At 41.7% G+C, this 144179-nt stretch overlaps 1 protein-coding gene across 1 annotated transcript; it reads left to right on the top strand.

The window, feature by feature from the left end:
* Positions 1-40614: 40614 nt before the first annotated feature.
* KIT (KIT proto-oncogene, receptor tyrosine kinase) lies at positions 40615-95984 on the top strand. The gene is made up of 21 exons (XM_064710403.1): positions 40615-40849; positions 59071-59307; positions 62878-63156; positions 65584-65720; positions 68407-68566; positions 71398-71587; positions 72262-72377; positions 77584-77698; positions 78868-79061; positions 80138-80244; positions 80337-80463; positions 80722-80826; positions 80920-81030; positions 82686-82836; positions 84634-84722; positions 85074-85201; positions 87805-87927; positions 91524-91635; positions 91729-91828; positions 92465-92570; positions 93683-95984. The coding sequence occupies exons 1-21, from the start codon at positions 40771-40773 to the stop codon at positions 93806-93808; spliced, it is 2892 nt and encodes a 963-aa protein (XP_064566473.1). The 5' UTR covers positions 40615-40770; the 3' UTR covers positions 93809-95984.
* The last annotated feature ends 48195 nt before the right edge of the window (positions 95985-144179 follow it).

Consider the following 144179-nt stretch of genomic DNA (forward strand, 5'->3'; position numbering starts at 1 on the left):
ACTCAGTCCCAGTCCTCTGGGGCCACATTCAATATGAGCCTTCCTATTTGCCTGTAAATCACTGTCTCCTTCATGATATGTCTTTACGGTATCTTTAGAGAATGAAATGTGCCCCAAGGGATTAAAAGAAAGTGTTGAAGTGACCAAGCAATAAAGTATGTGTGTAAAGAAAGTCAAATGAAGGCTGCACAGGAAGTCTTAATTTTCTCATTTCTTAATTTCTTCACTTTTTTTCCTAATGTGGTATTTAAAAAAAAAAAAAAATCCATCTCCTACTGTCACTCAAAACCAAATCCAAACCACAGAAAAAAAAATCCATGACGTGACTCAGACTTTACTCTTACCAGTGTGGTTGGGACCTTTTTAGGTCCATAGCAAGTCCTCTTCTGTTTTTACATTAAGGTGAAGTGTTTTGTCTGCCATCTACACACCTCAGAGGCAGGAGGGCTGGAGGCTTTGCAAGGTGCCAGGGCCATTTACACCACCTGTAACTGTGCAGACAGAGAGAGACATCACAGATTGGTCCTGGAAATGTTCGTGCTGCTTCCTGCTTTTAAAAAAGAACAGTGCTGGAGATGTACTTCCTGATGGCTTTTATCAGACTCCTCTTCACGAGCTTAAAGAGCAAACGAGTTCTTTAAAGCTACTGTGCACAGTGTTTGATACCTGCCTTAGCAATTTTTCACTTGGCCACGTGCTTCAGTGATTGCTGAGGACCTCCAGGGCTCCTGCCAAGAGGACCTAGGAGCTAAACCACCTCGCAGTGCTTGCCTCAGCATCACAACAGATATGAAATGATAGCTGCAGCTGCAAGGCTTGGCACACACATCCCTGAGCAGTTGTGGGAACCCTTGATGCCAGGACCTGAGCCAGCTTCCTCACCAGAGGCTGCAGCCTCACCACGGGGCTGCACATCCCTCTGGATCACACTGCAGCCCTTCTGCTGGGGGAGGCTGGGCAAAGCCTGCTCCAGTCACCTCTGCCCACCGTTACTGTGGAGAGCTGGATGTGCATTTCCCACCCAAAACAGGGTGGGGGGTTGAAGACAGAGATTCACTGACCCAGGGGTGCAAATAAAGTTCCATCCCTTGCTGCTGTCAGTCACAGATCAATGAAATCTAAAATACAAGGTAAGGAGAGGCTCTGTAGAAACTCTTCTTGGGCATTTCCTGTGAACTAGGGTGATAGGCAACTTCTGGCAATTTATACATGACCACTGAGAAAACTGGCACTGGCAAAAGCTGAATGTGGCTTTTGACATATAAACTTGTAGATAAATAGGTAATAAAAACCCAGTGGAAGGAAATTGGTGGTCTACCTGGTAAATCTTGAAATGTGGAAATTTTTAAATGTGTAAGTGATTAATCCCTAGAAAACCTTGTCAGAGGATTGGTGAAACCAAGGATAAGATTTTTAATTTCATTTTTAGTCAAGACTACCTGTTTTCTGAAAGGGATTCCCTAGTTCAAACTAAAAATTACTTGAAAACATCTGGTAGGTTCCACAGGACACCAAGTCAGGTGATCAGAACTGATCCTTTTTACCCTATGATTATTTCAGAAATGCATACTGCATACTTTAATATCTCTACTGGGTTATAGATTAGCTGTTCTTTGCACCTTAAATGTTGCTATGTGAACTCAGAGAGTGATTTGAATATAAGTATGCAAAATTGTGTTTGTATTTCCCTGGAAATTCTTTAGCACTTCCCTTTGAATGTCCTTCCCTTAAGACAAAAGGCTATCACCTGCCACCTATGACATGTAAATTCCACTCAGTTCTTGATAGTCAAAGTCCACCTCAATTAATGACAATAGACAAGAATTTCTTCCTCTAAAAGGAAGTCACAAAAACTAATACTGGAGAGCTCACGGCTTTAGGTAAAAAAATGAGCAGACGGATTTCTAAATCTGATATGTTCCCCAACTTTGTAATTCTTCCTTAGACTGCAAAACTGAAATATCTCTGTGAGCAAAGATGATCAACTGATCAGACATTCATGTGTCATCATGTGAACCCATGAGGAATTTCCTGAGTATGAAAGATACCATATCAACCCACATTTATTATTTTGGTGAAATATAAGTGTGATATATTTAGATACCTCTTTTTTTTTCCCAGTCCTGAAGTTTATTATATGAAATGTCATTTTTATTTGCAACTGAACAGATAAATTTTTAGTTTCCTTTTCCCTTTCTCCTTCAGTTCAAGTAATGGGTTACTGCACACGCACAATCTTTGTTACTTAGCAAAATTGTACTCTATAATATTGGTAGTTCCATCTGTAAAATTAAAGCAAAATCCCATAATTTTGTGTGACATTTTTCATGACACTAATGAACAGCTGCACATACCTGTTAATGTGTTTAATTCCACAGACCACACCTTCTCTCACATTAGAAAGTGTGCTACTTATTTTCAGTCAGCCAGGTTTTCTAATCTGCATCTAGTACTGTTCCAGGCAATGTGATCATTTCCATAAAGGTCTATGCAACATTTTTTTTTTTTTTTGCAGGACTGCTATTTACTTGAACCAAATGCTTAAAGAACAAATTGTAGCTCATGATAAAGCACAGTTTAGGAAATAGAAAATATCCACTGACCCCCTGGCTAATAAGTGGCCATCATGGCTTATCAAAGAAAGTGCAAATTCCCAGCAGGAAGTACTAGCACCATCAGCTGATCATACTGGTTCTACTTGGTGTTGGTGTACACCCCAATGCAGGACACACATAGAAAGAAATGTCTAAACCATTTGATTAGTTTTCTTGCAATCTTGAAATTACATTCAGAAAGGTACAAAGTTCCATCTTAAAACCCCTTTCCTCTTTCACATCAAGTCAGTTGCAGGTAGAGGCTCCTGGAGAACCTGTCTCTGCCAATGATCAGCTTTTCTTACTTCTTTTAGCATCTCCACTGGCCATGTTTGCCTAGTAAAATTCAATGTGAATACTCTGATTGTTCCCATTTATTTTGTGTCACTTTAGTTCCTCAAAGGAGCCAAAAGCATGAGGAGGAAGTGATGTGTGAGAAGGAACTTACAGGACAAACTCTGTTACAAATGTACTGTAACACTTATGCATTGTTGGTCCAAGGTGCAAATATGAACATACAGCATCATGGCATCCTCTAGGAGGCAAGCCTTTGCAGTTTTTGCAAGCTGACACCACAAGGACCCAAGAGCCACAGGCAGTTTTCATCCTGCTGACTGCCAGACATCAGCTCTTTACTGTAACTGGGCTCACTCTCACACTGCAAACAAACAAAGCACCTAAGAGAACACCGATTCTGCACCATGCCATATTGATATGTGGGGTAAAATGGCATGTAGGCAGAGTTTAAATCCAGAAACTCCAGTTGGCTGTCCAGTAATGGGGCAGGCTGTTGCCTATGGTGAGATTCTGTCACCATTCCCAGCCCCCAGGCCAGCAGCACAGCATGCTGAGATGCACAGCAGATACAGCAGGGCGTCCCTGCAGTGCTTGGGTTGTGCTCCATCCACAGCTCTGCAGCGTGAGGAGCAACAGGAGGTTCTTGACTTCTTCATAAGTGCTAAAGAAAAGGACCAGTGTGCCAAGGAGGCATCTCTCCATCCTCCCCATGTAGCCTCAGATCTCCCCTTTCCTTCCTTCCTTCCTTGGACAGCCCTAAACAATCACTCCTTCCACATCCCACCCTGGGTTCCCTGCCAAGCAGAAGAGACAGTTTTGTCATCTTGGTACAGAAAGATTATACCACATCCTAGAGAGTTTCCCTCCTCACAGCTGGACTTTCCCCCTGACTCTAGACAAAAAAGATGTTTTCCCACTAATCCTACAGAAAACTCTGTCCTTGACCACCTAGAGATACACTGGCGGTGGCAAGGCATCATACAGGGCCAGGCAGACAGAGTTTGTCTGTCTGTCCTCTATGAAGAAGAGCAGGCTGCAGAAACTCTTCCACCCCTCTGAGCAGGCTGCAGAATCTCTTCTGCCCCTCCACCCCCCCATACTGCAGTAAGTATGACACAAGCACATCTAGAAGTCCATCCTGGAGGGAGCACTGCTGGAGTGAGAGGTGTTTTAGAGGAGAAGAAGCTGGAAGAGAGAGGCTAGGGAAACTGAGGCAGAAAAGGATTCTGTTTCTGTAGGGCTGACAGCATCTCCTGCCTGCCTGCTGACAGACCAGCAAAAGCCTGGAGAGGAGGAGTGGGGAGCAGCTTTTCCCCTGTTTCTCAGTTTATAGCCTATGTTGCCTTCTAAAATTGTCTCCCTGACCTTAGGAGCTATGGACTACAGTGGTGCCCAGGATATTGAGTTTTTTCATTTAAGCATTCATGGATGTAAAGAAAATTGGATGAGAAGGCCACTCACTTCTCAATGGCCTTCTGTTTTCACATGTGGGATGGGTACACAGACTGTGTTCAAGCCAATTTTGGGAAGCTAGTCCCTGATTTTTACTGGAACAGTTTTCTTCCATACATGTTCCTCTTTCTTTCATGCATCTGGGAAATCTTTTGCTGTGTTTTTTAATATCCTTCACAAGTCTGACTCAGCTTGACTTTTGGCAATACTCCTTTTATTGAACGCAGATTTCTTTGCTGATCAAATGCTTTTGCAATACTTCTGAGCTCTCTGCTACTCTTCATGTGACTTGAGATGCTGACTCAGCTTGCTTAGTCTGGAGACCTTTCTGACAGATTTTCTGGTTTTGCTTGGGATATAAGCTGAAGATACTATGGCACTCTTGGCTTTAATGCATTCCTTTCCATTCATGTTTTCTATTTCTTCAGCTGTTAGAATTCATTTCATGACATAAAATTACCCTTTAGAAAATAAAAAACTTTAAAGTCTTCCAGTGAGTTTAAGCAGAATCAGGTTGTAAAAACAAACAATTTCATAACCAGAGAATATAGAGGTTACTTTCCTCTTTTTTCTGAGAATTTCGGTATTATATAAGCCCCTTTTCTAAGCAAAATACTCCAGAGTCCCTTTCCTCCCTTCCTTCTTCCATTGCAAGTGGTCCAGGCTCTCCTGTGTTTCACTCCTCAAGAGTGTCCCATGATTCTTTGCTTTTCACAGAAAATCCTGCCCATCAAAAATCCCGACAAAAAACCAGCTGTCCCTTCCCTGGCTGTAAGCAGTGAGATCTCTCCATAGCACATTTCCCAGCTGCAGGCACCAGCTGCAATCCACACTTGCCTGCAGACCTGAGCCCCTTGGTCTTGGAGCACTGAGCTGCAGGAGCTGCCTTGCTCCTCCCTGCAGGTCTCCAACCCAAACACACCTTTACCCTGGCTTTCTCTGCTTGTTTACTGTAGTCCAGTCCAATCCAGCTCTGAGGCAGGGCTGGGAAGAATTGAGGACAAGCACTCCAGCTGTAAGACAATGCTGAGGGCTCAGGACATTTTTATCTTATTTCCTGATGCATTTACTAAGTCCCAACGGAAGATTGTGATTCTGAGGATGATGTCTCATCATTAGCAAATTAGATGCTGTAATCTGCTTCTAAATGAATCTTCTTAGGGGGTATTACTCAGGGTCAGATTAAAATTAAGTGAGAGAAAGACTGATTAAAATGTAAGGTGAGCTTCCGTTTTCTGCTTCTGGCGGGTGCAACATGAAACCCTTGAAAGGGCAGAAGTATTCTTAAACCTTTTTTTTCTTTTTCTTTTTGTGCCCTACCTTGGAACTGTCTCTAAATCCTGATGGTTCATAGATCCCATGGTGATGTGTATTTCCTTCTCCCTTCCAGGTGCCAGTGGGTGTCAGAGAAGGAGAACCAGGTCTTCACTGCTGAATGGGTACTTTAACAGCTGCAGTAAAATCTTGTCCTGGAGGTGCAATCAGCAGGAGTCCTTCCCATCGTTGTCTAGCCACTCTGGCATGCAGGGTTCTGGGAACTTGGGCTAGCAAAGGGTTGTGGCTACACTAGCAGTGTTTCCTTCAAAATACAGGATCCCAAGTTATATGCTTAGGGAGGAACAGCCCCAAATCTCTTCTTGGCCTAGATGTTAATTTGTTCAGTCTTGCTCTGATTTCTGAGAGGGAAATAACCAAAACCAGCAAACAGGAATCTGTGAGAGACCAGTTGCACTTTACCAGGGACCCAGGTTACCTGGTAGTGTTTAATGGCAATTTTTTTGGTCCTTGGTTACATTAACCTTTATTTGCCTTTTGTCATCTCAGATTAACTCTGTCCAGATTCAGAAGTCATGCTGATGCCATTAGGGTAATATGGAGATCTGCAAATGGACCAATATAATGTATTTTGTTTTAATTTTTACTGAAATAAATGACTTAGCGAGCTACTATATATCAAAGCTTTGCTATGGCAGATCAAAACTGTCCTGTTAATTAGCTGCCATGTTAATTAATTGGACGTGTGTGAGCTGATGTTAGGTTCAGTCAAATAGCAGCGTATTTATTTTTCTCATGGTGTATAAATGGCATCAGCATTTTTAGTTTCTCATCTCAGAGCTGCTGCCTAATTCCATGACTGAACATGAAGGCTGTTTATGATGAATAGTGCTTTAAACTCTTCTGACATGCTCTCCTTTCTTCTTATTTTCCATCCAGTGGACCCTGGTACACAGGCTTCTTCTGCCCCGCTGCCTGCTCATGTGGCCCCAGTGCCACTGACAGCCTCACTGAGTGTACCAAAGGGGAGCATCTCCAGATGCCTGAATACAGTCTCCTTTGCCCAAGGCACTCCCCTCAGTGCTGAACTTTGCACTGAACAGTCTCATGTCTTGTGTTCCAGCTGCTAAAGCTCCTTGCAGTCTTGGTAACTGCAGGGGACATTGCCTTTCCTCACTGGTCTGCGCCGGGCTCTCCCGGCTAGTTACCGCTGTCTTATTCAAAGCCCTCCTAATCTAATTAGCTGTCTCTTGTGAACACACTGACAACAAAGGCCACGCATCCAGAACTAGTATTTGATGCACAGAACAAAGTCCATTTGGTAGTTTTTCTGTCAGGGCTTCTAATAGCCAAGCTCCATGTTTTACTGTGTAATATATTTTAGGTTTTCATGCGTGAGCCAATTCCTACTGGCGTCCATAAAAAGGCCCCTGCTGACATTTGGCTGGGGCTCAAGACCTACATCTTTATCAGAAGGCTTTGTTGTCTGCCAGCATTTTTGAGCCTAATGCACAAATACAGCCAAAAGCAGGGACAGCTGTGAGAACCATGCTAGTGAAACCAGACAGGTACATCCATAACCCAGCCTCAGTCTTTTTACCTGAATATCTGACACAAGAGATTTTAGCCTTTTCCTTGAACTATCTGAAAAACAGATTTAAAATCTGGCCAATTTTCTAGATATCATGACAAAATTATCATTTATTTTCAGGCCAGAGACTAATGCTGTCACAGTTAAGAAAATTCTTTAACAATTTGTGTATTGTCACTAGGTCTGAAGTGAGGCGTTAGAAAACAAAAGCAAGATCTTGCCAATAAATGGTGATAACTATTCAGGATGCAGTGTTTTCTTCTCAGTTTGGAGGAGGTATTTATCTCCACTGGGAAGTGCCCAACAGCTTCTGACATTTCTGTTGCCTTCATTTATGAAGTTTACTGTGTCATAAAATCATGCACATATATACATAAAGTACCCATATGATGGGATCAGACATGAAACTAGCAAATGTAGAGGGTGTGTGTAAGGGTGGGTGTGCTGTTGTGTGTTGGACACAAATCTCTCTACAGCTCTTTTTGAAATATGAAAAAACACCACAGGGATATCAACTATCAGAATAGGATGACGGCAGTTTCAGATGAGCCTGTGTTCATGAAAGGGGAGAACAAACAGAGCGGTCCAAGAGAGGCTGAACTCAAAAAGCAGAAAAGTAGTACTTGTTAATAATTTTAAACACATGAAGACCACTAAAAGCATAGCCACCAAACAATTGGCTAGATAATAAGTGTTCCTTCCATCTATTGTTAAAAGATAAAGAGGAAAGATAAAAACTACTAGGCAGACACATTCAAAATCTTAAGAGACAGTAGGAAATAAAGACTTTAGAAGGACACACTTTAGGAGAGTGGCAAATGAAGTCCAGAGTGGGCAGTTATGTCCTGCCAGCTCTATGCAAAATGAATGTAGCTTTGAAAAAAAAGCTTGTTTCAGGTATTTTTTTAATCCTAAATTTTTGTGAGTCTATTGAAAAAGGCATTTGGAGACAACATGTATGAAGCTTTCATGATCAGATAATAAATGGTCCAGGATGAATTAATTCTTGTAAATGATTGGAAGGAGTTATGGATTGGCTCATCTCTGATTTCCACTGCTACAAAGTAAGAATTACTGCACAATTGTCAGTGGGATACATTAGTGAGAAAGGGAGAATTAACACCTCAAAATGTTTTTCAGTTTCAACATTCTACTACATTTTAGCAGTGCTTTGGGATCCAGTGAGATAAAATGTGCTGTACAAATGTAGATGTGTCTTATTAAGTGTCTGCTAATTTTATTCAGGGAAATAACCCTTGCTGCTCTGAGTTCAGCAGAGATTTGCATTATCTCAGGTAAGTGAATCAAAAATGTCTTTTAAAAAGGAGGCTCAACCCTAAAGACTTTAAAACTAGAAAGGACATTAAACTATTCAAACTCATCTGAATTTCTAGGTGGTTTTCTTTATATTTTATCTTTCCAAGGGTATCTCAATCCAGCTGCATGAAAGAAATGGAAGAGAGGGGAAGGTAAAAGACATAAACAAAACCCAGAACATTTGAAGGAGAAGTGGCATAAATGAAGATTGAAGAACTACAGAGTAAAAAAGCACCTATGAGAAAAAGCATTTCTCAGTGAGTGTTTTAGTCTGTCTCAGGAAATTACATTTACAGTGTCACAGATAGATGGAGAATTCTTTTTAGATGCTAAAAATACAATCCTTGAACTCTATTCTAATGCCATCATTTTTGCTTTGGAATGTTTTACATTTTTTTTGAGCTTAAATATGTCTTGACCATCCTTCCAAGTTCTGCCTCTTTCTCTGAGATGTGTGGATTAACAACAAGCATGAATGCATAAACGTCAGAACACTGAAAAAAACCTTTGAAATCAAGGATGATACTCAACTTCACTGAAGCTAAGATTTCATCCAGAGAGTAAGATTGTCGAACTCAGCACAATCCTTCATGTAACCTGGGTGTTTCTGCCATTAACTAGTTTCTTTGTATTGGTTTCTGCAAATTTTACAAATGACAAATACGATCCATGAGAAAAGAATTGTCTGGCTTCAAGTTTTCCTTCAATGGTCTTTTAGCCAAAAAACCCTCCAAAATTTGGGGTTTAGGTTAAGAAAGGTGTCTCTGTCTTGATGCTTGAAATAAGCAAGCCTGATCTTTGGGTTAGTTATTCCATCATTGACAAAGACCTTCTTGTCAACAAAATGTTTAGATTTGCTTTTTGCCTGTATTATTTTAAAAAGCAAATGCAGGATACACTGGGAAGCTGACTACTGTCATTTAGTCACAACAAGCTCATTTTAAAAACCTTAGACAATTTGCTTCCTTACTCCAATCAGATAAGGCATTGGAGGATGAGAACTTACTTTTAATTCCCATTCCAAATTATTCATTGTCACTTTCCTCTCATTTGTCCTTGTGCCAGTGTTGTCACCTTACTTAAATAACTTTTAATTCTTTAATGACTACGTGGTGATTAACCATTTAACTGATATATACAGAGCGATCGTAACTCTGTGTTCTAGTCTAAGCCTCCCACGCTCTTTCTTTCTGTTCTTGGGAAATGAGAGCTCCACTTCTCCTTTCTTTTTCATGACCCTTTTTTGCCCTTCTTCCACCTGGAATTCACATTTTTGAGTATGAGTTTGTACAGATGGGATTCTAACAGTCCCTTTACAATGGCATGCACTCACCTCCCAACTACAAGAAACACTGAGCTGATGTACCTCACAATTATGTCTTTATTTTCCTGACTGCATTACATTGATTGATTCATTGATTTCATCCTGTGATTGCCTAAATACCCAGGATCTTTTTTCTCAGTCTCTTTACCCTAAAAGTTTTGTTTTTCCATGCCCAGCTATTTAATCTGGAATGACACACCGTGCAAGCACACAGTGTGCAATCAGTGAGTTAGATCCTTTCACGCTCATCACCCCCCAGTAATCTGAGTCTTAAAAGCTGAACCCAGCCTCAGAAGAAGCTCCTCACCATGGAATATGGTGTTTCCTGGAGCTCTACATGGAGGAATCATACAACAAAGAAAGTTTCTATGCTGGCTACTCCAGTTCTTCTTCCAGCCAGTGCAGTGGTGTCTCCTGATGCTTTTCTTTTTGACTGCACAGCAAGTGTCTGGGGGGGCTCCTTTGCAAGTGTTCCTTGATTATTTTGGCTCCTACTCTGCTAGACATGTAGCTTCACCAGATAAACATCCATCTCCTGCACTCGCAATCATCCTTCCCCAGTGAAAACCTCCTGTCCATCTTTGAGTAGTCTTGTCCCTCACCTGTTTTTGTGGCTTTGGGTCCTAGTGTAACTCCTAGAGGAGTTTGATTTTATGACTGAAAAATAGTTGTTATGGGAAACTGTAGAAGTCAGCCAGGTTTCACTTACCTTTCTCAAGGGGAATTGCAAACTCATGGGAAGCACCAGAATCCCTTCACTCAGAATGCTCTACCAAACCATATGTACCTAGACAGGTTTCAGCACAAGACCATGAAGAACTGAACAGGATGTAGTATCAGGGTCTGCTGGATATTTTAGAAGTTGTGCCGACACTCAACCTGCCATTGTGGAAGCCTGTGGGGGACTTTGGAGATGAATTCTGCCCTTAGACTAAGAAATAGGAGGAAGTTCTTGACTGTAAGACACTAGCAATGAGGATGCTGTTTGTATGGATATCTCTGGGTCCTGCTGTCTGTTCACAGAGGTCGACCAAGTGCCTCACTTACTTTGGGAGTGTTCACATTGTTTAAAACCACATACATGTAGTGCCTGCATGCTGTGCCTGTTAAAATCCCATGGCAGTGCCCCTAGAGCTGCAAGATACTTGTTTGCTCAAACATGTTTGAGAAGATTTCCTGTTATCATCCTCCCTTGCTCCTGCTGTTTTGCCACCATGTTCTTAAGACACAGGAGGTTTCAGTTTTTAAAAAATCAAGGAAACCGTTATTAAACTTTGGAAAATGTCCAGCATCACTTCAATGAATGTTATTTAGAGCAAGCTTCAGGAATCCATTCCAATTCTAGTGTAAGTCAAGGGAAAGTCAGATCTAGCTGATGTACCCATGCAAAAACAAAACAGTAACTTGTAGTTAACGGCACACATGGTGAAGGTTGCAAAACATCAATGACAAAGATAAGCTTGAGTTTCTTTAGCATGAATCTCAGAAAATGACAACCTAAGGAGCCACAGCCCAAAGCACAAATCTCAAAGGAATAGCTTCTGTTTTTTATAATATCTTTTATTTATCCAGCCATTATATGGACAGTAATGACAAAACAGAAATGATAATGCCTTCCACCTGCAGCAATGCCAAGCATGAGTTAATGATAATGAATTTGATGGGAAGGCCATTTTGAAAGGAGCTAATGGATGGACAGGCCCATCTTGGAGCCTTTCCATCCATATCGAAAGATGGGGTCTAGAGAACCTTCCAGATCTGAAATGAGTCCACTGGTGTGGATTTTTCATGATCAGATGTAGATAGCTACAATGAAAACCTATGGCTGAGCTAGTTGGTAGAAGAAAAGAATCACTTTGGGTAAATGAGCTTTTTTCGTATTTAGGCAGATGTAAACAATGTTTCTGATCAATAACTCCTAAAAATCCCTGGTTTTCCTGGTCAGCTCTTAGGGGTTCCTAAACTGGTGGCCAGAGGGAACAAACTTATCTGTACTGGAGATATAAAGATACATGAGATGCATCAGGTCACCCTGGTGCCCGCAGCTCAATAGCCTGAAATAGTTATTGCCATTCTACAGGTATTATTGCAAGAACAACATCGTGAGGGAGTCTTGGCAAAACTCGCTTCAGATGGTGAACAAACAGGTCTCCTATCAGCTGAACACACTCACTTACTTATCAGGAATGGACCAGCAGCAGAAGCAGGTGCTTGCAAACAGTGAATATGGTGCCAAATCTTACCACAAAAAAACAATCAACAACAACAACAGAAAAATCTGCAGTGTCTGCTTGGTGAACAGTATGACCATCGGACGTGTGCAAGCTTCTTCCACTGTTGCTGCTTCTCCTGCAAAAGGACTGATGAGCTACAAGTCATCAGATACCATGACCTAATTTATTAGTGCACTGTATCAAACACACTTTCCCACCACCCACTAAGACAGTAATGTAAATTTTGCACTGGGGCAAAAGGAACAGACAATATGGGAAAGGCAAAAAGGAGTTTATGCAGCTGTAATCAAACCAGATCAACAGTATTATGCATTTAAGATGCACATTTTTTCAAAGGATGTTATGCTTTTTTAAAACAGCATATTAAGTTTAATTTAATTTAAGGAAACTGAGGTTAAAGATGTGATTCCACGGTACATCAGGTTGAGTACTGCATGGAGAGGAAGTGCTGCACTGGGATCACAAAGGCATGTTCCTGGGTGATGGTGTCAGTGCAAATCCACCATAAAACTTGCAGGGAAAGACCAAGTTACTCTCCTGCAGCAGAAATCACAGAAATAATTACAGTCTTCAGCAGGCCACAGTACACTGAAGTCCAAAAACACAGGTATCACAGGCATTGCAACTGCCTGGGATTTGTAGTGCCTGTCTCCATAAAGTAGCAGAAGAAAAAGAACCCACATGTCCTACCAAAAGCAATGTCATTAAGTGCTAATGGGAAAAGCAACTCACCACAAGAGAAATCCATACTGAAAAATACTGACTACGGCTGAACAAGGTTCCAAATGGGACCTACACATACACGATTTGGGTACAGGGGAAGCTACTACACTGTGAATAAACCTAAGAGAAAACAAAACAGGTCTGTTTTTTTCTCATTTGTTACAGATGCAGCAGGTAATGAAAGGTACTTGTCTCTCAGCATGTTGTTTACTTTCCTTGCCTCGCGATCCTTTTTCCCTGGATTTCCACCACATTTCAGGATATATTTCCTCAAAACACAGCCATATTGGAGAAGTGTCCCTTGAAACTTTGAGCACAGAAAGAGAAGTGGGATTTTTTTTGTACATCTGGAATGGCACCACCTCAAAGCCAGATCACCAGCTAGAAAAGAGATGCTGCCCTTGCAAGAACAACATTGCGAGGGAGTCTTGGCAAAACTTGCTTCAGATGGTGAACAAACAGGTCTCCTATCAGCTGAACACACTCACTTGCTTGTCAGGAATGGACCAGCAGCAGAAGCAGGTGCTTGCAAACAGTGAATATGGTGCCAAATCTTACCACCAAAAAAAATCAACAACAAAAAATTATAAAAATCCCCATATCGAGAGAAAAACAGTTGCTATAAGCAAAAGAAGTGATGTTGAGAGGATGCTATGTTTGAGTTCCCAATACCAGTAAAACAGTGACATGTTTTTGACCGATGGTGTGCTAGGTTTCACACGACAAACATTACCTATTCCCAAGTGCTCCAGAGACATGAGGACCAAACTGACTCCAGCAGCCTTTGCCCAGAAGTCGGGGTTCACTCTCATGTCCATAGGCAGGACTGAGGCCCCACCAGGGGTACCTCTCCAGTTATCCCATCAACCCCAGAAGGTGAGAATGGCCTCATTTTCTGCGCTGTATGTGCTTAGGAAGCAACTCCCAAACTGAGGGATTGCAAATAATCAGCTAAAAAATGACAAGCAATCACTGATCTACCAGGAGCTATAAAATTAGGGCTTCTGTTTGTTATCCTCTTCTTTTCTACTCTTTGAGGATTACTGTATATGCACAGCCCGTATCTGAGCTTTTATCTACAGCCATTAGGACTGGAACTTTCCTTTTTTAATGAATGCTGAGATTCTAACATAATGACAAGAAATGTGGAAAGCATCAAATATCATGAGACATGTGAAAAACATCTTAAGTTGGCAGTACTGCACATAAAAAGAAACAGCTCTTGTCTTACAGAGCTACAGTCTAAATACAAGACAAAGAGTAATAGAAAGTAGCACTACCACAATTTTACACATACAGCAAGATTAAGGAAAAATTTGTCAAAGGAGAAACCGAGGAAAAATCTTACATGTCTGTTTTTAGAGCCCTGGTAATAAGGATACATTTCTTCTTCAATATACAGCCTTAATTTTCATGGGGAAAATAAAATATTTTGCATGTTGCCAGAGGATTATGTTTTCCTTCCTAAAACAGGCAAATTAGGCTATTGTTGTGACAAATCATACTAACATATTGCTTCAGCAGGCCATAAGCTTTGCAAATAGAATTTGCTGTGCTCTGGCATGTTTGTATTTTTCAATGAAATGAATGAAAACAATGTTATGGCACCCATAAAAAGCAACTTTGAAATATATTCAGTGAGGATGCCTTGGATTATTTGTGCAAGTGTATGTATGTGTGCAAAAGCAAACAAAATCTCACCCCCTGCAATTCCTCAAAGCATGAGGAAAGTGACAGACTGTGACACCTCTCCTTGCATTGCTCTGCAGAATATTATCGCAGCACTGACCATAGAATTTCGTATAGTAAACAAATTTTACCCATCAAAGTGACTGCATCAGTTTTACTACAGGGTTAATTTGCTTCTGTTTGACAGATTATTTTAATCAGAAACCTAGCCAGTTCTCAGCTGTAGCTTATTTTGACAGTCAGTGCCAACAGAGTGTTCCTTCAAGTTGTGGGCACATTGATTATGGTGGTTATGAGATGAGCTGAAGCTATATTCCCTTGTTCTCTAATATTTAATGAGTCATTGAAATTAATAACTGCCATCTTCTTATCTTACATTACAGTTGAGAAACACACTGGTTTTAGCCAGAAATAAGTTTAAAAGCTGGTTGTTTTGTTATTGGATCTGCTGCACTTGTGCACTGTATAGTTGTCACTCAGTTCCCAGAAATTTTACTCTCTTTGTGTTCTCTAAAAATTTCCCAGTACCCAGAGGCTATTTCATAAATACTAGCTCATACCTTGCTTCAAGTTAATGGAAGCATATGCATCTGTGCTAGTATTAACATAATTCAATTAATCATATTTAAATCTATTTGCTGGTATTTGCATGAAATAATGAATTTATTAACACAGCAGCATATGCCTTATTCATAAATTATTGACTTAAAAAATAAAACCAATACTGAAGTGAGACTTTGAAGCTTTAATTCAGCAAAAATGTCTGAGCATTTTATTGAACAACGATCTTGCAATAAAATTATTGAATCAAATATAACCTAACACTAATTCTACTGTAGCCCTTCATGACACTTGTAATTCTGGATTTTGTTGCATTCTGACCCTCTTCCACTTAAGCTTTTATTTTAAACATCAAATGATGAGTGTGTGAACTAAAACTATGTATTAATTACTTTGTGCTGTTTACCTTGTTCACATTGAAAAATTGCCTCTTAGCGAATGGGGTGACGGTGTCAGAGCCTGTGCTGAGGTGTATGAAATGCAGGGAATCTCCGCTCCACCAGAAGCTTAGCCTGGGTGACACTAAGTCTGCTTTGATGTCTTCATTCAGGGGAATTTGATATTTTGAAACAGTCCATTGCCATATCTTTCCTTCATGTACTATCCTGCATGAGCAGGACTCATGGCTCCACTCTAGAGTCTCTGATAAAAGCATGTAGAGAAAGACTTTCAAAAATGATGGAGCACTTTTAAGTCCTTACTGAAGCCGGCTTTGTCTTTCTTTTTACATTTACTGGATAAGTACTTCTGAAAATTGTCTCCTCAGTTGCCATAGAAAAGTACCATAAAAGATGTCCCACAGGTAGAGATAAGTTCATACCAGTGTCCACTTGCCCTCCCAATTTGTTCAGCCCATAGCTATTCCCTCCTCCCTGTCCCCTGTACACACAGCAATACTCTGGTCAGCCAGGAAATTTCATTGCTACAAGTAGGCCAAAGAACTCACTTCCCTCAAGTTGTCAATCTGATTGATTTTCCTTTCAGTGTGTACTGATGACAAACCTTCAAGAACATTGCTGTTGTCATAGACGCCTCAACAAGGGAAGACGTAAAGGAGATAACAGTCTTCAGATGTGTGAGAAGTAGGTGGGAAGAGGACAGAGCAAACTCTTCCTCTCCTCCCAGGTGGACAGAGCAAGAGTTTAGGGCTTATATAGAAATAGAAGTGATTTATGTTAGGCAACAGGGAAACTGTTCTCAGTGTTGAAGCATTAGAATACATTGCTGAAGGAGGCAAGGGATCCCTAAAAATGCCCTTGGACAAACTCCACTGGTCAATTGTTTAGGGAAAGCAATACGTGTCTTAGCACAGAAGAATGGTATAAATGACCTTTCAGCTTTTTTCCAAGCACTGGTGCCCAGTGGAAGACAGACTTTATTCTTAGACTCTCCTGAGGTTCCACTACAAGTTGATGTCAAAATGGACATGACTCACTTTCATCACCTGAGATCAAATTAATTTTGCTGAGGTGCCACTGCTGATGGCTGCAGCAATCAGCAGTACTGGTGGCAGTCAGAGAGCATGGCAGGAGGGCAAGGAGGTGGCTGCAAGAATGTTTACAGGCCCCCCAGCTTCTCCTTTCCTGTGGACAGACAATCTGCTCCTTCCACAGCACCTCTGCACTCTGTGTCCCACCGCCCGCACACCCAAGTGCAGGATCATGACCACTGCCCTCGCTCCAGGCCTTCAACCCAGCCACTCTGCCTCCCATATTGATTGTTATTGACTTCCACAGACACCGGACAAGGAATCTAGTGGAATTCATTACATCTGTGGTCTGAAAGACAGAGAAAGGTTGCTTTCTGCAGTGGACCATCTCAGCCCTCTGAGGCAGCATCGGAACTCACTCTGAATTTTCCACTCTGCTTTACAGCTGGGGAGACCTCAGCACTTCTGAGGCTGATGGCATTGGCACAGCCCCATGGACAACATCAGCTGGCAGCCAGGCACCCTCTCCTTTCCTGAGTGCAGTGCTTTCCCACACCCGCAGCATCAATGCTAACATTTTTCCATGTTAGACTGCAGGTCAGATGTGTTCATCTTCAAGGTGTCCTGGTTCTGGCAGTGGGAGTAGCTTGGCCTGGGCTGGTGCAGTGGCTCTTGTCAGATGTCTCCATGCTGTGCACTGAAGTGACATCTCATCATCACATGCAGACAGGAAGCAGCAAGCAGGCGAGAAAGAAAATACAACAGAAAGAATTTCTCTGTCTGCCAAGGGAACAGTCCATGCACAAAAATCCTGGCTGCTGAAAAGGTAGAGAGCAGTGTCAGTAAATGATAGCTTTGGATTTTTAGTGCCATCTTCTTACTTGAATTTTATTGCCCACCTATTAACTAATGACATGTAGTTGACTGAAAATGTCATGTGAATATTTTTATAGGTTTCCATTGGTTTGTTCTTCTTAAACATTATAATATTTTTACTTCTATTTATGCATCTGGGTTTAGTTACCTCTATCCCATTCAAAGTACATCATAGCTTTTTTCTGTTTTTCAACAGATATATATTTAAAAACTAGGTACGTTAAAAATCACTCCTTTTTTACAAGTGAAATAAAAATTCTTCTCCATTTATGTTTCACCCCTGGATTTAAATTCACACATTCCTCTTTTGGTCTTAAAAAAAAAAAATCCATAAATTTATTTTGTGGCAGTTGTAGTAAACTGTAGCACTTTAGAAAAGACCTTCTGTGTTTTCTTTTAACATGGATCCTGTTCCCAGTAAGATTTATGCAGAGGCTAAAAGAAAATCACGCTATTTTTTTTTTTGGTTAAAATTTCCCTCTGATTTTAAGCACTAAAGTGTTCATAGCCTGGAAACTTCTGAAAAATGAAAATCTCATGAGTTTTATCCAATTTACAGCCTTCCAAAAAATGTTGGCATTTTTTTTAAGCAGCCACTTTTGAGAAAAAAAATACATAAAACTCCATTTTCCTGATGAAAAAGACTTGGAAGTTATGCTTTCACATGCTTATCCAGCTCCTCAGGCACATTAGAAAATTATTCCCTTTAGAGAGAAACACTGAGGGTTTGGGACAGGAATAAGCAATCCCATTGCAGAACACACTCAATGGGCTGGGGCTCAAGACTTTTCTCTAAGGAACACTCTGTGGTGTTATGTTGCTGTCTTCTCTATCTCTACTCTCTATCTCCCGCATTTTATTTCAAGATTTATTTGGAGTGGACGTTTTAGTCCCAAATTGATTGGTTTGGGGTATTTTTCAGTTTTGGTTGGGGGGGTTGGGGGGGGTGTTTTATTTTTTTTTGGTAGTATGAGCATACTTGTCTTTCTTCTCTTTCAGTTCCAGCTGGAAGACAGAAAATGCCATTTTGTTTAACACAGAGACATTCAGACATGATGAACACTCTAAGCTGGTGTTGGCCAGGGAGTATTTCTGCAGCAGCAGCCATGCAGCACAGCAAGAATGAACTGCAAAGCAAATCAGTTTGGGTAGAGGACCTGATGTTTGTGATATGCAAATTTTTGAAGGTTTCACTTCAGACCAGCTGTTGTAGTACCATCCCTTTTTGTGGATGGAAGATCAGGAAGACCTGATCTGTAGTGTCTGGTTTAGGTTAATCCCAGCAGAACCTAGCTTGTGTTTTCCAATAGTGCTTCCCAAAGCATGCTAAACTGGGACATGCGGTTGAAAATAATTCCTGATCCAAATAGAATTACTTGTGAGGATCCATCCTGAGCTGCCCTGGGTTATACCTCAATGCAGAACTACTGGGACCACCACAGGAGTCTGGTGGCTAGAATTTTTATTCATTTTAAGAATTTAAGAATTTTTATTCATTTAAGCCATTTTATTCATTTCAGTGATCCTGGGAAAAAGCACTCTCTCTTCCAAACTGTGCCTCTCTTCCTAGAGTTCATTAATACACATGTGTAGAACTGTTAATGGCCCCTTTCTGATGTAAGGAAAGATGCTCAGCAATCAATGGTTTGTCTCCATCTCCAGCCTCCAGGGATACCCATGGGAAGCTGATGTAAGGTGCCCAAGTACCTTTGCAGATCTCAGACATGCACCCTTTGGCTGGTGTTAGGTGCTGGCAGGCAGTGGTTAGAGAACTAGAGATGTAACCAACCCTAAACCTGGGCTTTTCAGACCCACAAAAAGTAAAATAAACTCCACATCTCCCACCTTCATGGTGGCAACTCTCAGTCAAGGAGCAGAGCCTTTTTAGGCACCTTTGATCCTTTGTGTGCATTTGACTGTGGTTGTATTTCATGGAGTCATCCACAACAGGAAACAAAGGTATCAGCTAGTGAAAACTGTCAGCTGACTCTGAGATTGCTACACCCAGACGTGAATTAAATACAAATGCAATAAGACCAGATTCATTCCACATGGGAAAGTCCACGCAGAATGAACTAGAATTCATCTACTTTTCTCAATTTACAGGTCTGGTGAGTTTGGACCAATGTAAACCCAACATCTCTATGAATGCATGAACACAAGCTTTCTCTTTCTCCCATCCTCTTCAGTGAGGCTGTGCTCATGCTAATTTCCTCTGCTTTCTCTGGCAGTGGGGAAATGCAGCCATTCTGCCACAAATTAAATGAATCCTTCACAGATAAGATAGTCATTGCAGCTTCCTGCATAGAGCCCAACATTTTCATCCTGTTTAATAATCAGACACTGTAAAATGGCATTTTAAATGTGTTCACAGCTCTCAAACATCTGGTGCATACTGCTGGTGTGCAGCAGACAACTAACTTGTATTTATTTTTGAGCATTATGCCATGGAATATTTAAGAGAGAATATATGAGAAAGAACATCCCAAAGAAAGGCTTATTGGTGAACTTACCTGCCACTGCCCTTTACTCATTTGTTGGAACAATATTTCCATATTTGCATAACTTGAGCTGCTCAGCAGCAAGCAAAGTCATCACTATCCTGCTATCACTAGTTTTTGTGTCATTTATCCATTTGCATGGGTGACCAATATGGGTATTACCTTTTCGTGTGTTTCAAAATTATTAGCAGAGGAGAGAAGGTTTTGTCAGAAGTGTTCAGTCTTTTTGGAACCCTTTCTATAGGTTTTGGCTAAGCAATTTGAATATTTATTTAAATTTTACAGCCTCAATCTAAACATGAAAATTCTGATGATGTAGTGTTTCTGCAAAAGTAGCAGTACCATGTCGTCTCCCTTTAATAACTTGTCTCCAGCAATGGTCAGTCTCATTACAAAATATATTTTAATTTGACAAGGTTTGTTTTCCATAAACCAATTTTGATTTGAAACAGCTTTCTTTCTATCCATAAAATCAAGCCCTAAACTCAAAATTAAACATTTTATTGTGCTTCCAAATAGTTCTGATATGCTTGTAATATCCAAGCCTCCTGCTATGGGTTTGTAAAATACTGACATGCCATTGACTTTCTTCCAGTCTTCTGGACACTGCTGGAAGTTTTCCAGTGTGCATAAAATCACCATCTTTGCTCCTTGATTAGCTGTCTTAAAAATTACAGGTGCAGGTTATCCAGACCTGCTGATTTAAAATGTTTAATATTTGTAGATGCTGTTCAACATCATCTAGATCCATGCTTGGAATGACAGTCTACAGAGGGAGCTGTGATGTAATCAGATTTCAAGTAGCACAAATTTGAACACACACTGGCCCAAAAGGCTTTACCAGAGGCAGTCTGGTTTCAAGATAAAAGGCTTAGTGGTATTTCTGGGAGCTTAGACTAGGCTGGTACACTGACCTACAGAATATATATATATATATATATATATATGTACATGTATGTATGTGTATTTATACATCTCCAAATCTAGCTGGTCTTTCATTTTTATCAATAAGTAAGGCTTTTGCTGTAAGAGCTGAAAAAAAATCTTGTGAACACGAAATGGTTGAGTGCCTGAAGCTAAAGGAAGCCTTGGACAACTACTTGGAGAAGCCAGTGGTATTTTTCTATCATAAAATGTGAACTATGATGATGAGGGGCGCTAATCCTTATCTCAGCATGTATAATGAACTTGCTCTGGAAGAGGAAAGCCTACTTGACTTCTGTCAGAGTATTATTGAGAACTCTCTTGGCAGTACTTTCTATGAAGATAAGCCATGTATGAGTTATGTCCCCAATGTACTTGACACAAAGCCCTGTCTCCCCTGGCACATTCTCCAGTTGCCTACCAGCAAAGCAGTGACTTTGAGCAGACATAGCTGAACTATTTCAAATGCTGTGATTTGGAGAGGGTATCTCACTTTCCTGAAATATTTTTGATGGTGGTGTGTTTTCACCTTCTCTTCCTGCTCCTCTTGGCAGGATGTCCTAGCTCTAGCCAGGACAGTGCTAATTTTTGCAGTAGGCAGGAGGGGGCATAGGTAGGATCTGGTTATTCTGTACCATTTCACTCATTTGCTGGGGACAGGGGATGGGGTGGCCTGGTGGAAGGAGCAGTCAGTGGTTGGTGAGACCTCATGTGCAAACCATTCATTTCTTGTACATGCTTTTATTAGTATTGTTGCTGTAACTCTTTATTTTCTTATCTCATTACTGTTTCCAGTAAATTTTTCTTTTCTCAACCCAAAATCTTTACCTTTTGTGCCTCCAATCTGCCTTTTCATCCCACCACAGGAAGTGAGGAGAAGGGAGCGAGTGAGTAGTGCATGGTTTGGGGTGTGTCAGTGGGAACACTAAACTGGGGAGTGCCATTCCTAAATCAGGATGCAGGTGTATTTTCCTACAAGAGAATGCAGAAAATTGCACATGGCTGTCTTTGCCTCTCCAGGGCCCAGACCTCTACTTCCAACACAACATGGGAGTCGGCGCATGTCCAGAACAAGATGTTTCCAGGTTTCCAGACTGAGATAAACACACTAAAAATCCAGCATGTCAACACCACACACACACACTCTTTTTTTGTTTGTAAGCAAATACAGTGAGTTTAGTAAGTATATGGATTTAAACACTACTGTAGACAGTCAACACTTTGATGACAGCACAGTTTATGATAAGAAAAAAAAAGATGGCTCTGGGTCACAGTTCAGGCAGTGCTAAATCTTACATACTGTTGATGCTTTTCTAGTTTAATGTGGTTTACCCATACTTAATGGTGGGCATTATGTGCTGTGTACAACCCACCCCCCCAGAATGGCTCCTTTTAACATTTGAGACAAGACATCTGACTTAGAAATTTCCCAGCATGCAGGTCTTTGGCACAGTGCTTGCCTTTGAAGTGAAAGAAAACTGCAGCTGACAGGGAATGCTTTGATGAAACAGTTTCTCATGAGAAAATGTGGGTTCATAAACATGGAAAATTTTCATGGAAACACAAGAGGCAAGAAGATAGCTTAGAGTGAGGATACATTCTGGGGTACAGGGACACTCCCACAATGGTTGAAGTGTTGGCTGGGATGGGAGGGATGAGTGTCTTTCAGGTAGTATTCTCAAGCGTATCTCAGGCAGTAGATATGCTCAGGCAGAGTCAGAGCAGTCAAGTGCTCATTCAGTGCTTGAAAATGGCTGGTAAAGTGTCAGATGGAAAGTTTTTCAGCACAGAATTGGCTTTAGGTGTTGCTGATCAGCAGTGGGTAAATTTGTGGGTCTCACAGCTGATGTCTAGTGAGGGTATTATTGAGCATTTCCCATGGGTAAGTTGTTGTCGCCATTCTGTCCAGAGAAATTTGCCATGTCATGTTTGTCACCTGCAACAAAGCAGCAATGCATTCCTTGTTTGCAAGTCATGCAATCACAGAGCATATCAAAAAGGCTGCATATTATGGAACTGAAGACCATCAACCAGAATCAGTGGAGCATAATTAAGGTGTTCACGGAAAGATCTACAAATCAAGAGCACCAAAGGTGTTGTGGAAAGCAAGGCTGGAAGAAAGGTCTTTGGATTTTGTCTTGCTCATCAAAACAAGTTTCTCCTCCAGCCAGGCTGCTGTCATACATGCTGGCTCAGCCCATGAGCTGTTTACTTGTAGCCACAGAGGCGGCTCAGCCTCAGAGGCACAGCCAGGACTGCACCAGAGCCAATGAGACTCTGTGAAAGTCTAGCAGACAGCTGAATGACCTCTGTAGTTGAGTTTGGCTCTGTCCTGCCAGCCCTGGGTGCAGATGCAGCCAGCGTGTGACTGCCCTCAGCAAGCTGGCACGCCCACAGGCATCTGTGCAATGAGATCCTTCTGATAAATGCCAGAGTCACAGAAAAGTCCATCTGCGAAGCTCTCCTCCAAGCCTCTCCAATGAGAATTAAAACAGGAAGCACCCAAGGGTGCATATTTGTGGAATCTCGGTTAGAACAAGTCTTAGACTTCATAAAACAGTCATAAAGCATATTGGTAACTTTTCTCACGGTTGGCTTTTATTCACATGAGATCTCGCTGCTGAACAAACTTCAAACGGGTACTAATAAGTGTCTGTCCACATTTGAAAATCCATTGGTCACAGCAAACTCTCATTTCCTGAGATATGTCTATTCCCTGAGATGTTCCTGAGCAACATCCCTAATCTAAGCAGCTTGAGTGGGCTCACAGTGAGATTTCCAGGTGGGCAGAGGGGGTGAATGCGGCTTCGTGTCCAGCCCCACCAAACTTGTCCTATATCTTAATGATGGGCTCCCGGACAAGTTTAAAAGACTGAGCAGCTTCTGGAGGTCAAAAAGTCAGTCCCCAGACTGAGGAAGAGGTGACCCTTTTGGTCTCTGGACTGTACAATACAAGGGCAAAAGTATTGTCCTCCTGACAGCTTCCTTTCCTCTTTTATTTCCCAAGAGGATGCTTGTTTAAGAACACAGATTGTTTTCTCACCTCCCAAGACAAGGCAATTAGCCTTCTCTAGGTAAAGCCTCTTTAATTGGAAGCAGTTAACGTCAATCATTGTAACACTGTGAGAAGCCACCTTGCCTTTACCTGGCATTGGGAATTCTGTCCTGTTACAGCCTGTACCAGAATGGAGTGCTCACAATCCATATAACCTCTTGCTTTACTTATTTACATTACAGAAGTGACTGAATAATTCTGAAAACATTTCAAAGATGAGGAATATCCCTTTTATTTGCTGAATTTGTGACTACTCTGCTGCAACGTATCACTGTCCAAAACAGTGACACCTGAAAATACATATGTAATTTGATATATGTTCATAATAAAGTGTACTTAACTACAAAGATAGATGTGTCTGTAGGTATGCTTGCTATTCAAAGAACATCTAACCCTTATTGCCACAGGCTCTAGAAATGCAGAAAATGCTCAACAGTCCAGTGACTTAATATTGATTAATAATACCTGCATTTCTAAAATACCTTTAGCATACTTCAAAAGGGGTTGCTGCAAAGGTTCTTCCTTTGAAAATTAGGGCTCCTCTTCCATCATGCAGACTGGAATAGAGGGGAGCATGTCTAAATACTTGGCACCCTATGCCTAAAACTTACTTATTTACAGTAATCATAAATGGTATAAAAAATAATTTTATGCAATTAAAACAGGACCAAGCAAAGGAATCTAGTGTAGTGGATTTTGAAGAAGCAAGGAAAATTAATGAAAAAAAGCTGCATGTCTGTCAGGGAGCTGACGACACTCCAAATAACAGAATCCTGGCAAGCCTAGAACTCCCAAGGGGTAAGGCAATATTGATCTGGCCGAATTTCATAATATAGGAAACCTTACTGGGCTGCATGTCCTGAATGGTTACAGAGCCGATAACATTTTCTAAGAAGACTTGAGTTCTCATGTCTGGACCACAGCTCTGTGAACAAAGATTTACTGTGTTTTGGAAAGTTTTTCCCATGGAGGATGAAAGGCTTTCTGGTTGTGAAAACTTTATAGATGTCCAGTTCGGTTATGCTTAAGGCTCACATTTTTCAAATTGCATAGCAATTTTTATGCTATTATAAATTAATTTTAAGAGCAAGGCTTTTCAAGGCACTGTATCAAATGTTGTTGCTGTTTTTAATTTAAATTACCCCTACCATGTTTTTTTCAGTTGCTAATTTATCAAAAGAATTAAGAGCCAACAAAGAAAAGCTATCAGGTTTCTCAAGCGAGATTTGATCTTTATGAGAAAATGCCTGCATAAGTTTCATTCTTATTAAACACTTGTGAGCATCCAAAGATAATGAAAATTAGGCTATGTCTTCCTGATTTCAAATGTGTAACTCAGAGGCGAAAGGCGCTTTGAGGATGTATCACAGAGAGACTAGATCTGTGAGCTTGACATTAATCGTATTTCTCATGTCATGCTTCATGGCTGCTGTATTGCTACATTATTTGCATTATTCAGTAAGCCTCAGTCATAAACAAATATATCTGAAAATCTGTATCGTGAAGGTTCAAGAACTGCTTCAAGACATATTGCAACCCTTAGGTACATTGAAAACTGCTGGTAATTGCAGGAAACATTTTGAACTTTTTGGTAATTTCACTTTCCCCCCACCTTTTCACTTTCCTTTCTCTTTGATTGAAACTCTTAATATTTTTGAGTTAATATTTTTGCATTCTGCAAAACCATCTTATGAAGTTTTCCTACCAAACTAGGTTTGCTGGAAACATACAACATATGCTGAGGAAAAGTTAAATTACAATCTGAATCCACATACAACAGGTAGTGTCTGCAGAAGCTGTGAATGCCAGTGGGATCTTCCCTAGCACATTATGATGCTGGACATGTTTGAATCAGAAGTTCAGTGCCTTTTCCAGACAAGTGGAGAGAAAGATAACTAAGTTTCTTTAGGAATATTTCTGGAAGAATTAGATGCTGCAGAATCAAGCAGCCCCAGTCATATGACCTCTCAATTGGCAGGAAAATAAAGGAATTCAGAAGCTAACCAACTTTTCTCAGGTCCTGTGGTATGCTGGACTTGGGACTTGCTTGCTTTGCTGACAAGACCCAGAGAGCCACAGGTCAGCCTTGAACAGCATCACATGCATCTACCAGAGCTGAAGCCCCAAGAAGCACTTTTGGGAAGAGTCCCTCCTCACTTTTTTCTCTCCAGGAATTATGAAAAGTCTTTCAAAACATGGCCTTTTTTGGTGCAGGAGTTACTAGAAAAATGAGGGAAGACCCTACATGGTTCCCATGGACCCCACCTTCCCATGTATGCATCTCTATCACAGGCAGCAGCCACTGGCCCACTTCATTAAAGACACACTGTAAAATTTAAATCAATTTGAGCAATGGACATAAAAGCAATGTGCCTGCCCACAGGCTCCACTATCACATCTGGAGAAAAAGATGCAATTATTAGCTTCCTTTATTCCAACCTTTCACCAGGGGTATCAAAGGCCAGGACAAAAGATCAGCAAGCCATCCACAGGACAGCGTTGCTTTCCAAGCTCGAGCGAGCTTGCAGCAGCTCTTTGCAGGGTCACCAAACCTGGCAGAAACTCAGCTGTTTATGCTAATGTTTGGGATTGCAGCAGGATTCTCAAGGGGAAGCTCCCTCAGCTCTGTCATATGATAGTAACAATGAAACAAAAGCTGCTGTGGTGCATCAGCAAGAACAGCAGCTGCTAGAATAGTGATTTCTATAATCTGACATCGGTTTTAGTAAACTCTGTCTGTCTAATGTGCCCAGTGGGATTTTACAGAGGTCAAACCCTTCCCACAAAAAACTGCAGCCTTGGGCTTTGCTTGCAATTAAAAAAAGTAAGACTAAGGTAATATTTTTCTGACTAACTGCCTCCTAAATACGTGAGCAGAAATTGCACCAGATACAGGTTTGTATTAGTATGGTTGCAATTTTATTTTGTTAATGAATTTGTTTTTGTTCTTTTCATCCAATTTGTGTGTTACCACTTTAAAATGTGTGTTATTAGTAGGCAACTTAATCTTTAGCACATTATTCATAAGATTTAAACACAATGCATGCTCTCTTAAGTTTGGTTATATCTTCTGTGACATTTATATTTGCTTTCCCTTTTTCCTATGCTGATAAGTTAAAGATGCCCTCAAGCATTTTAGTTTTTATCTGTGTATTTGTTTCCAAGGAATTACACATTTCATGTTGCACAAAAATATGCTTATCTGGAGACTGGGTTTTTTGTTTCTTTTCATCTTACAGATATCAATAAAACCAAATCTCTGTTTCTCTTCTAGGTTAATATTAAAAAAAAAAGGTAATTCTCTTCCTGTTAATGAAGGTTATTAGTGGTGTTTTCAGTTTCCCAATTTAATAGTCACCTCCTGCGTTGACAACTCTTTCTTTCTTCACAGAACAAGGGCACAAAGCATCTCATATAGGGACAGCCTATGACAGATTGCCCCTTTGCTAATGGGGGCTCCAGATATATGACTGAAACATTTACATCAGAAATGGATTGCTTGGACCTAAATTTTTCCCACTTCAAAGCCTGAGGGTGACCAGATCAATTCACAAATGCATCTTTCTTCTTTCATTTCCTTACTGTGTCATCATCATGTGAAAGTCTTAAAGGGTTAGATCAGAAATAATTAGGAAATTTTTATTTATAATGGAGTATAGAAGCCAAAGGGAAAAAAAAAAAAAGAAAAGAAAAGATGAAAGAGACCAAAAGGAAACTGGGGGAAGTCCCAGTAAGTCTGCTTAATAGATAGGAAAGAGGTCAAACAAAGAAGGTAATTTGTGTGTGTCTGGGCGAGACTTCCTAGGGTTAGCTGAGATGCAATTTCCTTGGCATATTAGGAAAAGTGGGATTTGCTTTCTCCTACTTGGATGCTCACAGTCTGGGTGGGGAGCAGTATCTCACCTTCAGCTCAGTGTAGCATCCCATCCTGAACACATGCAGAGATGTTCCTGATTATCAAAAGTTGAAAGAACAACTCACTATTTTAGCTTTCAGAAGTCATTATTGTCAGTGAGGCAGAAGGGGCTGGAGAGGTGGATGGGAGGGTAGGAATGAGAAAGGATAGGCTGGAAACAAAAAAAAGTCACAATAACACGAGGCAGTTGGTGGAGGAGAGGAATTCATAGCTCATAATCATCAGTGACATCAAAGTCTGAGCTCAGGTCCTGCCCCACCATGGAGCATGGCTCTCCATGACAGATGTGGGAAAAGACATCTTCCTGCAGCAGGAGCTGTGGAGACCCAGTGCAATGCAAGAGGGAGCTGAATGACCTCGTGAGTCTCCCCATGAGCCATGGAGAGTATTAAAGGTAGAGATCTAAGACTAAAGTTTAGGCTTTGAATATTTGACTCTTTCTACAGCTAACCAAGCACACTCATATGCCTCTCATTTAGCTCAAAGCCAGACTTTAATCAACACTGACATCAAAGTTCCAGATACTACAGCCTTCCCCTGGGCCACAGGTAATGCTCCAGCTCTTCACAATTGTCTGGGAGAGGAATTTTACACTTGGTCTTCTTGCATGCTGAGCATCATTCTGAACACAATGCATTTCCAGGGGCTGAGAGTCTGTACTGAGCCATCAGTAGATAAAACATCTTCACAATTTCTTGAGAACTTTAGTTAAATGAAGTTTAACCTTTGTGTGCTAGCTGGGTATAAAAAACTGCAGTGCTGGTTGCAGCAAGAGCCACTGTCACACAACATTTCTACATCTAGAAAATTTATTTTAAAAGTTGCTTTTAAAAATTCATATTTTGCCATGGGCTTTATTCTCAGAGAACAAAGATATGTTTGAAGAAATGACAAAGGTATATATATATGTGTGTGTATATATATATATATGCAGTGTGTGTCTCCTTAAAGGTATACTGCAATGGAATTTAGGCCCAGCATGTAGTTGGAACATTTGTTTATTTACAAACTTAATACTCTATAAGGAAAATATACTTGTTGCATATTTTCTGCATACTGCTTCCATGTGTAAAATGGAATGTCACCTCTGTGCTAGTTCTCTTGGTTTATGCTCCTAATCACAGCTTTAGCTGGGTGAAAATTTTTGATGAAATAATGATGTCAAGGAGCAGTGGGTAATACACAGCTCTCAAAACCACAGTTGGGCTTGCAAATGCTGCTGGGACGACAAAATTGTTTTTGGTATTGCTGCTTCTCTTCAGAAAACTGGAACAAGCTCTAGTGGGAAATCACTTTATTTTGGTGCAAGCAGTGATTCTTCATAAGGGTTTGCCAGGATTTCTTTAGAAATACAAGCTCTCTTCTAGAGTAGACAAAGACTGCAGTTGATTTTTTTTTCTTTTTTTGGCAGAGATGTCTTACAATTCCACGTTGTATTTGCATGTCTTGACTCTAATGACATTCTAGTTAAAAGTAAAAACATTTCTTGTTGCCTGGTTTGATTTAGCAGAGAAATTAGATACAGTTTGTTTAAAAAAGAACTTTTAATTGTAGCTCAAAATAGAGTGAAATGGCATAAAAACTGATGTCACGGTCCAAAAATACTATTCTATTTTGAACATCTAAAAGATGTCTGGTCTTATAAATGTTCAGATTATCATAAAAGTAAAAGAGAATCAGAAGAAAACTGAAAGTGCTCTTTTATAGATTGGGAAAATCTATAATTTGCGTAACAAAAAGATGCCCTCTAAAGATAGGCTTGCTGTTAAAACTGAGATCTGTTGCATTCTTGTTTAAAAAGGAGTTAGCAAACATTTTCCTTTTTATCCAGCTGCAGTCAATCAAATAGTGCAAGCAGGCCATGAATGAATATGAATTAAAGTTGTTTGTGGGAAATACAACATGTAAATTGAGCATTTAGTTCCAGAGAATGTATCCAGGTCTGCCAGCAACTTGTGCACTAAGAGTTTGTTTCCATGGTCCTTTCAACACGGGTATATTTTAATGTAGTGATATCAGGGATGTAACATTTATGTCACAAACTGGGGCTATCAGCTTTCTGGTAGTGCCCCTTGCAGAGGGGACCACGTGGACAAGGCACAGGCAGCCCAAATCCTCTGCTCCCAGCCTGCCAGTGAGCTGACACAGGTGAGAGAGCTCTGGGTGTGAGCTGGAGATCACTCAGAGATAGTGCCAGGAGGAAATCCCTTTTTGAAACATAATAGTGCAAGAGCTTCCTGAGTTCAGATCCTTGCTGCCACTGCAGGAAAGGTGATCCTATACTATCTCTTACTACCTGGGGAGCCCCCTCCACCCCCTCACTTCTCCTGCCCCAAAGTGCATACTGCTTGATGACGCTCCACCACTGTGCAGTAGATTCTGTGCAATGAACTCAGAAGAGCATTCCCTGTCTGCCCTTTAGTTTGTCTGTGAAAAAGTAGATGCAATTTATCTCAAACATCTTCTGCAGAAGGAAATTAAATCTATATGAAACCACAGCCTAGCTAAAGGAGCTGAAAACAGAGGCAGTGGTCAGAATTTGCCAGCGCAGGGAAACAACAAAGACCTAGAATACAACTGCTGGGGCTGCAGTCCACAGAGCTCCTCATTGACAATGATGTAAATTTAATCAACCCTGTTCTCTACCTCCCTTTTTGTATCACAGCAATACTTCAGCTCAGCTAGTTCCCTGCCTAGATCCACAATGTGGCCCCACAGAGCTCTGCCCAGCACAAGGGAGGGGAGATAGCCAAGTCACAGACAAGGCAGCAGCAGCTCACTGACACCCAGCTATGCCCTGTCTCTCTGGGTTACAAGCACTCCTAGACAACTGTGACAGTGGGCACCAGCAGAGGAATTTACCTACAAATAGAGTTGCTAGGCTTGCTGCCTCCATCAGGACATTCTAGTCAACACACATCACTGTTAATGGAAGGATGACTGCTCAGGTAAGGTACTTTGGGAAGCACAGTGGGATGTTTCAGTGGAAGAGGGCATCTACATCCCTCAGTCTTTGTGCTGTGTTGGTTTAGATGCATAGAAGGCAGAGCAGCTTCAGAGAGGAGTATGTACCACCCAGCTGAGGAGGCCCTCTGGAAATGCCATCAGGCATACTGGAAACGCATGTAGCACACTGGAGATGCTCAAAAACTGTTCTGGGAGGCCAACACGTAGCTCTACATTGCCCTACCAGCCACAAAACACAGAGAAGGTCAGTACACTTTATAGCTGGACACAGCGTGGCACAGAGAAACTTCACCAAATTTCTCCAGTGGGGCAGGGCAAGTGGGGTCCAAAATCCCACTGCCATATGGCAGTTGCAGGTTCCTTTTTTTTCCCACTGAGAAAGGAGACTTGCAGACCTGTTTAAGACTGTGCTGGTCACAGCTGAAAACAGCAAAGGGGAATGAAATGTAGTGATAAAGATCTGGACAGATCTGTGCTTGTAACTGGGTCTCCATGTCCAAATATTTGGTTAGTTTTGATTTAGATTTATTTACAGGGAAAATTCATTGGTTTTTTTTTGTCCACCTAATTGGTTTTAAGACATTTAAAGGAAATGCCTGTTAACCTTTAAGACTAAACAGCATATACAACTTTCACATAATTTCAGACACCTGAAAGTGAGATATCATTCTAAACCAGTTGTCTACATTCCCTTTGAGGAGGAGAAAGACATCTCCAGAGGACAGTTCATCCCACCTGCAACAGGTCGGGTGATTGTCACTCCAGAGGTGCCTGCATTTCTGCACGAGATACAGACAGCAACAAGTTGTCTAGCTTAGACACAGGTGAATCTTAGCCTCAGCTGGCTCATTTCAGTAGAGGTCCTGTCTTCATCAAGTAACTAAGAGAAGCAAAACTCAATGAGCTTTGAATCAATGACATTTTATCCACTGTAGCACAGAGCAATATGACATGAATACAAAACGAATGTGACGCCGAATTGATTTTTGCCTTTTTTCTTTTATATATTTTCTATGTTCTTTACACACAAATTTGTAGCTCTGTAGCCTATAATACTATCAGTAGCTAGCATTTTACCTATTCTATTAGACAGAAAGTCAAGATAAATTCCCCAGTGGCTCCAAGGTTAGATTCTCAGGGAAGGTTGAAACTAGCTCTCTGAGACACATTTTTATAAACAAAGATAAGTTCCTATCTAAAAGAGGGGGAATTCAAAGAGGGATGAACTGGGGGGAATTACCTCACCACTTATGCCTCCAGTTGGGGATTTTTGTAAGAAATGCTAATGTGCTAAACATAGAAAATTTGTGTATGTGTTATGCTATGGGTGCATCTTCGGTGTTTTCCACCTGGTGAATTGTGCACCTAAGGATCCTTATAAAGGATCCCTATAAAGGTAAGCCCTTTTTATCACCTAACTGTGTCTGGTTCATGATTTTAGGACCAGAAAAAAGGCATCAAATGGACAGTTGATTTGCTTATCCAAGACCCTGTTATTGCTTTGAACACAGGCTGCAGTTTTCTCCTGTATCAGCAACTGATAATATAACTTTGGTTAGTTAGCCAAACTAACCCAAGGACTGGGTATATTGCTAATTCTGGATATACCCAGTGTTAATTTGCAGGATTCTTGAAGTGACTGGAAAGCAAGTTGACATGTTCATGTTCTTCCAGGCTTTTAAGAGTCAAAATGACACATCCTTGATCATATGATTATGTTAGAGAAACCAAGAAATCATTTGTTAAAGAAGATGAAAGAAAACTTCTAAATATTGTTTACATTTTGTGCATGTTTCTGCTTATCTGCTGAACAGTGGCTGTGCAGTGAGGATTATTAACATGGCATCAAAGTTCTACAGATAAAAATGCCCCAAGACTTGACCACAGGTTGAGACTGTGACTCAGATTCAGCTAACAGCCCCTCTTAAATTTGCCTTTGAAAGGAGCTACCCTACCGTGTTATTTTGATTTCTTGTCACTGTCATAAATCCAGTGCATGTTGTCATAGACTATTGAGTGGGCATTTGCCACAGCCAGATCCTAATTGCTATACTAATTTCATCTCCAAAGCCCCAACCCAAATGATCCACTTCTGACACAGGAACTTGAGCAAAACCTGGGAGGGAATTGCTGCCTGCTCTCTGAGGTGTAGCAAGAAAGGCAAGCTGCTCCTGGGCTGACATCTGTGTTAACAATGGGCCATATGCAGGCTGTACAGGGAGAGCTGGTAACACACCCAGGATCATGCATTTCACAGATTGTACCTATTACTGACATCCTGTACAACATTTAATGTAAGGATAAATAGAGGCAGCAGCCACTTGGACTGGGCACAAAACAATGAGCCAGCCAACCTGAGGCAAGGGAAACAGCACCAAGAAAACCAAAATAACCATTACGAGGAGGAGCTGACTGCTGCCTTCCATTGTTTGAACCACCCTGGCTATTTAGGTGTGCACCTACAATGGGGAAAATCACCTGCAAGTGCCTTCACACGGCTTCAGATAGAGGAATTATGGCATTTACTTTGGTACTTTGGCTCCAGTAGAAAAAAAGTGTTTGCTTGTATGAGATACAACCTTTAGCAGCAAGCCAGTGTAATTTCCTTCTCACTGCTTGTTCTCATTGCTTTTCCTCCCTCAGTTTGGCAGTAGACTTGTTCACAAAGCCACACAGTAAACCAGATCACAAACTAGATTAGGGTGGAAAGTAGCCTTTTCTGTGGTTCCTCAGAATATTTGAGACAGCAAAACAAAGAGCTAGTAAGTTAAGGTGCCTCAAAAGGGGACAGAAATAGGGCAAGAAAGGTCAGGAACTTCCCAAGCCTATTTAATGGCCAGTGTCTCACAAACCAATGTAACAAACAGGCCTGAATGACACAGGAGTGGTTTGGGATGGACACAAACACAGAAACCATGCCATCAGCTGTGGAAACCCAGTCCCAGCAGATGCATCTCCCCTCAGCAAGAAAGGCCTGCAGGGGTAATGGGCTCATAGGATGCAAAGCTGACATTTACATTTGCATTATTTCCAACAAGGAGCAGATGGCAAAGGGATGCTCTGTAATTTCCATCTGAACCCTAAAGAATCCATAATCTCCATTTTAGTTGGGCAGTTTTGAGTCCTAAATCAGTGCTGTGTGCTGCCAGGTGACAAGAGCTCCCTCCTCAAAGGCAGCTGCCTTTCAGCAGGGGATGGCCGTACAGGCAGTTAATTAGGGACCCTGACTTTCAGATATAAATGTCTGTAAGATTTATATCAGGCAAAAGCAAAATCACAGCTTTTCCACTGCAGGTACAAAAGTGAGCTCTGAAAACACAGCTTGGTACAGATGCTGGAGGTCACCTCCTAATAGGTGAGTGTGGGAACCTACACACAATTTGTAGCCTGGCATGGTGTCTACAGCTGGGATCAGGGGCTTTCCAGCAATGCTCTCAAATTCAAAAGCAGAAACAGCACACAAGAGGGAACCAACTTAACATACCATGACAAAAATAGATATGGTCTTCAGAATTTTTTTACAGTAATGCAGGCGTTTATATTGCATATCAGACAGATTTGTAGGGGGAAATGTTTAGAAACATCTAGATAAATTGAATACCTAAGTAACCATCATTTTAATGTCAACTCACTCCCAAAAAAAACTGAAATAAAATAGGAAAAGGATCACAGAAAACATATCCTGAAACTCATTTGTCTGAATTTGAGCATACTGAATTGATATGACCCTAGTAAATACCCTTAAACTCAGAAGCAGAGGAGAAAAAATGATGAGCAGCCATCCTATTTAACAGAATATCCAAATTCACAAGCCTTCTAAATCTAGATGATTTCATTAGTATCAGCTGGCTTTAGTATCACGTGTCTCACAGGGACAAGTACCATTTTTACTGATGAGCATCTTCACTAACTCTTTTTTTCCTTCTGGTTATCCACACAAACTAAGTCATCAACATGCAAATTTATCAAGGTGCAATCCCTTGGTTCAGGTCTTTCCAGGTGTCGGGCAGCAAGCATTCATTGTGAAGCAAAGTGTCTGCAAAAGCTCACTTATTCTACATAACAGGCTGCTGACTGAAATATCCATCTCAGTGCACCATCCCATTTTGAAAACTCTTATCAGAAAGACTGAAAAACCTTCTACAGGTGAAAAAAGAGAGGACTGGATGATAAATATGATGAGTATGACTTTCTTAATGAGGAGGCATTTTTGACAACCCTTAACTCTTCCAGTGTTGTGTAGGTCTACCAACACTGTGGGCATGGGGTTTATAATATATACTGCATTCACAAATACACAGAGATGAAAAAAAAATAAAAAGTCCTCAAAGCCTCTGGCAGTACAAGATAGCTGTAGGAAAATGGAATAAGACTGATAAGAAAATAATCTCTTAGAGACATTTGGTTACCAAGAACTGTGAAGGCAGATAGTAATGAAAGCCTAAATACATACATACCTGCTGTGTGGTCCCCTAAGACACCACAGCACTGCCTTGGTGAGGGTCAGCTACTCCAGAGAGAGTGGCAACAGCATTTACAGCATTTTAATTTTACAGGGATTACTTAAAAAGGCTGCAGGCACAGAAGTGAGAGGCAAAGTTAGCTCTGTGGATACATCTGTAGCAAGCTGCAGGGCCAGCTTTCTCAATGATCGGAGTTACCCTCCCAGAGATGGAGATGCCAACTAATAAGTATCTTACTCTCTAATTAGTTCAGCTGCCCATAGTCATCCTGGGAACGGAACAAAACTGAGCAGAAACTGAGACAAGCTTTGTGAAGAGGCAGCCAAGAAGACCAGGCTTCTGGGTCTTTCTACGAGAAACAGTAAATGGGTCACATGTAGAGTCTGTTTGCCACTCTAAGAACTGTCCTCTCTGAAATAAATACCAGCTGTTTTTAAGACCAAACACTGATATCCTTGTTCCAGACAAGGTGGTAGCATTGTGACAAATCTACCTTGCTTTGTACAAGGAGGCAGAGCAGGCCCTGCAGATGGGGCGAGCACAGAGCAGGAGGCTCATATGATGTTCTTCTGACAAAGGCTGAAGGCTCCACAACAGACATGTGAGAGCTGCACTAACAAGAGGAGTCAAAACAGGCTGCTTGCCTATAAAGTACAACCCAAGTTAGTAACACATTTTAAAGCTGAATATGGGGAACTGAGACATTTCTTCAAACTACACGAAGCTATAAACAAAATGGTACCGAAAGAGCTTTGAAGATACTTTGCAAACCTAAAAAGGAGCCAAGCAGTTTATGATACACCTAAAGAATGCTAAATTAAAATATGTTAAAGAAAGATACTTTGAGAAGCAAGGTGACAAACAAGACATGATAAAAATCCAAGCTTTTTAGTACTCAGGGAACACAGGCAAGAGAAACACCCTCTTCTCCACATCATGCTTTTGACATATATTATCTCAATCAAGGCAGTTCCTTTGCTTTTATTTTAGTGATCTTCTTATTTGACCCCCAGATTTATAAGCAAAACAGTGCAATTTAGCAAATATGTCAAAGCAGTCAACTGGATCTCATGTGGCTTTAATCACCTCAGAGAAAAATGCCTGACAAGCCTCCCTCTAGCCATTTATTTAGACTGCAGATATGGCAAAGCACTGTAAGAAAACACAGAAGGAGTCTTTATAAAGTGAAAAGCGAAGTTAGTTCTTGTCACGAGATTCAGAGCCTGGATATGGTTTCAGCAGCCAAGGCATTAAGATCCTGTGGGGAGCAGGCAGAGAGGGCAAGGACAAGGCTCTCTGGGTCTGCAGCCCAAAGCTGCTGTATGTGAGCTGGCCAGGGAAGAATGGGTAGGGCAGTAAGCTGGGAAAGGAGAATACATTTAAGGAAGCCACATCAGCTGTTTCTCCACAATTATTTTGATACGCTCAACTCATGAAAAAAAAACAACCCAACAACAACTCAGCAATAAAATTAAGTAAGACAAAACCCAGCAATAAAATTAAGTAAGACAAAACTACACTTGAAAAGACCTAGGTTGCTGCACAGAGTCAATTCTCAACAGTGGCCTGTGCAAATAAAGCTGCAAGTGATAAAGGCAAGAACTACACTTGGCAGTTCATAAAGACAAATCTCTTTTCTTAGTAAGATTGCAGGCTATAAACTAAAAAAAAAATACTATCAAGAAGATTAGAGCCTTTATATTCCACTTAAGCTTAGACTGATAAAACAGTGTTAACAATAGTGTGCCATGCATGTGATAACACAAGATGTCTTCAAAACCAGCATATATTTCAAGCTTCAATGACGACTCTATCTGGGCTCTCATTGACATTCAATGCTGGAAAAATCTTTAATTAACTAGGATGGCAATGCTAGTTTAAGATCACAGGCACAATGGGATTTAGTGAGTATTCTCCACAATTGGATTAAAAGGGGATAAGATACACCTCTCACTTTAGTAATACTGAATGGATTCAGTTTGAAGATTCATATTCCAGGGGGAATGAGATAAAGGTGTCCACTTTATCTGAATTTATTTTAGTGTCATCCCTCTAAAATATCAGATGTTTCATCAGTTAAACTGCATGAAGACATTATAATCCTGCCATCTACAGATGAAGTCCTAAGACAAATGCCTATCAAATGCTACCAGTTTACTCCACTTACCCACCCTAACATGTCAGCAAGAAGAGCAGAAGACTAGAGATTAATAAAAGCAATGCAATGGGATGTCCCAAAATCTCAAGGTTTCTAGAAAACAGGTCCTGCTGGATTACACCTTCCTGTACCAACAGTTTAGGCCAGCAGACTTAATGCACTTTTTTTTTTTAATTAATAAAGCAAGAGGCTGAGAAAATCCACAGCTACAGTTTTGCTGATTAGGGTCAAGATACAGCAGAGTGCTGAGTATATATTTTTGCACAATGGTCATATGACATTCCTAACAGTAACCCTTCAGAAATGATGTTTTAGATGAGTGCACAAGGCAGAAATTTAACCACTTTTTACTTTTTAAAAGCTTAACAAACTTTTATCCCTGTGATTAGATAGGTTTTACAGCAACATTGGTAAATCAATATGTGTTTCAAACTCTTGTAATTTCTCAAAGCCTTCAGGAATCACAGAGGAGTTAATTCTGAAGCTGTCTGGTTTGCTGGGGCTGCCAGTTTATATGAGAGAGCCATGTTCCAGCCTAAAGTCTGTCAATCTGCAATTTAGAAAAAAGAAACTACAGCCTTATAGAAGAAATTGTTATCGTGGGCTATCGGGAAGGATTTTAGCCAGCATTGATTGGCTGTATCAGAAGAGTATTTCCTCTCTTCTCAATAGATACATTTTGTCATAGATAAAAAGATTCTAAGATTATTTATGCTGTAAAAAAGGTTTTCATAGCTCTGACAAATAAATTGTTTTAAACCATCAAACTCACTCATTTCCAAATGCATTTCCATTCAGATACAGAAATGACAAGCCCTTCATTAAAGCAGCAGTTTTTTGATGGCATTAGCTTAATCTTACCGATATTATTGACCTATTCAATGTTTACTTCAGCAAGCATTCCCATGGATATCTAAAAGCAATATTTTGAATTGACTTTTCAAAGGAGCTCATCCACAAATTTTAAATTACTTTCAGGCTTTCAAGCTGAAGTGAACTTCTCAAATATAATTTCACATATTTCTCCAAGCTTATCACTCTTATCTCCAAATCTGTTTTGTGTCCAAAGGCTGTAGATCTCTCTTGTCTCTCTCTTCATTCTACACTCTCCCAAATGTCAACCTTCAGTTGTCAAACTGAAGAGAGGAACATGTGAGGCTGGCTGCAAAGCCAAAGAAGAACCTTTCTGGTTTATGCTCACATATTTCGGACAAAGGTAGGAAAAAGACTTAAGAGAAACCTCCACTGCTCAAGAAACTTTCTTTTGCTTCTATAATGCAAACAGGATATAGACAACAGAATTTACAGCATTTAGTGCAATCCACTGAAAAGGGCAACTGCATTTATCATTATAATTATTAAAAATAAATGAAGGGGAAAGGTTAAAAGCAATTCACCTTTGTTTCCCACTTACTGTTGCTATTTATAGTCAGTCAAAGCACGTGGAGAATGCTGTTGCCACTTTGATTTTGAGATCCAACATTGAGCTAATGTTTGTGAAAATGAGGCATATGATGCAGAGCCACGCGGAGTTCGGATTCATGTGATCAGGGATGTGCAGGACCTAAAGGCAGGCCACTAACCGAAGGAGCACTAATCAAGGAGAACAGGGAAAAACCTGCCACAATAACAACATCACATGTTCCTTGATAATGCTTCAGTGAAAACCTCTTACAGTGTACAGTGCCCTGCCTTTGCATCTTTAAGAAATTAAATGCTCTGAGTGTTTACATTAAAAAATTCCAGTTCACTTTTTTTCTCCTACAGAAACACCTGGAAAATGAGGGGGGCACTAATAAATTAAGTATTTTGGTAAATTTTTTCCTCCCTAAGATTAATTCGATGAGGCTAGCACCTAGTAAGAAACGTGATTTTAAAACGCTATTTGATTTAGAAATTGTTGGTGTGCTAACAAAAAGTATTCCATTTTGCAGCAGAGGAAGGATTCACCTATCAAAAGAGACTGGCTGTCAGAGATGAAAGAGCGTAAAGAAACGGAGAGAGCCATTTTAAACATGTAAGACAAGACTTTCATCTCATGCTGGACCATGTGGGACAGCGCTATTAACCTTGGGAAAAAATCTGACAGGAGTGAAAAAGAAAGGAAGATGAAGAAAAAAAAGGAATATTTTACCTTCAATAATTTTTTGGATCTGTACTGACACATTTCAAGAAGTCTACATTTATGCTTTTCCAGGGGTGAAAGTTTTGCCATATGTCCTCTGCATCTTTCTGTACATCCAGAAGTGTTGTTATGGGTTTTCTGACAATCTGTGTGTCCTTTGTCCACCTGCCTGTTCAGGTGCTGCTACCTTGGGCAGAGCATGGCTGGGGAATGCATACATGACTCTTTTGCCTGGGTCACTTGTCTACCTTCCTTCCACCTCAACAGCGTGTGACACTGACTGCCAAAGTAGCGTTAAAGCTAGACATTTGTGTAGTTTGTGTTATTTATGCCTGCAGAGCAGCTCCACTCCAGTTCTGCAGCTACAGAAGGGAGTGCTCCCAGATACCCGTCAGTGGTCTCATCGGTGCTTAAAAAACTCCCTCTGTGGGATTCCACAACCCCTTCTTGCAATGCATTTGTAGTCTAAATCCTCCTTGCTCTTTGCAATCGCCTTCCTTACATATAAGCGATTTTTTTTCCTGAGAATTAAGACGATAACTTTTTATCTTGCCCTTGAGGAACATGAAAAACAATCGCTCACAATCCTTTTCTTAAGGACCCTTTCCACTGTTAAGCTCCCTGTCAGTTTTCTCTTTTCCATACCAAACCAGCCACTTCTTTCAAGTCTTCGCTTTGTGCCACAGCACACACTTTTAAGTCTCACTCTAGGTGCTCTGGCCCTTAATAGGTGGTGGCCCACAGCGGGCTGAGTCGATCCCAGAAGTGCGAGGCAGGGCGGAGGCGATACCTTTGGTGCCTCCAGAACCTGCTGTGACACCTCCAGGAGCGATCAGTGAGGATTTCAAAGCTAGGCAAATACGCTTTTGTACCTGCCCTTTAAGGGATGCTCTCTCCGTTTCCAGCTCCTGTGCCCAGCCCGGCCGCTCCCCCCCGCCTTTCTCCGGTCCACGCTCCACTTGGGCTTACGCGGCCCCGATCCCTGGGGGTGCTCGGCACGGCAGAATGCTGCCCGTGAGGAGGGCGAGCTCTCCCCCACGACAGCACCGTGCGCACGTTCAGCCACGGGGCTCTGTGCTTTTTTCTTAAACCGTTCTCTTTAGGGGCTTCAGGGCGAGCCCGCGGGGGCTCCCGGCGCGCGGCCCTTCCCGGGGGCGGGGGCGCCTCGCTCACCTGCGCCCATCCCCGCGGCGGCGGCGGGGCGGGGGCCGGGGCGGGGCGGGGCCGCCTCTACTCCGCTCCCTCCCGCGGGGCTCGGGCATCTCCGCGCCGGGCGCTGCGAGCGGCAGCCGCGCCGGGATGGAGGGCGCGATCCTCGCCCGGGAGCCGGCACACACCGCGCTGCTGCTGCTGTTGCTGCTGAGCCTCTTTCCCGCAGGTGGGAGCCGCGGGCGCGGGCGGGCGCGGAGCCCCGCGGGGCCGGGATCAGCATGGGCGGCGGCGGCGGGGAAAACTTCGGCGCTGGCGGCCCCTTCCACGGGGCAGCGCCGCGGCGGGGGTCGGGCGGCAGCCCGCGCTGTGCCCGGCATCGCCCCGCGCTGCCCTGGTGGGACGCCCCGCCGGAGAAATAAAGTCCTTTGTTTGCCGTGCGCGGCTATCCGGGGCTGGGAGAGGGGCCGGCAGGGAACCCCTCCACCCCCCCTCCACCTCCCCGGCCGGGCTGTTTTGACAATAAACTGTCCGGGGATCAGTACAAAACGTCCCCGCGGTTAAGTGCTCGTTGAACAATGGGCAGGGACGAGCAGCCGGCGTCAGGTGTCCAGCGCTGTGCAGCGGGGTGCAGCTCCCGGAGGAGCAAGTGGGCTGTGTCCAGCGCTGTGCAGCTCCCGCGGGAGCAGGTGGGCTGTGTCCAGCGCTGTGCAGCTCCTGGGGGTGCAGGTGGGCTGTGTCCAGCGCTGTGCAGCTCCCGTGGGAGCAAGTGGGCTGTGTCCAGCGCTGTGCAGCTCCCGCGGGAGCAGGTGGGCTGTGTCCAGGCTGTGCAGCTCCCGGGGGTGCAGGTGGGCTCGGTGCCCTCTGCGCCCGCCGGTGCAGCCCCAGCGGGGCAGGGCATCGGGGCTTATCTCTTGCGGCACTGACGGACCTTCGCGGTGAAAAGGAGGGCGATAGGAGCCTCTCAGGCCTTCAGGGGATCAGCTGGTGCTGAAACTTTGATGTGTTGTAGGTTCCCTTCCACTCGTTTCTAAAAAGGGAGTTTATTTGTTGACCTCTCAGCCCGGGAGCACAGGTCTAATGGTTTAAATACTGTATGTGGCTGCAGAGCTGGGCGACTTCGCACAGGGCTTTCAGAGCCGCCCTGCATCTCCTTTCGTGGTCTGTGGGCTTAGGAGGCGTTTGGCTGTGTCCCGCGATGGTGCTGGAAGGAGGTCGCTGCTAGACCTGGGGAGGAATCTGGCCCTGGGCACTAAAGTCTGAAAGGAGATAACATGAAAGGTTCTTTCGCTGCTTATCTAAGAACGAGGTTAGGATCCAGGGAAGCGATGCACAGCGATAGGTGTTTAACGTCTGCTGCCACCACCAGAGAGGAGCCTCGCAGAGCACCCTGTGTGACACAGGCGGGGAGGGTTCCGCCAGCCGCTGCCCAGGGCAGCAAATACCGCTAAAACACCAGAAACCAGCAGCAGTGACAATTTACACTTCTTCGTTGTAAAACACTTTAGGATGCCTTAACGGTTTTTTTAAGGTAACTTTTTGTGTTTGCTGTATTTTTGTTTATTGGTAATCTGAGTAAATGTGGTATCTGGCAATTTGGGCTTTCCTATTTAGAAGTACTCACATAAGGCTGCAAAATGCTGTGGCCACAGGAATGGAAAAGTCTCCTACCCATGAGTTATTCCTAGAAAGAAATTTTTTAAATGTTGAAATGATTAATACCTGCCAGCTTTCTTTACTTCATTAATTTCTTGCCTGCACTTTAAGGCTATCCTTCATCATATAGTTAGGCTGTCCTTAAGGAAAGCTTGGGTAACAGTGAGGATTCTGAGGATTCTGAGAGGACCACTGATAGCGGTCCTGGAAGACAGAGGTGCAATTTCCAGAGTACTGGAGAACCAAGGAGAATCAATGAGAGCCTTCCTCATGATCGTTCTTCTCGTTCTGGGTTTGTACACTTACTTGTGGGAGACTTCAGGGACACATCAGACAAAAACTTGTGTGAGCAAAACCACACCATGTTGTAAGAAATAACCTGCTACTGCAAAAGACAGCTGTCCTTGGATATGCATGTGCATCGTCTGTGTATCACACAGGTGTAGGAGTATTCTGGGCTGGTTTTGTGGTGCTGGGCAAGGTATTAATGTGATGGTCTGAGTCCTGGCAGTAGTATAGGAACCTTAGAAGTGACAGGCAGGACAGAGCTGGTGTGCTGTTCTGGATTGCTCCAGAGCTAGTTCGGCCCTGTGCTACTTTTGGTTTTGTCTCAGTGTAGACACTTGGCTGGGATGATCTCCCTGTTGAGACCTATCCTGTTTATCAGTGTACAGGTTTATAATAAGTATCCTTTTTTGGCTGTTGGTCAAGAGCGTCTTCCTTTGGTTTGCAAGCTGGGAAGGAGGATGTAGAAAACAGCTCAAATGTAGCTTCTCAAAGGGTAAACCATTCATCTTTTCTGTCCATAGTCCCTTCCTACTCTTTGTTTTACTTGCAAGCTAACATGCTTCCATACTTCCTTCAATTTGGGACTTGCCTCGTCCTCATTTTGATGCAATATTCTGGAATGATCTTTTCTCTTTTCTTCTCTTGTCCTCCCTCAAGGCATGCTTTGTCCCCCATCATCCAGTACTCTGCCAGAATCCCTTGTGTTTCCATCCTGTGGTCATGAAAGACTGGACATGGTTCCCTTCAGCATCCATCCATCATTGCAACCTTTTTCCCTCCCCCGCAGTCAGATGCAGAGTAATAGGAGACTCTCCCTGTGCCCAGAGGGAAGAATGTCTGTTTTCATGATGCTCCCTGCTACCTATCAGCCACGAGGGAAGAAGCTTGAAGAAGGAAGATTGAATTTGATCAGGATTCTGATTGCTGTCATTCAGTCACTGCCTTGACCCCCCTCAAGCCATCTGAGTATCTTGCCCTCCCTACTCACATTTCCATCTCTGCTCTCTCCTCCTTTTCCTCCCTCCCCTGTGGCAGTGCAGAGTCTCCTGTGCAGAAATGTAGCCTAAGGGCACTGCCAGGAGCAGAATGGAAATGTCAAAGATTGCTCAATATTCAACTCTTTTTCCCTGCACTGCCACTGGGAACCTTTTCTCTACAAGTGCGTGAGTGATTTTTGTTCGGGCTTTGTAATAAAGAATGTGACAAATTTGGCAAGAAGTGAGACTCCCATTTACATCCTGTTTAAATACCATTCACAGAGACTGAAGGCATTTCCATGTGCTTATTTTGCCAGAGAGAGCCTCTTGTCAACAGATGACTGCAGCTGTAGTACTGTTGGGTTGTATTGGCTCTCTGTGGGTTTTCCAGCTCTCCCAGTGATTGTCCAAACAGTAACGCTTCTTTGCAGGTGCCTGAATTCAGCAAAGGATCCTGAGTCACCTCCAGAAGGGACATGCTGCCCCAGGATACAGGTGGAATTGGAAGGGATATGTCTTTAGCACATGTAAACATGAGCTAGGACAGGTCTTGGGAGAAACATTTGGGTCATATTCCAGTCAGTTGGAGGTTCTCCTAGTGAAGCTTGTCCTTTTTGCTCTCTGGTCTGTTCTGAGAGACTAATGGTATCTCTGTAGTATTTAGATTTCTGTCTGAACTATAATTTGTTGTTACTGCAAGCTATTAGAAAGATCTTTAAGGACTGTCTGGAGCTGCCAAACTAAATGCCAAATACTAGGCATGTGTAGTTTGAAGGAAAGCTGCTTTCTAGTCCAAATACTAAACAGTCTGATGGAATCTGAAGGTAAGGAACAACAAATTCTGGATAAAACTAGAGCCACGCAGCATCCAAGAGTTTCAACAACATATATGTTTATCTACAACACACAATGACTGATACAATCTCATATCAGTCTTGTAGAAGAGAGGCAGTAATTGCTCAAGGTTAAGCCACTTTTCAGCTTTTATTTTTTTCTCTCTCCATGAAGATGAATGCCATTGCAGAGATCGAGTGTTACACATTGTCTTGCTCTATGGCTGTGACACATGATTTTACAGATGTTGTTTTCTTTTTCATCTAGTACAAACATCTTCCAGGATTTTGACTCATTTCCTTAAGTCTCTTTCAGCTGTTCAGAGAATGGCTAGAGGAAATGAGGTCTGATATCCTAATGCATTGCATTCACTGTAAGTACCCTCTCACTTGGAGTACATAACTTTACCTTTCTAAAATTTTGGAATGTCTTTCTGACTGTTCCCATGCACAAGAAACAAGTTGCAGATGTTTCTGTCCCTTGGAAACTCAGCTTCCCTAGTTGGGGCTTCTCAGCTGTAACAGAGCTTGAGGTGTTCATTGTAACTTTGGGCAGGAGAGAAGAGTTGATGCTGAGGCGCCTAAGGAAAGTGTGTTACATCTTTTGGTCATTTATTTAAAACAATCTGAAGAGAATGCACACAGAAATTATGAGAACTTGCCATAAAACGAATTTTAAAATTACTACTATACTTCTATATTACTGTATTCTATAGTACTGTGGTTGTCTTTTTCAGTGACTTTTAGGAAGCTAGAAGTAGGTTGGTTTTTTTTCCCCACTAGGACCCTGTTTGACAATGAATCCTGCAAACAGTCATAAATGAACGTAATTTTACGCGTGTGAGCAGTCTCCTTGGCTGGCTGCCAAACCTAATGACAACTGAAGTGTATTGTTTGTCCACTGGCCAAGATTGCTGCCGTTAGTGATAAAAGCATAAGGAGAGTGTAAACATCTGTGTTTGAGGGGACAACGTGACTCCTGTTTTCTAGGGGATACCAATTAGAAAGCTCAGTAAATGTTATTTTCTCAGTGGATTTCCTCTTGGGGATTATATTGATTTATTCTGAAAACACCGGTTTTCAGATTTAATGGATTTTTAATGATATCTTTCACGTTGCAAAAGATTTTTTTACAGCATGTCAGGCTCTTGACTTTACCAGCAAAGAGACATGTAAATAACAGAAAAAATTTCTAATGTTGCTACCATGCTATGCAACTTCTGGGCTGCTCCATGGGGATCATTTCTGGAAATTGAACTAAAATGAAGCATCACTGGGTACCATTAAGAGCTACAGGGTTTTTTGTCACTGGGGGAGCTGACTGCATTCAATGTCTATAATTTTAAATGTCATCTTGGCAGTTGAATCTGTAATCACGTAACACAATCGAATATCTGATATGGAGAAGAATTCTCCGGTCAACTAAGCACTGGCAGTTGTAAATCTAAGTGATAAAGAGGATGCATGGGCTGATTTAAGTTAAGAAGAGATGAACACTGTGGCAGGCAAATGTGAAAATCAGAGAGATGCATCTCTTACAGGTTCTTTGGAAGCATGGCAAATGCCAGGTTAGTCCTACATCTCCTGTCTTTTCCTGTCAGTCCTGAGCAGTTGTCCCCTGCTCCTGCAGGGTGACTGTGCTCCTCGTGAGGGACCAGAGGGCTGCAGCAAGTCTCCTGTGAAGACAGGCTGAGAGAGCTGGGGCTGTCCAGTCTGGAGAAGAGAAGGCTGGGGTGGGTTTGTTTTACAGAAAGGCATTGTGCAAAAGCCACACAGGAAAAAGAAATCAAGCTTGGTTGGTTATAACCTGTCATTGAGAGCCTGCATGCTTTGAAGGGGTGGAAAATCCCAGTGAGCTGTGTAATAGAAATGTTTTGGGTGTTCACATACCTAGGCCATTCAGAACTAACCAGATTCCTGCTGACAGGTATCATGAGATTTAAAACTTGCTCTTGGCTCTCTTACTTAATCTGTTTTTTGTTCAGGAGTTAATGGCTGCGCTGGATGTCACATGTTGAAGGTTTTGTCTGCAGGCCTCAGGACTGGAAACTTCATTCTTTGCTGTATGAAATCTGATTTTCTCATGCATTCATCTTTTTCCTGCAGCTGGGCTTTTCATAGACACAGCAAGTCTCAGGAAGCTCCCATAGAACTCTGAGTAAGGCTGGAGGAGACCTGCAGAGATCTGCTCTGTCCCCAGCTCTCCCCTGTAGTCAGATGGAGCAGATCTCCCCACACAGACTTTTGTTGTAACCTGCTCTAAGGCAGATTTGTGCTGCAGACTCTTACCACCTGTTTTTTCTAGTAAATAGGTATTAAAGGTCAAAAGCTTCTGATACCTAATCTCCCTTGCTGGTTGCCTAATTCCATCCTTTTATTCTCATGGTCTTTTGGATATGTGAACTACTCATCACCATCCTTTTTATAATACTATTTTACACATCGATGATATAAACCCTTCGGCTTCTCTTTTCCATGATAAACCTTTTCAGACATTTTCTTTTGGAGTATCTTTTGTAACTCCTCCTCCTCCTGCTCTTCTCAGCCCTCTCAGACTTGTTTGCATTTTTTCCAGATACAATCTTAAAACTGACATCTGACTGCAGATGAGAAATGCAGTGTTTCCAGGTCCAATAAAATGGTCACCTCCCCCTGTACTATGTGCTTCAATTTGATTCAAAGCATTGTAAATCTGATTTTAATCATGATTTAAATCAGCCAACAGTAAGCCTCATTTTAACTGTTTTGCATTTGTACTTAATCATTTTGCAAAGAAAGGTTTAACCTCCTTTATTACCATTGAGATAGAGTTTTAATTAAATATAGCCTTTGCAGTTAATGTTATACTTACTTTGATTAATCACTGTGCCTGTATTTAAGCAATTATGTAGCTTGTTATATATACACTGATCCTGATTCTTCATGTGTATGTTTTAGTATGAAAATAGAAAATGTTGACATTTCTTGTATTAGATAATTGATTTTTGCTGATGATTTGCATCGATTACAATGACGGAAACAAGAATTCTGAAATGTTCTTCCGTTAGATAAAAAATTGCACCACATAGAAGCCAGCCAATTCAGAAGAAAAAACTCATTGAGAAATGTTTTGAAAAAAAGAATTAATGCCTGAAAGGCCTATCTGTAGTCAAAACTGATGGCTTCTAATCACTATGCTACAAAAATTTTAGGACTAGTCCATGTCATTCTCTCCTTATTCTTAGAATAGCAATGGAAGGAAACATTCATGGGGTTTTTTTCCAACTCCAGATCAGTAGCTCCTCTTTGAATGGACTAGATGCTTAATTGAGTTGTATTGAATGGACTGAAATAAAGAAAATATTTTCTCTGCACCTGCTAGGAAACTCCACATCTCAAAGGCTGGTTTATTGCTGCAGCACAACCTGCCTGAAGGTGCTCAGGGGCTGACTTTGATGAATCCAGTAGTTATATTATCTTTAAAATGTTGACAGCAAATTTCCAGCTTGAATAAATTTTTACTTTTACTTTTATAATGATTAGAGGAGCTGTAAGTTTAAATTTACATTGCTGTATTTTCAAAATCACTGTTGAGTATTTTTACCTTTTAAAAGGAAAATATACATTATAAAAATGCCATGGTTTTACTTTTTCATGTCATATTACATTAAATATGCCGTTTAATATGGGGTATTTTTACCTGAAATGATTCTGTTTGTATGCCTTATATACAATTCTGTGCTAGGACCTGATCCTGAAGCATTCATTTTTTTGCTGTGCAGTGGCTGGTTGATTCTCTTTTTCACTTTTGATGCTTGTTTGCTATTGTCTATACTATGGAAGTGCTTTCCATGTCTGGATGAGCTTAACTTTTATATTTTGAAAAGCAATTATATTACCTTCCACAAAATAAAAGCTTCCTCCCATTAGTGTTCATTTTAACACAAGCTGTTAAAGTTTCCTATTCCATAGCATGTCTGACTTCCAGGTATTATACTTAAAATTGCTGACTTTGCAGGAGTATTAATGTTATCATACCTAGGATTTGAGATATGCAGCACAATAAAAGAGGTCCCATGGAAGGAGCAGAAGCAAGCCCTGTATTTCTGGTCTCCTATAATCTAGATCTATTCAGAAGAGATGATGGAATGGGATTCCCTGTTTAAGCAGGCACTTGGGCTGCACTCACATGAAGTAGTCCTCTGTGTATCTTTCCTGGAGCAGGAAGGAGGACTGCTTATCAGTAAGCAGTTACATGTATATATGTCATGTATGTGCAATTTCTGATAAGGCTTATAAGTAAACTAGAGAATAAAGTACAATTTAAAAGCAAAAACTACAAGTTGGACTTCTGTGATAACGGAGAGTTATTTATCTCATTGCCAAAAGACTGAGGAAATGAAGCTGAATTGTCAGAAATATATCCAAGTCTCTATATTCAAAGCACTTCTATCTAAGACAACATCAGTGACAGATGTTCCTGGGTGTTGGTGTGATTGTCTGAGGTGAAATTTTTCACCTGAGGGTGTTCTGAGAAATGTGCCAGTGACTCCTCCTGAAACTGTCCCAGTCATGGTTTAAGAAGGCATAGGCAAAGATACATATCTAATACACTAGGTACCTCACTAAAAATGACTTATTAGGTTTGGTATTGTCTGTAAAACAATACTTTTACAATAATTTTTTACCAACATCTTAATAGAAAAGTTTAATGTTATTTAGACAAGGGAAATCTAAGTTCTTGCAGGCTTATCAAAAATCTCTGAATAGGTACACTTAATTTATACAGACAAATGTGGAAACATCCCAAAACCTGCCTCTTAAATCCTGGATCCTGTACCATGTGCCTGTATGACATTATGTAATGACTTGTATTTTGGTAACACAACTATATAAATACTCTATCTTTTTACTACACCCAGAATTTTTCTCATTAATCTGTCAGTTCTTTCAATGAAGGAAAGGAGAATACAAAGTATTATGGACATGAAAGATAGCTGTGTCTTTTCTGCAAAATTTGGTGAACATGTTAATCTGAAAGTCTTGTTTATTGCTGTAATCTTCTAGGAAAATGTACTGAACTAAATATCTAGAGAAAGTAAAAAGCAGCGTTCCTCTTTGTGGTATTTAATGTGGTCCATCATAAGAGCAGTGATAACATAATTATGCAATTATTGGTATATTTTCCCCTCTGGAGGCCTTATGTAGATGATTACCAGTGCACCTTTTAATGAAATTGCTACTATTTGATAAAATTACTGCCAAGACTTGAAATAATTAGAATTCGCATTGCCAAAAGTCTTACATCTCCTTCCTCAGTTGAGCCTTTTCCAAATAGGCATTAATTCAGATTGCAAAGCGATTTACTGTTCTCCAGTTTTCTCGTTTCCCTTCATTAAAATTACCTTTTCACTGCATTTCAGAAAACATGCTTTCAAGCCTATGTTGCTCATTACAAGGAACATTCGTTCAAAATGGAAGTTGAAAGACACTGCACCTTTTAATGTAAATGTCAGCAAAGAGAAGTGAGAAGAAAGAGCCATTAAAGGAATAGATGGGGCACATGACAGCTGAATATGAATACACTATGCATATAGTGTGCTTTTTCATTCCTTCTAATCATTCTCTATACTTACTTCATAATTTGTTTATTTATGTGTCTAACAGCTGACAAAACTAACCATGGGGACAGCTGGTTAATAAGTAATTTTGGAAATTAGAGGAAAGAAGGCAATAATTCAGTAGGAGTAAGAATCAGTCTAAATGTATAAATCTCAATGCTGACAATCACTGTGGCATGCAGTTGCTCTTTTTTTTTTTTTTGCAAGTCTACTTGTGTGTGTACATACATACATATTTAGCTGTACTCTGTGTTTCTCTCTGAATAAGAATTATCAGATAGTTGTTGTAAGCATAGACCATTCTAGTTTAAAAAAAAAACCACCAAAACTGGCAGGTCAGTCATGCATTGGGTTTGGATTTATTCACTAATACATTGCCTGTAGATTCCTTCCATGGTGGGAAGTTTAGGTATGAGACCACAGTGCGCCAATGTAATATAATGAAATGAATTAATCACCTAGAGTAGGTTGTCACACACAGTGCTTCAGGATAAGCGACTGGGCTAATGTAGTGCATGTGGTACTCCTTCAAAAAACAAATCTCAAAACAACAGGAAAAGTCCCAAAGCCATGTCTTCTCAAAAAGGAGGATTCAGGGAGGTACTGTATTCAGCCTTAGAAAGAAACATGGTGTTTGATCCTGCTGTACCCATTTAGTATGTGTGCTAAACTAGAATTATATTCAGCTACATGTCTGCCTTTGACAAATGGCTCTATTTGCAGAGTGAGGGATGCCTGTCAGAAAGGGCAAGCTGCTCAGCAGGCAGGAACAATAGCCTGTTTGCATGGCTGCATTTTCCTCACCCCAGCAAGGGAAGTAAAGCCAGCAGGGAGGAGGAAGGTGTCTCTGTCTCTGGAAGGTCCAGTGACTTCCCCCAGCCCCTGGCCTTGAGCAAGTGTTGTGCTTGCATGCATGGGGCAGCTCTCACATGGTTGTGGAGGTCATGTGAGGCATCTGCTCTGCTAAGCCTGCTTCTGAAGCAAAGTGTTGTTAGCTGCATCACTAATTGGTGTGACAAGACCCCCTGCAGGAGGACCTGCTGGCTTCCACCCACCAGCCAGGGGTTGTCCCAGGTGCTCATGTTTAGCCTGGCTGAAGATTCTGTGAATGTTTCTCCCAGAGACTGTGATATACAGGGTCTGTAGAGCTGGCTGGGTTTGGCTTCTTGCTACCTGTCTCTGATACTGGCTCTTCCTGATTCACCACATCTTGTTCTGGGGAGTGCGTAACCTCTCTCCAGGTGTAGCTGTCCCCACAGTCTCCTGAGCTCTTTTCTCTGCAAGTGCTAAGCACCAAGTGCCTCTTACTTGTTCTGTTCTCATGCCCGGACATGAGGTGTGTTGTGGGGCAGTTCCATGTAGGTGCAAGCCCAGACTATGGAGCTGAAAGGTTACCATGGGGCCTCAGTACAAAGGGGGGTGCCTCACAGCCTCTGTAGTTCCTCATGCTCATGCCTCCACAGATGATAAAGACAACCTTTGTTCTAACCTCCTGCCACTTCCTCTCTTGGGTTTGCCATGGGTGGGAATCAGCTGGCTGGTTCCACACTTGTTCTTTGTGTGGGAGATGTTCATTTCTCCTTGATGCTGTTTGCAGATGGAGTCAGCTTGGCTGTGCCTTTGAGTGCTGTGCTGGTGAGCTCCCGCTCTCCACAGTGCCCTTCCTCTGCCCCCTTCCCTTTGGGGGTGAGGGGGCAAGCAGGGCTGGCTGGGAATACAGGGGTTGCCCTCATGCAGCTGGGTAAAAGTCAAAGCCCTCATTAATCCCCTACACTGGTGTACTGCTCAGTAATATATAGCTTCCAAGAATCCCGAACTTCAGAGTGGGCACAAGCTCGTGAGCTCTTTGTTTCTGCTTGGAAAACACGACATTGAAGAGTCTGTTGGTCAGCAGATAGCACCGACCTTGGAGATGGGTTAGGAACAAACTGCTTAGTTCTGCAGGGAAGCCTAATCAGCCTAGACTTAAGTATGTGTCCAGTGACAGATAATTTTTCAGTCTCTGAAAAGCAGTTGGGGCAGAGGAGACAGTCAGCAAGGATTTGTGTTGTTCAGATATGCTGAGAGTCCGTAACACTTGCAGGGACAATCAATCATGTGTTGGGTATTTTTTGGTCCATGTCTTTGAGGAGGATTCTAGTGTGAGTGTTGGTATGGATGGTTTCTTTTGCTAGCCACCTTTATCCCCAGAGCCTGGCTGGAACAGGATCTGATGTAGCTTTCAGATCAAATAATTTAAAACTGACATTTGCCATTGCTAAACTTTTCATCTAGCATAAGGGAGAGTGTCTGTTTAGTGAAATGGAACAAAACAAGTAAGCATATGATACCATCTCTCCTTTGAAAAATCTGGGAGATTTTATACATCAGAGTATTTTATACATCAGAGTAAATTCAAGTTGTTTCAGTGCAATTAACATGAAAGTTTGACACTTTATATTTTTCCTTGGGGCATGAAATGGCAAGACAAAGAAAATGTAATTGAAAGGATCTTACATTCATGTCCATCACAGCATATGTCAACTGTCATAGTGGCTTTAACAAATACGGAACAGAGTTGGAAAGGTGATATTCCTCAATTAGACCTGTGTGTAAATACTCTAGAGAGGATTGAGCAGGCTTCTGGCTAGGACCTCTGCACTTGTGTTGGTTTTGCTTCTGCTCTTCTTTCAGACCTACAGGGGACTTGTGTGTCTGAAAACACGTTCATTTTATCCAGCAGTGCTGGGTATGCTGAAAGAGGATATTACTTCCCTGCAAGCCATGTGTTGCTGATATCCCTGGACCATTGCATCTACAGCAGTGCCACTACTTTAACTGATAAAGCATATCTCTTATTTCTGCTCTCTTATGTTGTTGTAGATGAAAAACCACGGTGAGTGAGGTCTGTGTGATAGCCCTTGAAATGAAGCCAGTGCCCAGAATGTAGAGGCACTGAAAAAAAATAGCCTCTCCAATAGTATCCAATCCTCACAATCTTACACAAAAGTTGTGGACATTTTGTCTCTTGAAGTTTAGCTCCTCTGTGCATTTGTGATAGAAAAACGTTAACTGCTTTAGAAATCATGGTCAGGATCAGGTCACGGTCAGGTCACTGTTTTCGTTGTGCAGTGTTTGTACAGCTCAAATGATGATGACTGGGAAGGTTATGGACAACTGCAGGGGGAAAAGGCAGAAGCTCAGAAGAGCCTGCCCTGCCCTTTCAGTGTGTCCCAGCCCTTGGGGAGGCAGGGTGAGGGATTTGCCCTTGCTGGGCAGCAATGAACCTGTTGGCAGGGCACTGTCAGTGCCATGGGCCGGGCAGAGAGGCTGGTACTGGGTGTGGGCAGGTTGTGACTGCACTGGGAAGCTGCACTGTGCCTCTGCCCAGGGAGATGTTCCACACAACTTGAAAATGGAAGGACGTGGGATAAGACACAAGATTTTTTGTTTTATTTTTCTTTGGAAGCAATCTGTTGTGCTATAGAGCTGCCACAAACTTCTTGTTCCTTTTAATGTTTAGATAAGAGTTGAAAGAGGAAGTGGCCACAGAGAGACTAACCTGTTGCCCTAAGGTTGTGCAGGAAATGTGTGGCAGAGCTGGGAATAAAATCCGCAGTATTTGACTCTTTGTCTTAGTCCATGGCAGTCCCACATCCTTTGTTTGCTTGGCAGCTGGAGATGGTTTCCAGTTGCTTGTGAGCTTGATGTGGACTTGCACCTGATGTGCTCTTCCATGCTACACCAGTGTTGTGCTGAGGCTGAAAAGCTCCAACATAAACTGTATTTTTTCCCCAGGATGGTTCACTCCTTAGCCAGAGCATTTGTTGTTTGCACATCCCTTAATTGTTACAGGAACATTCTGCTGTCCTTAATCATATCCCTGAAATTTGACCTGCATTTCCTATCAGTATTATCTAGAGCTGTTTGATTTTCTAATTCCTCCAGCTTGGTTTTCCAGATGTTCCTTCTGCATGCAGAATTCACAACTGCTGTACTCCTCCTCTTTCCTCCCTCTCCCTTCATTTTAATATATTTATATATTCTTTTTTTTTAGTTACACAGCCCTATTCTCAAGTGATTGTTTCCAGCATAGTAATTTTTAACCCAAGTTTTTTATATTACAAAGAAAAGTTAGGGTTGTTGAAGTGAAGCTCTTCAGCTGTAGGACTCAAATTTAGTACATCCAAAATGGAACTTGGGTTGTCCAACTCTGAGCTTATTAGTTTATTTTAGTTTTTTTTAAACTGTGACTTATTTGCCCTTATTAGTGTATTTTACTTAGCATATAGTAACTATATCCTCTGGTTGCCCTTGAGGACAACTCTAGAGGGTCATCCAGAATGCCAGTGTGGTACTCTGGCTATGCAGCATGTGGTGAATGTTGAATGTGTCACAGGCGGATCCACCGTCTGTGATCAACAGTGGGATCATCTGCACCACTTGAGACCACAGGACCCATGTGGGCAGAAGACAGGTTTCCTCTCTTCTTGTGCTGAGTTGTTCCTGTAGTCAGGTGGGCCTCACTGGGATGGGGACACTCAGCTGAATAGTGATGTAGTACTCCACCTCCTTTTCAAAGGTGTGAAGAGATGGAGAGAGGGTGGGGGCATGCCTAGGTGTGGGGCAGGTAAAAAGTAAGGATGCATACCCACACCTGGAAAACTTCCTGCATCCCATTGCCCAGAAAGTTTACAGTCCTGCTAGTGACTGGTAAAGCCAGGATCCCATGTGGCATCATGAACACAGAGCTCTGGGAGGAGACAGCAGACACTGTATCCCATGGGGTTTGGCACTTGGAGATCCCTACTACCTCTAGCATTATACTGCCAACAGGACTGATTCCTGAATTATGGGTCTTGGTGTCGTGGCTGTGATTACATGGTTGATGTTGCTGGAGTCCCCAGGAGTGACAGGGGGCCTGGAAAGAGCCCCATCACTCGAGTGCCATACAAATGGAGCAGTTGCAGACATGAGTCTGAGAAAAGATGAGCAGAGAGCAGATGGACACATGCTGTGGGGATTAGTGCACTGGATTACAAGTTGTTAGTTAAACTCTCAGATTTCTGTCACTTAATTATTCCTCCAAAAAGAAGACACAAAGTCATTCTCATCTTTATAAACACCATTTAAATTCTCTTTTTAAAGACAGATGATATTTTGGTGCATAATACGAAGCAAATCTAATAGTCATTCTGTTTACAACTGGCTGTCCCTACACTGTCATAGTTTTTTTGAAGAGACATTATTTTCAGAAGGCAAGAGAAAAACTCTTTACACTCTGGGAATCCTTTGCACAAGGTATCATTGAATTTCTAAGTTTTGCTGAGAATTCACAGACTGCACAAAAGGAACCATAGCAAAATAATCTTGAAATATGAGTGATACTTCACCATATTGTGCTAGTTCCCTCAATGTTTTTCTCCAGCTCTGCTACATAATGTATTTCTTGTGCCTCTGGACAGGTCAGGCTCTGCTGTTTTGTTTACTACCTTTAAAAACTTACCAGTAACTTGCTAGATAGTCCTGCTAGTAAGTGTTGCAAAGACTTGAACTCCTAACCAGAATGGATAGGATGAGGGCTAGGGGAAAGAGTAGATAAGAGTCATAAATGTTCCATAAGGATATGAAATTATGTTTTTCTGATCTTTTTGGCAATTATTTTTGTGGTATACTTTTTTATCTGTTCAGTCATGTGAGTTTATATAGGGGATTAGTAGAAATCATGGAAAATTTCTGGTGGTGCTGGAAAAACAGGCACTGGTGCACTTGTCTATTGGGTTTAGCATTCGTAAATCTTCATTGGAGGGAGATGGGGAGAAAACAAGGGCTTCCTCCAAAACCCAGACCAAAAAGTAATTAGTCTCTGCAGGTGGTCTGGCTATCCTTTGCTTCCTATTCTATGGTGGATTTGTCAGGAAGAGGAGCAGTTACCTGACCTGGTCTTAATCCAGCATATACCTTAAGAACAACTAAAGCTGTGAGATGAGTGAATTAAGTCTGGAGTGTATAACCTCATCCCAAGTAATTATCTGATTGTTTTTCCTGAACGTCTGTTGTTATCTGTGTGGGTAGGGAAATTCAGCCTCTGAATGGAGCTGCAGACTGTGTTTTTGCTGCAAGTGGAGTTGGGTTTTTAGAAATGTCGCCCTGGCTCGGACATGGCTGTTACATGTCTAGTCCAGCTGTGCAAAGCCGTGCTGTGCATCAGAGGCACATGGCCATGAGTATTTGTAGGACTATTGAGCCTGCCTTCATGAGGGGAAGGGTTTGTTACTGCAGAACCTGTCAGCATTTACACACAACACAGTGATGTGTGTGGTTTGATAAATCCATCCTCAGGTCGCAGATCAATTATGACACTAATATTTATACTCCTACCTCTACTGGGTCCTTTTTTCCTCTGCAAACCTGTTGGTGATACCCTATACTTGACCTTCCCACGGCCTGTGCCCTAGGGTTGGGTGCTTAGGTGGGTTTGGGAAGCAGGACAAGCCTGATGTCTGTCCGTCAGACTTCACAGGCCGGTGTTGTCTGGGCAGTTTGGAGCCCACACTTACCCCGTGTGTCATTGCTGGGCTGGGGAGATACCCAGGAGGGAAGAGGAGGGAGCCGTTCAGCCAGCCAGGCATTTGGCATTTCCTCAGGGGCCAGTAAATGAGTTTGTTCTCCGTGTAGCTCTGGACACTTGGAATGAAGCCCCTCCTGCTGCAGCTGAGGCTGCTGCCGAAAGAGGGGGAGCACAGCTCGGGCCAGCGGGCTGCTGTGCTCATCCCACTGCCTGTGCCTGCCAGGGCTGGGGGCTGAGGCCAGGCCCAGAGCACATCCCCTTGGGCTGGTGAGAGAGGCTGCCCTGTGCTGGGATGAGGGCACACACACGCTGGTGTTTGCTCCATGGCAGGGCCTGTGTGACCTGCCCAGGACTGTGCTCCTCAAGACACTGGGCACTGAGGCCCATCCCAGGCCAGCACCTCCCTGGCAGGGCCCAAGCTGAGACCTTGCTGGCTGCAGGCATGGAGTGATGACACTGAAGGTTGTCCATATCTTCTGCTTTCTCAGTGCTCCCTGACTGGTCTGTTAAGCTAGTGCTGGGATAGCTACGCCACACCACACTTCTGCTGTTTTATGCAGCTCATGTGACTTGTCACTTGAACTGCCCTGTGGTCTGTGGGCACCGAACAGAGTAGTCGTCAAAGAGGTCCCCATGAAGGGCCTGTATGGTTGTTCAGGAGCCCTTCTCAGAGGTCTTTGCCCTCTGTCTTCTCACATGCCAGAAGTTCCTGGCTCTGAACCGAGGGGTTTGAAAATCAGAGGTCTTCTTGCCTTAACCCTGCTGTTAGGCATCTCTTTGCCCAGAGTAAAGAATTTTTCCAGCTTTCCTGTTTACCATTCCACTGCTGGCTGGGACTTATTCTTTTGAGATCTTGGACTTTCATTCTTCTTGTTTGAGCTACTGTACCACAGCTCAGACACACACCTGCACTTTGAGGTAGCAGATCTGAAATTAAAAGTTGATTTTTCTGCCTTTTCTGGCAATTTTTATTCTAGGATGGTTGTTTATGCATTCAGTCATGGAAGCATATATGCAGGATTAGTAGACCTCATGTGGAAAATTGCTTGGTGACACTGGAACAATGAGTGCCAATAGAGTTTAACACTGATAAATTCTAATTCCAAGGAGGGCTCCTTTCGGACTGGAAACAAACAAAGTAATTAGTCTCTGCAGGTGGTCTGTCCAGCCTTTGCTTCCTACTCTGTGGTGGATTTGTCAGGAAGAGGAGCAGTTACCTGACCTGGTCTTAATCCAGCATATACCTTAAGAGCGACTAAAGCTGTGAGATGAGTGAATTAAGTCTGGAGTGTATAACCTCATCCCAAGTAATTATCCGATTGTTTTTCCTGAACGTCTGTTGTTATCTGTGTGGGTAGGGAAATTCAGCCTCTGAATGGAGCTGCAGAGTGTGTTTTTGCATGCAAGTAACATTTTCACTGGCATGACTCTGCTACTACACACGGATGTTGTGCAGTCTTGTACAACTGTGTGGCATGAGCAAACAGCGCAGTTATTGTAAGCTAAGCATTACTCATAGCAATGAAGAGCTGCTCCAAAAGGGGAAGGGATTGTTACTGAAAGATCACCTCAATACTTGCCTATGTTCTTCTGATATTCAAGTAGGTCCAAAACAGTGAGAATTTATCTGGATTTTTGACTAAGAACTCAATTTTTGTAGGCGCACTAAGACTTTCAAATCATGGGTATGCCATCTCAGCAACCCCCTGATTGGCTTGCCCCAACAGTAGAGCTAAGGAAGCCTAAATGTCCATCTTTCTCTGTGTAGACAGTTGGGGAGTGGTTGGGAACAGTGAACTGGGGCTGCTAATTTTACAGAGGTTTATTTTGTGAGAACATTTACAACATTGTGTTAGGGTGTGTTCAGTGAAAAAGAAGCTAAATAGTCAATTAGAGCACCTTTGGTGACTGGGAGATTGGTGCCTCAGTGAAACTAATTTGGTAGCATTGGGATGGAAGCTTGAAGAATAATTTGCATGGGGTTTTTTATGTAAGAAATGTTGAATTGGCACTTCAGGTAAAGAAACAAGCAAGTATGGAAAACGTTCTGATGCCTTCATTAAACTGGACACTTCTAATTCAAGAGTATGAGTGGAGCATCTGAATATATGAGAGAGCAGTTATAAAAAGATAACTGTTGAGCAAGGAAACTAGTTCTTGGCAACATACTGAGTAAATGACAAAGAATGATTAAAAGTGCTGCCATGTAGGATCAGACTCATATGTTCTTGAATTTAATTTTTAAATAGCTTGGGTCTGTTCCCATTCAAAAGCCAAAACATTGCAGAAAGTGGTGCATCTGAAACTTTAGTTTCCAAAGGTTTTTTAGAGGCCAGTTTTAGAGGCTTTATTTTCTCTGTGTGCGAAAGGCCTTACTAGCCAAAAGGTGTCTGTAGAATTGCACACTTCAGCTTAGTATTTTTAGGAAATAAATACCAAAAATATTAGTTTCACATATACAGCTATAAATAATAATTTTGCTGCAGGAAAAAAAAAGAGAGTGTTGTATTGACAGACATTCTATTTTGTGCCTTTTTTTTTTCCAGGTGGTGCACTGTCAGATGTGGAGTCTTTTGTAGTGAATAAAGGGGAGGAATTAAGGCTGACGTGCAACGAGGAGGGACCTGTGACTTGGAATTTCCAGAGCTCGGACCCTTCAGCAAAAGCAAAGAGTTCCAGCGAGAAGGAGTGGTACACCAAAAATGCAACAGTCAGAGACATAGGCACATACACGTGTAGAAGCAAAGGGAGTATTGTCTCCTCTTACTATGTTTTTGTTAAAGGTAAATATCAATGAAGGCATTATTTTTGCTTCCCACCCCTCCCCTTCCCCCCCTGCCCCCCTTCCACAATAAATCTTGGAAGACGGACTGAATTTGAAGTACAGTGGGAGAACACAGTCTGGTAGAATAAATCTTCCTCCCTGTCCAGTAGGAAGAAACCTCATTCTCTGCTTTGCTTGCAATGGCCTTTGTCAGCAGCACAAAGTTCTGGATGAGTTCCTCTTTACATCCCCATTTGTGGTAAAGTTTATCCAAGCTCCCTTTCTAGATAAGTGACCTGATTCTGTAGCATGAGTCAGTTTTATCATGAAGAAGCAAGAAATACATAAAAATTTCTTTTTAATTCTATGCCATCCATCAGTATGGAGTCATGTAAAATTTGGTCCCAGGATTTTAATTTACTGAGGCAGTCAGCCTAAAGGATTTGTTCTTTTGAGACTGTGCTCCCAGGCCTAAGCCAGCAGACACTGATGATTCCTCTGCATTCAGCCTCTGATGTACCTTATGACTGACCAGAAATGTCTCAGACAGGGAAAAAAGTGCTTCTGCTCTGACACATTTCTCAATCCTTTATTGCTCTTCTTTGTGCAGTGTTTTCTTCAGATTTCTTCTCTGCTGATATATGTCTATATCAGCTGCCCCCGAGCTCACAGTTTACCATGCCTGGCACTTTCCCAGAAAAATGGTTGTTTTGCTTCTCCTTCACATAGCTCTGGTGGTCTTCCTAACCTGTTGATGGAAAAGAGTCCTACGGCATCATTCTTGAAGACAGCATTCCTTGACCAGCAGGGGTTGTCTCAAAGAGCCCCCTCTGAACCCTACTAGTCCTTTGAGAATTACTGCAAGGTTGTCTCCAAGACAGGGAGATACCAGCACAGGAAAGCACAGCACAGCAAAGGTTATTTTCATGACAGAAGATGTCTGGCATAGCAGCCACACAATTTAGAGTGCACCTTTAACTGCTCCTGAGTTCTCCAAATAGCCATGCAGCTACCATGGATAAGTTTTCTTAACTTTCTGTTTTTCTCTGAGACTGTGACTAAAGGAAATCTGACATGTGGTAAACAATCTTCACTTTACCTACCCTGATTTTTTTCCTGAAGGTTATGGTAATTATCTCAGACAGCTATGATCGTAGAGATGTTTTTGCCTTCCGTTGCATGAGTGACTCCTTCATGACTCCTTCACCTCAGGATTGCAGGCAGCTCTCCTGAGCATGCTGGCCAAAGCATCAGTGAAATTGTTGGCCCTCATGCAACACGTTATTATCTTTTTTCTCAGTTTTGTGCAAAAGGTGCAACCTTAACTTTGACAAGTTCCTTGCAGTAAAATAAGTATGTTTGCGAGGTTGACCATCATTTTGCATCAGGCATGGTTTAATGACTTACCTCACCTGAAAGATACTGCCATATGCTCTGCTGCTTGTGAGGTTGCCACAAACACCTCATTATACTTTTCTGCTTGTAAAGTGGAGTGAAGAGAGAACAAGACCAAGAACCTCGATCCTACATAGTGACACCTAAAATGGTGGCATCTGTTGATATCTTATGTTCTTCTGAACATACTAAATCCAAATTTCTTCTGTTTCTGTGACCAAGACTGACACAGTGTTGAGAGACTGTGGATGTGGACCTGCTCTCCTTTCTCTTTTGGCAGAAAGTACCTTTGTTGTATCTAAAAAGCATATTTTTTCCTGATCCAAGCAAGCCTAGTTCAAACTCCTGCACAAGAGAGAAAAATTTCTTGGTTTTGATCTCAAGTTTTTTCAGATGGAAGCACTGATAAGCTCTGTCATATCTTGTGTTGGAAACTGTGTTCTGCAGTATGCCCAGAAGGCAAGTGCAACCCAAGATGTCCATGGGGTAGAAGGCCATGAAAGGAAGAACATGACCATGAGCAGCCTTGTTTGTCTGGATACTCTGTAGGAAGTCCTTTCATGTCTTTTCACTCTGCTGTTCCCTTCCAGATGGGGATTGAAGATGCAAGGGGAGCACCTCAGCAATTCTGCTTGCTCCAGTGAAGGCCTTGCCTGCAATTTCAGTTGTTAGTGAAACAGGTCTTTGCTCCCGCTGTTTTCAAAAATGTCTTTCATTTTTTGGTAGTTGCTGGGAGCCATACTTTCTGCCTAATGAAGATATCTTGGTTCTGTCCATATTGGAGAAAGGGGGACTGAGTAGAAAGCAATCAGCCTGTTAGCAATTATGTCTGTTAGCAGGGACATTTAGATGAGCACTTTTAATCCATCTTCTTGCTGCTCAGAAGTGACAGCTAGTCATAGCATTTCTTTTAAGATCACTGTGTGCAAATGCCACATTTTGGTTCTGCTCAGAAATTATTTAGTTTTTTTTAAATTTCTTAGTAGTCTCCATCCTCTAATTGTAGACTGATGCTTCAAAACCTGTAGTTTTTGGGGGCTTCTTGGGTGGTTATATCAAATTCAGCTAAAGCTACACCCTCATGCTAGGCTAGAAACCAGCCAGTAACTTCTCTGTTTGATGATGAATAACGCCTGATGTAGTGAATTGCTTCCATAAACCTCCCAGGCTTCATTTTCAGTCTGGTACTTCTTGTCTTAAACCAAATGCACATTGTCCATCATCTTAAACAAATTCTCTCAGTCTTCCTTGGTAAGCCATGGTTTGTTGATCTATAATCATTCAAGTTGTAAGTATGTTTGCAAAACAGAAAGAAAACTTTTCTCTCTGTTTTTGGTTTTCAAATTCATTCTGCTCTGTAGAGAGGGCAGATGGAATCTCAAATAAACTTTTACAGAGTGTTTGTCATCACATATTCCTTTATTTGTGTGTTTGCCAGCTTCTTAGCGTTTCAAGGTCGTGACATATCATGGGCTTCAACTTTGGTTGTAAAAGTGTTTAAAGTACTATATGTTTGTGTGTTGTGGTTGGCTGAGATGAAATGCTATAGGAAAATTACCTTGTGAAAGATTGCATGATTATTTTTCAATCAGATGTGCTGTTTGTATGCCCAGTTTTTCTTCTAAGGAGGCTAAAAATAATCTCTGCTTTCAGGGAGCAGAGAGAAAGAGAGAAGTTGTTTGCTGCTTCCTCTGGTAGCAATGTGTGTTAATTTAGATTATGTATTTTACAGAAGTGAAAACCATAATTTAGGTGCTTTTCAACTTCCATTTGCTCATAAATTTCTTTCAAATCCTTCTGTGGGCATAAAACCTTACAGCCCTGCCACTAGCTAAAAGCAAATTATTTCTAGTGGTCTGTGAAAATCTGTTTACTGTTGTGGGGATATTTTGGACCTAAACAAGGCAAAAAATGCCCTTCATCTCCAAATAAAAAAGCAGTAAGATTATTTTTAGTTCACATGATTCTTTAGTGTATCTGGTATGGAATGCTACTGCACGTCTTGCAGTATGCTGCTCTTGCATGCTGCTCTTTTAGGAGAAAATTTTATGTCTCTTGGTAAACATGAATTAGGCAATACTCAGTTTTACTGGCTGAAAGTAAAACTTTCTTTGACAAGTGCCCAGTTGTAGAGTTAGGGTAATCAGAAGTTCCCATGCCAGCTTGTCTGACAGATCTTTGTGTTTCTTTACAGATCCAAATGTGCTCTTCCTTGTTGATTCTCTGGTCTATGGAAAAGAAGACAGTGACATCCTGCTAGTGTGTCCACTAACAGATCCAAATGTTACAAATTTCACACTGAAAAGGTGTGATGGCAAACGTCTCCCCAAAAATATGACGTTCATTCCCAATCCCCAGAAAGGCATCGTTATAAAGAATGTGCAGAGGTCATTCAAGGGCTGCTACCAGTGCTTGGCCAAGCACAATGGAGTTGAGAAGATATCAGAGATGATTTTTTTGAATGTGAGACCAGGTAACACAGGATTTTTGCCTTCTTGTAGAGAACCTGATTCCCAGGAGGTGTAGAGAAGGGCTGTGAAGCCCCACTGCTGTCCAAAGCAAAGTGGGGAGCTCAGAAAAGTTGTTTTGGGCAAGTTGTGTCAGGGCACAGATTGATCTCATGACAGCTGTGCCTGGAAGGTTTAGCCATGATGAGCTTTGTTTTCTGTTCCTGGCAATTTCCAGGCATTTTTTAATCATTATAAGAAACTTGGATTATGCTGTTGGATTATGCTGTTAAGTTCTGCGGGCAAACCAGCACCCTGAGGTTTGTACAGGTTTGCACAGGCAAAATTATTTCAGTGTGTGACTACTGTGTCTGTTGCCCACAAGTGACAGTAGCGGGAACTGATTGATGGCATTGAAGAGCGATTTGGTGGATAGGCAGAGCTTATGGAAGGAGAAGGTCTTTGTCTTCATGATATTGAGTGAAGATGGTCACAACAGCAGCCGTGTACACAGATGATGATGGGGTATGCATTGTGGCTGAGCTGCTACAGGCAGCACTATGCTTGGCAAACCTGTTGGTGATACCCTACACTTGACCTTCCCACAGCCTAGAGTGCCATAGGGTTGGGTGCTTAGGTGGGTTTGGGAAGCAGGACAAACCTGATGTCTGTCCGTCAGACTTCACAGGCCGGTGTTGTCTGGGCAGTTTGGAGCCCACACTTACCCTGTGTGTCATTGCTGGGCTGGGGAGATACCCAGGAGGGAAGGGGAGGGAGCAGTTCAGCCAGCCAGGCATTTGGCATTTCCTCAGGGGCCAGTGAATGAGTTTGTTATCCGTGTAGCTCTGGACACTTGGAATGAAGCCCCTCCTGCTGCAGCTGAGGCTGCTGCCGAAAGAGGGGGAGCACAGCTCGGGCCAGCGGGCTGCTGTGGTGTTTGCTCCATGGCAGGGCCTGTGTGACCTGCCCATTCTGTTTGGAGGTGGGGCAAGAGTTTGAGGAGTGAGGGCCATCTCAAGCGTGGAGTTTGCAGCGGCAAGTTTAAGTCCTTTTTTTCTGATTATTTGGAAATTCAGCATTGTCACTCTCAGTGTTGTAGTTACTGTACTGTAGAGTTTGGTCCTTACTGAGTTCACCAAGTAAAACTCCCACTTTCTCCTTGGCTCAACTTTTAAATGCATTGGAGATGCTTTGATGGGTAGTGTTTTTGTAGTTATAACCATGGCACTCAGACCCTGAAGAGGCATCCAGGAAACAGGGAGCTCTGCAGGAGTACTCAGACACACAGCAGCTATGATAGCACAGGGAGTGTTTATGTACAGCCCTTCTCAAAACAATGAGGGGCTTTATAGACTTAGGGCTTTGTTTTTGGATGTCCAGAGATGTTCTGGCAGATGAGAACACAGAATGCCTTCTGCACTGGCATCCTTCTGTCACTTGGGTACTGCCGAATGCTGAGGGGGGTTTTTGTGTGAGCCTTTATATCTAAAGAGGGCAAACATGTTTCTTTGTTCTCTTCTGTAGCTTCTTACAGCAACATGAGGAAAACATTATTGTTAAAGTACAAATGGCTGAGAAGCATGGGGTTTTCCTAAGTTTTGTACAGTTTACCTGAGATAACTACAAAAGTTATGTCAGAGGCAGAAAGAGAGTCTGGAAGACCTTGTTTAATACATGCTACAGTCTGATACATTCACAGGCTGTCTTCCTGTGTAAAAGCCCTAGAGCAAAGTTAACTGGAGTATAATAAAAGAGAAAGATTTGAAGAAAGGATAAATAAAATAGAAAAACAAGCCACAAAAGGAACACAGGAACAGTTGAAGAGCTTTTCAGAATCAGGAGACACATAGTCCTTAGATTCACCTGACTGTTGACAAAAGACATCCTGAAATAGAGCAGGGTACAGCTACCCCACATCTGCATGTCACCACCTGCTTCTTGGGTGACTGGGAGCCACCCCTGTAAGCAGAGGTTGTGGTGCTTTCAGGCAAAAATGTGCAGAATTCCTTGGGCTGTACCTCTCCTTCTTAGGCTGTCCATCAGGGACCTGTCAGACAGTACTTTCTGTAATGTTTTGTAATTAAAATCTGTAGTTAGTGCTGGGCTGCTGTTCTTCAGTGACTGATCCTTACTGTGTTTTCAGTTCCAGAGTGCTACTTTTTAATCATTGTCACAAAATTAGTCATCTCATTGATGGTTCAACATCATTCAGGTTTCTTCATGCAAGTTGCTATGCTCTAACAAGTATTATCTAACTTTTAAGTGTAATTTGAAGCAAAGTTGAAGCAGAAATTTGCTTGTTGTAAAGGAACAACTGTGTATTATGTTTAAAATTTTGAATCCATCTCAGAGCCTTGATTTTATTGGAAAGTTAATTAACGACTGTTGATTTTTATCCCCCCCGGAAAAGCTGAGACTAATGAAGAGTAATAAACTTCTGAATTGTTTTCCAGTTCACAAAACTCTTCCTGTCGTCACCTTATCAAAAAGCTATGAGCTTCTCAAAGAAGGGGAAGATTTTGAAGTTACATGCATAATCACGGATGTGGATAGCAGTGTACAATCTAGTTGGATTCCTCTCAAAAGTGGGGTAAGTTCCTTTAACTCATATATCATGTGTGCCTGAGCTCAGTACACAGACTCTCTGTAGGCATTCACGTGCTTGTCTTGGGTACCTGATGCTGTGTTGATTTGGATTTGTTGCATTTACAAAGATTCAGTATCCCACAGACTGGTGAGAAGGTAGCAACTCCTGTGCCCTTGAGGATGGCTGGGAGGAAAAGCATCTGCATGGGTTTCTCTTCCCAAAAAGAAATTAAAGTTAGGCATTTCAATGTGAAGTTCAGGTGACCTCTGTTGGGCTTCCTAAATACGGAAGCGTGGAGTGCCTACACATCACATTGCAATCAATGGGAGCTGCAAATATCAACACATGGACTGCAAATTACATATTCTAGTTGTTATCATTAACAGTGAAATACCTGCTAATTAGCATGGGGTTGTGCGTGACAGGAATAGTAGTAGGCATTCATAGGAATGATTAATTCATTTAAATTACATGGTGTGCCTCACTAACTGGAAAAGCTCTGAAAAATGAACCAGTGAACTGGCTTCTGTCTGCCAGTGATAGATGAAGTTACTGACTGGCATCACCAAGTTAAATTATTGAGAGGCTCAGTGCTCCAGGAGTTTGATACTGGCAGTGCAACTATCTGCAGAAAAGGGGCAGAGAGATCCCCTTCCCTGGTAAGCCAGTGTACTGCCAGCTGTGCCTTTGAAATGAGCAGCAGGCATTGGGTTGTTCTTGAGAATGCTTCTTGATCTTCTGGGTATACCTTGAAATTTAAATTAATTAAAAGCCCTTGTGAAGACTTTTAGTAACTCATACCATATACTTTCCCATGCTAATTGACTGATCTTTTACTGCTAATGTTAGTGCCCAGAATACATAATTCTCAGCCCATGTATATGGAAGAGTCCTGTGGTATTTGGGTAAGTCACATCTCCTTGGGCACATAACAAACAGGAGTCCTGTTCCCTGGGGCTGGGCATGCTGTGCTTGGCAAGTGCACCAGCTCTGGCAAAGCTGTTCCTGCTAAGTGCTCACTGCTCCACAATCCCACCCCACAGCTCTGAATGTTGAGAAGGTCTGAGTGACATGAAGGTGGCTTGATGCAGATGCAGATCTGCTTTTGTTCCTGTGCAGGAGCTTCATCTGAGAATTCATTTCTTCTCTCATTCCCCTCCCTTTCCTGTGTTACAGATTGATGAAATTGAGGCCTTCCCTTCATTTTTTGTACTCTATAACTTTTTATTTAATGTGTAAAAGCCACAAGGAAAGTATTTTCTCAATAAGTTTGACTTTTCTGTCCTTTCTAGTATATAGTAGGAGCTGCTGTCTTTGAAATACTGACTATCAAATTAAATTTTGTATTGAAAGAGAATGCAAAAATCTCATCTTTAAGTAGATTCAGAATTACATTTTGTCCTGAATGGATGAGAGAAAAAAAAACCAAAATGTTTTTACATGTATGACTGAAGTTATCACCACTTTGGAAAATTAGGAGACTGACTATTAGCAAGCACATCCATACTGAATATACTTTTCTTGTGATTTTTATAAGTCAGGAGGAATCAAAATTGCATTGAGAAGCTTTAATTTGTCTAGAAGCTCTTCGAACATCCAAGAATTGCAATAATTCAATTAGAAAATCATAACAAGTCCAGGTCTGCATTTGGTTTAATCAGTGTAAATTTTATCAGTCTTTCCAACCATACCAAAAGTTCTCACAGAGACTAAAGTCAGCATCTCAAAGCATTTATTTTTTCTGTGCACATGTATAGAATCATGACATATTTAAGAGAATGGAGTTTCCAGTTTCCTTTAAGATTAATAAATTGATATTGCTGTGGACCAAGAATCAGAGTGGGTACCAGTGGGAGGATGCTGTGTATAACCTGCTGCCAGCAGGGCTCTCTGCAGCATGCCTGCAATCAGGAGATGCTGTGGCCTTGGAACATAGAGCACCATGGTTAAAATGAACCCCAAGATGTTAAATTCTTTCTTGTCATTCGCTGGGAAGCATTGCAACCATTAGAGAGTTGCTGAACTTCAGGCACCATTTGAAGGGTGAACCACACTTCTGAGATGCAATGACTTCATACAAGAGCTTCAGCTTCTGAGCATTAGGAAAGTCAGGACCCAGTGGTCATTTTGCATCAAGCCCTACAGTTAGAAGTACTCTTTGTGCAAATAAAACTTTCAGTTGGTTACTCGCCCTCCCACCAATACTCACCTTAGTGTTGGAAATGTGGCCAGAATGAGCTGGATCTGACCTGGGGCCCACCAGCCTTGTCATCAGGTAATGGGAACGTTTGAAGAAGCTAGAGGTCTAGTTCTTTTTGTCTTGGGTTGGTCTCCTCCATTTGGCTCTCTTGGGGCAGGTGAGCGTAGTCCCAAATTCATCCCACCCCCACTCCATGTCCCTCTACATTCTTGCCTTAGAAGGGAGCTTGAGAAGAAAAGAAAAAAAAAAAAAAAAGAAAGAGGGGAGGGGATAGGACTTAGGAGAGGACATTATCTCCTAAAGGCAGCTGATCACACACTTGTTTTGCATGGAGAGATTCTAGTGACAGGTTTGTCGTGCTGGCTTACTATTCCAGTTTAAAGTTATGAATATTAATATGGCAAAGTTATAATTACTTCTATTTTTAATTTATCTAGGAAAGATGATGCATACACAGTGTTTTAGATGTTAATTGTTTTTTACTGACAGGGTATTACAACCAAAAGCAGAAATTTGCGTGATTATGGATACGAAAGGAAATTAACATTGAACATCCGTTCAGTGGGAGTTAATGATTCTGGAGAATTCACATGCCAAGCACAAAACTCTTTTGGAAAAACGAATGCCACAGTAACCTTGAAGGCTCTAGGTAAATACTTCTTGTAAAAATCTTAACATTTCTAAGAGCAGGAGATGAAAAGTGAGAACACTGGGGAGTCTTTCTTTCCTTCTCTGTCCTTTTCCCCAAACCTCAGCAAGTTAAGTGGGTTTTCTGTAAAGGTTATTGCTGACTGGTAAAATATGGGATGGCTCAGGAAGTTGTGGTGTGTATGACTGCTTTAATTTTCATAACCCTTTGCTAGTTTTTGGAAAGTGATACTAGAAAAACCACCCAACAGTGTTTCTGTCCCTCTGATTTGTCTCATCCTTCCTGGTTTAATCTAAAATTTAAACCAATTTTAACAAAGCAACTAATGTACCTGCTCCTGGTACTGTCCCTGTGCCCAAGTAATTTGGCAGTACAAGTGTGAAGCACATCTTCAATACCTGCCTTCCAAGCATGGGGAATCTCACTGACAGAGTGTCAGTGCGTTTTATGTAGAAACTGTAGTTCTACCTCTATTTAAAATAATGCTGTGAGAAACATCGTGGTGCACAAAGACAGCATGAAATTGTTCCGGAGGTCACCCCCTTGTTAAACCCACTATCCATCACTTCTACATGTTTTGGATCATGTCCCTAAACAGTGAGCAAATTCCCTTCCTCCTCTTGTTTAATAACAGATGTGTATGGAGTCTGCTATATATTAACTTGGGCGACACACAGTGCCTTTTGAATTTTAAAGCTGCTGAAACCTGCTCATTTGATAAATTGAGTACAATTAAGGACATATTGGTATAGTTAATAAGATCATTCTGGTCTGTGTAGTTGCTACAACTGTTTCAGTTCCATTCAAGGGTGTAGTAACTAAGGGAAATGTAGCTCTGGATTCTTTTTTTCCTTTTCAAATCCATTTTTCCTTTGCACAGACACGCACTCCAGCCACACTGCTTGTTTTGCTTTCCTTGGTAACGTAAAGAAAACAGAAGTGTTTGACCTGTGTGGGTCAGATCTTCAGCAAGCAGGCAAAGGTTTGAGTGCCCTTAACCTTGCTGTGCCAGTTGAGGGGGTAGTGCTCACAATGAAAGGGATGTTTTCCTCATTTTTCTACAGGAGAGACTACATTCATATGTAAAAGAGTGAAACAGTGTGAAGTATGAAAGAAAATCTTCTCCCCAAGGGGATCAATGTGAAAGCTTTTATTATAAGAGGAGGGAAGTTCTTCACTACAGAAATTCTTAGTACTACTACATATGCAAATGTAGCTTTAAAAAAGATTGACTTAGGAAAGTCTGGGGTTTAAAATAAAGCATGGCATTATAAAAAGTAGGAAATAAAATTTTTGTTTAGTAAAATACAAAGTTTGTATTTAATAAAAAATGCCAGAGAAAAGGTGGAATCTTTCCTTCTTGAGATAGTTTTCTCTTTCCACCCTCTCAAATTTGACTTAAATAAGCTCCAACTTTTGGATACCTTTCACCATTTATTGTCAAACTGACTATATTTACCTGAACTGTGCCAGCTCCCAGGGTCCTGGGAAGTGGTGTATAGTGTGTAAACAGAGAGAGATCTGGGATTGCAGTATTTGCTAAATCACTGTGGCATTAACATTAGCCAAAAATTTACAAGAAATAATACGTACTTTTTGTAAAATTTCTAATTGCTTTTTCTGTTGGGTAATTTATCTAATTGTATAAGGTACTAGAACTGCATTACAGGGACTGATAACATTATAATAAAATTTTATTTGATGGGAGTTGGGTCTGATTTTGAATATAGCTTGCATAGGGAATCCTGTGTTTATACAGAAAACTGAAAAAAGCACTGCAAAGAAACTGCAAACCTTCAGTTTCCAGATTTGAAATATTTTTCTCTTTTCTAATGATGGAGACCATTTTAGAGCATCCCTGCCTGCTGTGAATTTACTTCATCCTTTCCTCTTCAAAGCATCTGTCAAGCGCTCTGGCAGATCCATATGCTTTCACCAAGCCCCACTGGCTCTGGCTTTCCCAAGCTCGGGTGCCCAGCTGGCCACAGCAGTTTGATTACTAGAAAGTGGGAAGAAGCAGAGCTCTGAGATTGACTTTAGGTCTAAATTCAAGCTCTCAGTAAATGTGTTTCCTTGTAATTGCAATCTGCCTGTCAAACTGATGATTCCCTTATGAATTTCTGTAATAGGACTAAAAACTTGTCTTTTTAAAGTGAATCCTCAATCTGATGAGTTTATTAATGAAATTAAAACCACTACAGCAAGGATGTTGTTAGACATGATATTTTGGAACGGAACTGCGCAGTGATAAATGGTATCTGCCAAATGAAAGATTAAGACCCAGCAGCAGATGTACAGAAATTCCTTAGTTTAAGATGATTGGTATCCAGGCCTGTGGACTTAGCACATTTTTCTCTAATTACAGCTTTTAATAGCTTCATTTGTAATGTTGTTCTTAATTACACTTGACAAAGAATCCTCTAATACTCTAGTGTGCTGTAATAAATGATTTTAGCTTGCTTTTTTCATAATGTTTCTTTCACACCAGACAGTTAGCAAGTCAAATTTTTGGAAAAATAGAAGTACCTGAGTAGAATCAAACACATGCTCGCATTTTTCCAAATGCATATAGAAGATATTTGTCACCAGAAGATGGAATTATTGGTACTAAGGCACTCAAGGCTGCTTTAAGTTATGTGCCTCATGCTATGTATAGCTAGTAAAGTTGGTTTTGTCAGGTGAGGGTTTAAGTACTGATTTGCAAATAAGGTCTCCTGTTTCACACTTGGATGTTTGATCACCAATCTTGAAGTCATCTGAGTGTGGTTAAAGTACTCACAAACTTCTACATGGCCCTGAAGTTGTTTTTCTTCTCCTCTTATGACCATCAGCTAAAGGATTTGTCCGCTTGTTTGCAACAATGAATACCACAATAGATATAAATGCAGGACAAAATGGAAACTTAACAGTTGAATATGAGGCATATCCAAAACCAAAGGAAGAAGTCTGGATGTACATGAACGAAACATTACAGAATTCCTCAGACCATGATGTCAAGTTCAAGACTGTGGGCAATAACAGGTAATATGCTTGGCTGTAGTGTAGATTTCACTCTGAAACAGCAGACTAGAGTCTGCTCTGGAAAGAGGAAAGTGGGGATGGTGAGAAAACTGTGACAATAAAAGATGTAGTACGTGTAGCTTGCCACGGTAACTGGTGCAGTCTGCCGACCTACATTTGGAGCAGCACCGAGCTAACCGCACCATCTGAGGACCAGCTTGCTGTTTACTCACAACTCACCTACATTCCTGTCCAATAAGCAAAAAAGAGAATTAAGGTTGATTGTGTGCAGAAACATCTTCACTGCCACAGCAGACCCCAGTACTCTGGAAAAAAGCTTATGTTTTTATTTCTGCTGTGCACTGTTCTCTCCTGATCCCTTGTCTTAAAAATCCAGTGAAGCACCTAGAGCATGTGGCCTAGGTTGTGAATCTGAGTTCCTTCCTCAGTGAGAAGAGGAGCAGGTGATGATGCATGCATGGTCTGAGCCCGAGGCTCAGCTGCCATGCAGGCACACATCTGGGTGTTAGAAGTGCCAAAAAATCTGGATGTTGGAAGTTCAATGGCAATCATAATGTAAGACAAGAGTGTTTGCATGTATGTCTGCAGAAAATTCCCTCCCTATTTTCCATGCAGCAGTTGCCTGTTCAGAGCAAGTTGTGTGTGTTAGTAATGCTTAAGTTTTTTCTTTGCAGTTACACAAGTGAACTTCACCTTACACGCTTAAAAGGAACAGAAGGAGGCATTTACACATTTTTTGTGTCCAACTCTGATGCCAGCTCCTCTGTAACATTTAATGTCTATGTGAAAAGTAAGTAAAGTGAACAGTCTGAAATATTTCATTATCATAGTCATTGTATTTTATACAACATAATGTATGCACAAGATGTCACAGTGTGGTTCAGCATATGAGAGGCTTTCTGAAGTGAAGCACATGCTGGAAAACTAAATGTCAAGATATAAAAGTGCAGAGTACTCACACAAATCCACCTACTATCCAGCATGACCTTATATTCTAGCGAATGTATTCCAGAGATTACCAGAGAGCAGCTAGGTTGTTTATACAGAAGAAAAACCTGTAGCACCTGGAAACGTGATCTCAAAAATAAGTATGTATCATAGACCTTTTATAATTTGAGGTGGAGCAGGATACACAGGGATTATAATTTGCATTTTTGGCAACCAAGCTAAGCTTTTAATTGTTCTTAATTTGTTTGAGTTGGATGCAGAGTTTGAAAGCTTGTCAGGAGAATTACTCACATTTATATGCCTTTTGGCATCTAAGTACTTCTGTATAATAGTATAAATCACCATTGTTTTAGAGAAATCTGCATAGCTTTACAAATGTGTTTGTTGTCATCTTTGGGACATGCTTGTTAAGACAGAGCACTGGCCTCAGTTCCAAATAGCATTCTTCAAGACAAAAGCTAAACTTCAAAATTAATTCAATGAAACCTTCAGAAAACCCTGTGTTTAGCAGAGCCCTCCTCAAAGAACATTTCATGCGCTCAGCTGACAAATATTGGCTGCTGCTAAAGGCCAGGCTTAAGGAAAATTAAACCAAGAGGGACTTAGAGCCCAGCAGGAGGAACCGTATCGAAAGTAAGTGGATGTGCTTCAAATGCAGTTTTGTGTTGCTGCTATGCTTAGGCAGCAATGTGTCCTTTTCCAAGCACAGTTTTATGTAGAGGATTGTCAAGCCTTCCACAAATGCATCAAGGCCTTGCTTTTAATTTCTGAATTCTTCTCATTTATCATTGAAGATCAGCATTTGTAGCGTCTCTATTAGCAGTGACATAGTTTGGATTTAGAAATGTCACTTGGGCTCCTTTCAGAACATGGTATTTCTTCCTTCATCTATGAATGTTGACACTTACATTGTGCCTTCTATTTCCTAGCTCTGATTTCTGAGATAAGGCCACTGGTGATCTCAGATCTCCTTTGTCTCATGAGTGAGCGTGGGTCACAGTCATGAGGGATACCTCTAGTGTGTCAAAGATTAATGGAGCAAAATGTTGAGCCAGAAGTTTTAATTTCTCTGAAGGAGTGGGAGAAATTGCAGGTTGATATAATCTGGGCACAAGAACTAAAAAACCACTATTTCACAGTTTTGGCATCATCAGGTGTCAGTTCTCAATGCAGATCTCCATGTTGCTGCTTTTGAGGCATGTGCTGCTTAATAAAAGCTGAAAATCCCTGTGGATTATGGTTAGGAAACCAGACCAGGAAGAGAGAATAGAGAAGTGGAATGGACAAGGCAAGAAGGAGCACAGACACTTTTGTTCTTCTAAATGGTTTGTCCATACAACTGGCAGCCTTCTAGTCTTTTTCTTTCTTCAACTACTGGTCTTGTCAGTAGCAAGATCAGTCTTGGGATGCTGTGGGGACTTGTAAGCAGTCTCATAGAGCCCACGCTGATGTGCACTGTGGCCCTGGGTGGATTGCAGCCATGGCTGAAGCAATTGGTTTACTTGACTCAGAAAGTTTCTTTTGGCATTTTGACTAAGCTCCTGTAAACATTTTTTCATTTTGAAAAAGAGAGATTAATAGATCGGTCTGTCTAGGGGTTGTTTTTAACAACAGCAATCCCTAGAAAAGGGGTTTTTGCTGGCTTGTAAAATGCTCATCATTTAGCTGTGAAATACACAAACTGCATGGCAATGTACCATATTATTTGACATATCAGAGTAACTGCCAAAGGTGAGTCATATGTGGGTGGGTCAGATCTGATCTAATGGTGTGTCCTCACCTGACATTGTTGTCAGGGATTTTGCATAAATTGCTTAGCTGTAGCTCGTGATGTTTACATGTCTGGCTTGGGCATGTAATCAGCAGAAAATAACCAAACAGGTAAAACAGGATTCATAATCAGGAGAATGTCTTCACGTAAACAAATACCAATGCTGAAGCATTTGCTAAAAGACATGACAAACCCAGTGCAGAAGTACTTGGCTTGGATTTAAACATATTTACCAATTGCATATGCCAATCTGAAACAATACTAAATTGCTTTTAAAATTGTGTAGTAATTCATAATAAATGTATAGAGGTAAGCAGCTCTAAAATTAGGAGCCAAAAAGAAAATTACAGCTTGACAAGCAGCATACTGTACTCAGTTACAATTAAGAAAGCGTGAAATCTCCAGAGTGGCAAGGTATTGTGTATCTAGCAATTAGCAGAGGGATCTTCCAACTAGTAACTGAATTTAGTGAAAAATAATATCTCAGCTTAATTATAGTCAACAAAACATTATCTATGCAGTTAGAGCTCCTGCTGCAAAGAGAAAACTGGTCATGGTGTTATAGATCCCATGAAGCCAAGCTCAGTTGTTTTCCTGTCATTGGACTATGCAGTGAACCATGAGGAATCACCATGATATTGTAAAAAGATTTGTTACAATCCAGAAAAATGTAGCTCCAGCTGGAAAAAGCTCTCTTTTTGTCTGGGATGACTGACAATACCTATTAAGTGGTACTTTGTAGACATTTACTTCATTAACAATGAAGGAAGGGAAACTGGCAATAGAAAGCAATTAGGTGCAGAATTCCATTATACAGAACATTGAATTAAAATAGAAGTGACCTCTTATAAGTCGTCTTTGATATATTCAGAATCAACATTAATAGAAGTTGAAAAGCAATTAATAAACTTAGTGAAATTAGAAGTTTAAGACATTTAATGCCTGATTACAGAAGCCAATATGTATATATGCTGAGCAATATAATAAAATGTTAAATATTTAGGGGGTTAAAGTCAGAAGAGTTAGCAACATCTAGTCATTAGGAGTCTGATAGCAGGAGGGGTAATTAGGCAGTGCAAGTCATAAAATCTAGCACAGTAAAATCCCTTTTAAAAAGAAGATGCGTGGTGACAGCGTGGCATGCATCTGTTTGCAAAAGCCAGGCCCTCTTTGCTCCAGCATCCCCTGAAGTACCTACAGTGGTGGTTGAGGGAGGTGCTCTGGCTGCCCGAAGGGGCTGCAGGTGCTGAGATGCATGGCCTGAGCTGGCAAAGGAGCAGCCAGTGGTGGTTGCCGTTGCAGCTGTCTCAGCCCCCTTGGGTACTGCTGTGGGGGCTCTTTGCTGCCTCAAGTGAAATGCATCCCTTAATATCTCTGAGCCAGAGGGGCTTGGGAGCCCTCAGTGCTGGTGGGAGAGGCTGATCGTGCTAATTGCCACATCAAAGTGCTTCACTGGGCACATGACAGGCAGAGCTCCTAGGTCAGCACTTCTCAGAGGCTGCTGCAGCTCAGCTTCCCGTGGCAGCAAGGCTGGACCGCTCTGCCTGGGCTGCACAGCCTCTCATCTCCTCCCTCTTGCGGGGTGAGTCCATGCGGGCTCATGGCCACGTAGACAGGCTTTTATTGTGCTAGGTTTTTACAGTGGAAAGAGCCTAACTACTATGGGCATTTTTGTTTCCCTCATTCAGCTTCAGATTGGAGACCAACTCTGGCACTGTACTTTTTCCATGGCTTAATGCACAGATGCCTCTTATATTTGACTTCTCAGTGCTCTCATTTCTTGGGTTACACTGTGCTATGATGTTGCCTAAAACACAGCATGTAACTAAACAAATAGCACATGGGTTGTAGTTTAGCTAACTTCAATTTCACAATCCAGCCATTTTGATTGGAATTTCAGAAATGTGAACTACATGTGTTCTGTGAGCACTGAGGCTGGGTGAGATGCTGTGTGCTCTCAGAAAGTTCTTCACCAAATGAGTAATGCTGAAAATCAGTCTCAACATTTTGCAACAATGTTTGGTTCTTGGTGTTTTGTATAAAACACAACATGCGGATTTAGAAATGAAAGAACATTCAGTTCTTGTTACATGAGTCACGAGGAGGTGGTGTGTGATTGAGAATATACGTGTGCTTTGTTGACTCCAATTTAATCAGAGAGTAGAATATTCATTAAAAACTAACGCTGTGCAGTCTTCGTACATGGGTTTCATCTGAAATAAATCTGTTTTCCCATTGCAGCCTATACAGCTTCACTACTTTCTAGAATTAGGAGTTCATCTTACATTTCTGTAAAGCCATATTAACTGATAATGGGCTCTTAACTTGTATTTGTCAGGTGAGCAGAATCATTGCAATGTAATCTTTCATAGTTTCTTTCATTGACTTCTGTTTGGGTGATTTTGCAAGGAAGCTAAGGTTGTTAAGGGAAGTAAGGTTTCAGTTCCTTCAGAAAAAAAAAAATCTTGCTGTGTTGGTGGTACTCTTGGCTGAAGCCTATGACACTGGACTAATGACTCTGAAGTCCACGTGACTGCAGGTGTCTCCTTGAAACAGGGACTTCTAAACCAACTGCAGCACTAACTCCTGTGCAGGATGTGACCGAAGGCATTGGCTGGATTAATTGCTTTCTAAACTACCAGAGCAATCACAAATTCTCATTTGGAAAGCTAATACCTTCAGCCCAGTGTTGGCTTCCTCTGCCTGCAATGTTTCAGAGAATCAGGCAGTTGGGCAGTTCAGTATCTTATAGAGGTGTGTGTCCTCTGTTGGGAGGCTTGCACTGGTTGCCTTGCATTGTGTTTCCTTTCCTGGCTGCAGCAGTAATATTGAATACACAGGGCAGATGTAGGAGGGATGTGGTTTGACAGATTTAGTACACTCTTAACTGGGAAGAAACTGTCCTTTTTACAGATGTGTAAAGTCACACTGTGCAGGAATGGGAACTTTACCATTGTTCTAAGCACAGACTTCTTTGGGTTGTTTAAGCTCTTAGCTTTGGTGGTTTAGGATCCTTTATCAAATCAAATACTCAGGGAAGATGAGGTATTCTTGTAATGTCCAGCCCAAGCATTCAGTGTAAGAGCTAATATTTTCACAGATGTTAGATTTTTGCAGGATACTGGTTCAGACCCAGACATCCTTGAGCATAAGAAAGTCTTGCTCACCTGAGTGATTGCATGGATTATGAGGCACACAGGTTGCTGATGTGAAGAGCAAATAGCAGTGTACATTCTGTGTTCCCCTAGTGGGTGACTATTGCTTTTCTTTATTGCAGCAAAGCCTGAGATTCTCACTCTGGATATACTTAGCAATGGTGTTCTCCAGTGTGTAGCTGCTGGATTCCCAGCCCCTACTATATACTGGTACTTTTGCCCAGGAACTGAGCAGAGGTAAGTTAAGTAAACAACAGTCTCCAAAGGTTGTTTTAGGTGCAACACATCCAATTGCTAACTACAAATTAAGAAAATGAAATGACTTGGTTACATTCAAATGTTGCATCGTGGTTTTCATGCTTTTTGGCATGGCATTATTTGCAGTATTTTGTGAGAACGCAGGGTTACATTTCATTTTTCTCCTTTGTATTCTGTCCTTGAAAGGGGAATAACCAACTGTGTAAAAGTAAAAGATAAAGTTTCTGCTGCAAGCTAGTTATGGCTTTTATCAGCTTGGCCCCAGATGACACATGTTCTATATGCAATTTCACAGAATGGCAATCACAGAATCACTTGTGAATATGGCTGTTATAATTTGTTTTACTGTGTAATGAAGTAATTTTTCCAGACATAATGTAATTAGATTTCTGTTCACATGAAACATATGACAAGTAAACAAGTCCAGTGTTGCTATGAATGAAATTGGGTGTTTTTAAAACCAGGTGTTTATAAGAAGATTGTAGAGTTTCCCTGTGAAGTGAGTGAGCATTTGTGAAGCAAGTTTTCAGGTTTTGCTTGACTTCCCCCATGGTTATATAATACTAGCAAGTAATGGGTCTCCTTCCCACTGGAGTAATTTTTAAAATGTCTGAAATAATTATTTCCTTAATGATTTCAAATAATACCTGTTTTAAAATCTTAAATGTGTGCTCATGTAGTAAATATGTGACATATGAAGGAGAAGCAACATCTTGAGAGAAAAGAACTGTCTGTTTTCTGACTGCATATAAGCTTCATGGTGTTCATGTATATCATGGACTTCTTTTGTGCTGTAATTTGATGATGCTTAGGAAACATTTTCAGAAGTGGGTAATAGACCACAACTGCTTGATAATGAAATTGAAAATGTATGTTGAATGGTATAAAACCCATAGAGAAGTTACAGACCTGTAGGTATGTGTAACCAAAAGCAAATGCAAAGACGTCGTGGTCTCCAGTTGGGCCAGGCTAGGTGTATGTATCCATTTTTCCTACTTCATACAAGACAGGAGTCACTGTGAATAGGCTGTTTCAGGGTTTAGATCTTCAGCTGAAACCCTTTGTGGACCAGAATTGTTCAGTTCTCTGTTGGTCTGGCACTCCAGGTAGCAATCCACTGCAGGTAACTGTCAGTATTGTTTCTCCAGGTGTTTTGATTCACCAACAATATCCCCCATGGATGTCAAAGTTGGTTACACAAATTCATCAGCCCCGTCATTTGAGCGGATCCTGGTTGAAAGCACCATTAACGCCAGCATGTTCAGGAGCACCGGCACCGTGTGCTGTGAGGCCTCCAGCAATGGGGACAGAAGCTCTGCTTTCTTCAACTTTGCTATTAAAGGTAACAGCCACAGAACATGGGTGGTGTGTGGCTCTTTCTGGAAAAGGATTTTAAGTGGTTTAGCTGTGAGAAGGTTACAGTACTGTGGCTGAGCGCATGATAACATACTTCGTTGCATGTTCTGCCTTTCAAAGTCTTGCTTTAATTTCTCAATGACTATTGTGGTACTGTCTTTTTATGGCACCTGTTCTGCAATGCAGTAGGTAGGTGTTTTTTTCTGTCTATGCAGCACAGAGGAAAACCACCTACAGCATTACCCTGACTTTCCTTCTCTCTGTCCCTTTTGTTTTCCTGTTTTTCTGTTTTGACTATTTAGGCCATCACTTCTTTTTTCAAAGAAAGATTGCATTTTATTTTGGGTTTTTACAATGTCTCAGGAAAAATGCAGTCCCCAACTTGCCTGGAGCCTTAGTGTCCTGCTGCTATAAAAGAAGTAACAACAACATGCTGCAAAAGGGCTTATGAGTTTTGTAGTGGTATTTGTAGGTTTGTGGGGGAGAAGAAAAACCCACTAGAACATAGATGATTTGAAATGTGTTTGTAAAGCTGTACTCTTCTTTGCAAAACCAAATGTTCTGCTTCTTTTTTTTTCTGTTACACCCAGATATAACATACAAATAAATACACCAGATTTGGGGCAGATGGGTTGTAGTAGAATTGTATTTCTTCACTACTTGGCACAACCTCTCCTTGTAAAGACTGTGCTGTAGTGATCATGCTTAGGTGGGGGGCAAAGGGGAGGAGAAGAAATTAGGACTTCAGATAAAAGCTTCTTTCTTTAACCTAACTTGATTGAGATCATGCAAACCCCTTGCATTAACTGATCTTAGTGCCAAACCCCCTGAATTAATGAAGCTGAGACTCCAAAGGCATCGAACTGCATGATTTCTGTGCCAGCTCCGTCTCCCACAGCTCATTCAGGAAAGACATGCTGATAAACCTGGAGCACATCTGGGAAAGTCAAATCCCCAAACTGTATTTCAAAAAGAAGAGACAAGGAAAGGTTTTCACCTGCATCTTTTTAATTTAGTTTTTCTTGTCCAGTATTTTTAGGAGAATTTTCTGTTCCTTTTCAGAGCAAATCCGTACACATACCCTTTTCACCCCTTTACTAACTGCATTTGGAGTTGCTGCAGGACTGATGTGCATCATAGTCATGATCCTGGTGTACATATATTTGCAGGTAAAATCAGAAGCCCCTTTGCCCAAACTAAACAAGTGTGTGAGCCACTTGTTGAGTCTTCAGTAGTAACATCAGTTCTCTTTCTTTTCCAGAAACCCAAGTATGAAGTTCAGTGGAAAGTTGTTGAAGAAATAAATGGAAACAACTATGTTTACATAGATCCAACGCAACTTCCTTATGATCACAAATGGGAATTTCCTAGAAACCGTTTAAGTTTTGGTTAGTTTAGATTTATTTAACTTCATCTGCAAGGTGGAACCTTCAAGTCTCATATGAGACTCTAGTCAAAAACAGCGGGGTTTTCTCACAAAGTTGTTTTACAATTATGCAGATAGTGATAAATACTCATTCTTGCTTTGGGACGAAAGGCAAGCAGGCATGTCTGCAATAGCTTCCTTGATATAATAAAATAAAATGTTGAGCCCTACAGGAGGAAGTACTCAAAGTTGTTACAAAGTATTTTGTTTGCTTTATTAGGTAAAACCCTTGGCGCTGGAGCTTTTGGGAAAGTTGTTGAAGCCACTGCTTATGGTTTATTTAAGTCTGATGCTGCTATGACGGTAGCAGTAAAGATGTTGAAAAGTAAGTTGCTGTAGTATATTACAGATATACCGTGTTTTCTCTCTTCCATCTGGCTGATGTGTTACATACTGAGTGCTGTGCTTTACCTTGCAGCCAGTGCCCATTTAACAGAGAGAGAAGCCTTGATGTCAGAGCTCAAAGTGCTGAGTTACCTTGGAAACCACATTAATATTGTGAATCTGCTTGGAGCTTGCACTATTGGAGGTGGGTTTATCTGCAGATTGTTGATTATTTCTGTTCTTTTCTAATTGCCAGGAGGATGGACTTTTTGAGGAAGAATCCAAGGTGCAGTTCTAAGTGTAGAAATTATAAATTTCATCTTACTGTCTTACATTTCATGCTTAGACAGGTTGCAGATCATCATGATTATCACCTGTGGTTTACTGAATCTAGATTTTAGGCTCATCATAAAACCATTAGTAAGACCAAAGTAGCTGCAGCTAGACAGGAAGGTTGCTTTTATTCTCTTTCATGTGAACCATTGCGTGCTTTCTTCTTGAGAGATAACAAAACGTACGGTATAAATTTTCACCTCCACCACACTGTTCCTCATTAATGAGAACTCGTTCCTTGTTGGTATCCAAGGTGAAGTCAACAGGCTTGTCTTGTCTAGTCTTCCAGCCTTCTGTTTAAACTGCAAATGTATCTGTCAAGGCACCACTGAAAGTACGAATTCTAAGCAACAGAAAGTTGAGAAAAGTAATTTTCCAAAAAAAGCATTGCACAACCATAGTGTTTTATATTTAGTATTAACTTCATAAGTTTGTTTTCTTACACAATAAAACTACAAAACTTACAGCTACAAAATCTCCTGAAGTGTCAATAGAGTGATAGAAACCTGTATTTTTAATTTGTATGCATTTTAATATGAAAGATGGTATTGATTCTTACACATATTTTAAAGAAAAGAATCTTGTAAAAATTCATAGTTTTAGGCAAAGGCAAAATATTTCTCACAATTAATGATTTAAAAAAAGGATGAAACAGTTTTGTTCAAGCATCCAACTAAGCCAACTCACGGGCCCGATTACATATCTCTCTTAGTAGAAAAAAAAGTCTTGTCTGTAAGAAAATCACACCACAAACACTTCTGTTGCTATTGTGAAAGCTATAATTTTTAACTGCAGAAAAATGGAAATAAACCAGTGAAGTTAGGAAATGATGGCACAGAGTAAACTTAGAGATGAAATAACACACAGTGTTATTTCATAGCTGGAGTCCATAGCTGAAGTCATTCACTCAAAAGACATATATTTGATCTATAAACATTGATGCCGAAGATGACTTGATTCCCTTTTCTGATTTCATTTTAATATTCTAAGACCTTGTGCAATGTAGTTTTCTGTGGCAGCAGGCTGTTCTGTTCGAATGATTTTTCCTATTATACTGCAGAATATAACACTCTACATCATTTCCAAAACATTACTGAAGGAGTGTGAAGCTCTACTGTAAACAGAAGTGAATCAAAAGGATTAATGTTTGAAGCTTGAGTTACTCTTAACGTTTGGAACAAATAACTTCCTTCAGGAAGTGAGCAAAATCAAACAGATGTGTCTGGCCAGAAACATTATCACATGAAAAAAGAGAAAAAGACTTGTTTGTTTAATTTTTATACAATGCTGTGCTATTGAGGGGCCGAACATTAATTGGGACACAGCTTTAGCTGGACCATAGTTGTTCATCTGTGAAAGGGAGGATGCTGGGTTACTTATCTATAACTTTTCAAGTCTAGACAGTGCTAGACATTGTGATTTTTTAATAGTCCAGCCTGTGTGCTTCACTGAATGCTAGCTTTATGTAAGGTTTTCTGCTTTGAAAACAACACTCACCAGCTTTTTAAACCTTACATGCATCTACAGGGCCCACTCTGGTCATTACAGAATATTGCTGTTATGGTGATCTTTTGAATTTTCTGAGACGGAAACGAGATTCATTTATTTGTCCAAAACATGAAGAACATGCAGATGCAGCTGTTTATGAGAACCTTTTGCATCAGTCAGAGCCTGCAGCGTAAGTATGACCTGCTGAAACGTACTTGTGTTTTTAGAAGATAGGGAAGGAGGAGAAATCAAAGTTTATTAGGGATAAGAGGTGTGGAGAAACATTTAATGCAGCAGGCTTTGAAGATTCTCTGCTGCACAAGAAAAAAATTTAATTAAGAGGCTATTTGTTCAGGGGGTGGTTTATTCCAACAGTGTCATTATATACAGAGTGGATTGTATGTGCTCTTTGTTTTTCTTCTTTATCAAATTTTCTGCAGTTATTTCATGCACCTCCTTGGCTCCAATTTTTTGTACATATTTATGTTTATTGCTATTAAACTTTGGTAGTGCTTATTTGGCACTTCAAATGACAATTTCCGCAGTCTCAGGCCTTTAGTACCCTGAGTTCTCCCAAATTCCTACCTTCAGAAATGATTTTTTAAAAATATCAAACCAGTGTCTTAAAATGTCAGTAGCAGGCTGCCACTGACAGCTCACTGCGTTTTGTGTTGAAACAGCCTGTCTCATCGCTCTGAGATTGCTCTTGCACTTAATTCTCCTGTATATTTTTAACTGCTGTGTTTTATATACCATCCCAGAGTTCTTTCCAAGGGCGTTTCCAAGCAGATTTCCTTCCGTTTGCAAAGTGAGAGACAGCTTACCAAAACCCTCGGGCCATTAAAATACCTGCCCATTCTAAATTTTAGTCTTTTTATTGCCCCAGTGGGCCTGTTACTTTGTGTTGGCAGCCGAAAAAGAAGCAGGCAGACCCAAGGAGCTGGAAAAGTTCTTTATCCCAGCAAGGCATAGTACTGGTGAAGCTGTTTGTGCCATGGCAATAAATGGGTAGCTGGGGATGCCCCAGAGAGGTTGAGACCACTGGGGTGATGAGCATAAGGCTGTGATTTGCCATTGGAGGTGTGCTCTCTGTTCAGTGAAGGGATTGTGCTATTTAAACATACTGAGTTATTGTAAAATGAGTTTACAAACGGCAAATTGTAAACTGAGTTATTAACAGCAGAGTATTTACAAGATTCTCATGTTAGTATTTACTGCTGCTGAATGTGTCAGATGTGTTTGTGGTGGTAACTAAAGCTATTGGTGATCCCATTGCTCCTTCCCATGTTAGCTCTGTGGCTGCATTTATTGTCCTTAAACTAAGCAGATGTTTCAGGCTAAGGAAGTATATGAATTCTAATAGTAATGAAGTGAAAAATGCCAAAGTACATCCATCATTTCCAAAGGTGCCTAAACTGTATTTATAAACCATATAGTAATGAAAATCTGTACATTTGAATTATATATAGCAATAAGAAAATTTAAACTTAAAAGAATCTAGCAGATGGCTGTCCCAAGACTTGGCTGATCTTTTGAAATACATGTGAATCCCCTACGGAACTTGGGAATTTCTGAATTTAACATTTTTTACCATTTGTCGTCTGCATTTCAATTGCCAATTGAACTGCTGAAATAGTCTGGTAGAAGCTGGCCTAAGCAGAAAAAGGAAGCACTAGCAGATCCTGTAAAATATCTGGATGTTAATATAAAGAGAATGAAGTCTGTATAAACAGTATTTATGTGAATGGTTTTGTTTACTCACTGAGCCAAACTCCAAACTTTGAGGTGTACCATTAACTGTACCAACAAACCTCCCTTTCTGTACAGACATTTCCTCTTTTTTTTTCACACACCCACGAATTTCCAGTTAACTGATAATCTGTAAATCAATTATTCAGAAGGTTGGCTTGATGCTGGCTTTTTGTTTGGATAGTTTTTGAGACTTTTTTCAATAAACTATGTTTCTTTTGTTCTGCTGCCTCTACAGTGATGTTGCCAATGAGTACATGGACATGAAACCAGGAGTGTCATATGCAGTCCCACCAAAGGCTGACAAAAAACGACCTGTGAAGTCTGGTGAGTTCAGTGACAAGGAATTCTGTTTGCTGATAGGAGTGCAGGAAGACAGGCTTCATGCCGGTTCAGTTTTAGCATATTTGTCTTTTGTGAATGGGGATACTTAAAACTCAGTAATTGGTGTGAGAAGGCTTGAAAAAGAACAATATGCTAAATTACAGTGTCCTGTATTTCTTCACACTTTAATGGAGTATCAGGATTATTTTTCCTTTTTGGTGATGGGCTATTTATGTGATTCTAGACTGGTACTTACTAAAATTACTGTTTTGTTTAATGTCAAAACAACTCTGCGTGATTTCTACATGATTACACTCGCTTAACTCAAAAGCTGTTGTTGTTTACATTGTGTAGGATCCTACACTGATCAGGATGTTACCCTTTCTATGCCGGAAGATGATGAACTTGCTTTAGATGTAGAAGATCTGCTAAGTTTTTCTTACCAGGTGGCAAAGGGCATGAGCTTCCTTGCCTCCAAAAACGTAAGTTCAGAATTTTTCAGAGATGGACAGAATCAGTAGATTTTTTGTCACTTTCAGTGTTTTAATGGGATCTGTGTGTTTAAATGGTGAATATTTCTATGTTCTTTTCAACAAGCACTGCAAACTGATAGGCTCCCTCTCATACCTGAAGCTTTACATGGTGTTGGAGTTATGTACAGTGCTTATTGGCCAAAAATGATGTTTTATACCCCCTAAAACAGAGGTCAATGTGAAGCAGTGTTGTTGTATATCCACTGCTGTGGGTAGTAGAATCAGTGCCATGGTATCTATTTGCATGAGTTTTAAACAGCACTGCACTTGCTACTTCTCTCATGCAGAATACTGCCTTAAACAGGGGAGGTGTCACATTGTGTGCTCTTTTTGTAAGCATGGCTTAATTCACAGGAGATGTCTTGATTTTTAGTTTTCTGGAAAGATAAGATCAGCTTAGAGACCCACAAAAAATCTTCATTGACTACACTGAACATAATAGACATTCCTCTGGGTTTCATCGGAGAGGTATTGCATAACAGAAGGGGATTTATAAAGAAGTCTTAAGCACAGCATAATTAGTACCTCCCTGTGGCTATTCTTGCATTTTATTGCAAAAGTGCCATTTAACATGTAAACATTATAACTAATGTAGCTAGCTACTACAGGTACACCTTAAATAAAGTACAAAACCAAACTTAGGCAATTCAAGGAAAGGAAGACAATCCTGGAGTCCTGTGTTACTATTGGGAAATGTATTTTGAATTCTGCTCTGAGGAAAGTGCACATTAAAACTTGCTTTTGCACTTGTTTTTTTTTTCTCCCACTGCTCCTTCTTCCAAACCAAAGCATAAGTTCCCTTTAGTTTATTTTTCATCTATCAACACATTCAAAACAGGCCTGACATGCAAACATATCATATTACAGATGAAACACAGATTCACCACGCTCCTGCATCCTTCACTGTTGAGGATGTGCAGTGCTTAGCACACTCATTCTGTATTTCTTCTGTTTTCCTAAAGAGTAGCCCCTGGATCCATTATGTATCATTCCTGGTGACTTTTTCTTTACAGTCCTTCCATTTTTACAGACACAATGGCATTAAATGGCAGCAAAGGCAGTAAAGAATGTCACATCACCTCACCTTGAGGATGGGAAGTAATGTGCAGTATCGCTTTGGCAGTGCTGAGTTAACACCTATATCACAGAATTAAACTGCAGTGCACTAATGTGTTACTGGTCCTCTTCAGTTATGTATACTTGCACTCTTTGGGCTCCAGCAGTTGAGTTAGTTAATGCAGACTGCTGTGGGCTGCCTCACATCCCTGAGGCAGGAGATGCCTTCATCAGAGCTTCCTCCCTTGGACAAAGTGTCTATATTCAATGCAAACTGCACTGATTCTGGAGGAACAAGGCAGAGCCATACTGACTCTTGGCAGTTCCTTTGCCTTGCTGCTTCAGTGCTGTGTGACAGCTTCACATATGCAAAGTGCAGAATGCATGGTATGCAGAGGTGAACAGGAGTCTACCAAAACCATGGAATAGTAAAAATCATTCCTCATGTAAGCATGCTAAAAGGACAGAGATTAAGTTACTTGTGCAAGCTTGATTTTCACAACCTTTGATATTTTAGGTCATTTTTTTTGGCTAGAAATTCCAAAAGTTCTGTATTTCAAAGAAAAAAGGAAAATTGAACTGTTTTCAGTTATATTTTAGACAGCTGTAGCCTGCATGGTGAATACCATCCATAAAGCTGAAGCTTAATACTCTTCTTTGCAGATGAAAGAAGAAATCATTTAGTTAGAGAATCCCCTCCATTCTCTAGCAAACATACATGGGCTCCACAGTTTTATGCAAAGAAACACAGGTGCTGGGAAACTCAGACACCCTTCTGGAACTGCAGTTACCAACACATGCCCACTTCTAAAGTAAAAACTGGAATACTGGGTGGTTAGGTCACTGAATGCATGACCATCTGTTGAAAGATACTGGCATGTGAGAATTTCCATATTTTAAAATACTTAAGTCTGCTAAATCTCTTGTAGATACTTAATAATTTAGCTTTTCCAGATGAGTGTTTCTGTTACAGGATTCAGTTTTTGTGTACTTTGAAGTTGTTACCATAATTTCCCCTATTTTCAGATTTTCAGCACTTCTATATCAACGACAATAGCTACTTCACAGAATATTGGGAATATTTTGGAAACAAAATATTTGGTAACAAAACAAAACTATTTGGAAACAAAAACATTTTCACCTCTGTTTTTTCCTGTATTAGGAAACAAGCCAGTGATGATTTTGATAAATCAGAAAAAAAGTGCATTAAATTTTAGCTGAGAATATGAAACACTGCAAAATTCAACGACTTTGACTGGTGTTTTCTAAACTAAATGCATAGACAACCTTATTATTGTGGATTGATGTAATTATTGTAAAGATACGAGATCAGAATGTTTACTCATCTGAGTAAGCTTATTAGCACATGGCTTCATTGTGATTTTTACAGCTTGCCTTAAAATGCATAATACAGTAAGTTACATAGCTAAGTAAACATGTAACGAAGCCTGTTAGGAATATTATCAACTAGTTTTGTTTGTTTGTCTATTATTTAGTGCATTCATAGGGATCTGGCCGCAAGAAATATTCTTCTGACTCATGGTCGAATTACAAAAATCTGTGACTTTGGCCTGGCAAGAGATATAAGGAATGACTCAAATTACGTGGTCAAAGGAAATGTAAGTATACATGATACTTAATACACTTGTTTTAAGTTAAGCAAGTTCCTGTTGTCTTGATGTGCAAACAAAAGTCTTTTTTAGTTAGATGGAAATCTGGATTTTCCAGTTCTGGTGTGTGTATGTGTATATATATATATATATATATATATATATATATATCCGTGTTGGCTAGGAGGAGAAATTTCTGACATAGATGTGTGTGCTGACAAAATTCTTAGTTTATACTTGTTATACTGGAAAGTATGTGCTCATAGCTGAATGCATGTTGTAGTGAAAGAAATGTTTTTGCTGCACCAATATAATGTCCAGTCTTCTTATTATACATGAATGCACTCAAAAGTACTGATCTATAATTGCTAGTTTTGACATGGAAATACTCTAGTATCCCATAGTAAATTTTGGAATTATTTGGAAACATTATCCCTGGGCGTTGCACTATTTGTCAGTTATTGAAATAGTTTATTTTAAAAATATCTAAATAATCAGGGTTTTGTAGCCTCTCCTTTTCTGTAAGGGAGCACTCAGACAATGAAAACTGAAGTGTGAATTTACTGATTAGAGCATCAATGGGAGGCAAAAACATCTTGGTTTTCTCTGATTCAATAGAGACATCCTAACCTCCCTCGTATGTGTAACAAACACAGCTTTAGCTTTCAGCTGTAGCTCAAACCCTGTAACAGGGTTGGAACAAGACACTATATTTTCATGAGAAAAGTTTAAAACCTCCCATGTAGAAGAGTACCGACCTCACAAGTACCTATTAAACCTCTGGAGGGGTACAAAGGCACTTTGAAGTGATGCAGATTACCTTGGCAGCACTTGCAGTCCCCTTTAAAGTGCCAGAGCAGTAAAAAGAGCCCTACTACAAAAGAAAATCGAGCTTCTCTGTGGTTAAGCTGGGGAAGTGTTTATGAAGTATAGGTATTTTGCATCTCAAACTGATTTATGCTGCCTGGCTTAGTGTTCTAAGTCTGTGTCAGATAGGTGCAGCCAGCTGCTGCCTTCAGAGTACGTATGCTTTCCCTTGCACAGTTTTTCAAAGGAGAAGATCCCTGTTCAGCAAGGCAGCCCTTGTCCCCAGTTCAGCTGAGGGCTCCATGATCTTAATGATGAGGGCTGGTCATTACTTAGGGGCTTGACAGCACATGAACTAAAGCTTACTTCTCCTGCCTTTGGCAAGCTGATAAAGAAAGAAAATGGCACACCTGAGCATCTCTCACCAAAGGAGTTTGCCACTCAGATAACTTCAGTCAATCCATGGTACCTCAGGTATGACATAACTCTGGTGCTGTGCTGTTACCCAGCAGGCCTTGAAGTCTCAGGTACCTACAGCATCCTTATTTTAGGCTGTGAGACGGGTTTATTGTTTTCTTCAAAACAATGTCAGTACCAGCCACTGGTTCAGGTTAGGGAGCAGTAGGAGCTGAAATAATTCATAAGTGCCTGCTGTGACAAAATGTTGAGTAGTGTTTAGTGTAACCAAGCTACTTTCAGGCTCAAGGTCAGATCAAGAGCTGCCTGATCATAAAGGGTCCTGGGAGCAGGAAGTTTAAACAGCAGCTTAGGAGGGAAATGTGCAACTGAGTTTTATTTGTCTAGGTTATCCATTAAGTTTTCTGAGTTCATAGAATCACAGAATCATAGAATGGTTTGGGTTGGAAGGACCTTCTAAGATCATCTAGTCCAACCCCACTGCCATGGGCAAGGACATCTTTTCACTAGATCAGGTTGCTTAGAGAGCCATGCAGTCTGACCTTGAACATCTCCAGTGTTGGAAATGTTGCCCAGGTGAAGTATCCACAACCTCTCTGGACTACCTGTTCCAGTCTCTCACTATCATCATCATAATTTTTTTCCTTGTTTCCAATCTAAATCCATGCCCTTTCAGTTTAAAACCATTTTTCCTTGTTCAGTCATCACAAGCCCCAGTAAAAAGTCTCTTTCCATCTTTGTTGTAAGTCCTCTTTATATAGGCCACAATGAGGTCTCCCTTCTCTTCTCCAGACTGAATAACCCCAGCTCTCTCAAACTTTCTTCACATGAGATGTGTTCAAGCCTTCTGATCATTGGGAGAAAGAAGTCTGTTTTTTCCAAAGCAGGAAGAATGTTTAGGACAGAGGTCTGACCAGCTCCTACAATCAGACAAGGAAAGGGCAAACCAGGGAGAGGAAGGTGGAAGCAAATGCAAAGGCTTCCTGTGTCCTTTCTTCTGCTCCAGTTAGCATTCATAAGGGATCTTTCCATTCCCACACAAACTTAAAAAAAAAAAATCACAGAATCATAGAATTGTTCAGGTGGTAAAAGACCTTTTAGATCATTCACTCCAACTGCTAACCCAGCACTACCAAGTCCCCTAAACCATTTCTCTAAGCCCCACATCTAACATGTTTTTTAAATATGTCCAGGGATGGTGACTCCATCACTTCCCCAGGCAGCCTATTCCAATGCTTGACAGCCCTTTTGGTGAAGATTTTTTCCTGATATCCAATTAAAACCTCCCCTGGCACAATTCAAGGCCATTTTCTGTGATCCTGTCACTTGTTGTGTAGAAGAGACAGATCCCCACCTTGCTACAGCGTCCTGTTGGGTAGCTGCAGAGAGCACTAAGGTCTCCCCCAGCCTCCTTTTCTTTGGGATAAATGACTCCAAATCCCTCAGCTGATCCCTGTAGGGCTTAATGTTCCAGGCTCTTCATTACCTTCTTTGTTTTTCTTTGGAAACACTCCAGTACCTAAATGTCAGTGTTGTAGTGAGGGGCTCCGAACTGGACACAGGTTATGAGGTGCAGCCTCAGCAGTGCTGAGCACAGGGGGCAATCCCTGCCCTGCTCCTGCTGGCCACACTGTTGCTGACACAGGCCAGGGTGCCATTGGCCTGCTTGGCCACCTGGGCACATCTGGCTCATGTTCATCTGCTGCTGAGCAGCACCCCCAGGTCCTTCATTGCTGGGCAGCTTTCCAATCACTCTTCCCCCAGCCTGTAGCACTGCAGGGGGTTGTTGTGACCCAAGGGCAGGATCTACCACTTGGCCTTATTGAACCTCATACAACTGGCTTGGCTCATAATCCAGCCTTCCTGCCCTCCAGCAGATCAACACTTCTACCCAAAAATATATATATTAATATATATTACTTTTATCTGAATTTAAATTTTTCTACTGATAGACTAAGGAGCTGATGTATTGACTAAAGCCTTGAAGCATCTTGACTATGTCAATCTTATTTGGTTGCCTGTGCCAGCCAGTCCACCAAAGTAGACTTGCTTACATGCTTAAGTAACCATGCCATGATCACTTACATTATTTTCCTCTGACTTCCTGATATCCTTTATTAATTAGACAGAAGGAGTCAAACAGTATTCAGAAAATCAGAGTGCAAGGAACAGTATTAGCTTGGTGGACCCACAGAAAGATGGATCACTAGCAATGCAGCACTTGGAGACTCTAAAATGCTAAAAGTTTCTTTTTGGTTGGATACTTCTTGATTTTAAAAATATTTAATGCACATTAAAAAAACAGAACAAGTTGATTTTACTTTGTCAATTCTTTATTCCTTATATCTATTGTCTTAATTTATTCCCTCTTCCCTGGAAAGGCTCGTCTTCCCGTGAAGTGGATGGCACCTGAAAGTATTTTCAATTGCGTCTACACCTTTGAGAGTGACGTCTGGTCTTACGGGATATTGCTTTGGGAGCTCTTTTCTTTAGGTAAGCTCCTTCAAGATGTGTACTTCATATCTGTTTCATTTGGGGGTTTACTGTAGGTGCAGAAATCATATTGCTCACCTGCTCTCTCAACAGGAAGCAGCCCTTATCCAGGGATACCTGTGGACTCCAAGTTCTATAAAATGATCAAAGAAGGATACAGGATGTTCAGCCCTGAGTGTGCACCACCTGAAATGTAAGTGAGCAACCAGCACCTCCAATCATCCAAACAACAGTAAAGATGTGAAGAAAGGGAAGCTTCTGTTCTTGCACTAAGGCTCATTGCACTGCCCCATTGTAATTTTTTAAAGTAATTTTCATGTTTTAAATAATTCATGTACTCTTAACTAGCAGAATACACGCCTGTGTTGTTACAAGGAATGAAATACACTCATGCCTTGTGCCATCTGATCACTTTGTCATGGCACCTGCTCTCTGTCAATAAATTATTGACAGATCACAAAACATAATTAAACATTTTTACTTCAGATAAAGAAGTCAGTGAGATGTATCACCAGACTGTACAGCATCTGCATTTGTGCTTTACTTCCTGACAGCAAGAGGACTGGCTACTGATCTTCTTTATGAGACATTCCTAATTCACTATTTTGTAAATGGATTGGCATTTAACAAGCTGTCAAAGAACATTGTGTCCAGAGCCTCCCATTAGTGGTGAGTTCTCTGTTGTCACAAACACAGGTCTTAGCAGCAACATTCCTGTTCTTAAATTCATTTAAAGAAGATGCATCGCTTTTGTTTCAAATAATAATGCAGGAGAGATAAGAACTAAGGATTTCTTCATGAGCAGTATTTAATTTTGGTGTCTTTACAGGTATGACATAATGAAGAGTTGCTGGGATGCTGATCCCTTGCAGAGACCCACATTTAAACAAATTGTACAAATGATAGAGCAGCAGCTTTCAGATAATGCCCCCCGGGTAAGTTATGGATTAAGCAGTTTCAAGCGAGATGTTACACTAGAGCTGTGAGAAGGAGAGTCCAGGCACTGCATTTCTGATATTACTTATGTAGCTTTGCAGCATCAGTCTGGGTAGTAAGAATGATGTTTGGGCTATTCCATTAGACAGTATCTGTCTAAGCCCATACCCAACATTTATTAGCTGCAGAACATTTTTTGCATTACTGATGTTTCTCACTTACAATAGACCTGTCACAACAATTTTGACATTACAAAATGCAACAGTACTGCATAAATTCACCTTATCCTAAACTATGAAAAATTCTGTTAATCTGGGAAACATCCCAGAAATAAATACGATTAGTTTTTATTAGGAAAGCCATTGGATGAAGGGGTGGAGCCTTTGGCACTCTTCTGTATCTTCTCACTTCCCTCCCCTAATACATTTACATAACCTTGGAGGTATGTTGTGACAAATAGTGTGTGCTGCTCTTTCAACCATTCCATGGCAGAAGCTTATTCTGAGCAGGCAACTGGAAAAAACTGTCCAAAGAAAAACTGGAGGCACATCCTAAACTTGGATCATCTCTCTCCATAACTTTGTGTGTTACTAGGGTTTACAAAAGTACGTTTAGACCTGACTTAAAAATATAGCTTCCTTTTACTTTCTGGATGCCTCGTTTGGGAAGAGAGTACATGGCTTCCTGACAATTTGAGAAAAGAGGAAACTGAAAGCTGCTGGTGTTCGATTGCATCCTGTAGTGTATTTTTGGCAGGTGCAGGCATTACTAAAACAAAAGCAAGAATCTGAAGGAATTATTGGTGAGATTTCTGGGGGAGCTTAGTAATAACCTGAGCTATTTCTTCTTTTTGAGCTCAGTTGAAATTTGGCATGCAGTTGGAAACTAGAGTGTTTTTAGTAACTGAGACTGAGCTTCGTGATTCTTTAAAGTAGCAGTTAAGCCCAAGACCTTTTGACACTGTTTTCATTTGCAAAGAAGTTCCTGAGCTGGAGCCCTTCCACAGCAGTGTATAGTACAGGGAGGGAAAAGGCTAAGAAAGGAATGCTCTCCAAGAATGTGTGAAGGGAGCAGTCTGCAGAGTACTGACACCAGTGTTTGGCTTCTGCAGGTTTATGCCAACTTCTCAACCCCACCTTCCAGCCAAGGAAATGCTCCAGATCACTCTGTGAGGATTAACTCGGTGGGCAGCAGTGCTTCCTCGACTCAGCCTCTCCTGGTACGCGAAGATGTTTGAGTGGCATGTGAAGAAGAGGAGATCAGATGTGTTAGCTGTTTGTATTGTGCAGGGGCTGAGAGAGGGACAACTTCAGTAATTTCTCTTTCTTTTACTTACTACTACCACTGTGTAGCTGAAATGTTGTTGTAATACTGTCCTTTACCATGCACTGTTATACATAAACTTAATCTGCTGAGCACGGTTACAGGCATCATTGCAGTGTTAATTGAAGCTGTATATATTTTGCTATATTGTGTGTATTTGCAGTAGAGAGCCAGATGTGAAAAAAACATCCGACAAAAGAAATCCTAAGCCAGGGTGTGGAGTTAGATGACTGTAGATCAAACCAAATCTGCAGTGGTTAGTCTCTGGATCTGTGCCTGGAATGCATACAGTCATTTTCTAGTTAATCTTGTTTTTCTGAATTTCTGAAATAAACAAGTATTAAGTTAATGGTTTTGTAAACCCCTTTCCACATCCAGCCAAGCCTGAAAGGCTTTCTCAGGCAGGTATTATAGTTTGGAGGCCAATGAGGGTGCTGTATTTACCTGGGGAAAAGAGGTGAAGGAACCAAGACCCTTCCAAAGGTGATCTGCACAGCTGGAAACCCTCCTGGGAGCTCTGGGGTTTAAACCAGAGGAGAAGGGAGGAAGAGTATGGATTTTCGTTTTTATTTCCCAGCTGCGCTGTCAGCCTTGCAGACCAGTTGCACTGTTTCCATGGATATATGCACTATTTCCCACCAGGAAGTGCATTCCCTGCCAGGATGAAGCTGCCCATTGCTGGGTCTCACTCCACCATGGAACCTGAACTGCTTCTGCGGCCCTCTGCCTGGGGTGCCCAAAGACTTTGACATTTGTTTTGCTAATAGTTGCATCTAAAAGTGTTCCCCAAAGATAGGTGGGCCCTATCAAATTGGTCAGAAAAGAGGAGGAAGGCTGCTTCCAGTAAACTGTGTGTCCGGAGAGGAGGCTGTTTAACGACTCATCTTATCTATGGGAGACCAGAGAAAAATAATGCTCTCCTGGGGGCCCTTTCCTTATCTTGTCCTACCCAGGTGAATCTTTCCCACAGGCAGTCTTGGACAGTGTTAACTGGAAAGGGCTATTCTCCTCCACACCAAGTTGTTTCCCTGGTAGCCCAGAGATGATAATGAAGAAGAGTCTAACTGAGAAGTGCCAAATTTATAAATGGCATAAAAAAAAGCATCCTTTCATTCTTCTTTGAAAGACACGAAGCTTTGGGGTCAGAATCTGTTGAGCCCAGGGCTGTGCTTAAACGTGTTTTCTAACCCCTTTTCTTCCCACCAGGAACACTGCTGGTTCTCGTCTTCCTTTGTTTCTGACCCCTAAAAATAAGTAAAGGCATCGAGAGAAGTATTTCTCAGAGGCAGAGTACTACTTGAGTACCTATTTATTTACAATGCACTTAAGCACTCTGTTACTTACTTTACCAGGATTTTGGTTGAGTTTACATGCAATTCAAATGTGTAACTAGCTGCCCAAATACAAGGTAATTGTAAATACACACGTTGGTAGTATATTTTGGGTTACATTGAATACCGCGCTCCTTCTATGACTGTGCATTTGGTTTGTTGTTACAGGAATCTGTCTTTCAGAGTTGAATAAAAAAAATTAGCCATTTGCACTGAACTTACTTAGGCTGTTGCACCTTTCCAAAGTTAGCCATTTGTTTGGATGCACTCTTATGCATACTAGTTGTTGAGCATTTTCAGTTTAATGCTATAAAAGCTCTTTTGTAACGTGTTGGCTTTTGGAGCAACTGTAGACAAACTAGTTGTTATAGATGTCTCGGTACTTTACAGACACTTAGCTGAAAGAGGTTTGGGTTTTTTCGTTCTTGAAATTTATATTTTTATAATTTGGGGGGGTTTGAAACTTATTTTGCAATGGCTTGGTGTTTTGACTGGGTTTATGCATTGTTTTTGTAAATATGGAAATGTAGCAATAATGTCCTTTTGACTATTCTCAGTCCTTGAGTCTCAAAAATATTTTTTTATATATATATATATGCAAAAACTATATGTATAAATATGTAAGTGTTTGAAAGTTTATGAAACACTTATGGATATGTTGCTCAGTTGTAGAATTGCAGTTAAGAAAAGTTCAAATAAATCTGTAAATATGTATTCAAATGCTAACAATGTGTATTATGGTGAAACTGAATATTTTCATGTAAGTCTTAATAAATTTCTGGGTTGAAGCAAAATCTCAGTGTCTGGCCACACACAGGTCAAGTCTGGCATTCTGAAACACTTTTGCAAGTACGTGCCAAAAAAATTTATTTGCTATGTAAGTTCTTTACCTGTGAATATATGGGACAAATACTTGAAAATTCCAATGCAGCTTTGTTCTGGAAGAAAATTGCAGTTAGAAGATTGATCTTGTAGTCTGTTGGTGCAGTCGATATGTCATGAGGGGTCATGAAGGGAAAGCTGCCCTCACTTGAGCAGGTACTCTGTGTCTTAGTGGGAGTCCCTCTGATGTAGTTACTCCAGGTGTTAAATCTGTGACTCCCCATCTCACACTTGTTTCTATGCTGCCTAAGGTTTGCCTGCTTGTTATATGATTTAATTGTAGTTATGGAGCGTATAAATCTCTACAATTACCCTACTAAAACCCCTACTAACTTATATGGGAGACAAATCTCAACCATTTTGGTCCTTAAACATTCCTGTTCTGTCAGCAGAGCACCTTGAAAAGCTCCCCTTCTTCAGCTTCCTTTGTAAAAACAGCTTCCTTTTTTTTTTTTTTTCTTCTTCCACACAGGTCTTCACTTTGCTTGTTAAAAATAATTAAGGAAATTATAACCTGGTTTTGTCAGGAGCCATGAGATACAAGCTTTGTTAAAACTGGCCTTGTCATTGTTTCTAATAATGCTTCAGAAGATACCAAGATGGTGTCTGATATGGAACCATTTTTTTCCTATCTTGTCCACCGCCCCCACATTCAAGCAGAGTAGAGTTCATTCTGAAGGATTCCTGCAGCTGAATTGTACAAATAATTTGGGAGTTCTCATTTAGCATAGCCAAAGGAGCAATTTTATGCATTTATTTGGTTATCACATCATTAATTTTATTTTCCTGGAATGTTTCCCATTCTGAAACACCCTAGGATATTGCATCTCTGTTTTCTGAAAAAAATCTTGCTCCTATTTTCTTATTACAAGGCTTGCAGTGATTACCACTTCCATTCCTGCTCATGGGTCAAAATTCCTTCCGAATTATTTTATTGTGCCAGTTCTAAGAAATAGCTTTCATGGAAAGGCCCATACTGACATTTCATATGTCTTTTATCTGCCCTTCAAATCATTGTTGTACCCAGCTTTAAAGAGCAACCAGCACCATATTACCCTCATGGACCATCTTCATGGACCATGGACTGTCGTGGACCAAGTGTCTGAAGGGAGGTTGCAGAAAACTGGTTCAGGCCAGGAGTGCCCAGTGACAGGACCAGAGGTACTGGGCACAAATGGAAATGTGTCCATTGGAAAAGTCTCCCTCAACATCAGGAAACACATTTTTTTTTTACTGTAAGGGTGACTAAGCACTGGCATGGATTGTCCCAGAGACGATGAGTTTTCTGTGCTGGGAGATAACCAAAAACCATGTGGACATGGTGCTAGGCAAGGGGCTCTATGTGTCCCTCCTTAAGCAGGGGTGTTGGGCCAGATGACCTGCCTTACAGCCTCAACCTTTCTGTGATATTGCAGTCGGCCAAGGGCACTTTGGAGAATCTCAGCTGTAACATGTACTCAGCCAGAAGTAGGAAAGAAAATCCCTCCTTTACAGTGAACATTAGAGAGTGACTTTGTCCTCTGTTCACTTTACTAGCTAAAAAAAGAGAATATTTGTGGGCTCTGTGGGAGAGAATAGGAAAGATCATGGAAGCATAGGGTATACATGGAGTTAGTGATCAGTATCATACGCATCCCCACCATGTTTTTCCCTTTCTGGTTCTTCTTTAGATCTCTACATAGGTCTTTGGGAAGGCAAATGGAGACATGTTCCTGGGCTAAGTCACCAGGGTATGAACATTCACACCCTGGACCATAATATTCACACTGATCACTGGAGAAGTTGGACAACAGCATCCTTAATTCTAGTGTGTTGGAGGCTGAAACCCAGAGAGAGAAATGTTTCCGCCTTCCTGCATATGGATTAGGGAGCTTCCGATTTGTCCTGTAGGGAGGTCTGAGTCTCAATAGAGGAGAAGGAACAGTTGCACAGACTTTTTAGCTTCTGGTTTAGAACCTAAGTTGTAAAAAATGTGATAATCTACTCTGCAGTTCAGTTGTGGCTCACAGAAACTTCTATGAGTAATGGTTAAAGATGACCTTCAATTGCCATGTTTCCTGTGCACTAATTTCTTAGAAGATTATGCTGTAACTAGTCATTTTCTGTCCAGAAACTGCTCTGAAGCTATGTTTCCTGAAAGATTGTCCATATTTCTTAAATTGATTATCATTCACTCTTCTTGGTGAGGATCATTATCTGTCAGTTGCCAGCCAGGCAGCAGAGATTATTTACTAGCAGCAGTAGCTCCAGTCACTTGATTTTTCTGTCTGTGCCCTAGAAATCGTTTTAGCTAAGTTGTGACAGGCAGCAGAAGCCAGTATAGCCCAAAGGGCCTGCTTGGCTTTGTGTGTGCTCCCCCCAAGCACTGTCAGCAACATCAGATAAGGGCTTTGCATGGCACATTTAGCACTACCCAACCATCAGGTCCCCACACGGAAGGCACAGCATGTAGCTTCCCTTATAGACCAGAAAACATCAGTGTGTAGCACAAGTTACCCCCAGGACTTTCTCCAGCTGTAGAAAGTGCCAAATTTGTACATTTTGAGATGAAGGCGTGCCAGTGGCTGGCTGCTCTTCTGTGAATTATACTGCATGAATTTGTAACTGATTCGAGTATCATTGGTGGGCACAGGGCCTTGCTCTTAATGTGTGGTTGTGGGTGGGTCTGCTGTGGCCATCAGAGCCCTGTCTATGGCCTAAAGGGTGCCCACTTAGAGAGAAAGCTCCTCTCCTCCCCTCCAGGGAGTTACCCAGCAACAGAGCCTCTCTGTGCATGTGCTGCATGTGCTGTCACTGCCAAGGCGTGTGTCCTTCTGGTGCTTTTCCATTTGATAATCAGATAGCAGATTCATAACCCACAGTTCAAGAAATGAAACTAAACAATGTTGAAACATTAATATTTTAAAATTAAATCAGTTCCTCTCAGCAGTGCAATAAAAAAGGGCAATTGCAACCTCACAGATGCTGGTTTTGGCATTTTCTCTTTTGAGTTAAAATAGCAAAGCTGATTCAAACCTATTTATGAGATTAAAGCATATTTGTATTTTCCCCTTCAGCCATTCAAAAGCTGTTTGCATTTTTCTTCTTTAGCTGGGATTAAACACTAGCTAGTTACTTCCAGAAATTAGCACTATTTGAAATTTCCCATATTGTTGTGCAACGTATTTTGGGTTTTAAGTCACTGGTCGATAGGATGTCTCTGAGCAAAGGACCCAGGGAAGGACTGGGACTAGAAGCAACAGACCAAAGTGGCAAATGCACAGCCCCTGCTGTGTGGGGACAGCCTGGAGTTGCTGCATTGCTAAGAGAAGCAGAAGCTTGTCAAGCCTCTGGGTCTGGATACCAGCACATGGGCAAGCCTGGCTGCATCAGAGGAAGAAATGTTTGCTTTATCCCCTCAGAAGTCAGGCCTGTAAAGGTTTCCTCTCTAATCCTGGTGTTTGCAAAGCTTCTCTTTTGAGAGAAGAAGGAGAAATGACTGGTGTAATACATTTTAGCTGTTCAATCTGAGAACACTGACACTAAAAAGGGTAGTAGTGGGGAATTAAGTGTATTTTACAATATCTTCTCTTTTAATAATGAAAATAAATGTTTTTAGAGGATGTTTGTCTGCATCCTTTGAACTATATTGATGAAATAAATTAAGTAGGATAAAATCTGATAGCTTCACTACAAGCAGATATCTAAATTTTTAAGTTTTATTTTTTCCTTTTAGAGCTTCTAGCATTATGGGGCACGGAGAAAATAGAAAAATATAGGCAGTACTAATAACTCCTCCCTCCCCAGGAAATTAATCCAACACAAGGACTGTAATTACCTTTCAGAAGTTTATTGTTAAACTCCTGGAGACTTCAGAGGCCTGGGCAATAGCAGGGAATACCTGAGCTTGGCAGTGGGGAGTTGCCATTCAGAAGTGGAGCACTGTGTTACAGGGAGGGAGCTCCCTCAGGAGCCAGAGGATGTGGCTGACCAGTGCCTTCCTTGCTGCATCCTACCTGGGCATCGACTGTCTGCTCCTGAGAGATTTCCTAGCATTTCTCAGACCCCTTTTGAATGGCAGCACTTGTTTTGAGTTTCACATGTAAGGTGGCAGGAAAAAGAACCAAGCTGATTTGATTTTGGTCATTTGAGTGGAAGAAAAAACCAGAACATTTCATCAAAAAAACATTCCTTCAAGACTCCTCCATTGACTGCAAGTAGCATTGCACTGCCTGTGTGGCTCCTTCTGGGAGGCACCGGCAGGACCAAGGCAGCAAGAGCAGTGGGATTCCACCACGGGGATGAGCATCCCCACCAGTGCTCACCAGACAGCTTCTCTGGGAAGGCACATATGGCACTTCTAGGGTCAAGAGGAGCATCTGCACTGTATCTCACTGGCCCCTTGCAAAGGTGCCACCAGCACTTGACAGGGTACAGGAATTTCCCTGGCACTGAGAGGAGTTAATCCAGAGGGTTTGCTTCCCAGTAGTCTCTGTTACTGTGTCAGTTAATCCCAGCAGGAAGCATATTATCTGCTTCCTTACAGCCTCTGCCCCAAAGAGCTGGAATGAAAAAAATTATTTTAGGGTCTTTGATCCTTCTTTGGTTTTGGTGGTTTTCTTTGGTTTTGCCTGTATATTTGTTTGGGTTTTTTGTTGGGTTTCGTTTGGTTGGTTGTTTTGGTTTGATTTGATTTTTATTGCTCCTTTATAAAGTTGCCCTGCCACCCTCAGCTCTTGCTGGGCTCCATATTTCTGATTTTTCTGTGAAGGAGTACAATCCTGGAGAAGATCCTGGTTTTAGGCAAGCTGCCCAGGGGCTCTCTCCAGCAGGAGGAGGCTCAGCTCTCTCTTTGGGTGTGTGTGCTGTGTAGGGCTGTGGCTGCAGCAAGCACTGTCCTGCAGGCAAACACACTGCCAGGGCAGGCAGCTTGTTTGACCCAAGCCCCTCTGGCCTCTTCTTTGAACAGCTTTAGGAACAAATCTACTTTTAACCATCTTTGTAAGCCATTGTTGCAATTACGTAGGATGCTGAGGCCGTGTGACGGTCATGTGTGCCGATCACCACCCCGGTACTTTTCCAATCACAAGTGATAGATTGATCCACTTCCTTGGGATCAGAGCAGCACTGTCAGCTCTGCCCTGAGCAATGCCTGCTGAGCAGCCATGTGACACTGGTTTGGACATGCTCCTGTCATTTGTGCAAAGCAACGAGCATTCCCCCTGCATGGAAGGAGGGGAGGGAAGGAAGGGCTGAAGAAGAACCATGTTTTGTCATGTTTTTCACGGCAGTAAAATAATTCAGACTGAAGACATACCTGCTTCATTACACTTTGCCCTTAGTTCAGAGTTAGAGAGACAAAAATGAGGGTCTTGATAGAAAGGCAAAGTATTTTGCATTATACATTATAGGATCATTAGTAATGTAGTTACATGTTAGTAATGTAGTTACAAATTATGAAGAAAACATATGTTAACCAGTTAAAAAGTAAGAATTTCAATGCTTTCATTTACCATCTAGTAACTGGGCAGTCCAAGGAACCAGTTACATGACAAGAGAAATATTTTCAGAAATAAAATCACCAGGGATGTTTTCTGGCCTGCTGCCCACACATTTTGTCGAGCAGCACACGCAGCTGGTGTCACCAGCCCAGAGAATGCGTGCAGATTTGTCATCTTTTCAAGATTTTTTCTTCTGATATCAAAAGTCTCTCAGAAAGAGAGCCTGATTTATGCCCAAGCCCATGGATACGCACAAATTAAAACTGTGGACAAGTATCTGCACACCTCGCCTGCCTGCCCAAGCCTTCTCCTTCCAGTCAAGAACAGGTGGGAAGAAGTTGTAGTTTTACACGTGTGTTCAGCCAGTTCTAAAGCAAAGATGGCACAGAGAACCACAGACCCCTCTTGTGCTGTGCTATGAGATCCTTACAGTCATATGATGAGCTATCCAGATAGCTTGGCACCCAAATTTTATTCTGTGGTTTCATACAAGCCTAACCACAGCAATACCTGCAAATATGGTTAAAGCTGATCTACAGGATATCAGCTGGAGAAAATAATGTATATCTGCTCCTTTGCACAAGGAACTTCAACAAAAACTATTTTGTTTCTTCTCCATGACAAAAAAACAGCCTCTGGGGCTCAGTGGAAGTTTTAGAAAACAGGCTAAAACCAGCTTTCCTACACTGAAGCATTATTATCCTCTGGGATATCTTTTCCTCCAGTAAAAACTGAAGACCTCAACCATAAAGTAAATTATTATTTTAAATTAAAAAGAGTTATTTTTCTGGTGGCAGATTACACATATATTGCACACTAGCACACATTTTTCCAGGTTCAAATTCATATAAAAATATGAAATTGCTCAATGCATCAAAAAGTGGGGAGGAGAGGAGGCAGGAAAGCCAAGCTTTGTGATGTCAGAGCTGACTGGCTGGGCTGAGCCTCTCAGGGGGCACTTGTGCCTGCTGTGAAATCCAGTGTAGCTGGAGGCCATTCCTTCAGTGGGAAGGCCAGGACAGACGTTTTGCTAACTGGCATGAAAGGGGAAGGCAAGACAGCAACAGCTTGCAGGAGTGAAGGAGCCCTGCAGTAAGGCTGAGCTGTAGGAGCCATACTGAGATTGTGGTGTCAGACACCCAACAAAGACCCCAGGCATGGGGAGATCCAGCCTCAAAGCTGATCATCTATAGAAACTTCATCTGTTTCCCTGAAAAATGATTTCTGGTATTTGGCATTGCAGTCTTGGACAACAGCTCCATCAGCTGCTTCAGGGGAGGTTGGAAAAAAGTGGGACATCACCTCATCTTGGGAATAGCTGCCTTATGGCAGGGATGTATCTTAACCCAAAGCAGTAACCACTATTTGGTACTCTGCACCATATTCAACAAGGCTGGATATTTCTTCTAATTTTCCATCCTCCTCATGGGGAGTGTTTGTGATGAACCTCTTCCACTAAATTTCTTTTTTAAGAGCCTGAAAGTAAGAAAAGCCTTCTTCAAATTAAAGCAAGTCAAATATTTCCCTACTTCCCTGAGCAGTGTTGTGCAGACTTGATGCAGTTGGTAATGAGGTTCCAGGTCATTTCTTATTTTGGGTACCATCTGCTGCAATGGGAAATAACAACCAAGTGTATTTTATAAACACCATATGAATACGGTTCATTTTGTCTAATAATGTTCAAAACCTCTCTCCTGACTAAGTATATGCTGAACTTGAAAAGGCCATTCCTGAACATCCATAAGGCTTCAGAAAGTCTATCACTTCCAAGCAGACAGACTCAGTATCATTCTTTCGAAATAGATGCTAGCATTTTACCCCAAGTGTAGAAAGCGGGCTCTACAGGGCCGCTGTGACAGCCAGCTCCACGTCTATGCATCATGACTTATGCATATTATGCATATTATGACATGACTATGCATGGCAGACTAACCATGGAGACTTTACAAGAAGCAGAAATACTTTGGAATTTGCATTATTCTTGCACCTATCCTTCAGGTGCAGCATTTTTAGTCTTGCTGTAAAGAGGCCTTTTGTCACGAAAAAAAATTGGATTATTTTTGACAAGTCTGTCAAGTAAACTATTTCACCAAGTGCCTACAGATGCAACTTGCTAAACTAACTGTGTGCTTCTGAGGATACTGATTGTTACTAGGATAGCTCCTGCCAACGCATCTCCTTCATTACATCCCTACCAGTGCATTCCAATTCCCACCTGCAGCCGTTGCGCAGCTGCTCTTCTCCTCCGTGCCTGCCACAGAAGTATGTGGGAAGGAGTACACAGAAAGGATAAAAGTAGACAGGCTAAATGTGTGGAAGGCATGGATTCTGTGCTACTTTGTCCACGCAATCTGAGCAAGCTCCCGAGGCAGTCTGGCACAGGCAGCGCCGTCAGACACAGCTCCCGTGGGAGGCACTCCACAGGGCTGGTGGCACCCAGCTCTGCTGCCTGGGGGAGCTGCTCCCAGGACAGGGACAGAGAGCAATTTGGGGCAATTGCCCAAATAATTTTGGCTGCAAGGAAAAAAAAACTTCCTGCCAGATAAATAGTTTAACTACTGGCAGCAACACAGTATGTACCTTCCAGTTTTGTTTGTTTTTCAGATGTAATTAATTTACTACTTTGTTAAATCCTACATCATGAATTATGAACTATATTAAATAAGCCCAGGTCTTAATACTGATGCTTGTGCCATTCCATTAAGGGCTTTATTGAAACAGAGGTAGTTCCCACTGTTGTGTTGCTTAAAGAAGGTTTCAGTTCATGCTTAGGCACCGCACAAACCACAATCTGGTGGTTGAGCAGGTATGATTTTGTGCTGCATGGTAGGAAGAACCAGCTGAAATGAAGAATATCATAGCTCTTGCCTCCCAGTTTGCTCCCTAATCTGCATTTGCCTGTTGTTCAGGGAACAGTGACCTGTGGCTGTGATTGGAGGTAGATCACTCAAGGAATATTTTTTAACCATATTAATTGTATTCTAAGATTCAAAATCAGACAGATAATGACTGCAAAATTACCTCTTAAAGGAGATGGTTAATAACCATGTAGATTGCCTCTATTTTCTTTTATTTAAACTTATCTTCCAAGATTTAGCATTTTAATTGTAGTCAGTGGACTGGGCAGAGGCAGCACCAGGAGGAGGCAATGCCACCAGGCTGGGACAGATGTCCACAGGAGAAGGGGTGAGAGTGTCTCCCCATTGCTTCCCACAGGAAATGTACGGAGTAATTTCTGAGCACTGACCTCTTCCACCCTGAGCACAGATTCTCTTTTTTGATGCCCTTATCTTTAGTCTGCATGCCATGACCAGCTGTACCTTATGGGATGTCTTCTTCTGCTTTTCCAGCCCAAGTTCCTGTTTAGAAACAGATCTTAGTTAGTCTATCACTAACCAGATTGGCCACTTCTTTCTTCTATTTTCCTCTTCAGTGTGACATTTTATTTCAATGTCTTATTTGCAAATTAACCATAGAAAAGATCATTCTCCCTCTTTTAGTTTCAGACATTACTTCATCTAATTGCAGCACCCTGAATGAGGCTCTGGTATGTGGGATTGAGTAGTGGGGAGCCCATTTACACTACTGGCTCCATCTGGTCACAGCTCGCTTCCTAATTGCCTCCTACCTCAGGCCTGGCCATAGTGAAAATGTGAACAAGGGAGAAGACAATGTACCCACATCTGTGTGAAAAATCACAGAATCACAGAGTTGCTAGGCTGGAAGAGACCTTCAAGATCATCAAGTCCAACCCATGCCCCAGCACCTCAATTAAACCATGGCACTGAGTGCCACATCCATTCTTTCTAAACACATCCAGGGATGGCGACTCCACCAGCTCCCCAGGCAGGCCATTCCAGAACTTTGTCACTATTTCTATAAAAAACTCTCTGCTAATATCCAACCTATATTTCCCTTGGTGCAGCTTAAGGCTGTGTCCTCTGGTTCTGTCAGCTGCCGCCTGAAGAAAGAGAACAACCCCCACCTGACTACAACCACCTTTCAGAAAGGTGTAGAGAGTGAAATAAAGCAATTTGTTGTTTAATAAAAAGTAGCTGGCAAAACCAAGAACAGGAGTTTTCAGAATTCAGTAAAAAAAATCAGCAGTCCATGGTGAGATCTGATTTCCAAATGGCCTCATCCTTGGGGCAATGCCTGCAAGTGGGAGGCTCAGCTTCACCAGGCGACACACTGGCCATGCTGTCCTTTGGCATGAGAGTGGATGCCCTCTCTGTTCAGGCTTTGCCCACCAGCAGCATGCTGTCCTAGACACTCTTGCTGCATGACACCACACCAGAGGTGGGAAAGCTCCTTCTGCAGGGAGCTTTGCTCTTGGATTTGAAGAGTAAAAGGATACCTGTGCACTTAGCAAGAAAGCTGGTCTGCACAGACCTGTGAACTGGGACCTTCACGAAGCCTTGGTCATAGTGGTACTGGCAGAGGGCAACAAATCAAGATGGAAAAGCTAATAGGCTGAGATAAAGGATGATCATTTCTAATTACCATCATGGCAAAGAAGACTATGTGGAGATGTGGTTTAGTGGTGATCTTGGCAGTGCTGGCTTAATGGTTGGACTAGATAATCTTGAAGGTCTTTTCAGTCTAAATGACTCTGAGTCTATGAAGTTGGTGGAACAAGTCAGTTCAAAGTTTCATTTTCTTCATAAATTTTGCTCTTTTAGTATTTTTTTATCCCTAGATGTATGCTGGATTGGTTCCATTTCAGAGGCCAGGTTTTGCATAGTCTGTTACTTTCTAAAGCATTACCCACCCAAACAGGTTTTCAAATGCATTTGAGCCTAGCCAAGATCACAGCTTTTATTTATTAACTTTTATTTAGTTATTTATTTACTTAGATGCATTCGTTTTCCTTTATTTGTGTATCCATTTATTTATTTAATGAAATAGACACATACTTAAAAAAAATTACATAAAATACTGTTATTTTGGGGTATAGAAGCAGAATCAACATTTAAAAGCAAAGTTTGAAAGACAGCACATGTTTTTGCATGTGTGCATGTGTGAATGGGTGCTCTCTGGGTACACATTTCGTCTGGATTGGAAGGGTGTGATGCTAATTGCAGTGCGCTGAGTTCTTTTGAACATGGGCTTTGTGTGTGGATTTCCCCCTCCTGAGTATAAGACTATTTAGGCTGCATGTATTTTTAAAGTAAAATTAGATATCTGTGGAAGATTTACAGTAATTCACTTTCAATTTAGGGCTGTTTTTGAACCAGAACAAATAGCTGAGCATCTGTTACCCTGAAAATGCTACAAAATGCAGTCACCAGGCAAAAATCAAGTATCTCTGAAAATGATTATTTTGGCTACATAATCAAGCAAGCAATTACTGCATTATCTACAAAGTATGATCATACATTATTAATACATTTTCAGAGAAAAAGGTTTCAGTAAATGCAGTTTTTCTGGCTTTTATGATACCAAGACCCAGACGTAATTCTAGCTGACTGAAAATACTTCATGGCTTTTTCATTTCCCAGTTTAAGGTGCAGTTTGGTTGGACACAAGAGACAGTAAGGAGGGAGCAGGAAGAACAGAAGGATATGGACATTTGTGTAAGTGATTACAGACATCCTTCCTATGTGTCATGCATATCCAAAGCCAGAGAGCCAATTTTCCAGTGGAAAAGGATTTAATAAGTGCAAACAGTATAGTGTGCTGTGCTATATACAGGACTTTTTATTTACATGTTCCGATATACAACCGGGAAGGCATTTTTCACTGAGCACCAGAGTTTCATGTGATACAGAGAGAACATTTTCAGAGCTGAGAGAAGAGCCCAGGAAAAGTGCTCACTGACCTTTGATGTTCCAGGCTGCCATGACTTTACAAACTAATTCCCATCTTCAAAAGCATCTTAAAGCGGGATTAATTTCAGTTAATTTTGGCTGTCTGAACATTAGGCATCCTAGCCAAGCTCCTGCCCCGGTTTATTTCTGCAGCCAGCAGAGACACTGCTTCACCTGTCTTGGATGCTTACCCTGTGACAGGATGAATCACTCAGGCTTACAAAGAAGGCATTTATACTGCTGAGGCTGTGGGAGGTGAATCCGTTAAACATTAACAGTTTCAGTCAGTTTGTAAATGACTTTTGGAAATGGAAATTAGTTTTCCAATTGACCTGGGGAACCGAGTGTTACCTCAGCCCTGCCATGACAGAGCCGTACGCTCTTGCTGAGCTGCGCGCCATAACCTAATGTCACCAGCCAGAACAGAAAGATTCACAACCTGGTGTTGGACAGGTTCTCTCTGGATTCCTTTTCTAAAAGATGGCTGAAAGTATATCCTGAAATGTCACCAGGAAATAATTTTGCCTTATGGAAAAACAGCCCAGGTTGCTTGGGAACTCATCTGTCAAGACTGTTTTAAAGATAAAGAAAACACAAGTGAGACCTAGCTGGGAAAGATCTGCTCAGAACTTGTGCTAGTGCCAAGCAGTCTTCTAGAAGGAAGTTGGTATAGAGGGGGGTGTGTGGGGGTGTGTGTGTGTGTGAAAACATTGGCAGGCAAGCAGGCATCACAATAATTAGTTATACAAATTACCACTAATGGGTGGCAGCACTGAATGCCATGGGATAAATTTATCCTTGGCATGAAGAGGAGTAATTAATCCTAAATGCACCCTTGTGATATAGGTAAGTATTACTATTACCCCAGTTTGACACATGCAGGGAGGTGATGTTTTGCCCTTGGCAATTCAGCTTTCCAGAAGACTGACTAAGATAATTTATGGCAGAGGATTACGTTATGCTCTTTAGATTACATTTCTCATAGCATTACAACACTACCCCTTAAAGAAATGCACGGGGTAGTCAGAGATTTTGGAAGCTGATCTACAGCCAGAAAATTCAGCAAGCAAGTTCATGTTGGGGTGATCTGGAAAACCTCTAAATACACAACACAGCAGTGTTTATGCTGGCACACATGCGTCAGTAAGGAAAACTTGCTTTTCAGCAATGGAAACTTTCAGAGTGTCTTTTTTCCTTTGAAAATTCACACTTTCAGTACGTAAACAACAGCACTGCTCAGCTTTTGAGGTTTTCTATAAAACAGTCCCTGATTGGCCTACAGGCCTTTCTCTGCAGCATGTAAATCATCCTAAGGCCGTGCTTGAGCCTGTTCCCCTCCCCAGTTTATTTGCTGGTAAAGGCTCGATGACCATCGGCTCAAAGAGCTCTGCTGCACACTGGTAAATCTCCCAAGCAAAGGAACATTTTAAAGTCACTCCTTCAAAAATGTGCTATCCCTGGCATGAGGAGACTTCAACCATGTACCATATGTTTAGCATATAAAGGTTTCAACACATAGCAAGTCACAGCTGGACAGACAGATTGCATGTTGAATTTCCTCCATGCTGATCTGTAAAGCCCACAAGCTATTTGCATTTCCCGTATGTTTTCATTCGGTGCAAATAATTTTGATAATAAAAATCAAAATCTACTAGGACACAGAAATCTAGCTTTCTTGATTGAGAATGAAGCTTTGGAACAAACAACAACAAGCAATCTAGATTGGCTGGAATTTAAACAATACTTTGGGCATATGCTTCTAATGCTAGGATGTTGGGGAAAAGAAAAGCATCTCATTACAAGACAAAAGCACAATCAGGCTGAATTATGGCTCATGATGTTTACTTCATTACACAGGGAAAAAAATTGAAAACATCTATATTTCTTATGTCTATTTCAGCTTTTAGTGGTTGAGTCAATGAGTTTATCCCTTACGTTTTGCACTTCCCTAAGTTATAAAAATTAAAAAAATGTTAGAAATACAAATTTCTGGTTTCTTTTCTCAGAGAACTGTTGCTTAGGACCATTATGAAACTGTCAAAGGAAAATAGTATTGAAATGCTTTCTTAATTTTGAAACTCCAGGTACAGGACGCCAGTTTTTTGAACTAATGTGCATTAGTAGAAAATGTCTTACCAAAAATTATTTGAGACACCACAAGAGCAGCTCATCATAACATTCTCATGAGTATGTTCCTTCTATGAAGTATATGATCACCTTCATGTCCAATGCCAAAAAAGTTTTAAGTTAGTCTGTGGAGAAATCTTAGGAGCTGTGAGCATCTAGATAAATATTAAAATATATGCCTTTTTAAACAAATAGGCATCCTAACAAGCTAAGCCCTGGCATTTACCATTTGGACAAATGCTTGTGTCTAAAACCACTGTCCCTAGGCAGTGCCCCCTGCCCACTAGGCTCTCCTCTCTTCTCAGAAGGGCAGGAGGCTGAGGGGCTCAAGTTCAGGCTAGGGCAGATGAGTGTGATGAACAAGTGCCAGGGACCATTGAAGATGCCACCTGCTGGCCCCATCAAACTGGTGGCTGCCAGCAGGAGTGCCCAGGCATGGTCTCCTGCGAGGGGCAAGGCGTGTACTGGTGCCCAAGACCACATCAGGCTTCAGAGATAAAGCTATCCTGTAAATGTCTCCTTAAATAAGCAGGAAGTGAGGCTTTACCTGCCAGGAATGAGCACCTACCAGAAAGCAGTCAGGCTTTCCCCATCTCCAGCTGGGGTGGGGGCAAGGTAAAAGACTCCTGTGTTGAGAGCCTGGGCACCAAAAGGTAACACAGCTTTGGCTTCTTGTGGTCCCTTCTCTGAGCTCCCTGAAATCACAGGGAACGGAGCCACTCGAGTGCCATTTCGGTCCCTTTCCGAGTGTCTGTGGTCCATATGTGGGACATTTTGCAGCCTGCAATACCAAAGACTCCAAAAATGTTGGCTTTCCGTCCATGCTCAGAAAAAGCCAGGATGCAAATCATTCAAAAATCTTCAGAAACCCTTGGGAGCAAAATAATCTAAGAGCTACTGCTTCTGTCATGGAGGCAGTGGTTGCCACCTTGGTTAAAGTTTGAGTTGTGTTGTGAGGAAAGAATAAAGGTCTGGAATGTCTGGTAAAGAGAATTACAAGATATTTCAAATGGAGAAAAACAGTGTAGAAATTGGAGTATCTCTTATATAGAGATAGTTATATCCCACCACTGAGAAAATCACCGCTACAGTGCGATCTTTGGGGTGCGCTTGTGCACACACACACACACACACACACACGTGTGTGCACAAGGAGAGAGGAAGAAGAGAACCCCCCGAAGCAGGCGGTTTCAGTTTAGCCCCATTGCAACACTGGGTGGTTGATGATATTTTGGTCCGGGTGGGAAGGAAGCACACGGCGCTGGCAGGGAGGGCGGCGGGCAGGCTGTGCCGTGAGCCGCAGATGCTCAGGAAGCCCCAGCCCTGGTGCAGCTCCTGCATAGGAAGCGCTGCCCTGGCCGAGCCCCGAGCCCCGAGCCCGCCGCCAACCCCCGCCCTTATCTAAGGTACGGCGGCTTCCTCGCAGCCCGCCGGCTGCTCTGTGGCAACCTGCTGCTGTTTGTTGCATAACAAAGCGGTTGCACAAGAGGATCTTAAGAAAGGATCAAATAATTAACAGTGAATAACTGCCACTGCGTGTTTTTGACAATCTGAACCCGGACAATAGTTAGGGGGGGAAATAAAGCAGCATGAGAGAATCTGTTTCCTGGAACGATTCACGGCTGATTTAAATCCAGTGTCACTTTTTCCAGCTTCAATTAGTCCAGATCACACCAGCTGGGGCTTAATCATTAGCCTATATATCTCATGTTGGTTATCTTTCACAATCCCAAGGAAAAACACACATCCTTGCTCTTGTGACCTCTTGCACATCCTCTGGGTTCTAGCCTGATGTACCCCACTGCCATCCCTCGCCACAGGACCAAAGTGATGCTTGGCTGGTCCACTGTGAATTATTGCACTAAAGGTACCCAACCATAACTTGGTCAAGTACAGCTTTCTACAAAGAAAGAGGTACAGAAACTTGCCCAGAGATGGGATAGATGGCATCAGGAGGGTCTTCTCCCACTGAAGCAGCTGCAGTAAAGAGATCCCCTCTAGCTGCTAAGAGCACATATGAACACAGGGGACATTCTGCAGAAATCCTTACTTTGCAGGTAAAGTGCCGTGGGGGGATGAGCAAGCAAAGATTCTTTGTGAGTCCCCACCCAGATGACAGAACTGGAGACAATTTCTTTTTTTTTTTTTTTGTTCACTGTTGTATCACCATATCCCAATTCTGTAAGAAAGATAATAATATCCCCAAACTTTGTGAAATAAGCCAGGTGAGTGTGCAAGCAGACACAGAGAAGTTAGAAACCCTAGAATAGATAACAAACTGAAAATAAGATACCTCATATGGGCATTGCATTTATTTGCAAACTAAGAAAAGATTTCTCATTGAAGAAAGCAGTCTAAGTCCTTGGACAAGGAGCTTTAGCTCACAGTTCTTGATAAGCACTGCTAACTTACAGCACAAAGGAGAAATCCTCTTTTCTGCTAATGAATTCCAAGTCTTTGGATGGGATGGTCAATGAGGCCTGTTGGTAGGAGCCTGAAATGGCACTACCTGGGAACTCATGTATCAGTCAAGAGCCTCCTGACCTTGTAATTGTGTTACTCATAACATTTAGCACCTGAAGCTCTGGCAGAGGATAAGCAGAGATTTGGGAGCCTTCTTCAGCCTTTTGGCAAGAGCAGGGATGACTCAATCAAAAACGTGTGCAGGATACTGCCTTTGCCTCAGTGCAAGGTGGCAGATGTGTGCCAGGGTGCTGGGCAGGATGAGTATTCCTTCCTTGCTATCCTAAGGCAGTGCTCAGGCTTATAAAGAAAATTATCTGTTATTATTCATCATCCATAATAAAATGGTATTAAGTCAGAATCTGCAATTAACTCTTTAGTTAGACTTAGATTCTTCCAGCATGAGTTACACACTAATGCAAAATGCATTATGCTTTTATGGCAAAATCCCACTAACTGCACCAAGAGGTTAATTAAACTGGAAAGAAAAAGAAAAAAAGAAAAAAGAGGCTTTTAGAATGAATTATTCAGAAGGTCATTAACAATGAGGCACACATGAGAAGCATGATACTTAGAAATCCTAAATGTAAACACACGTTCCTGGATTAATGTGAGATTAAGAAGATAAAGAGAAGTTGTGTGGCTGCTAACTATTGTTAAACAGCAGAGTTAGCCTGCATGCCTTTAAGAACCACTTAATTGAGAACATTTCTGGAAAAGAGGGCTATGGAGGGTGAGATGGATGCTCTAAGGGGATCAGTATTAAACCTCAGAAGGCTCCCTCAGTCTGTCTCTTGGGTTTCCTTTTGTCATGGACCTCCTTGTCCCTGCTCAGGTAACACAGGTTGGGCACAGTGACGGCAAATACATCATAACTCTACTGACACCAAACCACCAAGTGCCAGAATCCCTCACACCACCTGGCAGAGCCCTTGTGGGTGTCAGCAGTCAGTGCCTGCCTTTGCCAGCCACTGATCCCTGGAAGTGCAGACTCAGGGGTTCACAATGGCACTCACTGCTCCTCAGTGGAGGAAACCAAAACATGGAGCCCAGGGTTCCTTGGGGGAGGCAAAAAAAGTGCCAGAAGCCTTCCTGCTGCCTTAGCCCCAGCATGGACACGACTCTGACAATGGGCCATTCTTCTTTTTTCCCACTCATGTGTCTGCTCTCAGAGATGATTTTGACCAAAGCTGGCCAGCTTAACTCTACACCAGCCCCCCATCCCACGGTGTGTGAGTCACCTCCTGAGCTGTCAGATGTATGAGAAGTCTCAAACACAGATGCTTTTTATCTGAGAAGACTTTGCTTGATGAATGCTGTGGTGATCAGCAGATTCACCAAGACAGGCCCTTGCAATACTTTCTGAACACTGAATGCTTTCTTTGTCTCCCCTTATGAAGCTGCAGTGCAGTGCAGCCACTGGTATTTTCAGCTACACAACTGCCATTTTACACTTTGAAGAAACAGCAAATGGATGAAATAATGTGAGCTTTCTGGGCCTCAGTCTCATGGTTAGCAAGTCTCCACTGAGGCAATGAAATTGAGGCTATATAGGCTATATAATATAAATAATGCTGCATTTGTGGTTTCCCTTTATACAGTCAGAAAGATACCAAAAGGTACATGAACATTAGGCTCCCAGTCTAGATTACACCTATTTAAGTCAAGGGGACCAAAGGAGTGTGCAGTGATCAAACATGGTGCTTATCTCTGGCTCTGTGAGGCCCTTTGTCTTAAGCTCTCCTGAGGTGCAGTCTGCAGATCATTTTAAGAGGGGGAAATAAGAATAATGCTGTGTTACCATCCCAGCCTGGAGCTGTACTCTGTTACTCTTCCTCTGTGCTTAATAGAAGGATTTGATAATGCAAACTCTTTGATGTAATTTCTTTTCATTATTAACCAGCTGAAAACAATCAATTCCTTCACCTTAAAATAACTCCCTTGTATTTCCATTGAGAAATGGCTACTGTGAAGATGAAAAGATCCTGCTTTCCTCAAGACAGCTCAAATATTTGAAAATAAATACTGCAAAACAAGCACTTGAATTCTTCTGAACAGACTGGATTTCAGGTTGAAGAGCAAATAGAGAACAAGGCTTGGGAATGCAGTGTCCCACTGCAGTCGTTCAAAATGACAAATGTTTTGCAAGTTCAAGGATGTATGTCAAGTCTCTGCCACAGTGAAGGGGCATTCTTCTAAGGTCAGCTGCTCTCATGAGATGTTTGCTGTGATCCTTCCTCTTAAATGGATTGACATGGGCATTTCTTCAGCCTGGATTTGGCCTGGATAAACAGCCAGAGGTATAAATTTCTAGGGGAGGCTTGAACCCAAGTGTTTAATGATGTTTCACAAAATATATACTCTATAGAAGAATAATTTCCTACAACCAGAAAAACACCCACTTCTCCTTCAAGACAGAGACATGACCTTAAAGTTTTGAGGAGTCTTTCTGATCACCTTTTCTGGTTTCATTTTTAACTTGCAAGATGAATATTGTGTTTGAAGCTAGCTAATTGACAGTCCCTGACACCTTAACCAACATTGTCACCTGAGAGGCAAACCACAGAGTGCCCAATATAACCTTGGAGAGCAGGCTCTTTGCTCCTGAGTTGAGTCTGCTTTGCTGGTGGTGCCACATTGGCTGGGCAGCTGCTGCTGTGGGGCTGACAGGCTCCAGGACTGAGCATCGTGCACAGGGTGCAGCCCCACAGAGGCAGCTGGGCAGGCTGAGCTGCACTGGGGGACATGCATGGGCACTCAGAGTGACAGGGAGGCTGAATGGGAGGCGTTTCTGCTGACTGGGCTTCTCCCAGGGCAGTTGGAGGTGGGGCAATGGGGCACTGCCAAGCACTTTCTAGATTTGCAAGAGAAAAGGGAGGATGAGGCAAAAGGGGACTGAGGTCTGGGTGAGCTCCCCAAAGCTACCACCCTCCCTATAGCCCTCACTTTGCATGAACAAAGTGGTTGTTTTGCCCCACCAAGACCTGCACCTCAGAGCTATTTCTGAAAAGGAACCTGTCTCCCCAGCCAGCCTCCCTGTGTGCTGCCCAACCATTCCTCCATCAGCTCTTGCTGCCTCCCACCTTGCCCCACAGATTGCCAAATGCATCCCGCTTTTACAGAGCCCCCCCCTCAAATTCTCTGGCAGGAAGAACTGCTGATTCACACACACCACCCTGGTCCTCAAAAGCATTTCCTCCGTGCCATGAACAGCCAGAAAAGTCACAGAGCCAATTTTAGGAGCATTCTGACATTTCAGGTACCACTGGTTTTACTCATCTTAATTTAGAAATCTTTGTCTAGTGTGGTGGATAACTTCAGTCTGTGCAATGCTTCTGCCTTAATCCTTGTGACTAAAGTTTTAAGACTTCGTTGTCTAGCAAGGGCAGGGAACAAAGCACTACGTGAAATTATGCCCTAGGATTTTTTTTTTTTTGAAGGGCAGAGTCATCTACATACCCTGCTATTGTGGCTTTAAGTGCAGATGTCTCACAAATGTGCAGAATTTTTTTCACTCTTCCTCCAAAAGGAAAAAAGAAAGTGACACGACATGTGCTGTGTGCCAGGGTTTGTTTTACAGGAGAGGATAGGATGCGTGCCAGGACAAGGTGTCACCATTTAACTTACTTTCCTGAATATTCAGATGAAGCTGGTGGCACATCAGCTCCCTGCTTGCTCTTGGCATCGAGCTGTCCTGCTCGGTAGCTCCCCATATTCTGCTCCTTGGCTGCCGCGTTGCCTGAGCTCATTTGTCCCCTCAAGACGGTGTGAGCCACACTCTCACTGTTTTTTTTCTGTTGAGATGTGAAATCTTAAAATGAGATCTTAATAGAGTTAAAAAATCTGTTAGCTATTCTTTTTCACTTGTGTCTACTTCTAGCATGGCACAGTAGTTACACTAAGGTTTCTGTGCTTCCTTACACTACCAGCTATCTCAGTGATTATGGGGACGATGGAGAGTGATGGAAGAAGTGCTGAAATTTAATTCCTGAAAGAAAGTTTTGGTTGTTCTTATGAGAAGACAATCAGTCAAGTTTGCAGTCAAAGTGAGATGGATTTACCTCACTCTTCCAAAGTGCCTTTCCAGTGATGAGTCAGTCATGTCATGCGGAGCAGTGGATGCCCAATGCCCTTGAACACAACTGAGAGTGGTGGAATTGTCTCCAAATGCTTTGGGTGTGCCACATAGCAGCCACAGTTGCACAGGTGACAAAGCAGGAAGTTAATCAGGGAAAGGCAGAAGTGTTGGGTGAGAGTGTTGTTCTGCTGGAGGGCAGGAATGATCTGCAGAGGGATCTGGGCAGGCTGGATTGATGGACTGAGGCTAATGCGAGTGAGTTTCAACAAGGCCAAGTGTTGGGTCAGTCTCGGGGCAGAGTGGCTGGAAAGCTGCCTGTCAGAAAAGTACCTGTGAGTGCTGGTCCACAGTGGCTGAACATGAGCCAGCATTGCCCATTGGCCAGGAAGGCTCTTCTACCCTCATGTGGGATCTGCAATTCCTAACCTGTTTCTGGGAGATGTTTTCTAACCTGTCCTTAAATGCTCCAGGATGGCATTTCCCCAGCCTCCCACATTTATACAACAGTACTTGACTCATGGGCAGAAAGTGAAGAAAAAATTTCCTGTTTCCTTTGCTACCACTTCTTGTTCTAATCACAAGGCATCTGGAAAATAGTAGGTTTTTGGTACCTTTTGAAATGATCACTTATTTGGCTTTTGTTTGCCATTTAACTAAGATCAGCAAAAAGTCCTCTGTGAAGGAGTACAGATAAAACCAGTGTGCACATGCAGTCATACAGTCCTGGAGGCAGGGGACTTGCTGCTTTTCAAAATCTGAGCTCTGTCTCAGAGTGAAGTTCCTGCCATTTTTGCATTAACTTGTCTGCTTTGGGTTTGCTATTCAGACTGGTGGTCAGTCTGAGACTGCTTTTGGAGGAGAAGCCAGGCATGTGACCACTGACCCCGTCCTGTGCAGCAGCAATTCTTGCCCAGCTGACAGGCTGGTGGTGAGCTGGGAGTGCAGAGGAAGGGGGAGAATATCTCACCACTGGTTGCAGTGCCTGCTCCTTGTCTGAAGAAGAAAATTATGGAGAGCACAGGAGCCAAAGGACTCTGAAGCTGTGGGTTTTCAGGATGCCTTAAGGAGCCTGTAACCAAGGCCTGACTCTCCTCAGACTATCACCACTGTGAATCTAGAATGGCTTTGAAATAAATTTTACTTTGCTATGATCCAGGTCTTATAATACTGAATGTCCTTACTGTTAGATGGACATCTTGTGATTTCACAATAAATGGAGACACATGAAGGTCTAATACTACTGGATATTCATAAGAATAATGAAAAGGGATGTCCAGTGCTTTGCAGAAGAAAAGATAGAAGCTTCTCTTCCTCTATTTCAGTATTTATCACTAAATCAGATGTGTTTGAGTCATGTGAAAGCAACTTGCTGGGCAAGATGTAGCATCTACAAAGAAATAGCACATGACCCTGTACACAGGGTCAACATCATGACATGCAAAGAACCTCCCCAGAATATATGTTGATATAATTGTGGAATTTCTGACCTTTCACATGAGTGGCATGAGGCAGGAGATTGCCATCTTCATAATGCCATTTAAATATGGCAGGGTTACATGTGTAAGCTGTCATTTCAAAGCATGAGAGCAATAGGTTTTATTGAGGGACATCATCTCTCTGCAGTAAGGCAAGCAAGCAATTCCTCTCTTCCTCCAGACTGTTCAGGGAAAGTGACTCCCACATTGGAGAATAGCATCCCTAAGCTCATTGAAATTCAACAGTCCTTAAAACTACTGAAAACAGACATTAAAAATACAGTTCTTGAATAGCCCCAGTAAAAACTTACACTATGGGCTAGAATGAATTTAGAGACTAAAATCAAGATTTCAAATTTTGGAAGAGTGGAAAAAAAATCACCTTGAAACATGAGTATCATGTTAATTGGTAATTATGGCATAAAGTCAATGCAGGTGGAACAGGAAAACCTAAAAATGCACTAGTAAGTGAATTCATTAATGAGTTCCTTTTTCCTAGGAGCTAAAACTCCAAGATAAAGAAAAGTAACTCATGTACTAGGAGATTCACAATAAAATTGGTCGGCTTTTTTACATTACTTATGATGGTGGATATCTGCACTCTAGACTCCACTACACACTGGAGTAAATTTATTTTTAATAACCATCTCCTGTTTACCCCCAATCCTCATATACTCCTGTGACCGGAGCATTAAAACTACAATATCTTGTTATATTCCAGCCTCACACTCTGCTGAAGCAGAGCTTGCAGTTGTAGCTGTTTGGGAAGTGCTGCACAAAATTAAGCCTCTGGGCTGTTTGTTGTACACAAGCCTCCCAAAGCCGATATAACGGTTCCAAGCTTGAGAGAGGGAGCCAAGAGGGATATGCAGTGTCTTCATAAATATTTCAGTTCATGTTTACATAGTATACAACTTTGCAAATAACACATAAAACATTTTTGAAAAATCTTTGAAACAGAAACCTTCAGGTTGTATGCATTGATGTTTTCTTCATGACAACCTCCTCCTCCTTCTCCTCCTCCTCCCCTCTGCTGAGATCACAGATGCCAAATACAAGATCTTAATACACTATTTACATTCCTGTGCTTTAGCACAGAGACACAGACTTTTCCAGGCACTGAGTTCCTCAGCTTCCTGAGTCTCAGACAACATGCACATCCAAGGATCCTGTTCATGTACCTTTCCAGAGGACATCCTTCTTGCCAGGGGCTGCAGGGCAGGGTCTTCCAGGGGAGTTTTTGCTGGAGACTTGAGAATGCTGAATGAGCCATCAGGCACAGGTGCCTGCACTGGGATTTTGCAAGGACAATGTAACTCCTTCGGGTCCTTTCTGAATTCCTGAAAGAAAGGAAAGAGAAAACGTGAAGAGTTGCTGTCTTGGCCCATCGTCTGAAGAACCACCTTCAGAAGAAGATCTATTAATGACACCATGAAGTAGAAACACAGAAAACTCTACTCTCAACCCTTCTGATCATGAGTAAGAAATCTGAATCAAAGCCACACAGAAGTCCTAAGCCCTGTCCTGCATATTTTCACAGATTTTTTTAATGTGCTGATGCTATTAGCAGAAAGAGGAGAAGGCACATTGATAGGAGTTAGAAAGGCTCTGTTCTACTTGGGTCTGGGCCTGTAGCAGAGATGGGAATAAGCTATGTACAACAGGAAAGCTACTGATCATTTTTAATTCCTGCTTTTCCTCTTCAGGCCATGCCTTACATTTGGCTATTTTTATAAAACCCTGTTTTAAAAATAGCTGGTTTCCTTCCTGACCAGGACACATAAATGACATTTATTGGCAATCCTGTATGCTTTACATTTTGTTTCTCTAGTCACATTATCATCAAGTAGATGTGGATGTACAGGGTGGCAGGGCAGTGACTTCCAAAGAGAGCATGCTTGGGTTTCTGAGAACCCATTTGCTCAGGTGTCCATACATTCACTTCTCTCTTAACAATACCTATTCATAAGTAAAAGACTGTTCACAAATATCTATACAAACAATTGCATTAAGGTAGATGAAAAGAATGTAAGCATGGTTGATTGAATTGTGAATCCCTGGGAAAACAATTTTCCATCTATCACCCAATTCTATGCGCTTAATACTTTGAAAGCATGTATCAGTGGACATGGTAGTGCTACACAACTCGCCCCCCTGTCACATGCTGCACTATCAGCACCCTCTGACCACCATTCCCTAGCCTCATTTAGCAGTGTCCATGCAGAAGGCTATGAGCAAGCTTCAGTACAATCCTACCCCAGGTATGAGCACCAACTGGCCTCTGTCCAGGACCATCCAGGCTCATTTGTTTCATGCTCACAGGAGGATGCACTCACAGGAGGATGTCACTTACAGTGTGCCCCTCAGCTTTACAGGGCTGGTTTGAAATAGGGCTTCTCTCTGGAATGCCAGACTCCCTGAGGTACAGCTCCATTTAGCTGCTCAGGGTCACCCAAGTGCTCAATGATTGATGCCTCTGTGCAGAACTGGAGCCATCCATTCAGCATGGTGCCAGCACCACCAGCTGAGGGCCCAGTGTGAACTCCTGCAGGGAGGTCCTAAGGAAGCTCTGTGTCCTGTTAGGAAGCTCTGTGTTTTCTCTACAGTGGAAGCCTTGCTCAGTCTGAGCACATGTAAACTCCATGACTTTAAATTCCCATATAGTGGTCTCAGCCAGAAGTGATTATTAAAACCACACATCTTGATTCTTTGTCACCGTGGCTACTTTGCACTTTTTGACCCTCAAATGAAGTGTGCACAGTGTGCTTGTGTTCATACCCAGCTGTTGGCTGTTGTGTGACTCCTGGGATGGTAAGATAGCTGAGAAGGAGGATGAGCTGAACGATAGCATCGAGGTCAGCAGTGAGGTGTCACTTTGCTTTTGATTAACTTGCAGAGTGACACAAGCTTGGTGCCCTGACCAAAAGAGCTTGCAACCAACGCAAGTTCAGCCCAGACACAAACCATGCTTAAAATTTGAGAGAAGGGGAAACAAGTGTAGCTGTTCCTTAAACTTGTGTACCTTTGACAGTTTCTAAAGTAAAATTTCCATCACAGAATAGACTCTCTATAACTTAAGATCTGTGAAAAGGCAGCATCTACCCTTGGCAGAGCAGTGCAAATCTGCACTATTCCAACATCAGATTTCTCATTAAAAAACGGACACAAACCAAGAAATTTAAGCATTCAAAATGGATATTGTTTACTTGTTTTTAGCATTTTAGGAGCAACAGGGAATTGTGATGGATTCAGTACAATTTGAATTAAAAAGCTAGATGAAGCCTCATAGGCCTTTCAGACTGATAGCTAATCCCTGTGAAAAGGGCTGTGAAATGAAATGATAGTTTCAGGGCTAGTTCTATTTGCTTACTTAACCCAAAAGCCTTGTTAATGCCTATTAAAATGAAATCCGGTGAACAACAGCCTCTCATGTTTATGGGCTGTCAAGTTAATTTCCATAGAGCTGAGCTGTCTTCGTTGTCATTGTTGACCAAGGGTTAATTCACTGCAGGAAAAAGTGCGACAAAATACATCACTTTAATCCCTTTCTTCTTCTAAGATGAAGCAGTAGGAAAGGAAAAGTAACAACTGGGAAAATGTTAAGATCCGGAATTTTTTATATAAACTCGTCAGCCATTCCTGACGTCTTCTGTAATAAACACTCGACAATAAACAGTGAGGACTTTTCTTAAATCTCCATAACATAACAACTTTCAGAGGAAAAAGAAGACCTGTTCAAAGACTTCTTCTGAATGCATTTGCATTTCCAGGCTTTGTTGTGTTATCTACGTAAAATGAAGCAGTTGCTCTTTCACCATTAACTCTTTACAGAATAGTCCCCTGTACCAATGCACAGTCCTGTGCTGGGCATACCAGAATTTGGAAACTGTGGTATGTAGACTGGTAAAATCCCAACTTTTTTGGAAGCTTTGTACCATAATCCTCCCAAACTGTGAGAGTCTGCATTTTATTCATTTCTTCCACCCCTGCAGTCTTTTTCTCCAACATTGCTGTACTTTTTACTGAGCTGAGGCTCTCCACAAACCAGTATTTGTGAAACTCCTGGCATTCCTTATCTATTCCATAGTCCTAGCATTACACACCCAGCCATCCTCCCCTGTACCAAACCTCATCATACACTATATAGCCTTAGCCACTGAGTGGTTTTCCAAGTCCATTTCCTACCAAATAAAAGGCAAAGGCTCTCTACACCAATATTTACTTTTTCTATATTATCTGAGACAGGCTGCTAATGCTCGCCTTGCTTTTGCACCAAATAAACCAAATGAATGAACGAAAGGTTCAGAGGCACAGATGTTTTCAGAATAAGATGGGGCACTTGGTTCACACAATTGTTCTGCTTTTTTTTTTGTTTTCCTGCATGGTTGTTTCCTGTGGAGTGTAGGATATATTAACTTGCAGCCGCAGAGTACTTGAAACGCATCTACTGGATCAGCCTAGTGCATCAGTGAAAGATGGCTAACAGTCTTCCTTTTCCTGTGCAGCTGTTGTTTGCAGAAAGGGATAATTTTTAAGTTGATTTATTTACCTTAGCCTTTTTCCCCCCTTCTTTTCTTAATCAGCGATCATCAGCACGCTAATTGTTACTAGTAGCTTTGAAACAATGAGTAAACCTCATTGATACAATTAGGAATTTAATAGAAAAACATCCTTGAAATGCAGGTGGAAAGCTGAGGACTTTGTCTTCAGAAATGTTGATATCACAGAGTTCCCAGTAAAAAAAAAAAAAAAAGATACAAAGGTCCATATATTCTGTTAGAAAAACCTAGGAAGTCCTCATCTTGGTCTTTTAATATAATGGACAAAATTTATGTATGGTTTTAGTAAATCCCTATTTGCTGTAAATTATTCCTGCTCTGATTTGACACTCCCCTGTGCTAGGACAGAGTGGTCTCCACCAGCAAGATCCCTTGGTAGCAGAAGGTGGGCTCAGGAATCCCCGGGGCTGTCCAGAGAGGGCACAGAAACCATCAGCACAGGTATCACTGCTGCCCCGGCCCTGAGAGCCAGCAGCTGCAAAGACAACGCTGTCATTTCACACCAGATCAAACTTTTTTTGCTTTCACAGGTCAGGAACCCTTAACCTTGTTACTGTGTGTGAAACCCTCGCTCAGACACTGCCTCCATCCACAGTACACAGCGCAGGGGTGCCTCGGGAGGTCAGGCACAGCCCCACATCCCTCCTGTACAGCCCCCATTTTCCATTGACTGATGCTTCCTGCGAACCTCCTCTTTCACAGTCGCTGCTTTGTTTTTTAGGGTTTTTTTTTTCCTCTTTCTCTCTTACTGGTGGAGACTGCCTCTCTGTGGCAAGAGCCTGCATGGAAGGTGGTTCTGCACAATCCCCCTGGCTGTAGCTTGTGAAATGTGCAAGGACATCGGTGCACTCTTGGGACAGTTTTCATGAGCTCCCAACAAAACACTGAAAAGCACCTAGGAAACTCCTCGTTGTGCTTTGAGGAGCTCAGGGCTTGCAGGTTTCCTGGTTATTAACTGGAGTGCCCTGCAGTGCCATAGAAATCAAAGAAATCAGAGAAATCAGAGAAATCAGAGAAAGTGTTGGCTTGCAAGGGACCTTAAAGATCCCTTAGTTCCAACCCCCATACCATAGGGAATATAAAACTGGTGAAAAGGTTTTTCGGCAGCCTGAGATCACAAAACACATTTGTGCTCTGAGGAGGGATGGGGTTTCTTCAGATGCAGGTTTCTTCACCCACCACTGTTCATTTCACTAGCAGAAAATTTCAGAAGAAATAGACAATCCAAGGGTCAGCATTTTGTTATTGCAATAAAAACCCTCTCCTCAAAGCAAAGCATTTTTTGCTTTTAACATAAAAACAGTTAACATTCGGCCTTACAGGACTGAATTTGGCTATAAACAGATATGAATCAGCTTTCCACTGAAGTGTCTTGCATGGGAAAGTGCCCAGACATCAAGATGAAAGGGCTTCTGAGGAAAGGCACGTGTTCTGACATCTAACTCTCCCAGTGCTACACCACTTCTTGACCACTGGCCTCAGGGGCTTCTGGGGAGAGCAGGGTACCATGGCCCATGGCTCCTGGCCAGGCCATGCCCTTTCTCTCTAGAACATTAATTATCAAACTGCTGATAGTTATAGACACTGATAGCTCTTGGGTTGGGGAGGGGAGGAGGTGAGGGAGAAGGCTCAGACAAGAAAATTGTGTTTCTGCTGCTGCTTTTTAATGCTGCTGGTTGACCATTATTGGCACAATAAAGCAACCCAAAGCGTTAGCTTCTCCCACAAGCCAGATTTTGTAATTTCAAAAGGAGAAAATAAATTGGAATTAAGTTGATTCTCTTCTAATAATGAGTGGTCACTGCTCTGTGGCCCATAAAAAGCAGGGCTATCTGCAGCACAGCAGGCTCAAGGACTTGGCAGGAGCCACCAGAGCCCTTTATCTGTTTTCCCCTTTCAGAAGAAGGAAAGCTGCTGTTTTTCCTTTTCCTGTTTCTTTGCTTGGGGAAATCTGTTACTTCCCTCAAGATTTACATCCTGACCTATGTAAATCTTTGAACTGCTCTCTTTAGCATTTCCCTTGGGGAGGCTCCTTGCTGAGAAACAAGGCTTCAGGAGCACGGGATGGCATTATTTATACATTTGACATTAGTAACCTACGAGGCAGCATTCATCAAAGCGTTGCTTAGGTTTGTCCATGCTACAGGCACACAATGTTGCTCACAATATGGGGTGACCTTCCTTAATTAAATCTCTTGCTACTCTTTAGAACAACAGCCTAAATATGCTAATGTTGTCTATCTGATTCCACTTATTTTTAAAAACAGGATTCATCCAGAACTGAATATTGGTTTAGGTATTCTTCTCATTGTATGATTTTTTTTGTATGTTTGTTTGTTATAAAGAAGGGCAGAAATTCCCTATATGTAAGAAAAAATGCCAAAAAGAAGCTTTGTTATTAGCCTGTGACCATGAAGTATCTCTGCTTCAGGTCTTGTGCAGGTCCTGCAATCAACAGCAGCAGAAAGAAAAAGGACTCTTGAGAAAGGGCAGCAAAGATTTCTGCTTACCTCTAAAAGCCCTGTAAAAGGAAGGTGCAAAGAAGGGTGAGCTTCAATCACTAAGGAACTAAGATTCCTAGTCCTGTCAGTCAGCAGTGGAGAAATAATCTCTTTCTGAAAATCTTTTGTTTTGGCACTGTTTTGGTTATTTCTGATATCATCTTCTTAATTACTCTTGCAGCAGTACCCACTCATCTTGAGGAAGCTGAATTAGATATCTGGACCACATTCCTCTTGCCCAACATTGGCCATCCACCGCAGCAGCAGCTGCCTGCATCTGCACCTTATGTTGAGGTGCCCATCCTGCCAGAGAGTTTGTCAGCTGAGGCGTTGTAATCCACCTGGGCGCATCTAGTCAACTGCTTTAGGCAAGAGTAATTGCTTTCTACATGTCATTAACTCTGATGACTCCAAAGGGTGCTTAGCTGCCAAGCTGGAATGTAGATGTGCCTCAGAGGCACATAAAGTCAGGATAAGAGTCATCTCTCTCTCATTATGCTGTTGTATACAACAACCACCTGATTGCTGACCCAAGCATTTTAAAATCTGAGCCTCTGGTCTGCTGTATTTACTGAAGTTCATTTGAATGCTTGAGGATTGTTTGCTTAAAAAATGCTCAAGGACAGCACAAAATTCACCAGACAGCTCAAGCTGGCAATGCAGGAGAGGCAGTGGTGTGCAGAGTAGAGGCAGAATGCCTCACTGCCAGCTTCAACAGCTCTATTTTAGAGCTCCAAAATATGCTACAGCATGGAGGAAGGCTGTGAAGCTCTCCTAGAGCTTGTGTTTATCACCTTGCTGCAGAGTGGCAGCTGAAAAGCTCCAGAAGAATGGCAGTGAAACACACTTCCAATAATTCTCTATTAGTTCAGAGGGACTCAGGGCTCTGGCTACCCATGCTTATTCAGAAACAATCAATTCAGGGTCTTGGAAGAAGGGAACTCCCACTCTGTGGGGCTGTTGGCATTGCTTGAAAGACAAAAGATGATGTTTACCATGTGCTGGGATTTTTACTAAAAATGAGCAATGATCTGCCACAACGTCCTCTCTCTTGCTATCAACCCTGAACCCCACAGAGAACAGGGGCAGAAAACTATAGTGCATTGTTTCCTTTTCATGGGAAACGGGCCTTTTCCATCAGCTAAACAGCATTTTAACATCTCACATGACCTATTGAGACTTCCTTGCATCATGTGGTTGTGACCCAGCCTTCAGGTGAAGAGAAAAGAGAGCAATCTGTACCTTGGGAACACATCCAGAGGAGCAAATTGCCATCCTGGTTACACCAGCTCAGGTCCCTCTGCAGAGATTAACAGCTCTGGAATGAAAATGTACCTCAGTGAGAAGAGATGGAGAGAGATCACTCACTGCCACTGGTGGTTCTCTAAGGACATCAAGTGGACAAACAGTTTTTGCTTGCAAACCAAATGTGATTCCCAGGAAATTCTGGCACCCACTGTAGTGGGACCAAGCTCTTAGTGCCTGGTGAGAACAGCACAGATCAAACATAGCCTGACATTTAGCAGAGGTAGGAACTTGGCCCCAGATAGAGTGAATGGTGGTTATATTACCACTCTAATCTCAGTGTCTTTCAGATATTGCCTTTGTTTTGACAGATATCTTCCCTATTAATTCCTGAATAAATTTCATTCATCTGTTCATCTAACCACTGTTGCTGAAAAGAAAAATGTTATGCACACCTCTTTGTTGCACATGAATTGATGGGTTAGTCTAGCCAACAATGGCAACAAGACTGCTACCTTAGTGCGACCAGCCTCTATTTTATTGGCAAATCCAATCGTGTCCTCATGTCAGGCTATGATACTGGTGGAGATTTCTTGGGATGAATCAGTTCCTGTTTGTGACCGAAGGTGCCAGGAATTACCGAGGAATATCCCAGATGAAAAACCCTATTGTTTATAAGAGGGCTGATGACTGGTACTGGCCTGAGTTCAGGCATTTTACCCTGCTAAGATCTGCCACTTGATAGGAGGAAACTGTAGTTCAAGACATGAAGGAAAGCTACAAACAGGGAAAAGGCAGTGTGGGTTCATTGGAAGGCAGACAGTGCCACACTAATCCAATGTCTTCCTTTGACAAGACAGATGATATTCCCAGCAGATTTGCTCTGTTATGGTTTCAATAAAGCATCTACCATGGTGCCAAACAAGAAGCATCAATTAAGAGAGGAGCTGTATCAGAGCTGTGACCTGCCAGAGCTAAAGAGCAATGAGACACAGGCTGCTGAGATGGGGCAGCACAAGATCACAGAGCAATCACTAGAAAGTCTCCTCAAGGATTGGTCTTTAATTAGTGGTTGCACATTCCAGCAGTGTGGGAAGGCCACTGCCAGTGCCATCGAGAACTCCAGACCGAGCTTTGTTAAGATGGGAGGTAGGCAAGGATTTGGAACTGACCAACAATGTGTTCACAGAGGCGTCTGCTGTGCCACCAGCTCCTGCACCACCTGTGCTGGGCAGAGCACTCAGTGAACGTAGCTGCGCTGTCAGACCACTGCTGACATTCTGTGTGTTGATCCAAACACCTTTTCCACTTTGGATACCACAAAAGCTTCCAGCTTCATCAGCATGGGAAGATACCAGTGAGCCCAGAGCTGACAGTGCTGCTGGCTGCAGAGATCTCCCAGCCCCTGGCTTGCCCAACAGCTGTGTCTTGGAAGATGGAGAAGAACCTACTGTCTTCTTTGAAACCTGGGAATGCTCAAGTGATCACATAGGGCATTAGATGGTCACATCATAAATACAGAGAACCAAAGAAGGCCCACGGGGTTTAAATGTGTGTTTGCTCAATATGCAGAGTACCCAATACTCAATATGCAGAAATGGAGGTTATACATTGATAAATTGCATTTTACCCTCATGTATGTCACAGCACTAAGGATAGGAAAGAGTAAGAAGGAAAAAAACCACATTGGTTTTGAGGCAAATGAGTGGGTTTTTTCTTCTTAAAGTAATCTCCAGTTAATATACTTGTTGATTGCTGGGTAGCTAACAAACAAATAAAAGCTAGACAAATGTTTTATTTAAACAAATTATATCTTTTTGTAGAATAGCAGAGAAAGAAACAGATGTTTTATGTATTGGAGAGGATCTAGTATCTTCCACTCACCAGCAATAAGTGTAGCTCATACTCTATGAGTAAGAGCTCCCTTTGCAGTGTCACCATCTGTTTCATATTTCCACTTTTCCCCTGGGACACCCCACTATGTCCTACCAGCTGGACACAATAGAGTCCCAAAAGACAGGAGGCAGTGCTCTGCTGTGCCTGGTTCTGCAGTGTGTGTGCATGTGTTTACTTACAGTCTACTCAGTATCTACTTTGGTAGACCAAAGTGTACCAAGAACAGCTGACTTCATTAAATGAGTTGTCTCTCTACAGAGATATTCATTCATGTCTCTTTCCATCTCCCAATGACTGATTTTCATGGGACATACAGAAATTTCATATCCTTGAGACTGATGGTCTTCCATCCAACCTGCCTAGCAGGTTCAGAAATTACTAGTGGGAGACATACACACTATCTTAGCAAGCTAGCCTAAAAATAAACCATTTCAATGGAAATCCAAGGTTGCCCATATCCTGTTGAGTGCTTTTGAAATTATGTTTGCGTTGTTATTTTCAGATCCTAAGCAGAAGCATGGGTGAAAAATGCCTTTCTTTATCTAACATGGATATCCACATGTTTAGATAGCAATATTCCTCCTATCATCAGTCCCTTTCAGGCTGTCATTTACATTTGCCTCTGTTTATAGAGTATCAGGCATAATTTTATTAAGTAAAGAATCTCTGCTGTACATTCTCCTGACACTAGATGCTCTGCAGGCACCCAAATAAGGAAAGCTTGCCTATGCTGGAAATATCCTTCCATGTACTCAGGGAAATAAAAGCAGCAAAGGGAAGCAATGGTGGTGAGAATGCTTCCAGTCTGTCTTTACAGTAAAAAGGAGCAACACAGCAACTGGAGATCTTCTAGATTAAGGAGTTCAATTATGCCACTCTTTGATTGTATATGCTTTGTGCTTCATAACAGCCTTTAAAATACTTTATTTAAGGTTATTGGATGCAGTGTGTAAAAGTATACATTGCATTGCTACATATGCAATATAAAGCTGGATTACTTCAAGTATGTGAGAAAATAAGGTTTAACTACTTGGGCTCCTAACATAAGGATATGGACCTGCTGAAGAAATCCCAGAGGCCACAAAGATTAAGGCAGGCTGAGACAGTTGGGGTTATTCATCCTGGAGAGGAGAAGACTCCAAAAAGATTCCATAGCAGCCTTCCAGTACTTAAAGGGAGCCTACAGGAAAAATTGAGAGGGACATTTGACAAGAACATGTAGGAGTAAGACAAGGGGTAATGGCTTCAATAGAAAGAAGGCAAGCTTAGATTAGATATTAAAGAGAAGTTCACTGTGAGGGTGGTGATTCACTGGCTTAGGTTGCTCAGAGAAGATGTGGATGCCCCATCCATGTAAGTGTTCATGGGCAGGGCAGCCTGATCTAGTGGAAAATGTTCCTTGCCACAGCAGGGGGGTTGAACCAGATGATTTTAAAGTCCCTTCTAATCCAAACCATTCTGTGGTTCTGTGATTTTATGACCATGTGGGTCTTACAGCATGGTTCATTATAGTACTGGCACATTGAAACATTTTAGTAGGAATCAGTAACTTAATATCAGGTATGGCCAAATTTACAGAAGGACAGTGAGCAAGCAGTGAGTAGTACAAGAACATCAGATCTGAAAGCAGTTTGGGTTTAGGGAAGTTAAAAACCTGTCTTTGATACAAAATTTTTAAACAACAAACAATGCAAAATAAACATGTCAATTACAAAATAAATATGTTAATTACAAAATATTTATATTCTTTTTCTTAGTAATCTTTTTATTATATCAAAGCTGTAGAAGAAGATCCACTGAAATCAGAGTTTTCTATAATATGTTGTAAAGCATCAGTACTCACAAAAAGCATTGGCAGGAAGGTAATTTAGTTTATAAGCATTTGGTTTCACTTGGCACAGAGTCTGTCCTTATTTTAGCATGCTATATTAAGCTACTAAAAATTCCTTAGAATTTTGCCACTTTGAGCTTATCTTTCTGTATTTTTGTTGGTCTCCTAGTAGGGAACTACACCTTTATCAATCCATCCAAACCACTGTTTCTGGGGAAGGTCACCTTCCTTTTCTTCTATTTTCCCTTTATAACTTCACTCTGAAAGCCGTCACTGGCTTCCTGTCAATTGGTGCATCATTTACATATATCTTCATTTTCTAATTTTTAGGAACTTCTCTACTGTTTTCTCTATGCATCCAAGTTATGAAGAGAAATTACACAACCCTGCATAAATGCCTTACTTTTAGAAGCTTATTAAAGCTCATAATGAAAATATTTGCTAATAATGTGAATTACATCCATGAGTGGCACCTAAACGTGGGGTTTTTTTATATCGTGATTTACAAAGTTGTTTCATTGCACTCCTTTGGCATCTGGTTGAGAGTGAAACATTTCTTCAGACTGTGAGGTTTGAAATCTCTATGATAACCATATCCAAGTGGAGTTTATCTTAGTTTTACTCTTATTACCTGTTGCATTCTGAAATATCTGTTAGTAATGACTTAATTAAAAAAGACTTTTGATGCTGTGTATCAGAGTGAAGAAGTGTGAAATTAAAGCCCAGGAGGAATCTCTGTGAAGAAGGTGTTTCTGAGAGGGCAGAAGGCACTGGAGGTGAGGCAGGAGGTGTTTGTGTTGGTATGAGACTGTTATGGTTCCTGCAGAGTTCCTTCACACATCTGAATATGTACATTTGAGTGTACAGTCTCAAAGATCAAAGCCAGGGCCTTTTTTCCATGGGCTGAACACAGCCCAACAGACAGGATGAAGAAAGGCCCTGCTCTTCTGCCTTGAGCTCAGATGGTTCAGTACCCTGGAGCACCACAGTAATTATTGTGCATGAAAAATAGTCCTGATCTGTAGCAACCCCAGAGGTTCAGTGCAAAGTCTGAAGTCATATGAGAGGGAGAAGCAGCAGAGACAATTTCTTCCTGTGCAAGGCAGAGATAAGGGCAATGTACAGGTCTGTGTTCACATTTTATGTTTATTTTATTTTATATCGTAATTCATGAAAAAAGTGCAGAAGAGGGAAGCAGTAAAAGAGGGAGAATAGAAAAATGAAAGGTGATTTGATTACACTGAATTTACCTTGAAAAAGAAACAAATTTAAAGTCCAGAGAGAGCAAGAGCTGGCAGCTGGAAGCCAAAGCCATACGTGTCTGATCTCAGTGCTTGATCAAGGGCAACTCTCTGGTGAATTCTCCACCTTTTGTTGACTCCATAGTGTGCTGAACCTCTTCCAGAAGCTGCTGAGGCAGGAGCACTGTCAGGAGAATAAATGGTGATGCAGAAAGAATGGAGGTGAACATGCTTCATGACAGATCCTTGTTTGTCTGGGCTGTGCCAAGGGTTGCTGTGGGTGAGAGGGAGAACCCCAGCAGTGCCCAGAGGCAGGTGGCACATCATGTCCCACCTGCATGGGTGCACAAGTCCTCACATTGGCCATCCCCTGACTCCATCCAAACACCACTCAGCGAAACATGAGGTTCTCATACATGTATCAAACCATTGCAGTGAAATAATGACCCTCTCTGGATGAGCAGGAAAGCCAGGCTGTTCACAGAGGAGTTGTGGAAGGTCCTTGAGGCATCCCAGCCCCTGCCTCCGCAGAGCAGGCAGGAGAGCCAGTGGGATGGAGGTGCCATGTGTGACCAGAGCCTGGGCTGGTGTGAGTGGTGCTGGGCTGGCCCTCTCCCCGCTGCTGGCACAGAGCACAGCACGCTCCCTCCGTGTGCTGAAGGAGCCTGCGGCCTAACAGGAAAGGGAGCCTCTCCCACAGCCTGCACTAGAGAGTTCAAAATGTTCTTCTGAGTATGGAGAAGCTGTTACTAAGAAGCTGGGTTTTTTCTCTTCTTTGGCTTTTTTTTGAATAAAAACTCTCCATCAACCCTGCATTTGAGAGCTGAGCCAGCTGCAGGTCCGGCTGAAGTGGCCAGGACAGACCTCATTCTGTGCTGAGAGCTGAGGGAAAAGAAACGCAGCAGGCTTGTTCCGAGCCAGGCTGTCCAAATAAAGCTGCATGAGCTTTCACACTTTATGCTATTTGTTATGATGTTTTCCAAAATGAACCACAGATGTTTTACTTTGCTAGTTTTTTATCCCTGGTTGAGTCACCTATTATCCAGGCCACATCTGGGCAGCTCAAACAGGAGTCTCAACGAAGAAGTCTCAGAAAGAAAGTCAATACTTTATTTGACTTTTAGATAATCCTCTGCACATACCTAAAAACATAATGAAATAAACATAATTTCTACTAATGACATGGCGTAAAATATTGGGAACAATGAATCCTATTCAAACTGCTGGTGTTTCCCATCACTTAAATTGAATCAACAAGGATGAGTTAGGATTAAATTTTGTCTTTAGTTTGCAGCTTTTCTTTAATTTTTCTCCTCTAATTACAACATGGGAGTAGAGGAGATTGAAAAGTTTCTGAGAAAACCTTATATCTTAACTGTATATCTTCAGCTCTCTTGAGCAAATGGGATCCAATGAAGTGAAAAACCTGGAAATATGATGTAAAATGTTAATATGGTGGCAAATTGCCAAGATCATCTTCTGAAAAATGCCAAATATCACAGCAGGGCATAGAAAAAGCCCTTACTTCTCCTTTTGAAAAAAAAAATCATATATCCTCTAACAAAACATGTCAACAGGTTACAGCAATATCCTTTGGGGTTGATACTGATGTGCAGGAAAAACAGACAAATTAATGTAACTCAGTCAGTAGTCTCCTGAGTCCTTCCTAGAGAGGAGAACAGAGACCTGGCTATAGAGAACATTTTGAGAGTAGTAGATGTCAGTCCATTTGAAACAAATGTTCCCATCCAAACACATCCCTGTGATTTTTTACTGAGTGCTTCATTTGGTTTATTGTTTTCAAAGAGTTGTGTAATAATACTTTCATATCCTCAGAATACATGTTATAGTTTTAACAGAGCATTGTCCTTGGAAAGTTTTCAAAGTAGTTCTGTATATTTGCAGTATCTGTAGTTAGCACACTCAAGTCAGAGTGATTCATTTCCTACCCAGTGGCCGTTTGTCATTTTATGCTGCTTTTTTTGGTGTTTTTTTGTTTGTTTGTTTGGGGTTTTTGTTTGTTGTTTTTTTTTTTTCCTGGCTGTATCTTTACAAATATAATGGAAAAATCTCTACTTGCAGATAATGAAAGTGAAGGAATTAAAAATTAAGACACACAGTAGAGAACATCAGCCACAGAAACTTGTTTCCAAATGCCAGTGCAGAGCAGTATTTTGTATTAAACAGATGTGGCAAGTGTCTACATGCTTGCAGTTAGAGAGTCAGTAGTTTGAAATCTGCTAGAGCCTTGGATTACTTCTCCAGTGTAAGTCCCTGGGTGGTAAAGAGAAAAAAAATAGTCCATTTTAGTATCTCTAGTATCTCATCAATCATTTTTCTTTGAAGGTGCAATCTCTCTAGAGATTGTCAGGTATTATTCCAATAGGTGAATAATAGGTGAGGAATAGAGCTTCACTTCTGACATCTTTCTTGGATCACCAAGTCCAGAGTGTGCCAAAACCAGGTCCATGATAATGAAGTAAACTTTATTATATGCTGGATTACCTCCCTAAATGTGGTCTATTTTTACTGAAGAAAAACATAGAGAATACTTTTGGGGTCCTCTTGTCAGTCAGGCCAAGCAGCTGCTGGCAGAGCAGGACTCCACAAAAGGCTTTAGCCAAAGCATTCATGTACTTCTGTGGCTCACATCCTATGTTCTGTGTTTGTCCTAGGAAGTGACCTAGCAATGCCAAGGGCCACCAGGAGAAAAGGAACAGAAAGGCAAAAAATTATTAATTAATACTGATACACTACACTATTAATTAGGACTAATTAATAAAGATACACTGGCAGTAGACAGTGAAGTGTCACTGCCCTCAGGAGGAGTTGACTGGAAGAATCATATACTTGTGGGAGGACTTTTGGATACAAAATCTGATCTCTTTTCTACTTGAATTCAGGAAAATCCAGGAAAAAGGGGCAGTGCATCTCTGAGAGAATCCAAGATTATATCCCTTCCTGATTCTATCCCCTGATTTTATCTTCTTGGGAAGATTTGATCTTCAAATAGCATGAGCTAGTGTCAAAGACTGTGACTGGTTTAATGTGGAAAGAGCACTCCTGAAATGTGAATAAACAGATAGTGGAGGTTCTCACATACCTTAAAGTTGGTCCATGATGTATGAATTTAAAAAATCTGTTTCGCACAGTTTCAAACAGAATTTTAAGGCTTCACAAAAATAGCATATGAAAGGTATTTTGCCTGAGATGCATTTTTTCAATGCAATCAACCAACTCCTAGAGAAATGGCAACCTTGCAACACTCACAGCTTGGAAAAACAAGGACAGCAGCCCATATGACATGGAGTAGAAATTTAGAGGCACCAGGAAGCCTCTGCCCAATTTGGCTCTTGCTAGCAGAAAGGAGCTCCTACAAGGATTCAAGGACTCAAGAAACAAACACAGACATTTCCCAAAAGCACCAGACACTTTGCAGGATATTGTAGAAGTCTTCCACAACAATAAAGGGTCATATCAGGTTTTTTATCCTTATGACTGGTTTTTAATCTGTTTCTAACCATGGAAATGGGAGACACTGAATCACCCAGCTCCAGATACTGTAAAGATCAGAGAATCACGGGATGGGCAAGGCTGGCAGGAGCCTCTGGAGATCACCCAGTCTAACTCTTCTGTTAGACTGCTATTTTGTTCACAGGTTTTGAATATCTCCAAAGATAGAGAGTCCACAGCTTCTGTGGGCAGCCTGTGCAAGTGTGCAGTCACCCTTGCAATAAAAACACGTTTCCAGTATTTCAGTTTGTGTTCTCTCCCTACTGGGTACCACTGAGAAATGCCTGACTCCCTCTTGCTTACTCCCTCCCCTCAGCTATGTACACACACAGCTAAGACTAGACCAAGAATTCTCTTCTCTGGGCTGAATGAAGAGTCTCCGCTCTCTCAGCTTTTCCTCACTTGAGAGATGCTCCAGTTCCTTAATTGTCTTTGTAGCCCTTTGGCAGACTCACTTCAGTATGTCCATGTGCTTTTTGAACTGGTGACCCTAGAACTGGACCCGGCATCAAGATCTGTCTCACCAACGATGAGTAGAGAGGTAAGATTCCCTCTTCAGCCTGCTGGAGATAGTCTTCCTAGTACAGCCCAGGAGGCTGTTGAACTTTTAGACTGCAGGAACTCATGCCTATCTTACATTCAACTTGGTGTCCACCAGGACCCTCAAGGCCACCTCTGCCTGATTTCCAGACCTTAAGTCCCCAGCCTGTACTGGTGTCTGGGGTTACTCTTCCCAAAGTGAAGGACTCTGCATTTCCCCTTGTTGAACTTTGTGCAGGTCCTGCCAGTCCATTCTTCTGGCCTGTCCAGGTCCCACTGCATGGCACCACAATGGTCTGGTGTGTCAACCACTCCTGATGAGTACTGCCTTCAAACTCTCTGAGTGTGCACTCTGTCCATGATCTAGGTCATTACTGTATTAACCTGCTCTTCTCTATTCATTTCTGTTTCTGGGAGATTTGCAGAAGCAGGAGTGCCTGTCCATGCCCTTGCATGAATGGTGCTTTCATCACTCTGTCACAGAACAATCTGAGCCACCTGCATTGTGGCCAGACCATCAGTGACGGCCTGGAGCCAGCCAGCAGTATGAACAGCCCAGGGGAGCAGCTGAGTGGAGACAAAGGCATGGGGGCTTAGGGCTGGGAGGGAATTGGATGACCCCACCTGAGCTGCTGGAGGACCACCAAAGTCACGTATTCAAAGCGGATAAGAAAGCTACCAAGGATTTCCAGGATAAACTGGCAACGAACCAACTCACAGGTCTTTCAGCTGGTCTTCAGTTTGTGGACCAAGGTCAGTGGAGGGATGCCAGATGACTCTGAATGGCTCTGGAATTTGCCATATTACTTAGATTTTTTGTTGTAGTGCCTCAGAAAAGGAAGCAGGTGCTAGCAAGGAAGATGGCTGCAGGTCATTATGAGCCTAATGACTCCAGCTCTGTGTCTTGCTGAAAGTCAGCAGTTCTGCTGTGACTCATGACAAAGCATGAAGCACCAGAAAACAATTTTACTCAGTTTGCAGTGGCAACAATTCTGCTTCAAAACTAATGAAAGGGTCAGACAGAAAAGGATGGAGCAACACAAATACAGATCACTCTGAAGTGGACACTGAGGAAGCATATGAGTGTATAAAAATCAGTTTTATGGCTAAGTCTGGGTGAATAAATAACAACTGTAGGCTTTTCAATATTGAGTACACATTGCATAAGATTAGCAAACACTTTAGTCACAAGACAAAGCTTCAATGATTTTCTGTAGACTGAGGGATTCTGACTGGAGTTAAAAGCAGACATCTCATTCCTCAGTAAAGAGGTAAACTCAAACATCCATTTGGACATCTTTACAGCTTCTGAATTTGCAGTAAAGAACTGGAGTAGTATAATACACAGACAAATCCAAACATGCTTGTTTTTAGAAGTGGTTTGCACTGATTTTTCAGCAAAAGTAGTTAACAGCTTTCCAGAAGTTATAGGATCCTCTCACTGAGAAATGTACCTTGTAGAACAAAATCAGGGAACTGTCAAGCTGCATCCTGATACCTGCATCTTGACTGGCTTTACTAACTGAAGTTCTTGTCAAATTAAAACAAGAAATGTGATTTTCTCATAGATATTCACAATCCAGCACAGGCAATCAACTCCATCACTGGATTTTCCCACACGTTTTCTGACCATCCACATGAGTACCTGCTGCACATGCAGCTATGTGTACACAAACTTCTCTTTGCTCCCCTGGCACCTCCAGACTGTGCTGCAGGTGCCACAGAGAAAAAAGCCTGCAGAAGTCTCTCTAACACACCTCACTCTGCCTGCTGCAGCAGTCTGCACAAGAATTTGAAAAGGATGTTCTTGCTGTTCCAAGATTCACCACCAGAGCAAACCTTGGCTGTGTTTACTCTGCTTTTTGCTGTGTGAAAAAAACATTGTTTATCACTGATCTCAGTTGGAGCCATTTGATGGTTTCTTTTTGAGCTCACTTTGCTTCCAATTCAATAAGAACTAAAAATAATAACATGGATAATCTAATTGCAGATCAGTAGATATCCTGGCTGCTCTCAGTCTCAGAACATGTATCCCACGTACACTGGATGCACACAGTGCACGAGCTTTCTAGCAGCAGCAGCTTTTCACCTAGGACAAGGGTGACATTTGTGAACCATAAAGCCTATCAATGTTACCCTGCCCAGCTGATATAGTGCAGAGGCTTTCTTAAAATAAATAACAAATGTTGATAACTCTTCGTGATTGCATACCACAGCTAAAGGGGAAAAAATGTTTAAACCCTTGAATTTCATATGCTCTGAAGAAATCTCAGATAAAAGAAAACAGGAAATCATTTGTAATATTAAAAATAGATTGCTTCCTGGAAGTAACAACCATGATGTTCTTGTTGACTTTTTTTAATGTTAATGCCACATACAAAAGCAGAGCAAGTCAGATCCTACTTTTATTTCAAATTCGCCGGAAATTTTAATGGTAAATTTAAAACTTTGTTTTGATTTTTCAATATTTATATTTATGCTATAACTTTTTATTTAAAATATATCATTATAGGCTGTGATGTGAAAGACTGACTTCAGAGCCCCCAGAGAAGCATTCTAACCTTAAATGTCAGAAGTAAGTTGGATAAATATTCTGCACTGTTACCTCCATTTTGGTAGGTGTTGTTGTGAGTAAAAACTAAATAGCAGAAAAAATGTTACAAAGATAAATATTCTGAATAACATTAAAAATTTCACTAAAACCCTTGTCATAGGCATTCTGAGTTTCAGTGGCAACTTGACGCCCATTGTACCTTGCTGATCCCTGTTGATCCCTGAAATACGGACTAATTCCCCATGAAATTAACTGTTTATACACACTTAAGTTGTGTCCCCTTGTTTTGCCTTGGATAAACAATGGCCAAAGTGGTTTATATGCTCTGGGTGTTTTCCTTCTGAAAGGTGATTCCTAAAACAACTTCAATCAAAAGACGTGCAAAGATGAATGATGATTTTCTTCTTCCAAGACTCTTTCAACCCTTGTTTAGGGTGCCTTTCTTCAGTCAGGCTCAGGTTTATTATGAATGAATCCCTGGTTTCTTACCATTAATTGGAACTTTTTATGCGTCAAGGATCCTTAGTTTTATTGTGTAAATATTACACCTCAAGATTAGGTCATTGCCAGTCATCTTGTTAACTGGATAAACACTGTGCGTTATTTTAAAAGCGTGCAGCTTAATTCCAGACAGCAAAATTAGTTTGTTCATGTGCAACCCTTATCCCTTATCATGCTTGAGCATGGCTTGGTGTTAAAACCTTGTCCCCCCAAGCACATCCCACTTCATCTCTTTTGGCCCCTGGGGTTTGCCCCTTCTGGTTAGATGTGAAGCCCTGGCCAGCCAGAGTGAGCTCCATCCTGCTCACATTTCTCAGGTAATTTGCTACAAGGGCTGTGTGGAAATAGATAATAAAGGCAAAAGAAATCAAGGCTTCCAACTACCCAAACTGGCTGGATGACAGAGAGTAAAACACTCTTTTATAATCTTTATCTCTTCCCAAGCCTGATCTCTTCCCAGGATCTGACTATAACATGCAGCCTGGCCAACTCAAAAAGACATCCTTCACACCACTTATTTTTCACTCCTTTTTACTGCACTCCCTCAGTGTCTCTGGGTAGCAGGGCCAGCTGGGCAGAAACAAATCTGCTACCTTGCCCAGTTATGTTTACCTGTTCTCACTCCATTCAGGAGCTGATGGGCATCATTTTCCCAGGCCAGTTGTCTTCATCCCCGAGCCCACAATTGATGACTTCTCACCTTACTCACCAGGGAGAGAAAAGGGAATGATCAAGCATGAATTCAAACTCTGTTATCTCCCCACAAATGTGAGTTGGCTTGTTACAAAACTTCTCTCCTCTTATGCTCCCTTGTAAAATCTCAAAAACCTTATAAAAATAAATCAAAATTACCACTAAGAGTAAAAACACCACAGGAACTTGACTTAGATGGTCAGATAAATGCAAGCTAATAGGAGCAGAAGGAGAAGAAATTGTGTTTACCTAGTGAGGAATGCAGTGTTTGGAAATATCTTAAACTGGTTACAAAGCACATAATTCCTTTTAAGAATGGATTCATGGTACCTCAACACCTGATGCAAAAATAAGATCCAATTTTTTGGAGAAACTCACCGAATGCTTTGAAAAGGGGCTCTAGCATAACCTCTAAACAGTGAAGCAGAAAAAGACACAGGACACCTTGGTTCTTTGTAGGTGTTTGTGGAAGGTTCCTGCTTGCCCATACTAGCTCTTTCCTCCATCATCTCAGGATCTTGCTTGGAATGGTATGACCTTCCCAGCACTTCTGTCCAACACATCTCTCTATTATATCTCAAATTCCCTGTGACACAACTACATTTGAATGTACTTGTGAATTATGTACCTGTGATTATTTTCAGGCATGGATGTCTCCCCAGAGTCAAAAAAGTGAGAACAGAGGCCATCATTATTCAGGGTCATGGTGCTGACAGGTCCCTGCCTCTTTCTTATTCCTTTTTGGAATGGTAGCTTTTAAGTTTTAGGACTGATTTAAGTGCATAGTCCTAACTTTTCACTTTTTTTCTTTCTTTTTTTTTTTTTTTTTTAAGAAGGGAAATGCTATGATATGTCTTTCAGCACAATTAGCTTGATATGATGCTGGGGAAATGACAACACTTCCATTAATTTCAAGGAGCAGAAGCTGATTTCTTATTATCCTCATTTGCTGTTCATTATGATGGGAAGAGACCTGCTTAACTGATATACTAACTAATGGATGAGCAGAGGGTTACAGAAAAGTAAGCAGTAGGAATAATGGTTGTAATGGTAGCAATCAGAAGCCAATAAAACACATCTGATGCTGACCTCAATTAACACCAACATGCTCTCTCATTTTTGCAGCAATATCAAGTGACTGCTACAACATAGTTAAAACCCAGAGCTCTGTTTTCAAGGGATGCTGGTGACAGTTCTGTTTTCAAAACAAACAATTAGAGGCCACAAATCAGGATACCAAGTTGAAACGTGGTCTCCTGAGGATCTCATGATCCTGAGCTTGAGCTGTCAGATAAACACAGTACTGCTACAGAGAGAGTCACATTGCTTTTCTCATTCCAGATGATAAACAGGTGTAACCTGCAATTTTAAAATCCTGCCAGGAGTGGAGCAAACATCTACAGCTGGGATGACACAGGCATTCTTCCGGTATATAAAGGCAGATAATATGAGATACTTGCTGAGCAGCAGGCTTAACCTTTGCAGTTAGAAAGTTCAAACCAATTTGTTGAGAAAAGCTAAAGGCTTATATTAACAAGTTGTAGAAAAGGTCTGGACAAGGAGAGGAACCTGGAATAACAGTGATATGGAAACTCCTGCAATCAAGACCAGTATTTAGGGTGTACTGACCTTATCATTTTGTTAATTTTTTAAAGGAGCATTTTGAAAACAAATCTTCCACTCCTGCTCATGACTGAATTCTTTGATACCATCATAGCATGTGTAAGCCAGGATCACTTCAGATGATGCCAGACAAAAGGGTGAGATTGAGAAACACAATGGACATGCCCCAGCCACCTAAGGGCATGCAGGCTCCGAGTCAGATTAGGAAAGGTTCAAAGCAACCCCCTCACCCCCCATACAGTTTGGTCACCGAGTCCTTGGTACCAGCTCATGAATTCATGCTGCAGAGTTGCATTGATGCTAATGCTGACAAAGTTTTAGAGACAATTCCTGTTAGTTGGCAAATCCAAGAGTACTTATTTACAAAAGATTACTCAGATACAATGGCAAGAAAACAAGAGATATTCTCCAGGATGATGAAAGGCTTACCCACCTTCCAATAGAGTCAATTTGAGCCTGCACCTTTCCTTATGCGTCATTGGCATTTGCAAAGGAGGATATTTCCCACACAGCAGAATTTTTCCCAACATGCCTGTCCTTCCTAGGATAATATCTCTGCAAAAATGCTCTCAGTAAAATCTTGAACCAAATAAAACCAGGCATGCCTTTTCTATGGGTCATAACTGCATGGGGAAGCCCTAGCACTTCTAAGTATCCAGGCACTTTTTCTGAGCCTTCCAAGGAATGAAATATGAAATTACATGTACTGGTCTCCTCCCAGTACCTGAAAGGCAATAGGGTCTGTGTAATGGGGTAATGTATGTAAGGATGTAACTGTGACTCTGGCTGGGCTGGCCACTGCTTTCTACACTGACTGCAGCAGAAAGCTCATGAAGGTCAGTGCAGAGTCCAAACAGAGTCCAAAGGCAGAAAATCCAAGAATTAAGCATTGTTAGTATGAGTGGGCGATGAATAATACAGCATTAATTGCTAAAAAGTCATCTATGGATGGAAAGAGGAGTGTGGTGTGACTCTCTGGGAAGGTCCTGCACATGGCCAGAATTTGGACTCAGTGATCCTTGTGGGTCCCTTCCAACTCAGCATTTTCTGTGATTCTGTGATAGAGACACTTTTCACTTGGGTTGTAAATAGCTGCACACCTCCTTCCTTAGGACATCCCACTTGTTTCCCAGTTATTCCTGCTCTAGATATTTAGGCATATGTAATTGTATTTCCTGTGGTGTGGATGAGACATCTAGCTAGTTTTTAGGTTTTTGTATTGAATCCTCTCTAAATGAAAGGATCATCTCCTTTGAGTCAGCATATCACCTGGACAGGAGCAACAGAAACTTAAGAGTCAGGTGTCATCTATAGTTTGATCCTTTAAGCTTGCTGCTTGATATCTATTAATCATTATAGCCAGAGCCTTTATTTCTCATCTAGTATCATATAGACATATTGAATAGAAAATGTAAGAGATTAGACCCCTGTGGTAGAAGATCTCGCAGGGCTGAGGACCAACCACCTCAAAATATTTTCTTGGCTTTTGAGGTTAAAGGATTGAAGTGACTCTGGTCCCTCAAGAAGATGTAGCTCAGTCCACGGAGATGCAAGGTTCCCCCTGTATGATATTTGAAAAGTCAGTGAAACTGGGAGAGGCCTCTCTCTAGTGAGTGGAGAAAAGCAAGAACTACACACACACATGGTCAGAAAAGACCAGAAAGGACAATCCAGTGCACTGCAGACAGTCAGTCCCACTTTGATCCCTGGGAAAACTTTGAAACAAGTACTCTTGGAAGATTTTTTGGCATATAAAGGAATGAAGGTGATTGGTATCAGTTAGTGTGGACTCAAGAGTGGTAAATCATGCCTGGTCAACTTGATTTCTCCTGTGATAAAATAACTGGCTTTGCAGGTGCCTTTGGTGAGGCTTTTGAGGCTGGCACTCACAATGATCTTGTATCCCATGTTAGTGCTGTACAGTCTGGATGAGTGGATAACTAGAGGGCTGAAAAACTGGTTGGTTAATCAGGCTTTGAGGGTTAATGGGTCATCTTCCACCTAGAAGATGGTAATAAGTGGGGTACCACAGGTGTCCTTGTAAACTCTTGTGGTGTTTAACATCTTGATCAATGTCTCAAAGAGGGTGGTGAGGTTCACTGTCATCTAATCTCAGAGCTGGCCATGCTTCGGCAGGAGGCTAGAGGAGAGACCTTCTGCAGTCCCTCCAAACCTCAGTTATCCCAAGATCCTGTGGGAAGACATTAAATGCAATTCATGCTGTTCTTTCAGATAGTAATAACCTTTAAAATGTAGCATGCATCAGCATTCTTTGCACTTCATCACAGTGCCTGCTGCAGGCAATTTCCTTTTCTTTTTCCATGTCGTGGGTATGTCCATCACAGAAGACCATGATGGGTCAAATGGCTTTGTTCTCACAGTTCACATGCTGAAGCTGAGGTTTGATTTTCTCTCTGACTTTACTCATGCAATGAATTTCAGCACTTGGCTCTCACTTCATATATTATAGCTGTCTCTATGATTTCAAATCAGCACAAGGTTTTCCACTTAAAGGGTTAAAAAGAGAAGCAATATTCCAGCACTAATGAGTCAAACACTATAGCTCAAAAAGGCCTGTGTGTCCTGAAATAGACTGGAGAGGATCAGTGCTGTAACCAAGTTTCCGTGTGAACCTCTGACTTTTATAAATACCAGAGACTCTTTCCTTTCAGATCCCAAGTTTACCTTCCTCATCTGGCTTGTTGCTTCCTTTAGCTGCATTGGGAGGGGACTGCTGTTTTGTAGGGAGAAGCCTGGGTTATTGTTGTCCAATTGGCCTTGTTTTTTCCACAGATACTGTCCCATGGGCTTCAGAAACTCTGAGGCCAGTGAAAGGTGATTTCTCTATGCACAGTTCTTGCCAAGACAGCAACATTTAAAATAATGGCTGGTTTAAAATCCAAGGTGAAACACTCTTGAGTTTCAATGAGGACAAAGTTTCACACAGCTCTTTCTGCAGGATGATGTTCCTCCCAAGGAGGAGGTTTATATGAGGGCAAAAATCCTGTGAACTTCAGAGAAAACTGGTTCCCTGGACTCTCTAAAAAAAGTATTTGGTTGTTGTGGTATAATATGTATGGTATTTAACTTTTTGCATAACATCACTCCGATAGTTCTTGCAGACCTTGGGCAGGAAATCTCTCTAATATGATCACACTGTCCTCCCTTCCTGCCCCCTGCAGTAACCTTTTGGTCAACTAACTACTTGAATCTATTCATTTTCCATTTTATTATTTTATATATGATTTAGTGGTGGGGAAAGACTTCAGATGGAGTTTGTGACTCAATAGGCACTACAAAATCTGATGGCAAGAGCCGGAGCCACAGTTTGTTCAGCTTCACTGTTCTAGGCTTAGAGGGCAGACCTGTCTGCTTTCCCCTTTTCTTTCAGTCTCAGGTAATATTAACATATTCTTCTTCTAATGTGTTTTATTTTAACATGTCCTTGTCTGCAGAGAGCCAAGTTGAGAGAAAATCAGATGTAACTGGAGTTTTCTGTACTGCCTTCCTAGCAGAACAGCAAATGTTTGTTCCCAGGGGCTTACTAACTCCTGCTTTGACAATGCCAGTCACAGCCTTGCTGGCATCTCCATCTATTCCCAGCAATAACTAAGGAAAGCTATACCAGGTTTCCACAGCTTGCTTTAAAGCTGGCTGGGAGGATGACTGAAATGTTAAGGTGTCAGAGTGTATGTGAAACAGGAATAAAGAAGAAAAAACCTATTTAAATAGTCAACACCTACGGTCTAATCTTAAAGTCATAAGGTTGAGCATTTTTAAGGGAGAGTAAAGTAAATTGTGTCTGAAATTTCCTGTGGCCCCACACCAGATTTACAGTGATATTTGCAGAAGAAACTTGTTTGCAAGCTCATATCATCCCTCTCACATGGGAGAGGACTTAAAGTGAGCCAGTGACTTGCTGGAAAAGGACACAGATAGTAG

This window comes from Zonotrichia leucophrys, chromosome 4, assembly GCF_028769735.1.
Source record: "Zonotrichia leucophrys gambelii isolate GWCS_2022_RI chromosome 4, RI_Zleu_2.0, whole genome shotgun sequence".
Lineage (NCBI taxonomy): Eukaryota > Metazoa > Chordata > Aves > Passeriformes > Passerellidae > Zonotrichia > Zonotrichia leucophrys.

Coding starts and splice junctions, on each gene's coding strand:
- KIT (XM_064710403.1), top strand. CDS start 40,771: ATGGAGGGCGCGATCCTCGCCCGGGAGCCGGCACACACCGCGCTGCTG. Junction 80,827..80,919: donor AGCAGTAAAGATGTTGAAAA/GTAAGTTGCTGT, acceptor TTTACCTTGCAG/CCAGTGCCCATTTAACAGAG. Junction 91,829..92,464: donor GAGTGTGCACCACCTGAAAT/GTAAGTGAGCAA, acceptor GTGTCTTTACAG/GTATGACATAATGAAGAGTT.